The sequence below is a fragment of the Salvelinus alpinus genome, chromosome 2 (genome assembly GCF_045679555.1).
Source record: "Salvelinus alpinus chromosome 2, SLU_Salpinus.1, whole genome shotgun sequence".
NCBI classification, from domain to species: Eukaryota; Metazoa; Chordata; class Actinopteri; order Salmoniformes; family Salmonidae; genus Salvelinus; species Salvelinus alpinus.
In genome coordinates, this window is record NC_092087.1 from 9,481,717 (window position 1) to 9,625,895 (window position 144,179).

Here is a 144,179-nt window from a genome sequence, read left to right on the forward strand (position 1 = left end):
CCCTTGTTACCCATGTTACCCATGTTACCCCTGCCTCCCATCTAACCCCTTCTACCCATGTTACCCCTGTTACCCATGTTATCCATGTTACCCCTGCCACCCATGTTACCCATGCTACCCATGTTACCCCTGTTACCCCTGCTACCCATGTTACCCCTGCTTCCCTTTCTACCCATGTTACCCCTTCTACCCATGTTAGCCCTGCCACCCATGTTACCCCTGCTACCCATGTTACCCTTGTTACCTATGTTACCCATGCTACCCCTGCCACCCATGTTACCCCTTCTACCCATGTTACCCCTGCTACCCCTGTTACCCCTGTTACCCCTGCCACCCATGTTACCCCTTCTACCCATGTTACCCATGCTACCCCTGTTACCCCTGTTACCCCTGCCACCCATGTTACCCCTGTTACCCCTGCTACCCATGTTACCACTGTTACCCCTGTTACCCCTGCTACCCATGTTACCCATGTTACCCATGTTACCCCTGCCACCCATGTTATCCCTGTTACCCCTGCTACCCATGTTACCCCTGTTACCCCTGCTACCCCTGCCACCCATGTTACTCCTGCTACCCATGTTACCCCTGTTACCCCTGCCACCCATGTTACCCCTTCTACCCATGTTACCCATGCTACCCCTGTTACCCCTGTTACCCCTGCCACCCATGTTACCCCTGTTACCCCTGCTACCCATGTTACCCCTGTTACCCCTGCCACCCATGTTACCCCTGTTACCCCTGTTACCCCTGCTACCCATGTTACCCATGTTACCCCTGTTACCCCTGTTACCCCTGCCACCCATGTTACCCCTGTTACCCCTGCTACCCATGTTACCCCTGTTACCCCTGCTACCCATGCCACCCATGTTACTCCTGCTACCCATGTTACCCCTGTTACCCCTGCCACCCATGTTACCCCTTCTACCCATGTTACCCATGCTACCCCTGTTACCCCTGTTACCCCTGCCACCCATGTTACCCCTGTTACCCATGCTACCCATGTTACCCATGTTACCCCTGCCACCCATGCTACCCATGTTACCCATGCTACCCATGTTACCCATGCCACCCATGTTACCCATGCTACCCATGTTACCCATGCTACCCATGTTACCCATGTTACCCCTGCCACCCATGTTACCCCTGTTACCCATGCTACCCATGTTACCCATGCTACCCCTGCCACCCATGCTACCCATGCTACCCATGTTACCCATGCTACCCATGTTACCCATGCCACCCATGTTACCCCTGCCACCCATGCTACCCATGCTACCCATGTTACCCATGCTACCCATGTTACCCCTGCCACCCATGCCACCCATGCTACCCATGCTACCCATGCCACCCATGTTACCACTGCTACCCATGTTACCCATGTTACCCATGCTACACACATGTTCTTTGTTCCGTTTCTTCATCAATGTTTTCCTAACTGGTTAAACAATGTGTTTGGGTAAAAACATATTTGGTAATTAGCAAATAACATGACCAGCATGTGTATTTCAATCCTCATTAAAATGACTATGGTTTCCATATGGTTTCCATGGGCATCGTACTACATGAGAGGGCCTCTCTACTGTTGAGCATCGTTACAGCGTTAGAACAGTTCGTCTTCACCAGTCGGCGGCTCCTTCGTCACGTTCTGATCCAACATTCCTGAGAGGGGAAAGCGATGGAATATAACAATATGATTGAGCCACAGAGGACTGGAAGAAGAGCCATGTCTACACATCTGTTCATTTCTCTACTACCTCCTCAAGCTTTATGTAGATGAAAGAGAAACACTTCCTGCATCCCAAATTGGACCCTATTTCCATATGTAGTGCACTACTTTTGACCAGGGCACATAAGGCCCTGATCAAAGTTAGTGCACTACATACATACATGCTCTTTCGGACTTACACATGGAATATTTATAAGGCCATGACAAAACCCCAAGAGACTTAATTCATTAAACCAACCCTGGACCCCAATCATGAAATGGTAGTTTAATTGGCTAAGCTCGCGATGGGCAACCACGCCCACCCCTGAGGTATAACAAGGTAAGGTTGCCCACAGGGGTAACAGGGGTAACATGGGTAGCAGGGGTAACATGGGTAGAAGGGGTAACATGGGTAACATGGGTAGCAGGGGTAACATGGGTAACATGGGTAGCAGGGGTAACATGGGTAACAGGGGTAACATGGGTAGCAGGGGTAACATGGGTAGCAGGGGTAACATGGGTAACATGGGTAACAGGGGTAACATGGGTAACATGGGTAGCAGGGGTAACATGGGTAGCAGGGGTAGCATGGGTAACATGGGTAGCAGGGGTAACATGGGTTGCAGGGGTAACATGGGTAGCATGGGTGGCAGGGGTAACATGGGTAGCAGGGGTAACATGGGTAACAGCGGTAACATGGGTAGCAGGGGTAACATGGGTAGCAGGGGTAACATGGGTAACATGGGTAACAGGGGTAACATGGGTAACATGGGTAGCAGGGGTAACATGGGTAGCAGGGGTAGCATGGGTAACATGGGTAGCAGGGGTAACATGGGTAGCAGGGGTAACATGGGTAGCATGGGTGGCAGGGGTAACATGGGTAGCAGGGGTAACATGGGTAACATGGGTAGCAGGGGTAACATGGGTAACATGGGTAGCAGGGGTAACATGGGTTGCCCACCCCTGAGGTATAACAAGGTAAGGTTGCCCACCCCTGAGGTAGAACAAGGTAAGGTTGCCCACCCCTGAGGTATAACAAGGTAAGGTTGCCCACCCCTACGGTATAACAAGGTAAGGTTGCCCACCCCTGAGGTAGAGCAAGGTAAGGTTGCCCACCCCTGAGGTATAACAAGGTAAGGTTGCCCACCCCTGAGGTATAACAAGGTAAGGTTGCCCACCCCTGAGGTATAACAAGGTAAGGTTGCCCACCCCTGAGGTATAACAAGGTAAGGTTGCCCACCCCTACGGTATAACAAGGTAAGGTTGCCCACCCCTGAGGTAGAACAAGGTAAGGTTGCCCACCCCTGAGGTATAACAAGGTAAGGTTGCCCACCCCTACGGTATAACAAGGTAAGGTTGCCCACCCCTGAGGTATAACAAGGTAAGGTTGCCCACCCCTACGGTATAACAAGGTAAGGTTGCCCACCCCTGAGGTATAACAAGGTAAGGTTGCCCACCCCTGAGGTATAACAAGGTAAGGTCGCCCACCCCTGAGGTATAACAAGGTAAGGTTGCCCACCCCTGAGGTATAACAAGGAAGGTTGCCCACCCCTGAGGTATAACAAGGTAAGGTCGCCCACCCCGGAGGTATAACAAGGTGTTGGTAGAAGTCTGTCACATTACCATTGGAGCCACTCTCCTTCCATTTGAACTTGTTGTCCTCTGTGTGTCGTGTCCAGGTGGATCTGAAGGTGACCAGTTCTGAGGTGATGTGAGCCAGGCTCCACTGTAGTCCTCTGGAACTCTCCTTCCACAGATTACTGGAGGGAGACAACAGCTAGTCGTCAGCAGACCTGGGTTCCGATGTTTCTTTTGTTTTTCTTCACCAAATACTTTTTCCCTGTTTGATTGAGCCGACCTGAATTGTGCAGAATGGGCTCTTTGGGACTATTCTGTTGCGTCCATTGCACCAGGCAAACTTAATCAAGCACGAGTAAATATCAGAAAGAAAACCAATACATGTTGGGATATGTTTTCTGGGTCACCTATGTCGATTGCAGGGGTCTGGTGGGCCTGGGTTGTCTTCCACCAGGGGAATGACTATCTTCTCAGCCATGTCAGTCAGTAGGGAGAATGTAGGGTCCACTATGAAGTCTATGAAACCTACAAGAGACATGGAGTCTTATGAGGACAGTTTAGTACATTGTATCCAACACATATATATATACACACCTCAGCAATGAATGGATCAGTGTTCAGTAATGAATGGATCAGTGTTCAGTAATGAATGGATCAGTGTTCAGTAATGAATGGATCAGTGTTCAGTAATGAATGGATCAGTGTTCAGTAATGAACAGATCAGTATTCAGTAATGAATGGATCAGTGTTCAGTAATGAATGGATCAGTGTTCAGTAATGAATGGATCAGTGTTCAGTAATGAATGGACCAGTATTCAGTAATGAATGGATCAGTGTTCAGTAATGAATGGATCAGTGTTCAGTAATGAATGGATCAGTGTTCAGTAATGAATGGATCAGTATTCAGTAATGAATGGATCAGTGTTCAGTAATGAATGGATCAGTATTCAGTAATGAATGGATCAGTATTCAGTAATGAATGGATCAGTATTCAGTAATGAATGGACCAGTATTCAGTAATGAATGGATCAGTGTTCAGTAATGAATGGATCAGTGTTCAGTAATGAATGGCCCAGTATTCAGTAATGAATGGATCAGTGTTCAGTAATGAATGGATCAGTGTTCAGTAATGAATGGATCAGTGTTCAGTAATGAATGGATCAGTATTCAGTAATGAATGGATCAGTGTTCAGTAATGAATGGATCAGTATTCAGTAATGAATGGATCAGTGTTCAGTAATGAATGGATCAGTGTTCAGTAATGAATGGATCAGTGTTCAGTAATGAATGGATCAGTGTTCAGTAATGAATAGATCAGTATTCAGTAATGAATGGATCAGTGTTCAGTAATGAATGGATCAGTGTTCAGTAATGAATGGATCAGTATTCAGTAATGAATGGATCAGTGTTCAGTAATGAATGGATCAGTGTTCAGTAATGAATGGATCAGTGTTCAGTAATGAATGGATCAGTGTTCAGTAATGAATATATTAGTGTTCAGTAATGAATGGATCAGTGTTCAGTAATGAATGGATCAGTGTTCAGTAATGAATGGATCAGTGTTCAGTAATGAATGGATCAGTGTTCAGTAATGAATGGATCAGTGTTCAGTAATGAATGGATCAGTATTCAGTAATGAATGGATCAGTGTTCAGTAATGAATGGATCAGTATTCAGTAATGAATGGATCAGTGTTCAGTAATGAATGGATCAGTATTCAGTAATGAATGGATCAGTGTTCAGTAGTGAATGGATCAGTGTTCAGTAATGAATGGACCAGTATTCAGTAGTGAATGAATGTGTAAGGGGATGATTTAATGAATTGTAAAGGTATTTTTAATGACCTATCTGTGACTCTGCGACTAGGGTGCTGTTCCGATCACACAGTGGAGAGAAAGGAAGACCTAGTTCTGCCTCTCTGTCACCCTCAGGAAGACAGAAAGAGAGAGAACACATTTCAATGGGCTTTCTAAGACACTCAACAACGAGCAAGATAATCCAGGAATAGTCATAAAATTAAACCGAACCATCACAGTACACAAGGCTATCCAGGACTGTCACAGTACACGAGGCGACCCAGGTCTGCCACAGTACACAAGGCGACCCAGGTCTGCCACAGTACACAAGGCGACCCAGGACTGTCACAGTACACAAGGCGACCCAGGACTGCCACAGTACACAAGGCGACCCAGGACTGCCACAGTACACAAGGCGACCCAGGTCTGCCACAGTACACAAGGCGACCCAGGTCTGCCACAGTACACAAGGCGACCCAGGTCTGCCACAGTACACAAGGCGACCCAGGTCTGCCACAGTACACAAGGCGACCCAGGTCTGCCACAGTACACAAGGCGACCCAGGTCTGCCACAGTACACAAGGCGACCCAGGTCTGCCACAGTACACAAGGCGACCCAGGTCTGTCACAGTACACAAGTCGACCCAGGTCTGACATAGTACCCAGTCAGGAAAATCCTGTCCCTAGTTGTAAGTTCAACCAGTGGTCCTACCTGTCTGAAGAACTCGTCCATGAGGGCTTTGGTCCAGCGAGAGTGTAGACCCCAGGGCTTGGAGGGGTGGCTGATGTCTGCAGTGTGCAGTAGTAGGGACAGCGCTTTGGGTTTGTCCACACTGTTAGTCACAGGAAACAAAAACAGCGAAGAGTTATTTCTGGGTTTGGAGGAGAAACAAAACTCTCGTACTTTCATGTAAATCGTTGGAGTTACTGGGCGAGTTACACACACTCTATCAATTCAGTTGACATTAAGTGCTCTTCAAGTAAAAAAAAAAAAAACAGTAATAAAATCCATCAATATATCTAAAACAATTGTCTAATAGTGTCATGTTCCATACATTCGTCTCTATAGCAAAGTCAGTTCTATCTCCATCTTTGATCATGTGACGTGGGTGAAGCAGCACCTACCCTTCCTGCTGCTGCAGACACCCCTTAATGGCTTTGACCTGGACGAGGTGAGACGACATGTCTGTAGCCAACACCATCTCTATCACCAGCGCTCGCAGCTCCCTGTCACACACACACGCACACACACACACACACAGACACACACACATACATGCAAACACATGCACATACACACAGACATGCACACACGCGCACCAACACACACACACACACACACACACATACAGACATGCGCACACACACACACACACACACACACACACACACACACACACACACACACACACACACACACACACACACACACACACACACACACACACACACACACACACACACACACACACACACACACACACACACACATACATACATACAGACATGCACACACGCGCACCAACACAAACACACACACACACACACGCACCAACACACACACACAGACATTCACACATGCGCACCAACACACACACACACATGCACACACATGCACAGGATTCAGAGAGGGGGGCAGTGCGGGAGGGGGAGAGGAGCACAGCGGAATGGGCTGTCATTTGGGAAGCAGAGTCATTCTGCATTCTGAATCCTAAAGATAATCCCCTGGGTTGTAACCTTCTCAGACTGTCCTGATGGGTTTCCCCGTTCCCATGGTAACCTAGATGTGTGCTGCTCAGAGCAGAGCTGTTGTTCCATTTGCTTCTGTCTGTCTGTCTGTCGGTGTCTTTCTCTCTGTCTTTCTCTCGGTCTGTCTGTCTGTCTATCTGTCTGTCTGCCTGTCCGTCCCTCCGTCTGTCTCACCACCTCTACCTTGCAAAACAATAATTTAGCCATTTTTGCTGGGCAGTTCGGAAGTCAATGAGGCATGTACTGAGGCATGTACTGAGTCATGTACTGTGCTGAGGCATGTACTGAGTCATGTACTGTACTGTACTGAGGCATGTACTGAGTCATGTACTGAGGCATGTACTGAGGCATGTACTGAGTCATGCACTGTGCTGAGGCATGTACTGAGTCATGTACTGTACTGTACTGAGGCATGTACTGAGTCATGTACTGAGGCATGTACTGAGGCATGTACTGAGTCATGCACTGAGGCATGTACTGAGTCATGTACTGTGTTGAGGCATGTACTGAGTCATGTACTGTACTGTATTGTACTGAGTCATGTACTGTACTGAGTCATGTACTGTACTGTACTGTACTGAGTCATGTACTGTACTGTACTGAGTCATGTACTGTGCTGAGGCATGTACCGAGTCATGTACTGTGCTGAGGCATGTACTGAGTCATGTACTGTACTGTACTGAGCCATGTACTGTGCTGAGTCATGTACTGTACTGAGTCATGTACTGTACTGAGCCATGTGCTGTACTGAGTCATGTACTGTACTGAGTCATGTACTGTACTGAGTCATGTGCTGTACTGAGTCATGTACTGTACTGAGTCATGTACTGTACTGAGTCATGTGCTGTACTGAGTCATGTACTGTACTGAGTCATGTACTGTACTGAGTCATGTACTGTATTGAGTCATGTACTGAACTAAGCCATGTACTGAACTAAGTCATGTACTGTACTGTACTGAGTCATGTACTGTACTGAGTCATGCACTGTACTGAGCCATGTGCTGTACAGAGTCATGTACTGTACAGAGTAATGTACTGTACTGAGTCATGTACTGAACCAAGTAATGTACTGTACTGTACTGAGCCATGTACTGTACTGAGTCATGTACTGTACTGAGTCATGTGCTGTACTGAATCATGTGCTGTACTGAGTCATGTACTGTACTGAGTCATGTACTGTACTGTATTGAGTCATGTACTGTACTGTACTGAGTCATGTACTGTACTGAGTCATGTACTGTACTGAGTCATGTACTGAACCAAGCTGAGTCATGTACTGTACTGAGTCATGTACTGTACTGAGTCATGTACTGTACGGAGTCCTGTAATGTACTGAGTCATGTACTGTACTGTACTGAGTCATGTACTGAACTGAGTCATGTACTGAACTGAGTCATGTACTGAACTGAGTCATCTACTGAACTGAGTCATGTACGTCTGACCAACACAGTGCTGCAACAGGCTATTATGTATTTTTTAAAGACGATTGATTGACCAATCTGTGTTAAAAAGGTGCATACAAAAACATCAAATAATACTGTGTGAGAGATGGTACATTAGATAAGTTAGGGGGTAGTAAACTAGTCATGTAAAATATACAGATGTAGGATCTTAATAATTTGATCACTCATATGTTGCTGAGAATGTTCCTGCGCTTCAGGAAATGCAAGCTGGAGGGCGGAGTGTCTGCGGGTTTTCCCTCCACCCTTGTACTTAATTGATGAATTAACGTCATTAATTAGTAAGGAACTCCCCTCACCTGGTTTTCTAGGTTTTAATTGAAATGAAAAAACAAAAACTCATAGACACTCAGCCCTCTGTGGAATGAGTTTGACTCCACTGTTGTAGTGTATTCAAGGTTTAAAAAGATGTCTAAGGTTTTTAATTTCCACTTTAAAATGTCAGACTTGATTTGCCATAACAAAACATTTATCAACCCCTTTAAAACATTTACATTAATTATAATCCTCATAATAATTCTATTTTCCTGTTGCTGCAGGATTATTTTCCAGCTGTAGTAAACTGTCTCAAACGAAGATCTGTATCGTTCTTACATCCACTCTTCCCTGGAGAGGTTCATGAAGATGTTGGCCTGGTCGTCTTGGAGAAGACGGAACGCAGCACTAATGTGGTGGCTCTCCTGGACTGACCGGTCGTTGTAGATCATAGCAAAGTCTGACCTACAGTACACAAAACACACAAATGGAAAACATTCATGAAGTACTGGTTAGATAGCCTGGTCCTAGCCTAGTCCTAGCCTGGTCCTAGCCTTGTCCTGGTCTTGTCCTAGCCTAGTCCTAGCCTGGTCCTAGCTTGGTCCTGGTCTTGTTCTGTCCTGGTCCTAGCCTGGTCCTAGCCTGGTCCTAGCCTGGTCTTGGTCTTGTCCTAGCCTGATCCTGGTCTTGTCCTAGCCTGGTCCTGGTCTTGTCCTAGCCCGGTCCTGGTCTTGTCCTAGCCCGGTCTTAGCCTGGTCCTGGTCTTAACCTGGTCCTGGTCCTGGGCTTAGCCTGGTTCTAGCCTGGTCCTAGTCTTGTCCTAGCTTGGTCCTAGCTTGGTCCTGGTCTTGTCCTGGTCCTAGCATGGTCCTGGTCTTGTCCTAGCCTGGTCCTAGCTTGGTCCTGGTCTTGTCCTAGCCTGGACCTAGCCTGGTCCAGTTTTTGTCCTAGCCTGGTCCTAGCTTGGTCCTGGTCTTGTCCTAGCTTGGTCCTAGCTTGGTCCTGGTCTTGTCCTGGTCCTAGCATGGTCCTGGTCTTGTCCTAGCCTGGTCCTAGCTTGGTCCTGGTCTTGTCCTAGCCTGGTCCTAGCCTGGTCCAGTTCTTGTCCTAGCCTGGTCCTAGCTTGGTCCTGGTCTTGTCCTAGCTTGGTCCTAGCTTGGTCCTGGTCTTGTCCTGGTCTTAGCATGGTCCTGGTCTTGTCCTGATCTGTCCTAGCCCGGTCCTAGCCTGGTTCTGGCCTTGTCCTGGTCCTAGCATGGTCCTGGTCTTGTCCTGGTCCTGGTCTGTCCTAGCCCGGTCCTAGACTGGTCCTGGCCTTGTCCTAGCCTGGTCTTAGCCTGGTCCTGGCCTTGTCCTAGCCTGGTCTTAGCCTGGTCCTGGTCCTGGGCTTAGCCTGGTCTTAGCCTGGTCCTAGTACAATGATCTGTGTGTGCTTTGGATAAATCATCTGACTGCTGTTGTCATGCCTTGAACCCTAACCCTACAGATCTGGGACAAGGTGATAGTTTGTCCTGGGTCTGTCTTAAAGAAACATGTTTAGCTTGACAATGACAGTGGGAGGATGTGGCTTAAGCACATACAAACCAGGCTAATAGTTAGGAACATCCAGCATCACTGGGTGACTGTCTAGTAATAAAAGTGGTGTTGATGAGAGAGTTAGATGTAAAGGACTGTAAAGGAACAGCAAGTAGTTCATAATTTCCCTGATCAAGCCCACTGTCTAAAGTCATTTGCATACGTGTTTATTAAGCAATTTAAAAAAAAAATGGATAATAATGTCAGAGCTAAACCTTGAGATTCCCTCAGGGCCAAATACTGCAAATACTGCACAAATACTGCACAAATACTGCACAAATACTGCACTCTTTGTATTTATTTTATATGAGCATGCATTTTATAGGAGAACTGCATGCTCATAACTTCGAGCTATCTAGCTGATGGCAGCAGGCCCTCATGTTTTGTTCCCAAAATAAAGAGGTCATCTGTGTGCCAGGATACAGAGTTCTTAGGTCCATCTGTGTCTCTATGTGGAAAATCTACTGCTAAAAATACTGCCTTCCCTCCATAAGATATGTTTGCTTAGGAAGGAGTATGCAGGAGTTGTAAGCAGTTGAGAAACGATCTCTCTCTTTCTCTCTCTCTCCCTCGCTCTCTGTCTCACTCGCTCTTTTTCTCACACACTTTCTCTTTTTCTCTCTCTCCCTCTCAATCTCACTCTCTCCCTCTCAATCTCACTCTCTCCCTCTCAATCTCACTCTCTCCCTCTCCCTCTCCTTTCCCACTCTTTAATACATTCGTAAACACTTCAGTAATCTAATAGAATCAGAGAATAAAAGTTTGGCGTAGTCAGCAGGGATACTAATTGCATGGTTTTGTCTTACTTGGTGTTAATGTGGATTCAATTTGACTCTCTCCCACTCACTCTGAAATCAAATGCATTTTACTTTACTTTCTCTTGGTGTTAATGTGGATTCAATTTGACTCTCTCCCACTCACTCTGAAATCAAATGCATTTTACTTTACTTTCTCTTGGTGTTAATGTGGATTCAATTTGACTCTCTCCCACTCACTCTGAAATCAAATGCATTTTACTTTACTTTCTCTTACTTGGTGTGAATGTGGAAGTTGTTGGTAGTTCCCGTGTGTTCGTAGTCATGGATGGCCGCAGCAAACAGGGACGCCAGAACCTCCAGTTCAGTCAACCAGTGCTGCACGTGAGACCCACACAGATACCCTTGCTATAAACATCATATATACTCAGTGGCCATTTTATTAGGGAAATCACACCATTCACAATTACATTTTTCTCCTACAGACATTGAGTCCCCTTGGCCGTGGTTTGCTATATAAAACAGACAGACAGGCATCGAGGCGTTCAGGAACTCTTCGATTGAACGTTAGAATGGACCAAATGACCTAAGCGACTTTGAACGTGGTATGATGGTCAGTGCCAGACGCGCCACTTCCAGTATCTCAGAAACGTCCGGCCTCCTGGGCTTTTCATGCTCGACAGTGTCTGGGGTTTACAGAGAACGGTGCGACAAACACACATCCAGTCAGTGGCAGTCCTGTGGGTGAAAACAGCTTGATGATGAGAGAGGTCCAAGGAGAATAGCAAGAACCGTGCAAGCTAACAGGCGGGCCACAAACAGGCAAATAACGGCGCAGTACAACAGTGGAGTGCAGAACAATATCTCGGGGATGTGCAACTCGACGGGCCCTTGTCACGGATGGGCTTATTGGGGATGTGCAACTCGACGGGCCCTTGTCACGGATGGGCTTATTGGGGATGTGCAACTCGACGGGCCCTTGTCACGGATGGGCTTATTGGGGATGTGCAACTCGACGGGCCCTTGTCACGGATGGGCTTATTGGGGATGTGCAACTGGACGGGCCCTTGTCACGGATGGGCTTATTGGGGATGTGCAACTCGACGGGCCCTTGTCACGGATGGGCTTATTGGGGATGTGCAACTCGACGGGCCCTTGTCACGGATGGGCTTATTGGGGATGTGCAACTCGACGGGCCCTTGTCACGGATGGGCTTATTGGGGATGTGCAACTCGACGGGCCCTTGTCACGGATGGGCTTATTGGGGATGTGCAACTGGACGGGCCCTTGTCACGGATGGGCTTATTGGGGATGTGCAACTCGACGGGCCCTTGTCACGGATGGGCTTATTGGGGATGTGCAACTCGACGGGCCCTTGTCACGGATGGGCTTATTGGGGATGTGCAACTGGACGGGCCCTTGTCACGGATGGGCTTATTGGGGATGTGCAACTCGACGGGCCCTTGTCACGGATGGGCTTATTGGGGATGTGCAACTCGACGGGCCCTTGTCACGGATGGGCTTATTGGGGATGTGCAACTGGACGGGCCCTTGTCACGGATGGGCTTATTGGGGATGTGCAACTCGACGGGCCCTTGTCACGGATGGGCTTATTGGGGATGTGCAACTCGACGGGCCCTTGTCACGGATGGGCTTATTGGGGATGTGCAACTCGACGGGCCCTTGTCACGGATGGGCTTATTGCAGCAGACGACCACACCGGAGTGGAAAAACAGGATTTAGCGTAAGCAGCATGAGTCCATGACCCCATCCTGCCTGGTGTCAAAGATACAAGCTGGTGGTGGTGGTGGTGTAATGGTGTGGGGGAATTTTTTCCTTGAACACGTTAGGTCCTTTGATCAAATCAAATCACATTTTATTGGTCACATACACATGGTTAGTAGATGTTAATGCGAGTGTAGCGAAATGCTTGTAAAGGACCTGAAGCGAGGCGACCATCTCTGTCGGCGCCATCTTATATATGATACCAATTGAGCAACGTTTCCATGCCTCAAATAATTCAGGCTGTTCTGGAGGCAGGGGGGGTCGGACCCGGTACTAGATGGATGTACCTAATAAAGTGGCCACTGAGTGTACATAGCACACATATCCATTTCATATACAGTCATTATATAATTATTATCCAGTAACCAGAGTTGGAGGCAAGACCAACACAGATACCCTTGTTATAAACATCTCCATTTCATATTTACAGTAATTTACATTGGATTACAGTAAATAAGTCATTTACATTGGATTACAGTAAATAAGTCATTTACATTGGCTTACAGTAAATAAGTCATTTACATTGGCTTACAGTAAATAAGTCATTTACATTGGATTACAGTAAATAAGTCATTTACATTGGATTACAGTAAATAAGTCATTTACATTGGATTACAGTAAATAAGTCATTTACATTGGATTACAGTAAATAAGTCATTTACATTGGATTACAGTAAATAAGTCATTTACATTGGATTACAGTAAATAAGTCATTTACATTGGATTACAGTAAATAAGTCATTTACATTGGATTACAGTAAATAAGTCATTTACATTGGATTACAGTAAATAAGTCATTTACATTGGATTACAGTAAATAAGTCATTTACATTGGATTACAGTAAATAAGTCATTTACATTGGATTACAGTAAATAAGTCATTTACATTGGATTACAGTAAATAAGTCATTTACATTGGATTACAGTAAATAAGTCATTTACATTGGATTACAGTAAATAAGTCATTTACATTGGATTACAGTAAATAAGTCATTTACATTGGATTACAGTAAATAAGTCATTTACATTGGATTACAGTAAATAAGTCATTTACATTGGATTACAGTAAATAAGTCATTTACATTGGATTACAGTAAATAAGTCATTTACATTGGATTACAGTAAATAAGTCATTTACATTGGATTACAGTAAATAAGTCATTTACATTGGATTACAGTAAATAAGTCATTTACATTGGATTACAGTAAATAAGTCATTTACATTGGATTACAGTAAATAAGTCATTTACATTGGATTACAGTAAATAAGTCATTTACATTGGATTACAGTAAATAAGTCATTTACATTGGATTACAGTAAATAAGTCATTTACATTGGATTACAGTAAATAAGTCATTTACATTGGATTACAGTAAATAAGTCATTTACATTGGCTTACAGTAAATAAGTCATTTACATTGGCTTACAGTAAATAAGTCATTTACATTGGATTACAGTAAATAAGTCATTTACATTGGATTACAGTAAATAAGTCATTTACATTGGATTACAGTAAATAAGTCATTTACATTGGATTACAGTAAATAAGTCATTTACATTGGATTACAGTAAATAAGTCATTTACATTGGATTACAGTAAATAAGTCATTTACATTGGATTACAGTAAATAAGTCATTTACATTGGATTACAGTAAATAAGTCATTTACATTGGATTACAGTAAATAAGTCATTTACATTGGATTACAGTAAATAAGTCATTTACATTGGATTACAGTAAATAAGTCATTTACATTGGATTACAGTAAATAAGTCATTTACATTGGATTACAGTAAATAAGTCATTTACATTGGATTACAGTAAATAAGTCATTTACATTGGATTACAGTAAATAAGTCATTTACATTGGATTACAGTAAATAAGTCATTTACATTGGATTACAGTAAATAAGTCATTTACATTGGCTTACAGTAAATAAGTCATTTACATTGGCTTACAGTAAATAAGTCATTTACATTGGATTACAGTAAATAAGTCATTTACATTGGATTACAGTAAATAAGTCATTTACATTGGATTACAGTAAATAAGTCATTTACATTGGCTTACAGTAAATAAGTCATTTACATTGGATTACAGTAAATAAGTCATTTACATTGGATTACAGTAAATAAGTCATTTACATTGGATTACAGTAAATAAGTCATTTACATTGGATTACAGTAAATAAGTCATTTACATTGGATTACAGTAAATAAGTCATTTACATTGGATTACAGTAAATAAGTCATTTACATTGGATTACAGTAAATAAGTCATTTACATTGGCTTACAGTAAATAAGTCATTTACATTGGATTACAGTAAATAAGTAATTTACATTGGCTTACAGTAAATAAGTCATTTACATTGGCTTACAGTAAATAAGTCATTTACATTGGATTACAGTAAATAAGTCATTTACATTGGCTTACAGTAAATAAGTCATTTACATTGGATTACAGTAAATAAGTCATTTACATTGGCTTACAGTAAATAAGTCATTTACATTGGCTTACAGTAAATAAGTCATTTACATTGGATTACAGTAAATAAGTCATTTACATTGGATTACAGTAAATAAGTAATTTACATTGGCTTACAGTAAATAAGTCATTTACATTGGCTTACAGTAAATAAGTCATTTACATTGGCTTACAGTAAATAAGTCATTTACATTGGCTTACAGTAAATAAGTCATTTACATTGGCTTACAGTAAATAAGTCATTTACATTGGATTACAGTAAATAAGTCATTTACATTGGATTACAGTAAATAAGTCATTTACATTGGATTACAGTAAATAAGTCATTTACATTGGCTTACAGTAAATAAGTCATTTACATTGGCTTACAGTAAATAAGTCATTTACATTGGCTTACAGTAAATAAGTCATTTACATTGGCTTACAGTAAATAAGTCATTTACATTGGCTTACAGTAAATAAGTCATTTACATTGGATTACAGTAAATAAGTCATTTACATTGGATTACAGTAAATAAGTCATTTACATTGGCTTACAGTAAATAAGTCATTTACATTGGCTTACAGTAAATAAGTCATTTACATTGGCTTACAGTAAATAAGTCATTTACATTGGATTACAGTAAATAAGTCATTTACATTGGCTTACAGTAAATAAGTCATTTACATTGGCTTACAGTAAATAAGTCATTTACATTGGCTTACAGTAAATAAGTCATTTACATTGGCTTACAGTAAATAAGTCATTTACATTGGCTTACAGTAAATAAGTCATTTACATTGGCTTACAGTAAATAAGTCATTTACATTGGCTTACAGTAAATAAGTCATTTACATTGGATTACAGTAAATAAGTCATTTACATTGGCTTACAGTAAATAAGTCATTTACATTGGCTTACAGTAAATAAGTCATTTACATTGGCTTACAGTAAATAAGTCATTTACATTGGATTACAGTAAATAAGTCATTTACATTGGCTTACAGTAAATAAGTCATTTACATTGGCTTACAGTAAATAAGTCATTTACATTGGCTTACAGTAAATAAGTCATTTACATTGGCTTACAGTAAATAAGTCATTTACATTGGCTTACAGTAAATAAGTCATTTACATTGGCTTACAGTAAATAAGTCATTTACATTGGCTTACAGTAAATAAGTCATTTACATTGGCTTACAGTAAATAAGTCATTTACATTGGCTTACAGTAAATAAGTCATTTACATTGGATTACAGTAAATAAGTCATTTACATTGGCTTACAGTAAATAAGTAATTTACATTGGCTTACAGTAAATAAGTCATTTACATTGGCTTACAGTAAATAAGTCATTTACATTGGCTTACAGTAAATAAGTAATTTACATTGGCTTACAGTAAATAAGTCATTTACATTGGATTACAGTAAATAAGTCATTTACATTGGATTACAGTAAATAAGTCATTTACATTGGCTTACAGTAAATAAGTCATTTACATTGGATTACAGTTTTTTTTAAATCACATAAATTGGCTTCCTTCAAGTCCATCCACTACAGCTAGTGCCTTGAATTTTCCCCTCACCACGTCACCTGACCTGGCAGGCCAACTATGGGCCTATAGACGGGTCAGGAAATGCCATTTCAAATACAATATTACAGGGATGATCTGTGGTAAACTGAGTGAAAAAGGTGCTGTACTGTACCACTAGTCCTGTACGGAGGAGCAGACAGTGTAGGGTTTGTGTGACGTCGGCTGCGTGGACACTGCTGTGGTACGGGTTGCTGTGTTTACTGTACCCTTTCTCCAGCCTCTCCAAGAAGGACATCAGACAGGAGATGGGGATCTGTAACATGACATCGAGAGTTCACATGGAGTCCACTGTGTTTGGTCCATTGTGTTTGGTCCACTGTGTTTGTCCGTACTGTATCATCAACCTCTCAACGTCATCTGTGTCGGAATCTGCTCCCGAGATGTACTACTTTACCAACTAGAATAATTCCATTTAGCTAAGAACATATGTGTGTTCACTTCAACAGACAAACCATGTGTTTTTCGGGCAGCGAGAGAAGTTTGAATTGTTAAATGCTAATGTATAATTAAATCTGTACAGAAACTGAAAGAGTCAAATATAGTAAGGAAACGAGTCAAATATAGCAAGGAAACGAGTCAAATATAGTAAGGAAACGAGTCAAATATAGCAAGGAAACGAGTCAAATATAGCAAGGAAACGAGTCAAATATAGCAAGGAAACGAGTCAAATATAGCAAGGAAACGAGTCAAATATAGCAAGGAAACGAGTCAAATATAGCAAGGAAACGAGTCAAATATAGCAAGGAAACGAGTCAAATATAGTAAGGAAACGAGTCAAATATAGTAAGGAAACGAGTCAAATATAGCAAGGATGTGCTAAATGATAGAGGTGGAGACCTTGAATCTGCTGTTGAGTTCGTATCGTGTGACCAGCTCCAAGAACAGGGTCTGTAGTGCGTGGTCATGGCAGACAGTGTTCAGGGCAAACACATCAAAGTTCCACCGGTCAATGTCCTAAAGATGGAGAGGATCGAGACCCACAGAATCTGATCTCATTATGTCCACATTGACTTTTTCAAGAAATAGAGACAGTCTGATATTAAAAAGGATAGCTACATTTATTTAACCGTTATTTTAACTAGGCAAGTCGATTAAGAACAAATTGTTGTTTACAATGACGGCCAAACCAAGAGGCAAAATGTCTCCTGCTGTGGGATAGCCATTTGACTACATCAAAACGTAGTAGGGTCATATTGTAGTAAGTTTTTTTTTATTTCTTGTCCACATGACCTGACCAGGACAAACTAGTCACGTGGTCAGGGACAGTCCATGCTCGGCTCTCTATGTGGTGACTAATTGGCTTAGGGAAACGGACTTGCCTAGTTAAATAAAGGTTCAATTAAAAAAATGTGGTGCCTAATGAAAGACTTATAGACTGATAACAGATAAGACGTTGTTACCCTGAGACAGTTGCCGACTGCTGCAGGTTGGTCCGGCATGGCAGCAGTGTAGGCCCTTCTGAACATCCTGGAGCAACATGACATGGAATGTTTGGCACTGGACAATCTCAGAAGGGAATCTGTCATTTCCTTGTTTTAACCTGAATGTGGATCATGCATTTCACTGCTAACGAACCTAGATGAACTCGTCCTGACCCTGTGACACACACACTTTACAAACCCCATGCACAACTTTATTTAGGAGGAGTTTTTTTTTTTTACATTTCATTTCTTTCTCAAATTAATGAGGAGGACCATCCTCCTCTACCTCACTGGGTGAGCCTCCTTTGCATGTATATTATAAATGAACGCCCTCATTAAGGATAATAACATTTTATATCTACCTCTCAACGAATATCCCAGCCTGCACTGCATGGACGATGCTGCGGAACTTTGGTTTGTTGTCGGAGCGGCGGGCAGGGCGGCGGGCCCTCTGAGTGAAGGTTGAAGCCAGCCAATCAGTAACCTCTGTGGGCACGCCATCAGAGTGCAGCTTCTGGAGGTCATCCTCTGCATCCAGACCCGGTCTGAGTGGAGAGAGAACAAATCAGACCCGGTCTGAGAGGAGAGAGAACAAATCAGACCCTGTCTGAGAGGAGAGAGAACAAATCAGACCCTGTCTGAGAGGAGAGAGAACAAATCAGACCCGGTCTGAGAGGAGAGAGAACAAATCAGACCCTGTCTGAGAGGAGAGAGAACAAATCAGACCCGGTCTGAGAGGTGAGAGAACAAATCAGACCCGGTCTGAGAGGAGAGAGAACAAATCAGACCCTGTCTGAGAGGAGAGAGAACAAATCAGACCCGGTCTGAGAGGAGAGAGAACAAATCAGACCCGGTCTGAGAGGAGAGAGAACAAATCAGACCCTGTCTGAGGGGAGAGAGAACAAATCAGACCCGGTCTGAGACGGGAGGGAGAGAGAACAAATCAGACTGTCTGAGACGGGAGGGAGAGAGAACAAATCAGACCCTGTCTGAGACGGGAGAGAGAGAGAACAAATCAGACCATGTCTGAGAAGGGAGAGAGAGAGAGAGAACAAATCAGACCCTCTCTGAGAAGGGAGAGAGAGAGAGAGAACAAAATCAGACCCTGTCTGAGAAGGGAGAGAGAGAGAGAGAACAAATTCAGACCCTGTCTGAGAAGGGAGAGAGAGAGAACAAATCAGACCCTGTCTGAGACGGGAGAGAGAGAGAACAAATCAGACCCTGTCTGAGAGGGGAGAGAGAGAGAACAAATCAGACCCTGTCTGAGAGGGAAGGGAGAGAGAACAAATCAGACCCTGTCTGAGAGAGGAGAGAGAGAACAAATCAGACCCTGTCTGAGACGGGAGGGAGAGAGAACAAATCAGACCCTGTCTGAGACGGGAGGGAGAGAGAACAAATCAGACCCTGTCTGAGACGGGAGGGAGAGAGAACAAATCAGACCCTGTCTGAGACGGGAGGGAGAGAGAACAAATCAGACCCTGTCTGAGACGGGAGGGAGAGAGAACAAATCAGACCCTGTCTGAGACGGGAGAGAGAGAGAACAAATCAGACCCTGTCTGAGACGGGAGGGAGAGAGAACAAATCAGACCCTGTCTGAGACGGGAGGGAGAGAGAACAAATCAGACCCTGTCTGAGACGGGAGAGAGAGAGAACAAATCAGACCCTGTCTGAGACGAGAGAGAGAGAGAACAAATCAGACCCTGTCTGAGACGGGAGAGAGAGAGAAGAAATCAGACCCTGTCTGAGACGAGAGAGAGAGAGAACAAATCAGACCCTGTGTGAGAGGGGAGAGAGAGAGAACAGATCAGACCCTGTCTGAGCCGGGAGGGAAAGAGAACAAATCAGACCCGGTCTGAGAGGAGAGAGAACAAATCAGACCCTGTCTGAGAGGAGAGAGAACAAATCAGACCCTGTCTGAGAGGAGAGAGAACAAATCAGACCCTGTCTGAGAGGAGAGAGAACAAATCAGACCCGGTCTGAGAGGAGAGAGAACAAATCAGACCCTGTCTGAGAGGAGAGAGAACAAATCAGACCCGGTCTGAGAGGAGAGAGAACAAATCAGACCCGGTCTGAGAGGAGAGAGAACAAATCAGACCCTGTCTGAGAGGAGAGAGAACAAATCAGACCCGGTCTGAGAGGAGAGAGAACAAATCAGACCCGGTCTGAGAGGAGAGAGAACAAATCAGACCCTGTCTGAGTGGAGAGAGAACAAATCAGACCCGGTCTGAGACGGGAGGGAGAGAGAACAAATCAGACTGTCTGAGACGGGAGGGAGAGAGAACAAATCAGACCCTGTCTGAGACGGGAGAGAGAGAGAACAAATCAGACCCTGTCTGAGAAGGGAGAGAGAGAGAGAGAACAAATCAGACCCTCTCTGAGAAGGGAGAGAGAGAGAGAGAACAAAATCAGACCCTGTCTGAGAAGGGAGAGAGAGAGAACAAATCAGACCCTGTCTGAGAGGGGAGAGAGAGAGAACAAATCAGACCCTGTCTGAGAGGGGAGAGAGAGAGAACAAATCAGACCCTGTCTGAGAGGGAAGGGAGAGAGAACAAATCAGACCCTGTCTGAGAGAGGAGAGAGAGAGAACAAATCAGACCCTGTCTGAGAGAGGAGAGAGAGAACAAATCAGACCCTGTCTGAGACGGGAGGGAGAGAGAACAAATCAGACCCTGTCTGAGACGGGAGAGAGAGAGAACAAATCAGACCCTGTCTGAGACGGGAGAGAGAGAGAACAAATCAGACCCTGTCTGAGACGGGAGGGAGAGAGAACAAATCAGACCCTGTCTGAGACGGGAGGGAGAGAGAACAAATCAGACCCTGTCTGAGACGGGAGAGAGAGAGAACAAATCAGACCCTGTCTGAGACGAGAGAGAGAGAGAACAAATCAGACCCTGTCTGAGACGGGAGAGAGAGAGAAGAAATCAGACCCTGTCTGAGACGAGAGAGAGAGAGAACAAATCAGACCCTGTGTGAGAGGGGAGAGAGAGAGAACAGATCAGACCCTGTCTGAGCCGGGAGGGAAAGAGAACAAATCAGACCCTGTCTGAGACGGGAGAGAGAGAGAGAACAGATCAGACCCGGTCTGAGAGGAGAGAGAGAACAAAATCAGACCCTGTCTGAGAAGGGAGAGAGAGAGAACAAATCAGACCCTGTCTGAGACGGGAGAGAGAGAGAACAAATCAGACCCTGTCTGAGAGGGGAGAGAGAGAGAACAAATCAGACCCTGTCTGAGAGGGAAGGGAGAGAGAACAAATCAGACCCTGTCTGAGAGAGGAGAGAGAGAGAACAAATCAGACCCTGTCTGAGAGAGGAGAGAGAGAACAAATCAGACCCTGTCTGAGACGGGAGGGAGAGAGAACAAATCAGACCCTGTCTGAGACGGGAGGGAGAGAGAACAAATCAGACCCTGTCTGAGACGGGAGGGAGAGAGAACAAATCAGACCCTGTCTGAGACGGGAGGGAGAGAGAACAAATCAGACCCTGGCTGAGACGGGAGAGAGAGAGAACAAATCAGACCCTGTCTGAGACGGGAGGGAGAGAGAACAAATCAGACCCTGTCTGAGACGGGAGGGAGAGAGAACAAATCAGACCCTGTCTGAGACGGGAGAGAGAGAGAACAAATCAGACCCTGTCTGAGACGAGAGAGAGAGAGAACAAATCAGACCCTGTCTGAGACGGGAGAGAGAGAGAAGAAATCAGACCCTGTCTGAGACGAGAGAGAGAGAGAACAAATCAGACCCTGTGTGAGAGGGGAGAGAGAGAGAACAGATCAGACCCTGTCTGAGCCGGGAGGGAAAGAGAACAAATCAGACCCGGTCTGAGAGGAGAGAGAACAAATCAGACCCTGTCTGAGAGGAGAGAGAACAAATCAGACCCTGTCTGAGAGGAGAGAGAACAAATCAGACCCTGTCTGAGAGGAGAGATAACAAATCAGACCCGGTCTGAGAGGAGAGAGAACAAATCAGACCCTGTCTGAGAGGAGAGAGAACAAATCAGACCCGGTCTGAGAGGAGAGAGAACAAATCAGACCCGGTCTGAGAGGAGAGAGAACAAATCAGACCCTGTCTGAGAGGAGAGAGAACAAATCAGACCCGGTCTGAGAGGAGAGAGAACAAATCAGACCCGGTCTGAGAGGAGAGAGAACAAATCAGACCCTGTCTGAGTGGAGAGAGAACAAATCAGACCCGGTCTGAGACGGGAGGGAGAGAGAACAAATCAGACTGTCTGAGACGGGAGGGAGAGAGAACAAATCAGACCCTGTCTGAGACGGGAGAGAGAGAGAACAAATCAGACCCTGTCTGAGAAGGGAGAGAGAGAGAGAGAACAAATCAGACCCTCTCTGAGAAGGGAGAGAGAGAGAGAGAACAAAATCAGACCCTGTCTGAGAAGGGAGAGAGAGAGAACAAATCAGACCCTGTCTGAGACGGGAGAGAGAGAGAACAAATCAGACCCTGTCTGAGAGGGGAGAGAGATAGAACAAATCAGACCCTGTCTGAGAGGGAAGGGAGAGAGAACAAATCAGACCCTGTCTGAGAGAGGAGAGAGAGAGAACAAATCAGACCCTGTCTGAGAGAGGAGAGAGAGAACAAATCAGACCCTGTCTGAGACGGGAGGGAGAGAGAACAAATCAGACCCTGTCTGAGACGGGAGAGAGAGAGAACAAATCAGACCCTGTCTGAGACGGGAGAGAGAGAGAACAAATCAGACCCTGTCTGAGACGGGAGGGAGAGAGAACAAATCAGACCCTGTCTGAGACGGGAGGGAGAGAGAACAAATCAGACCCTGTCTGAGACGGGAGAGAGAGAGAACAAATCAGACCCTGTCTGAGACGAGAGAGAGAGAGAACAAATCAGACCCTGTCTGAGACGGGAGAGAGAGAGAAGAAATCAGACCCTGTCTGAGACGAGAGAGAGAGAGAACAAATCAGACCCTGTGTGAGAGGGGAGAGAGAGAGAACAGATCAGACCCTGTCTGAGCCGGGAGGGAAAGAGAACAAATCAGACCCTGTCTGAGACGGGAGAGAGAGAGAGAACAGATCAGACCCGGTCTGAGAGGAGAGAGAGAACAAAATCAGACCCTGTCTGAGAAGGGAGAGAGAGAGAACAAATCAGACCCTGTCTGAGACGGGAGAGAGAGAGAACAAATCAGACCCTGTCTGAGAGGGGAGAGAGAGAGAACAAATCAGACCCTGTCTGAGAGGGAAGGGAGAGAGAACAAATCAGACCCTGTCTGAGAGAGGAGAGAGAGAGAACAAATCAGACCCTGTCTGAGAGAGGAGAGAGAGAACAAATCAGACCCTGTCTGAGACGGGAGGGAGAGAGAACAAATCAGACCCTGTCTGAGACGGGAGGGAGAGAGAACAAATCAGACCCTGTCTGAGACGGGAGGGAGAGAGAACAAATCAGACCCTGTCTGAGACGGGAGGGAGAGAGAACAAATCAGACCCTGTCTGAGACGGGAGAGAGAGAGAACAAATCAGACCCTGTCTGAGACGGGAGGGAGAGAGAACAAATCAGACCCTGTCTGAGACGGGAGGGAGAGAGAACAAATCAGACCCTGTCTGAGACGGGAGAGAGAGAGAACAAATCAGACCCTGTCTGAGACGAGAGAGAGAGAGAACAAATCAGACCCTGTCTGAGACGGGAGAGAGAGAGAAGAAATCAGACCCTGTCTGAGACGAGAGAGAGAGAGAACAAATCAGACCCTGTGTGAGAGGGGAGAGAGAGAGAACAGATCAGACCCTGTCTGAGCCGGGAGGGAAAGAGAACAAATCAGACCCGGTCTGAGAGGAGAGAGAACAAATCAGACCCTGTCTGAGAGGAGAGAGAACAAATCAGACCCTGTCTGAGAGGAGAGAGAACAAATCAGACCCAGTCTGAGAGGGGAGAGAACAAATCAGACCCGGTCTGAGAGGAGAGAGAACAAATCAGACCCTGTCTGAGAGGAGAGAGAACAAATCAGACCCGGTCTGAGAGGAGAGAGAACAAATCAGACCCGGTCTGAGAGGAGAGAGAACAAATCAGACCCTGTCTGAGAGGAGAGAGAACAAATCAGACCCGGTCTGAGAGGAGAGAGAACAAATCAGACCCGGTCTGAGAGGAGAGAGAACAAATCAGACCCTGTCTGAGGGGAGAGAGAACAAATCAGACCCGGTCTGAGACGGGAGGGAGAGAGAACAAATCAGACTGTCTGAGACGGGAGGGAGAGAGAACAAATCAGACCATGTCTGAGACGGGAGAGAGAGAGAACAAATCAGACCCTGTCTGAGAAGGGAGAGAGAGAGAGAGAACAAATCAGACCCTCTCTGAGAAGGGAGAGAGAGAGAGAGAACAAAATCAGACCCTGTCTGAGAAGGGAGAGAGAAGAACAAATCAGACCCTGTCTGAGACGGGAGAGAGAGAGAACAAATCAGACCCTGTCTGAGAGGGGAGAGAGAGAGAACAAATCAGACCCTGTCTGAGAGGGAAGGGAGAGAGAACAAATCAGACCCTGTCTGAGAGAGGAGAGAGAGAGAACAAATCAGACCCTGTCTGAGAGAGGAGAGAGAGAACAAATCAGACCCTGTCTGAGACGGGAGGGAGAGAGAACAAATCAGACCCTGTCTGAGACGGGAGAGAGAGAGAACAAATCAGACCCTGTCTGAGACGGGAGAGAGAGAGAACAAATCAGACCCTGTCTGAGACGGGAGGGAGAGAGAACAAATCAGACCCTGTCTGAGACGGGAGGGAGAGAGAACAAATCAGACCCTGTCTGAGACGGGAGAGAGAGAGAACAAATCAGACCCTGTCTGAGACGAGAGAGAGAGAGAACAAATCCTACCCTGTCTGAGACGGGAGAGAGAGAGAAGAAATCAGACCCTGTCTGAGACGAGAGAGAGAGAGAACAAATCAGACCCTGTGTGAGAGGGGAGAGAGAGAGAACAGATCAGACCCTGTCTGAGCCGGGAGGGAAAGAGAACAAATCAGACCCTGTCTGAGACGGGAGAGAGAGAGAGAACAGATCAGACCCTGTCTGAGATGGGAGGGAGAGAGAACAAATCAGACCCTGTCTGAGACGGGAGGGAGAGAGAACAAATTAGACCCTGTCTGAGATGGGAGAGAGAGAGAGAACAGATCAGACCCTGTCTGAGATGGGAGGGAGAGAGAACAAATCAGACCCTGTCTGAGACGGGAGAGAGAGAGAACAAATCAGACCCTGTCTGAGACGGGAGAGAGAGAGAACAGATCAGACCCTGTCTGAGACGGGAGAGAGAGAGAACAAATCAGACCCTGTCTGATACGGGAGGGAGAGAGAACAAATCAGACCCTGTCTGAGACGGGAGAGAGAGAGAACAAATCAGACCCTGTCTGAGACGGGAGAGAGAGAGAACAAATCAGACCCTGTCTGAGACGGGAGAGAGAGAGAACAAATCAGACCCTGTCTGAGACGGGAGGGAGAGAGAACAAATCAGACCCTGTCTGAGACGGGAGGGAGAGAGAACAAATCAGACCCTGTCTGAGACGGGAGAGAGAGAGAACAAATCAGACCCTGTCTGAGACGGGAGGGAGAGAGAACAAATCAGACCCTGTCTGAGACGGGAGAGAGAGAGAACAAATCAGACCCTGTCTGAGACGGGAGGGAGAGAGAACAGATCAGACCCTGTCTGAGACGGGAGGGAGAGGGAGAACAAATCAGACCCTGTCTGAGACGGGAGGGAGAGGGAACAAATCAGACCCTGTCTGAGACGGGAGGGAGAGAGAACAAATCAGACCCTGTCTGAGACGGGAGAGAGAGAGAACAAATCAGACCCTGTCTGAGACGGGAGGGAGAGAGAACAAATCAGACCCTGTCTGAGACGGGAGAGAGAGAGAACAAATCAGACCCTGTCTGAGACGGGAGGGAGAGAGAACAGATCAGACCCTGTCTGAGACGGGAGGGAGAGGGAGAACAAAGCAGACCCTGTCTGAGACGGGAGGGAGAGGGAACAAATCAGACCCTGTCTGAGACGGGAGGGAGAGGGAGAACAAATCAGACCCTGTCTGAGACGGGAGAGAGAGAGAACAAATCAGACCCTGTCTGAGACGGGAGGGAGAGAGAACAAATCAGACCCTGTCTGAGACGGGAGAGAGAGAGAACAAATCAGACCCTGTCTGAGACGGGAGGGAGAGAGAACAGATCAGACCCTGTCTGAGACGGGAGGGAGAGGGAGAACAAATCAGACCCTGTCTGAGACGGGAGGGAGAGGGAACAAATCAGACCCTGTTTGAGACGGGAGGGAGAGGGAGAACAAATCAGACCCTGTCTGAGACGGGAGGGAGAGAGAACAGATCAGACCCTGTCTGAGACGGGAGGGAGAGGGAACAAATCAGACCCTGTCTGAGACGGGAGGGAGAGAGAACAAATCAGACCCTGTCTGAGACGGGAGGGAGAGAGAACAAATCAGACCCTGTCTGAGACGGGAGAGAGAGAGAACAAATCAGACCCTGTCTGAGACGGGAGAGAGAGAGAAGAAATCAGACCCTGTCTGAGACGAGAGAGAGAGAGAACAAATCAGACCCTGTGTGAGAGGGGAGAGAGAGAGAACAGATCAGACCCTGTCTGAGCCGGGAGGGAAAGAGAACAAATCAGACCCTGTCTGAGACGGGAGAGAGAGAGAGAACAGATCAGACCCGGTCTGAGAGGAGAGAGAACAAATCAGACCCGGTCTGAGGGGAGAGAGAACAAATCAGACCCGGTCTGAGACGGGAGGGAGAGGGAACAAATCAGACTGTCTGAGACGGGAGGGAGAGAGAACAAATCAGACCCTGTCTGAGACGGGAGAGAGAGAGAACAAATCAGACCCTGTCTGAGAAGGGAGAGAGGGAAAGAGAACAAATCAGATCCTGTCTGAGACGGGAGAGAGAGAGAGAACAGATCAGACCCGGTCTGAGAGGAGAGAGAACAAATCAGACCCTGTCTGAGGGGAGAGAGAACAAATCAGACCCGGTCTGAGACGGGAGGGAGAGAGAACAAATCAGACTGTCTGAGACGGGAGGGAGAGAGAACAAATCAGACCCTGTCTGAGACGGGAGAGAGAGAGAACAAATCAGACCCTGTCTGAGAAGGGAGAGAGAGAGAGAGAACAAATCAGACCCTCTCTGAGAAGGGAGAGAGAGAGAGAGAGAGAACAAAATCAGACCCTGTCTGAGAAGGGAGAGAGAGAGAACAAATCAGACCCTGTCTGAGACGGGAGAGAGAGAGAACAAATCAGACCCTGTCTGAGAGGGGAGAGAGAGAGAACAAATCAGACCCTGTCTGAGAGGGAAGGGAGAGAGAACAAATCAGACCCTGTCTGAGAGAGGAGAGAGAGAGAACAAATCAGACCCTGTCTGAGAGAGGAGAGAGAGAACAAATCAGACCCTGTCTGAGACGGGAGGGAGAGAGAACAAATCAGACCCTGTCTGAGACGGGAGAGAGAGAGAACAAATCAGACCCTGTCTGAGACGGGAGAGAGAGAGAACAAATCAGACCCTGTCTGAGACGGGAGGGAGAGAGAACAAATCAGACCCTGTCTGAGACGGGAGGGAGAGAGAACAAATCAGACCCTGTCTGAGACGGGAGAGAGAGAGAACAAATCAGACCCTGTCTGAGACGAGAGAGAGAGAGAACAAATCCTACCCTGTCTGAGACGGGAGAGAGAGAGAAGAAATCAGACCCTGTCTGAGACGAGAGAGAGAGAGAACAAATCAGACCCTGTGTGAGAGGGGAGAGAGAGAGAACAGATCAGACCCTGTCTGAGCCGGGAGGGAAAGAGAACAAATCAGACCCTGTCTGAGACGGGAGAGAGAGAGAGAACAGATCAGACCCTGTCTGAGACGGGAGGGAGAGAGAACAAATCAGACCCTGTCTGAGACGGGAGGGAGAGAGAACAAATTAGACCCTGTCTGAGATGGGAGAGAGAGAGAGAACAGATCAGACCCTGTCTGAGATGGGAGGGAGAGAGAACAAATCAGACCCTGTCTGAGACGGGAGAGAGAGAAAACAAATCAGACCCTGTCTGAGACGGGAGAGAGAGAGAACAGATCAGACCCTGTCTGAGACGGGAGAGAGAGAGAACAAATCAGACCCTGTCTGATACGGGAGGGAGAGAGAACAAATCAGACCCTGTCTGAGACGGGAGAGAGAGAGAACAAATCAGACCCTGTCTGAGACGGGAGAGAGAGAGAACAAATCAGACCCTGTCTGAGACGGGAGAGAGAGAGAACAAATCAGACCCTGTCTGAGACGGGAGGGAGAGAGAACAAATCAGACCCTGTCTGAGACGGGAGGGAGAGAGAACAAATCAGACCCTGTCTGAGACGGGAGAGAGAGAGAACAAATCAGACCCTGTCTGAGACGGGAGGGAGAGAGAACAAATCAGACCCTGTCTGAGACGGGAGAGAGAGAGAACAAATCAGACCCTGTCTGAGACGGGAGGGAGAGGGAACAGATCAGACCCTGTCTGAGACGGGAGGGAGAGGGAGAACAAATCAGACCCTGTCTGAGACGGGAGGGAGAGGGAACAAATCAGACCCTGTCTGAGACGGGAGGGAGAGAGAACAAATCAGACCCTGTCTGAGACGGGAGAGAGAGAGAACAAATCAGACCCTGTCTGAGACGGGAGGGAGAGAGAACAAATCAGACCCTGTCTGAGACGGGAGAGAGAGAGAACAAATCAGACCCTGTCTGAGACGGGAGGGAGAGAGAACAGATCAGACCCTGTCTGAGACGGGAGGGAGAGGGAGAACAAATCAGACCCTGTCTGAGACGGGAGGGAGAGGGAACAAATCAGACCCTGTCTGAGACGGGAGGGAGAGGGAGAACAAATCAGACCCTGTCTGAGACGGGAGGGAGAGAGGACAGATCAGACCCTGTCTGAGACGGGAGGGAGAGGGAACAAATCAGACCCTGTCTGAGACGGGAGGGAGAGAGAACAAATCAGACCCTGTCTGAGACGGGAGGGAGAGAGAACAGATCAGACCCTGTCTGAGACGGGAGGGAGAGGGAGAACAAATCAGACCCTGTCTGAGACGGGAGGGAGAGAGAACAGATCAGACCCTGTCTGAGACGGGAGGGAGAGGGAACAAATCAGACCCTGTCTGAGACGGGAGGGAGAGAGAACAAATCAGACCCTGTCTGAGACGGGAGGGAGAGAGAACAAATCAGACCCTGTCTGAGACGGGAGGGAGAGAGAACAGATCAGACCCTGTCTGAGACGGGAGGGAGAGAGAACAAATCAGACCCTGTCTGAGACGGGAGGGAGAGAGAACAAATCAGACCCTGTCTGAGACGGGAGGGAGAGAGAACAGATCAGACCCTGTCTGAGACGGGAGGGAGAGAGAACAGATCAGACCCTGTCTGAGACGGGAGGGAGAGAGAACAAATCAGACCCTGTCTGAGACGGGAGGGAGAGAGAACAAATCAGACCCTGTCTGAGACGGGAGGGAGAGAGAGAGAACAAATCAGACCCTGTCTGAGACGGGAGGGAGAGAGAACAAATCAGACCCTGTCTGAGACGGGAGGGAGAGAGAACAGATCAGACCCTGTCTGAGACGGGAGGGAGAGAGAACAGATCAGACCCTGTCTGAGACGGGAGGGAGAGAGAACAGATCAGACCCTGTCTGAGACGGGAGGGAGAGAGAACAGATCAGACCCTGTCTGAGACGGGAGGGAGAGAGAACAGATCAGACCCTGTCTGAGACGGGAGGGAGAGAGAACAGATCAGACCCTGTCTGAGACGGGAGGGAGAGAGAACAGATCAGACCCTGTCTGAGACGGGAGGGAGAGAGAACAGATCAGACCCTGTCTGAGACGGGAGGGAGAGAGAACAGATCAGACCCTGTCTGAGACGGGAGGGAGAGAACAAATCAGACCCTGTCTGAGACGGGAGGGAGAGAGAACAGATCAGACCCTGTCTGAGACGGGAGGGAGAGAGAACAAATCAGACCCTGTCTGAGACGGGAGAGAGAGAGAGAACAAATCAGACCCTGTCTGAGACGGGAGAGAGAGAGAGAACAAATCAGACCCTGTCTGAGACGGGAGGGAGAGAGAACAGATCAGACCCTGTCTGAGACGGGAGGGAGAGAGAACAGATCAGACCCTGTCTGAGACGGGAGGGAGAGGGAACAGATCAGACCCTGTCTGAGACGGGAGGGAGAGGGAACAGATCAGACCCTGTCTGAGACGGGAGGGAGAGAGAACAGATCAGACCCTGTCTGAGACGGGAGGGAGAGAGAACAGATCAGACCCTGTCTGAGACGGGAGGGAGAGAGAACAAATCAGACCCTGTCTGAGACGGGAGGGAGAGAGAACAAATCAGACCCTGTCTGAGACGGGAGGGAGAGAGAACAGATCAGACCCTGTCTGAGACGGGAGGGAGAGAGAACAGATCAGACCCTGTCTGAGACGGGAGGGAGAGAGAACAGATCAGACCCTGTCTGAGACGGGAGGGAGAGAGAACAGATCAGACCCTGTCTGAGACGGGAGGGAGAGAGAACAGATCAGACCCTGTCTGAGACGGGAGGGAGAGAGAACAGATCAGACCCTGTCTGAGACGGGAGGGAGAGAGAACAGATCAGACCCTGTCTGAGACGGGAGGGAGAGAGAACAGATCAGACCCTGTCTGAGACGGGAGGGAGAGAGAACAGATCAGACCCTGTCTGAGACGGGAGGGAGAGAGAACAGATCAGACCCTGTCTGAGACGGGAGGGAGAGAGAACAGATCAGACCCTGTCTGAGACGGGAGGGAGAGAGAACAGATCAGACCCTGTCTGAGACGGGAGGGAGAGAGAACAAATCAGACCCTGTCTGAGACGGGAGAGAGAGAGAGAACAAATCAGACCCTGTCTGAGACGGGAGGGAGAGAGAACAGAACAGACCCTGTCTGAGACGGGAGGGAGAGAGAACAAATCAGACCCTGTCTGAGACGGGAGGGAGAGAGAACAAATCAAACCCTGTCTGAGACGGGAGAGAGAGAGAGAACAAATCAGACCCTGTCTGAGACGGGAGGGAGAGAGAACAGATCAGACCCTGTCTGAGACGGGAGGGAGAGAGAACAGATCAGACCCTGTCTGAGACGGGAGAGAGAGAGAACAGATCAGACCCTGTCTGAGACGGGAGGGAGAGGGAACAGATCAGACCCTGTCTGAGACGGGAGGGAGAGAGAACAGATCAGACCCTGTCTGAGACGGGAGGGAGAGAGAACAGATCAGACCCTGTCTGAGACGGGAGGGAGAGAGAACAAATCAGACCCTGTCTGAGACGGGAGGGAGAGAGAACAAATCAGACCCTGTCTGAGACGGGAGGGAGAGAGAACAGATCAGACCCTGTCTGAGACGGGAGGGAGAGAGAACAGATCAGACCCTGTCTGAGACGGGAGGGAGAGAGAACAGATCAGACCCTGTCTGAGACGGGAGGGAGAGAGAACAAATCAGACCCTGTCTGAGACGGGAGGGAGAGAGAACAAATCAGACCCTGTCTGAGACGGGAGGGAGAGAGAACAGATCAGACCCTGTCTGAGACGGGAGGGAGAGAGAACAGATCAGACCCTGTCTGAGACGGGAGGGAGAGAGAACAGATCAGACCCTATCTGAGACGGGAGGGAGAGAGAACAGATCAGACCCTGTCTGAGACGGGAGAGAGAGAGAGAACAAATCAGACCCTGTCTGAGACGGGAGGGAGAGAGAAAAGATCAGACCCTGTCTGAGACGGGAGGGAGAGAGAACAAATCAGACCCTGTCTGAGACGGGAGGGAGAGAGAACAAATCAGACCCTGTCTGAGACGGGAGAGAGAGAGAGAACAAATCAGACCCTGTCTGAGACGGGAGGGAGAGAGAACAGATCAGACCCTGTCTGAGACGGGAGGGAGAGAGAACAGATCAGACCCTGTCTGAGACGGGAGAGAGAGAGAACAGATCAGACCCTGTCTGAGACGGGAGGGAGAGGGAACAGATCAGACCCTGTCTGAGACGGGAGGGAGAGAGAACAGATCAGACCCTGTCTGAGACGGGAGGGAGAGAGAACAGATCAGACCCTGTCTGAGACGGGAGGGAGAGAGAACAAATCAGACCCTGTCTGAGACGGGAGGGAGAGAGAACAAATCAGACCCTGTCTGAGACGGGAGGGAGAGAGAACAGATCAGACCCTGTCTGAGACGGGAGGGAGAGAGAACAGATCAGACCCTGTCTGAGACGGGAGGGAGAGAGAACAGATCAGACCCTGTCTGAGACGGGAGGGAGAGAGAACAGATCAGACCCTGTCTGAGACGGGAGGGAGAGAGAACAAATCAGACCCTGTCTGAGACGGGAGGGAGAGAGAACAGATCAGACCCTGTCTGAGACGGGAGGGAGAGGGAACAAATCAGACCCTGTCTGAGACGGGAGGGAGAGGGAACAAATCAGACCCTGTCTGAGACGGGGGGGAGAGAGAACAAATCCTACCCTGTCTGAGACGGGAGAGAGAGAGAAGAAATCCTACCCTGTCTGAGACGGGAGGGAGAGAGAACAAATCAGACCCTGTCTGAGACGGGAGGGAGAGAGAACAGATCAGACCCTGTCTGAGACGGGAGGGAGAGGGAACAAATCAGACCCTGTCTGAGACGGGAGGGAGAGGGAACAAATCAGACCCTGTCTGAGACGGGAGGGAGAGAGAACAAATCAGACCCTGTCTGAGACGGGAGGGAGAGAGAACAGATCAGACCCTGTCTGAGACGGGAGGGAGAGGGAACAAATCAGACCCTGTCTGAGACGGGAGGGAGAGGGAACAAATCAGACCCTGTCTGAGACGGGAGGGAGAGAGAACAAATCCTACCCTGTCTGAGACGGGAGGGAGAGAGAACAAATCAGACCCTGTCTGAGACGGGAGGGAGAGAGAACAGATCAGACCCTGTCTGAGACGGGAGGGAGAGGGAACAAATCAGACCCTGTCTGAGACGGGAGGGAGAGGGAACAAATCAGACCCTGTCTGAGACGGGAGGGAGAGAGAACAAATCCTACCCTGTCTGAGACGGGAGGGAGAGAGAACAAATCAGACCCTGTCTGAGACGGGAGGGAGAGAGAACAGATCAGACCCTGTCTGAGACGGGAGGGAGAGAGAACAGATCAGACCCTGTCTGAGACGGGAGGGAGAGAGAACAGATCAGACCCTGTCTGAGACGGGAGGGAGAGGGAACAGATCAGACCCTGTCTGAGACGGGAGGGAGAGAGAACAGATCAGACCCTGTCTGAGACGGGAGGGAGAGGGAACAAATCAGACCCTGTCTGAGACGGGAGGGAGAGAGAACAGATCAGACCCTGTCTGAGACGGGAGGGAGAGAGAACAGATCAGACCCTGTCTGAGACGGGAGGGAGAGAGAACAGATCAGACCCTGTCTGAGACGGGAGAGAGAGAGAACAAATCAGACCCTGTCTGAGACGGGAGGGAGAGGGAACAGATCAGACCCTGTCTGAGACGGGAGGGAGAGAGAACAGATCAGACCCTGTCTGAGACGGGAGGGAGAGGGAACAAATCAGACCCTGTCTGAGACGGGAGGGAGAGAGAACAGATCAGACCCTGTCTGAGACGGGAGGGAGAGAGAACAGATCAGACCCTGTCTGAGACGGGAGGGAGAGAGAACAGATCAGACCCTGTCTGAGACGGGAGGGAGAGAGAACAAATCAGACCCTGTCTGAGACGGGAGGGAGAGAGAACAGATCAGACCCTGTCTGAGACGGGAGGGAGAGAGAACAGATCAGACCCTGTCTGAGAGGGAGGGAGAGAGAACAGATCAGACCCTGTCTGAGACGGGAGGGAGAGAGAACAGATCAGACCCTGTCTGAGACGGGAGGGAGAGAGAACAGATCAGACCCTGTCTGAGACGGGAGAGAGAGAGAACAAATCAGACCCTGTCTGAGACGGGAGGGAGAGGGAACAGATCAGACCCTGTCTGAGACGGGAGGGAGAGAGAACAGATCAGACCCTGTCTGAGACGGGAGGGAGAGGGAACAAATCAGACCCTGTCTGAGACGGGAGGGAGAGAGAACAGATCAGACCCTGTCTGAGACGGGAGGGAGAGAGAACAGATCAGACCCTGTCTGAGACGGGAGGGAGAGAGAACAGATCAGACCCTGTCTGAGACGGGAGGGAGAGAGAACAAATCAGACCCTGTCTGAGACGGGAGGGAGAGAGAACAGATCAGACCCTGTCTGAGACGGGAGGGAGAGAGAACAGATCAGACTCTGTCTGAGAGGGAGGGAGAGAGAACAGATCAGACTCTGTCTGAGACGGGAGGGAGAGAAAACAGATCAGACCCTGTCTGAGACGGGAGGGAGAGACAACAGATCAGACCCTGTCTGAGACGGGAGGGAGAGAGAACAGATCAGACCCTGTCTGAGACGGGAGGGAGAGAGAACAGATCAGACCCTGTCTGAGACGGGAGGGAGAGAGAACAGATCAGACCCTGTCTGAGACGGGAGGGAGAGAGAACAGATCAGACCCTGTCTGAGACGGGAGGGAGAGAGAACAGATCAGACCCTGTCTGAGACGGGAGGGAGAGAGAACAGATCAGACCCTGTCTGAGACGGGAGGGAGAGAGAACAGATCAGACCCTGTCTGAGACGGGAGGGAGAGAGAACAGATCAGACCCTGTCTGAGACGGGAGGGAGAGAGAACAGATCAGACCCTGTCTGAGACGGGAGGGAGAGAGAACAGATCAGACCCTGTCTGAGACGGGAGGGAGAGAGAACAAATCAGACCCTGTCTGAGACGGGAGGGAGAGAGAACAGATCAGACCCTGTCTGAGACGGGAGGGAGAGGGAACAAATCAGACCCTGTCTGAGACGGGAGGGAGAGAGAACAGATCAGACCCTGTCTGAGACGGGAGGGAGAGAGAACAGATCAGACCCTGTCTGAGACGGGAGGGAGAGGGAACAAATCAGACCCTGTCTGAGACGGGAGGGAGAGAGAACAGATCAGACCCTGTCTGAGACGGGAGGGAGAGAGAACAGATCAGACCCTGTCTGAGACGGGAGGGAGAGAGAACAGATCAGACCCTGTCTGAGACGGGAGGGACAAGGACACAATTTTCTTTTGTTTCCCTTTTTTCTAAGCGGCACATCATTCATATCTGTTGGATGAAAAATTTAACTAGAAGGGAAACGTGTTTCGGCATTACATCCTTCATCAGTGTGCTTTGGGGTCATAGCCCTGGAGACACGTTGGCCTTCGAACACCTAATGGCTTAGGGAAATACTACATATAGACAAGTCTACACTTGTGTAAAAAACACATGGGGCAGTGGATAGGCCTGTCAATTTGTGGAGTAAAATAATGTGGAGTAAAAACAAGGATATGATTATGTAGTTAGTGTGTGTGCACGTGTTTCTAGCCTTAATTATTAAGCAGGCAGTAGGGAAATTAAAAAATATATATGTTTTTAACTAAAACATTTTCAGGGGAGCTCCTGAGTACAAACATTTTCATAATCAAGAAAATGAACATTCCAAATAAAACAAGAAAAAAACGAAAAATGACAACACTACAATTACAACACTACAATTACAACACTACAATTACAACACTACAATTACAACACTACAAATACAACACTACAATTACAACACTACAAATACAACACTACAATTACAACACTACAATTACAACACTACAATTACAACACTACAAATACAACACTACAATTACAACACTACAATTACAACACTACAATTACAACACTACAAATACAACACTACAATTACAACCCTACAATTACAACACTACAAATACAACACTACAAATACAACACTACAATTACAACACTACAATTACAACACTACAATTACAACACTACAAATACAACACTACAATTACAACACTACAAATACAACACTACAATTACAACACTACAATTACAACACTACAATTACAACACTACAAATACAACACTACAATTACAACACTACAATTACAACACTACAATTACAACACTACAAATACAACACTACAATTACAACCCTACAATTACAACACTACAAATACAACACTACAAATACAACACTACAATTACAACACTACAATTACAACCCTATAATTTCAACAAATAAACCATTACAATCAATGGAAACAACTGCAATCCTCAATTTAAGACCGGAGTCGTAAACGGCCCTAGCAGCACCAGGGAATCAAGATGCAAGGAATTGGTTAGGTTATCCCAACAATGGGAGGCACTAAATCTGTGGAGACCACCAGGAACTCAAGATTTAAGCAACCTTGTGAGCGGGTTTGGTAGCTCATTCTTTTATAGTCAGGTAAGTTGGAAGTTTGTGTTGTAGAACGTACAGTATCATGCAGTATAATCACACAAAAGTTGCCATACTGTGTTGCTACCATGTTGTTGCCATGTTGTGTTGCTACCATGTTGTTTGTTGCTACCATGCTGTTGTTATGTTGTGTTGCTACTATGTCGTTGTCATGTTGTGTTGCTACCATGCTGTTGGCATGTTGTGTTGCTACCATGTTGTTGTCATGTTGTGTTGCTACCATGTTGTTGCCATGTGTTGCTACCATGTTGTTGCCATGTGTTGCTACCATGTTGTTGCCATGTGTTGCTACCATGTTGTTGCCATGTGTTGCTACCATGTTGGTGTCATGTTGTGTTGCTACCATGCTGTGTTGTCATGTTGTGTTGCTACCATGTTGTTGTCATGTTGTGCTGCTACCATGTTGTAGTCATGTTGTGTTGCTACCATGCTGTGTTGTCATGTTGTGTTGCTACCATGCTGTTGTCATGTTGTTTCTACCATGTTGTTGTTATGTTGTGTTGCTACCATGTTGTTGTTATGTTGTGTTGCTACCATGCTGTGTTGTCATGTTGTCGTTGCTACCATGCTGTGTTGTCATGTGTTGCTGCCATGCTATGTTGTTGTCTTAGGTCTCTCTTCGTGTAGTGTTGTGGTGTCTCGCTTGTTGTGGTGTGTGTTTTGTCCTATATTTTCATTTAAAAAGAAAAGTTTAATCCCAGCCTCCGTCCCCGCAGGAGGCCTTTTGCCTTTTGGAAGGCCGTCATTGTAAATAAAAATGTGTTCATCACTGACTTGCCTCGTTAAATAAAGGTTAAATAAGCACAAATAAAAGTTGGTACTGTACCTGGTTCCATCAATGTAAACTGCCTCCAGTAAGGATGCTGTGTAGTCCAAGTTCTTCTTCAGATCTTCACAGTCCACTTCTTTCTCCTCCAGTTGTTTGATCATACACCTCAGCCTGGAAAGAGAGTCCCACTTTGAACAAACAGCTTCCACAGTCTTCATACGCACTTTATGCCATAGGCCTTATGGAGGATTTTGGTCTCGTGAATAATAAGCTTTTAGAGAATTTGAAATCTTCCACACTGCACTTGCTTAGTATCAGCTTTGTATCAGCCCTTCGTCAGCGTTTTTAAGCCTTAAAAGTTCTTTCATTTACAGTAGGAGTGAAAAAGTCATTTCGGTGACGAATAACCTTGGTTCCTGTCATAACACAACAGTATTATCAGGTACAAGATCTTCAGCGAGACAGCACTGTGGTCAAAACACAGTCAGGTGTGTGATGGCAGCAATTACTAAGCAATTTCCCCCATATTTGTATGTTGTACTTCAATGTTATGAGCTGGCAACTCAGCGCAGATGTCCAGTAACTGCTTTGGCAACAGGTTGAAATGTCTGGGAAACTGGGCGAGAGGGAAAAAGATAGAGAGACAAAGAGAAAGGGAAAGACGGAAGGAGAGAGAGAGAGAGACCGAGAGAAAGGGAAAGAGCAAGATAGTGAAAAAGATAAATCATTTGGAAGCGTTTTAATACAATAGCATGACGTGTGGAGATGACCAGTGACAGAGTGCGTAATTAGAACCACATTTTCCATGACAGTGGTAAACTGCCCTAACTTACCATCATTGGCGTATACAGCCACCGCATTCTCTTAAAATGGCACGCATGCAGAATTAGTTAACTCACTTCAAAGGGTTTAATCGGCCGATTGAGTGCTGATAGAACCCTGATAGAACTCTGATAGAATGCTGATTGAACCCTGATAGAATGCTGATGGAACCCTGATAGAATGCTGATGTAACCCTGATAGAACACTGATAGAATGCTGATGGAACAATAGAATGCTGATGGAACCCTGATAGAATGCTGATGGAACCCTGATAGAATGCTGATGGAACCCTGATAGAATGCTGATGGAACCCTGATGGAACCCTGATAGAATGCTGATAGAACCCTGATGGAACCCTGATAGAATGCTGACAGAACCCTGATAGAATGCTGATGGTGCTTCACAGTGATACATAAACGTAAATCAAAACCTTTTCTCTGGTTCTTTACTAGTTCCTTCACACAGATTCCTAACACGTCAAGTGTTGCACAACATTTCTGAATACAGCTGCTATAATTATGGTATACAGCTGCTAGAATTATGGTATACAGCTGCTATTTCAAGAGCATCAAAAAAACACAGGCTACAGTGTACTGGGATCAAACACAGCCCAGCCTAAAATACAACCCCCCCCGAGGGCCTAATACTTTCACAGGAAATGAAATGGACAGGGGAAATCAGCAACACTAACTCACATACTATTGCTCCGAGCTCATTTTCCAACCTTAGAACATAAAATACCCCAGAGTAAACTACACTGCACTTCAAGGGTTTAAAAACCGACACTGACATTTGAAAATTGATTTTAAAAGATAGTGATTATCCATTTCTCATTTAAAAAAAAAGAGTTTATGGGGTTCAAGTCGTTGTGGTTAACCATTGAGCTGCCTGCTCATAATACCTTGTAGTTATACATGTTCATGAGCAGCAATTAACACCTATGTCCTGCATTATAGTACATTATGTACAGCTTATAAGGCATTATATATGTGTACTTGGATTATGAAGAGGTTATTCACAGTGGGACCACAATCACTTCATTTCTAAACACGGTTACACTGTTAGGTAACAAACGAAGACGGTGCCAACGCAGTTACACTGTTAGGTAACAAACGAAGACGGTGCCAACGCGGTTACACTGTTAGGTAACAAACGAAGACGGTGCCAACGCGGTTACACTGTTAGGTAACAAACGAAGATGGTGCCAACGCAGTTACACTGTTAGGTAACAAACGAAGACGTTGCCAACGCGGTTATACTGTTAGGTAACAAACGAAGATGGTGCCAACGTGGTTATACTGTTAGGTAACAAACGAAGACGGTGCCAACGCGGTTATACTGTTAGGTAACAAACGAAGACGGTGCCAACGCGGTTACACTGTTAGGTAACAAACGAAGATGGTGCCAACGCAGTTACACTGTTAGGTAACAAACGAAGACGGTGCCAACGCGGTTATACTGTTAGGTAACAAACGAAGACGGTGCCAACGCGGTTACACTGTTAGGTAACAAACGAAGACGGTGCCAACGCAGTTACACTGTTAGGTAACAAACGAAGACGGTGCCAACGCGGTTACACTGTTAGGTAACAAACGAAGACGGTGCCAACGCGGTTACACTGTTAGGTAACAAACGAAGACGGTGCCAACGCGGTTACACTGTTAGGTAACAAACGAAGACGGTGCCAACGCAGTTACACTGTTAGGTAACAAACGAAGACGGTGCCAACGCGGTTACACTGTTAGGTAACAAACGAAGACGGTGCCAACGCGGTTACACTGTTAGGTAACAAACGAAGACGGTGCCAACGCGGTTACACTGTTAGGTAACAAACGAAGACGGTGCCAACGCGGTTACACTGTTAGGTAACAAACGAAGACGGTGCCAACGCAGTTACACTGTTAGGTAACAAACGAAGACGGTGCCAACGCGGTTACACTGTTAGGTAACAAACGAAGACGGTGCCAACGCGGTTACACTGTTAGGTAACAAACGAAGACGGTGCCAACGCGGTTACACTGTTAGGTAACAAACGAAGACGGTGCCAACGCGGTTACACTGTTAGGTAACAAACGAAGACGGTGCCAACGCGGTTACACTGTTAGGTAACAAACGAAGACGGTGCCAACGCGGTTACACTGTTAGGTAACAAACGAAGACGGTGCCAACGCGGTTACACTGTTAGGTAACAAACGAAGGCGGTGCCAACGCGGTTACACTGTTAGGTAACAAACGAAGGCGGTGCCAACGCGGTTACACTGTTAGGTAACAAACGAAGACGGTGCCAACGCGGTTACACTGTTGGGTAACAAACGAAGACGGTGCCAACGCAGTTACACTGTTAGGTAACAAACGAAGACGGTGCCAACGCAGTTACACTGTTAGGTAACAAACGAAGACGGTGCCAACGCGGTTATACTGTTAGGTAACAAACGAAGACGGTGCCAACGCGGTTACACTGTTAGGTAACAAACGAAGACGGTGCCAACGCGGTTACACTGTTAGGTAACAAACGAAGACGGTGCCAACGCGGTTACACTGTTAGGTAACAAACGAAGACGGTGCCAACGCGGTTACACTGTTAGGTAACAAACGAAGACGGTGCCAACGCGGTTACACTGTTAGGTAACAAACGAAGACGGTGCCAACGCAGTTACACTGTTAGGTAACAAACGAAGACGGTGCCAACGCGGTTACACTGTTAGGTAACAAACGAAGACGGTGCCAACGCGGTTACACTGTTAGGTAACAAACGAAGACGGTGCCAACGCGGTTACACTGTTAGGTAACAAACGAAGACGGTGCCAACGCGGTTACACTGTTAGGTAACAAACGAAGACGGTGCCAACGCAGTTACACTGTTAGGTAACAAACGAAGACGGTGCCAACGCGGTTACACTGTTAGGTAACAAACGAAGACGGTGCCAACGCGGTTACACTGTTAGGTAACAAACGAAGACGGTGCCAACGCGGTTACACTGTTAGGTAACAAACGAAGACGGTGCCAACGCGGTTACACTGTTAGGTAACAAACGAAGGCGGTGCCAACGCGGTTACACTGTTAGGTAACAAACGAAGACGGTGCCAACGCGGTTACACTGTTAGGTAACAAACGAAGGCGGTGCCAACGCGGTTACACTGTTAGGTAACAAACGAAGACGGTGCCAACGCGGTTACACTGTTAGGTAACAAACGAAGACGGTGCCAACGCGGTTACACTGTTAGGTAACAAACGAAGACGGTGCCAACGCGGTGCGAGCGACATGAGTTTTTCAAGTGTTTATTATCACACGTTGGCGAGTGGGTTCTGAAAGCTGTAGAGTCATAAATACTAGCAGGAAACGCTGTTGCAGAGGACGCAACGTTTCATTGTGAATTTTAGAGTCCCGTTAATCTGTTCGATAACGTCTGCTGTTGTTCAAAGCAGGAAAGAAAACAGTGGAAGAATGCTTAATCTAAAACCTCTTTCAGTTGTAGTATTATGATGCTGTTATGATGCCGTTATGACTGACACAAGTGTGGACGCTAACATCTCGGGCCAACAGAGAGAGAGCTGATTGTGTTAGCGTCTGGCCGCTGGCCCAGGACCAGGAGGGCCGTGATGGTCCACAGACACCGACGTAAGCACTTAACTCAATGTTTAATCAACGCTGAGTGCGGAGCAGTACGGAGCACTACAGAAAAGCGTGGCTCCAAACTAAACAATTCACATCAACCCTGGCTTTTCACCCAAGAGCCTGCATACCAACTGTCAAAATAAACGTCTTGCAATCACATTACAAAGTCCAGAACAACCTAGTGTGGAGCAAATAGATAGATGGACAAGGAAACGAACGAGCAAACACATTCATGAAACAAAAGCAGTCGAGTGTTTCAGTGTGCATGACGTAGAGCGAGGGATGTGTTCTCAGAACTAGACGCAGCAAATATATTATAGTATATACAGTAACCTCAGCATGTCACAGTAACCTCAGCATGTCACAGTAACCTCAGTACATACAGTAACCTCAGTACATACAGTAACCTCAGTATGTCACAGTAACCTCAGCATGTCACAGTAACCTCAGTATGTCACAGTAACCTCAGCATGTCACAGTAACCTCAGCATGTCACAGTAACCTCAGTACATACAGTAACCTCAGTACATACAGTAACCTCAGTATGTCACAGTAACCTCAGCATGTCACAGTAACCTCAGTATGTCACAGTAACCTCAGCATGTCACAGTAACCTCAGCATGTCACAGTAACCTCAGTATGTCACAGTAACATCAGTACATACAGTAACCTCAGTATGTCACAGTAACCTCAGTACATACAGTAACCTCAGTATGTCACAGTAACCTCAGCATGTCACAGTAACCTCAGTATGTCACAGTAACCTCAGTATGTCACAGTAACATCAGTATGTCACAGTAACCTCAGTATGTCACAGTAACATCAGTACATACAGTAACCTCAGCATGTCACAGTAACCTCAGCATGTCACAGTAACCTCAGTACATACAGTAACCTCAGTATGTCACAGTAACCTCAGTACATACAGTAACCTCAGTATGTCACAGTAACCTCAGTACATACAGTAACCTCAGTATGTCACAGTAACCTCAGCATGTCACAGTAACCTCAGTACATACAGTAACCTCAGTACTTACAGTAACCTCAGTATGTCACAGTAACCTCAGTATGTCACAGTAACCTCAGTATGTCACAGTAACCTCAGTATGTCACAGTAACCTCAGTATGTCACAGTAACATCAGTACATACAGTAACCTCAGCATGTCACAGTAACCTCAGCATGTCACAGTAACCTCAGTATGTCACAGTAACCTCAGTATGTCACAGTAACATCAGTACATACAGTAACCTCAGCATGTCACAGTAACCTCAGCATGTCACAGTAACCTCAGTACATACAGTAACCTCAGTATGTCACAGTAACCTCAGTACATACAGTAACCTCAGTATGTCACAGTAACCTCAGTACATACAGTAACCTCAGTATGTCACAGTAACCTCAGCATGTCACAGTAACCTCAGTACATACAGTAACCTCAGTACTTACAGTAACCTCAGTATGTCACAGTAACCTCAGTATGTCACAGTAACCTCAGTATGTCACAGTAACCTCAGTATGTCACAGTAACATCAGTACATACAGTAACCTCAGCATGTCACAGTAACCTCAGCATGTCACAGTAACCTCAGTACATACAGTAACCTCAGTATGTCACAGTAACCTCAGTACATACAGTAACCTCAGTATGTCACAGTAACCTCAGTACATACAGTAACCTCAGTATGTCACAGTAAACTCAGTATGTCACAGTAACCTCAGTATGTCACAGTAACCTCAGTATGTCACAGTAACCTCAGTACATACAGTAACCTCAGCATGTCACAGTAACCTCAGTATGTCACAGTAACCTCAGCATGTCACAGTAACCTCAGTACATACAGTAACCTCAGCATGTCACAGTAACCTCAGTATGTCACAGTAACCTCAGCATGTCACAGTAACCTCAGTACGTACAGTAACCTCAGCATGTCACAGTAACCTCAGCATGTCACAGTAACCTCAGTATGTCACAGTAACCTCAGTATGTCACAGTAACATCAGTACATACAGTAACCTCAGTATGTCACAGTAACCTCAGTACATACAGTAACCTCAGCATGTCACAGTAACCTCAGTATGTCACAGTAACCTCAGTATGTCACAGTAACCTCAGTACATACAGTAACCTCAGTATGTCACATTAACCTCAGTACATACAGTAACCTCAGCATGTCACAGTAACCTCAGTACATACAGTAACCTCAGTATGTCACAGTAACCTCAGTATGTCACAGTAACCTCAGTGTGTCACAGTAACCTCAGGACATACAGTAACATCAGTATGTCACAGTAACATCAGCATGTCACAGTAACATCAGTATGTCACAGTAACCTCAGTATGTCACAGTAACCTCAGTACATACAGTAACCTCAGCATGTCACAGTAACATCAGTATGTCACAGTAACATCAGCATGTCACAGTAACATCAGTATGTCACAGTAACCTCAGTATGTCACAGTAACCTCAGTACATACAGTGACCTCAGTATGTCACAGTAACCTCAGCATGTCACAGTAACCTCAGTATGTCACAATAACCTCAGTACATACAGTAACCTCAGTACATACAGTAACCTCAGTATGTCACAGTAACCTCAGTACATACAGTAACCTCAGTACACACAGTAACATCAGTATGTCACAGTAACCTCAGTATGTCACAGTAACCTCAGTATGTCACAGTAACCTCAGTATGTCACAGTAACCTCAGTATGTCACAGTAACCTCAGCATGCCACAGTAACCTCAGCATGTCACAGTAACCTCAGCATGTCACAGTAACCTCAGCATGTCACAGTAACATCAGCATGTCACCGTAACATCAGTATGTCACAGTAACCTCAGCATGTCACAGTAACCTCAGCATGTCACAGTAACATCATTATGTCACAGTAACATCAGCATGTCACAGTAACCGCAGCATGTCACAATAACCTCAGTATGTCACAGTAACCTCAGTATGTCACAGTAACATCAGCATGTCACAGTAACATCAGCATGTCACAGTAACCTCAGTATGTCACAGTAACATCAGCATGTCACAGTAACCTCAGTACATACAGTAACCTCAGTACTCACAGTAACCTCAGTACATACAGTAACCTCAGCATGTCACAGTAACCTCAGTATGTCACAGTAACCTCAGTACATACAGTAACCTCAGCATGTCACAGTAACATCAGCATGTCACAGTAACCTCAGTATGTCACAGTAACCTCAGTACATACAGTAACCTCAGTATGTCACAGTAACCTCAGCATGTCACAGTAACCTCAGTATGTCACAGTAACCTCAGTACATACAGTAACCTCAGCATGTCACAGTAACCTCAGCATGTCACAGTAACCTCAGTACATACAGTAACCTCAGTATGTCACAGTAACCTCAGCATGTCACAGTAACCTCAGTATGTCACAGTAACCTCAGTATGTCAGAGTAACATCAGTATGTCACAGTAACCTCAGTACATACAGCAACCTCAGTACATACAGTAACCTCAGTATGTCACAGTAACCTCAGTATGTCACAGTAACCTCAGTATGTCACAGTAACATCAGTACATACAGTAACCTCAGCATGTCACAGTAACCTCAGCATGTCACAGTAACCACAGTATGTCACAGTAACATCAGTATGTCACAGTAACCTCAGTACAGACAGTAACCTCAGTATGTCACAGTAACCTCAGCATGTCACAGTAACCTCAGTATGTCACAGTAACCTCAGTATGTCACAGTAACATCAGTATGTCACAGTAACCTCAGTACATACAGTAACATCAGCATGTCACAGTAACCTCAGTACAGACAGTAACCTCAGCATGTCACAGTAACCTCAGTATGTCACAGTAACCTCAGTATGTCACAGTAACATCAGTACATACAGTAACCTCAGTATGTCACAGTAATCTCAGTACATACAGTAACCTCAGCATGTCACAGTAACCTCAGTATGTCACAGTAACCTCAGTACATACAGTAACCTCAGCATGTCACAGTAACCTCAGTATGTCACAGTAACCTCAGCATGTCACAGTAACCTCAGTACATACAGTAACCTCAGCATGTCACAGTAACCTCAGCATGTCACAGTAACCTCAGTATGTCACAGTAACCTCAGTATGTCACAGTAACATCAGTACATACAGTAACCTCAGTATGTCACAGTAACCTCAGTACATACAGTAACCTCAGCATGTCACAGTAACCTCAGTATGTCACAGTAACCTCAGTATGTCACAGTAACCTCAGTATGTCACAGTAACATCAGTACATACAGTAACCTCAGCATGTCACAGTAACCTCAGCATGTCACAGTAACCTCAGTATGTCACAGTAACCTCAGTATGTCACAGTAACATCAGTACATACAGTAACCTCAGCATGTCACAGTAACCTCAGCATGTCACAGTAACCTCAGTACATACAGTAACCTCAGTATGTCACAGTAACCTCAGTACATACAGTAACCTCAGTATGTCACAGTAACCTCAGTACATACAGTAACCTCAGTATGTCACAGTAACCTCAGCATGTCACAGTAACCTCAGTACATACAGTAACCTCAGTACTTACAGTAACCTCAGTATGTCACAGTAACCTCAGTATGTCACAGTAACCTCAGTATGTCACAGTAACCTCAGTATGTCACAGTAACATCAGTACATACAGTAACCTCAGCATGTCACAGTAACCTCAGCATGTCACAGTAACCTCAGTACATACAGTAACCTCAGTATGTCACAGTAACCTCAGTACATACAGTAACCTCAGTATGTCACAGTAACCTCAGTACATACAGTAACCTCAGTATGTCACAGTAAACTCAGTATGTCACAGTAACCTCAGTATGTCACAGTAACCTCAGTATGTCACAGTAACCTCAGTACATACAGTAACCTCAGCATGTCACAGTAACCTCAGTATGTCACAGTAACCTCAGCATGTCACAGTAACCTCAGTACATACAGTAACCTCAGCATGTCACAGTAACCTCAGTATGTCACAGTAACCTCAGCATGTCACAGTAACCTCAGTACATACAGTAACCTCAGCATGTCACAGTAACCTCAGCATGTCACAGTAACCTCAGTATGTCACAGTAACCTCAGTATGTCACAGTAACATCAGTACATACAGTAACCTCAGTATGTCACAGTAACCTCAGTACATACAGTAACCTCAGCATGTCACAGTAACCTCAGTATGTCACAGTAACCTCAGTATGTCACAGTAACCTCAGTACATACAGTAACCTCAGTATGTCACATTAACCTCAGTACATACAGTAACCTCAGCATGTCACAGTAACCTCAGTACATACAGTAACCTCAGTATGTCACAGTAACCTCAGTATGTCACAGTAACCTCAGTGTGTCACAGTAACCTCAGGACATACAGTAACATCAGTATGTCACAGTAACATCAGCATGTCACAGTAACATCAGTATGTCACAGTAACCTCAGTATGTCACAGTAACCTCAGTATGTCACAGTAACCTCAGTACATACAGTAACCTCAGCATGTCACAGTAACATCAGTATGTCACAGTAACATCAGCATGTCACAGTAACATCAGTATGTCACAGTAACCTCAGTATGTCACAGTAACCTCAGTACATACAGTGACCTCAGTATGTCACAGTAACCTCAGCATGTCACAGTAACCTCAGTATGTCACAGTAACCTCAGTACATACAGTAACCTCAGTACATACAGTAACCTCAGTATGTCACAGTAACCTCAGTACATACAGTAACCTCAGTACACACAGTAACATCAGTATGTCACAGTAACCTCAGTATGTCACAGTAACCTCAGTATGTCACAGTAACCTCAGTATGTCACAGTAACCTCAGTATGTCACAGTAACCTCAGCATGCCACAGTAACCTCAGCATGTCACAGTAACCTCAGCATGTCACAGTAACCTCAGCATGTCACAGTAACATCAGCATGTCACCGTAACATCAGTATGTCACAGTAACCTCAGCATGTCACAGTAACCTCAGCATGTCACAGTAACATCATTATGTCACAGTAACATCAGCATGTCACAGTAACCGCAGCATGTCACAATAACCTCAGTATGTCACAGTAACCTCAGTATGTCACAGTAACATCAGCATGTCACAGTAACATCAGCATGTCACAGTAACCTCAGTATGTCACAGTAACATCAGCATGTCACAGTAACCTCAGTACATACAGTAACCTCAGTACTCACAGTAACCTCAGTACATACAGTAACCTCAGCATGTCACAGTAACCTCAGTATGTCACAGTAACCTCAGTACATACAGTAACCTCAGCATGTCACAGTAACATCAGCATGTCACAGTAACCTCAGTATGTCACAGTAACCTCAGTACATACAGTAACCTCAGTATGTCACAGTAACCTCAGCATGTCACAGTAACCTCAGTACATACAGTAACCTCAGCATGTCACAGTAACCTCAGCATGTCACAGTAACCTCAGTACATACAGTAACCTCAGTATGTCACAGTAACCTCAGCATGTCACAGTAACCTCAGTATGTCACAGTAACCTCAGTATGTCAGAGTAACATCAGTATGTCACAGTAACCTCAGTACATACAGCAACCTCAGTACATACAGTAACCTCAGTATGTCACAGTAACCTCAGTATGTCACAGTAACCTCAGTATGTCACAGTAACATCAGTACATACAGTAACCTCAGCATGTCACAGTAACCTCAGCATGTCACAGTAACCACAGTATGTCACAGTAACATCAGTATGTCACAGTAACCTCAGTACAGACAGTAACCTCAGTATGTCACAGTAACCTCAGCATGTCACAGTAACCTCAGTATGTCACAGTAACCTCAGTATGTCACAGTAACATCAGTATGTCACAGTAACCTCAGTACATACAGTAACATCAGCATGTCACAGTAACCTCAGTACAGACAGTAACCTCAGCATGTCACAGTAACCTCAGTATGTCACAGTAACCTCAGTATGTCACAGTAACATCAGTACATACAGTAACCTCAGTATGTCACAGTAATCTCAGTACATACAGTAACCTCAGCATGTCACAGTAACCTCAGTATGTCACAGTAACCTCAGTACATACAGTAACCTCAGCATGTCACAGTAACCTCAGTATGTCACAGTAACCTCAGCATGTCACAGTAACCTCAGTACATACAGTAACCTCAGCATGTCACAGTAACCTCAGCATGTCACAGTAACCTCAGTATGTCACAGTAACCTCAGTATGTCACAGTAACATCAGTACATACAGTAACCTCAGTATGTCACAGTAACCTCAGTACATACAGTAACCTCAGCATGTCACAGTAACCTCAGTATGTCACAGTAACCTCAGTATGTCACAGTAACCTCAGTACATACAGTAACCTCAGTATGTCACATTAACCTCAGTACATACAGTAACCTCAGCATGTCACAGTAACCTCAGTACATACAGTAACCTCAGTATGTCACAGTAACCTCAGTATGTCACAGTAACCTCAGTGTGTCACAGTAACCTCAGGACATACAGTAACATCAGTATGTCACAGTAACATCAGCATGTCACAGTAACATCAGTATGTCACAGTAACCTCAGTATGTCACAGTAACCTCAGTATGTCACAGTAACCTCAGTACATACAGTAACCTCAGCATGTCACAGTAACATCAGTATGTCACAGTAACATCAGCATGTCACAGTAACATCAGTATGTCACAGTAACCTCAGTATGTCACAGTAACCTCAGTACATACAGTGACCTCAGTATGTCACAGTAACCTCAGCATGTCACAGTAACCTCAGTATGTCACAGTAACCTCAGTACATACAGTAACCTCAGTACATACAGTAACCTCAGTATGTCACAGTAACCTCAGTACATACAGTAACCTCAGTACACACAGTAACATCAGTATGTCACAGTAACCTCAGTATGTCACAGTAACCTCAGTATGTCACAGTAACCTCAGTATGTCACAGTAACCTCAGTATGTCACAGTAACCTCAGCATGCCACAGTAACCTCAGCATGTCACAGTAACCTCAGCATGTCACAGTAACCTCAGCATGTCACAGTAACATCAGCATGTCACCGTAACATCAGTATGTCACAGTAACCTCAGCATGTCACAGTAACCTCAGCATGTCACAGTAACATCATTATGTCACAGTAACATCAGCATGTCACAGTAACCGCAGCATGTCACAATAACCTCAGTATGTCACAGTAACCTCAGTATGTCACAGTAACATCAGCATGTCACAGTAACATCAGCATGTCACAGTAACCTCAGTATGTCACAGTAACATCAGCATGTCACAGTAACCTCAGTACATACAGTAACCTCAGTACTCACAGTAACCTCAGTACATACAGTAACCTCAGCATGTCACAGTAACCTCAGTATGTCACAGTAACCTCAGTACATACAGTAACCTCAGCATGTCACAGTAACATCAGCATGTCACAGTAACCTCAGTATGTCACAGTAACCTCAGTACATACAGTAACCTCAGTATGTCACAGTAACCTCAGCATGTCACAGTAACCTCAGTATGTCACAGTAACCTCAGTACATACAGTAACCTCAGCATGTCACAGTAACCTCAGCATGTCACAGTAACCTCAGTACATACAGTAACCTCAGTATGTCACAGTAACCTCAGCATGTCACAGTAACCTCAGTATGTCACAGTAACCTCAGTATGTCAGAGTAACATCAGTATGTCACAGTAACCTCAGTACATACAGCAACCTCAGTACATACAGTAACCTCAGTATGTCACAGTAACCTCAGTATGTCACAGTAACCTCAGTATGTCACAGTAACATCAGTACATACAGTAACCTCAGCATGTCACAGTAACCTCAGCATGTCACAGTAACCACAGTATGTCACAGTAACATCAGTATGTCACAGTAACCTCAGTACAGACAGTAACCTCAGTATGTCACAGTAACCTCAGCATGTCACAGTAACCTCAGTATGTCACAGTAACCTCAGTATGTCACAGTAACATCAGTATGTCACAGTAACCTCAGTACATACAGTAACATCAGCATGTCACAGTAACCTCAGTACAGACAGTAACCTCAGCATGTCACAGTAACCTCAGTATGTCACAGTAACCTCAGTATGTCACAGTAACATCAGTACATACAGTAACCTCAGTATGTCACAGTAATCTCAGTACATACAGTAACCTCAGCATGTCACAGTAACCTCAGTATGTCACAGTAACCTCAGTACATACAGTAACCTCAGCATGTCACAGTAACCTCAGTACATACAGTAACCTCAGTATGTCACAGTAACCTCAGTACACACAGTAACCTCAGCATGTCACAGTAACCTCAGTATGTCACAGTAACCTCAGCATGTCACAGGAACCTCAGTATGTCACAGTAACCTCAGTACATACAGTAACCTCAGCATGTCACAGTAACCTCAGTATGTCACAGTAACCTCAGTACATACAGTAACCTCAGCATGTCACAGTAACCTCAGTACATACAGTAACCTCAGTATGTCACAGTAACCTCAGTACATACAGTAACATCAGTATGTCACAGTAACATCAGCATGTCACAGTAACATCAGCATGTCACAGTAACATCAGTATGTCACAGTAACCTCAGTATGTCACAGTAACCTCAGTATGGCACAGTAACCTCAGTACATACAGTAACCTCAGTATGTCACAGTAACATCAGTATGTCACAGTAACCTCAGTATGTCACAGTAACCTCAGTATGTCACAGTAACCTCAGCATGTCACAGTAACCTCAGTATGTCACAGTAACCTCAGTACATACAGTAACCTCAGTACACACAGTAACCTCAGTACATACAGTGACCTCAGTATGTCACAGTAACCTCAGTATGTCACAGTAACCTCAGCATGTCACAGTAACATCAGTATGTCACAGTAACCTCAGTATGTCACAGTAACCTCAGTATGTCACAGTAACCTCAGTATGTCACAGTAACCTCAGTATGGCACAGTAACCTCAGTATGGCACAGTAACCTCAGTATGTCACAGTAACCTCAGTGCATACAGTAACATCAGTATTTCACAGTAACATCAGCATGTCACAGTAACATCAGTATGCCACAGTAACCTCAGTATGTCACAGTAACCTCAGTATGTCACAGTAACCTCAGTATGTCACAGTAACCTCAGTACATACAGTAACCTCAGTATGTCACAGTAACCTCAGCATGTCACAGTAACCTCAGTATGTCACAGTAACCTCAGTACATACAGTAACCTCAGTACATACAGTAACCTCAGTACATACAGTAACCTCAGTACATACAGTAACCTCAGTATGTCACAGTAACCTCAGTACATACAGTAACCTCAGTACATACAGTAACCTCAGTATGTCACAGTAACCTCAGTATGTCACAGTAACCTCAGTACATACAGTAACCTCAGCATGTCACAGTAACCTCAGTACATACAGTAACCTCAGTATGTCACAGTAACCTCAGTACACACAGTAATCTCAGCATGTCACAGTAACCTCAGTATGTCACAGTAACCTCAGCATGTCACAGGAACCTCAGTATGTCACAGTAACCTCAGTACATACAGTAACCTCAGCATGTCACAGTAACCTCAGTATGTCACAGTAACCTCAGTACATACAGTAACCTCAGCATGTCACAGTAACCTCAGTACATACAGTAACCTCAGTATGTCACAGTAACCTCAGTACATACAGTAACATCAGTATGTCACAGTAACATCAGCATGTCACAGTAACATCAGCATGTCACAGTAACATCAGTATGTCACAGTAACCTCAGTATGTCACAGTAACCTCAGTATGGCACAGTAACCTCAGTACATACAGTAACCTCAGTATGTCACAGTAACATCAGTATGTCACAGTAACCTCAGTATGTCACAGTAACCTCAGTATGTCACAGTAACCTCAGCATGTCACAGTAACCTCAGTATGTCACAGTAACCTCAGTACATACAGTAACCTCAGTACACACAGTAACCTCAGTACATACAGTGACCTCAGTATGTCACAGTAACCTCAGTATGTCACAGTAACCTCAGCATGTCACAGTAACATCAGTATGTCACAGTAACCTCAGTATGTCACAGTAACCTCAGTATGTCACAGTAACCTCAGTATGTCACAGTAACCTCAGTATGGCACAGTAACCTCAGTATGGCACAGTAACCTCAGTATGTCACAGTAACCTCAGTGCATACAGTAACATCAGTATTTCACAGTAACATCAGCATGTCACAGTAACATCAGTATGCCACAGTAACCTCAGTATGTCACAGTAGCCTCAGTATGTCACAGTAACCTCAGTATGTCACAGTAACCTCAGTACATACAGTAACCTCAGTATGTCACAGTAACCTCAGCATGTCACAGTAACCTCAGTATGTCACAGTAACCTCAGTACATACAGTAACCTCAGTACATACAGTAACCTCAGTACATACAGTAACCTCAGTACATACAGTAACCTCAGTATGTCACAGTAACCTCAGTACATACAGTAACCTCAGTACATACAGTAACCTCAGTATGTCACAGTAACGTCAGTATGTCACAGTAACCTCAGTATGTCACAGTAACCTCAGCATGTCACAGTAACCTCAGCATGTCACAGTAACCTCAGCATGTCACAGTAACCTCAGCATGTCACAGTAACATCAGCATGTCACAGTAACATCAGCATGTCACAGTAACATCAGCATGTCACAGTAACCGCAGCATGTCACAATAACCTCAGTATGTCACAGTAACCTCAGTATGTCACAGTAACATCAGCATATCACAGTAACATCAGCATGTCACAGTAACATCAGCATGTCACAGTAACCTCAGTATGTCACAGTAACCTCAGTATGTCACAGTAACATCAGCATGTCACAGTAACATCAGCATGTCACAGTAACCTCAGCATGTCACAATAACCTCAGTATGTCACAGTAACATCAGCATGTCACAGTAACATCAGTATGTCACAGTAACATCAGCATGTCACAGTAACCTCAGCATGTCACAATAACCTCCTAAATCCTACCTTATCACAAACAGGAAAGGTTTACACTACTTAATGATGTTTGGAAACGCATTACCACTTTTTCGCCCCTGTTCCTATTTCCCAGAGTTCCTTTCTCTTACCTGGAGATAGGCATCTGGAGGTGTTTCTTCCTCACTCTCACCAGCTCAGCCATCCAGCCCACAGTCACAGTAAGGCAAAACCCTTAGACTCACAGTTTGACACTGCCTGCACAACCCAATGGTCCTGTCCTTTACAATCCTAATCACAGAGCTCAGGCATAGTGACACAGAGCACTGAGAGAGAGAGAGAGAGAGAGAGAGAGAGAGAGAGAGAGAGAGAGAGAGAGAGAGAGAGAGAGAGAGAGAGAGAGAGAGAATAGACTCTCCTGGGAAAAAAAACTGGAAAGTAAAAGGTCTCTCAGATAACCTACTGTTCAACGGAACCACCCAAAGTTCTCTGTCCCGAGAAACACTTCTGGTACACCCCAGCCTGCGTAGCCAGCACCCATCTGGGGGGACCTAGCTGAACTGTGATAGGTCTAGGCCAAAGTGTGTCAGTTATGTCAGTGCTGTGAAAGGAAGCAGGGCGAGAGAGAGAGAGAGAGAGAGAGAGCGAGAGAGAGAGAGAGAGAGAGAGAGAGAGAGAGAGATGGGGGGAAGGAGAGAGAGAGTTGAGAGAGAGACTGCACAAGAGAGGGAGAGAGAGAGTTGAGAGAGAGAGACTGCACGAGAGAAGGAGAGAGAGAGTTGAGAGAGAGAGTTAGACAGCACGAGAAAGAGGGAGAGAGAGAAAGAGAGAGAGCATTGAGAGAGAGAGATAGACAGAGCGAGAAAGAGGGAGAGAGAGAGAGAGATGGGGGGAAGGAGAGAGAGAGTAAAATAGAGAACCGAGCCAACTTCACTGATGGGGTGTTGACTGCTATGCTTTCAAGGCAGTGTGTGTACTCTAAACCCCAATGAGAATTTTCCACTGCACTGGCAAAGCACAGACCAAAGTCTTTTTCACTACAGGGCTTGTAGTGACCAAACCAAAATAAACCAATTTAAACTGTCCTCCAAAGTCACCCACAACAATTCAAACTGCTATTCGATTACCCAGAAAACCAATCAACCTTACATGTCAAATGAAAACATACAACGATAACCTGAGGCTACATGTTACATTACAACACAGTACAGCAGTTTCTTTGAATTCTGCCCATTTCTCATAACAACGACAACATCCCAGGTGTGGAGGCTGAAACTCCTCCTCCAGTACAATGGAATCTTCAAATCAAAGAGATTCTAGTCATTTACAAGATCAGCAATTCAATTCAGGTTTTAACTTGAGTACTGCTGGGGCATAGATACACCACGTATATCTTCAATTAATTAAGCCTCATTTTATAGCTGTCTGGCGAGGTCACCGGGGTCATGTCCATTCTGCTCACAGCAGAGTGACTTCCCCTGGTTGCTTGTCTTTCTTGGTGGCTGGGTCATTCCCATGCTCCTTGATGTGCCTCTTCAATTCACAGTGCATGACCGCATTTAAATCTGGAGGATCGATTTCCTCAAGTCGATCACTTTAAAAAGCTTTCTTTTGTTCTTCTATTGGAGAAATGACATTGCGACATACAGTGGGGAGAACAAGTATTTGATACACTGCCGATTTTGCAGGTTTTCCTACTTACAAAGCATGTAGAGGTCTGTAATTTTTATCATAGGTACACTTCAACTGTGAGAGACGGAATCTAAAACAAAAATCCAGAAAATCACATTGTATGATTTTTAAATAATTAATTTGCATTTTATTGCATGACATAAGTATTTGATCACCTACCAACCAGTAAGAATTCCGGCTCTCACAGACCTGTTAGTTTTTCTTTAAGAAGCCCTCCTGTTCTCCACTCATTACCTGTATTAACTGCACCTGTTTGAACTCGTTACCTGTATAAAAGACGCCTGTCCACACACTCAATCAAACAGATTCCAACCTCTCCACAATGGCCAAGACCAGAGAGCTGTGTAAGGACATCAGGGATAAAATTGTAGACCTGCACAAGGCTGGGATGGGCTACAGGACAATAGGCAAGCAGCTTGGTGAGAAGGAAACAACTGTTGGCGCAATTATTAGAAAATGGAAGAAGTTCAAGATGACGGTCAATCACCCTCGGTCTGGGGCTCCATGCAAGATTTCACCTCGTGGGGCATCAATGATCATGAGGAAGGTGAGGGATCAGCCCAGAACTACACGGCAGGACCTGGTCAATGACCTGAAGAGAGCTGGGACCACAGTCTCAAAGAAAACCATTAGTAACACACTACGCCGTCATGGATTAAAATCCTGCAGCGCACGCAAGGTCCCCCTGCTTAAGCCAGTGCATGTCCAGGCCTGTCTGAAGTTTGCCAATGACCATCTGGATGATCCAGAGGAGGAATGGGAGAAGGTCATGTGGTCTGATGAGACAAAAATAGAGCTTTTTGGTCTAACTCCACTCGCCGTGTTTGGAGGAAGAAGAAGGATGAGTACAACCCCAAGAACACCATCCCAACCGTGAAGCATGGAGGTGGAAACATCATTCTTTGGGGATGCTTTTCTGCAAAGGGGACAGGACGACTGCTCCGTATTGAGGGGAGGATGGATGGGGCCATGTATCGCGAGATCTTGGCCAACAACCTCCTTCCCTCAGTAAGAGCATTGAAGATGGGTCGTGGCTGGGTCTTCCAGCATGACAACGACACGAAACACACAGCCATGGCAACTAAGGAGTGGCTCCGTAAGAAGCATCTCAAGGTCCTGGAGTGGCCTAGCCAGTCTCCAGACCAGAACCCAATAGAAAATCTTTGAAGGGAGCTGAAAGTCCGTATTGCCCAGCGACAGCCCCGAAACCTGAAGGATCTGGAGAAGATCTGTAGGGAGGAGTGGGCCAAAATCCCTGCTGCAGTGTGTGCAAACCTAGTCAAGAACTACAGGAAACGTATGATCTCTGTAATTGCAAACAAAGGTTTCTGTACCAAATATTAAGTTCTGCTTTTCTGATGTATCAAATACTTATGTCATGCAATAAAATGCAAATTAATTACTTAAATATCATACAATGTGATTTTCTGGATTTTTGTTTTAGATTCCTTCTCTCATAGTTGAAGTGTACCTATGATAAAAATTACAGACCTCTACATGCTTTGTAAGTAGGAAAACCTGCAAAATCAGCAGTGTATCAAATACTTGTTCTCCCCACTGTACGTCGTGTCTAAGAAAAGTGTGAAAAACAAAAGACATGTTGAAGTCGATTTACATGTTTCAACATCTGTCACAGTAACCTGTGACAGATGTAAAGATTACAAAAAATTACATTAAAAAGCAATTTCAATTAGTTGGTTGTTATACGTTTGACATGTAACCAAACATGATGTTTACATGTTGGCATCCGGGTGGAAATCATCACCATATCAAAGGGGGAAAAAAAGTGTTAAAAAAGATCCTTCATCTTTGTTTTCCGCTGGATAAAATTACTTCGTAGAAGTAGTTGCATTAAAAAAACAAACGAGAACCCTCAAACAGCAGAGTGGGAGGAGTCTTCCAGTGTTGGGTAACCAAGGCTTCTCAGTGCCATCTGATTTCATTTAGAATGTTAGATCTGATTTCATTTAGAATGTTAGATCGGATTTCATTTAGAACGTTAGATCTGATTTCATTTAGAACATTAGATCTGATTTCATTTAGAATGTTAGATCTGATTTCATTTAGAATGTTAGATCTGATTTCATTTAGAACGTTAGATCTGATTTCATTTAGAACGTTAGATCTGATTTCATTTAGAACGTTAGATCTGATTTCATTTAGAACGTTAGATCGGATTTCATTTAGAATGTTAGATCTGATTTCATTTAGAACGTTAGATCTGATTTCATTTAGAATGTTAGATCTGATTTCATTTAGAATGTTAGATCTGATTTCATAACGGCTACATTACATTCTCCACACGTAGTCCGAATTAAAACATGATTGATCTCGTGTCATAAGGATTGGCATGACATCCTGTTCATCTAGTCTGAATGACAGTTGGATATCCTCTTCAACAAGTTTGATTTAAACGTGATTGATCTGATTTCATAATAACTGTTGGACATCCTCTTCCTCTAGTCTGAATTAAACATGTTAGTTAGGTCCTGTCCACTCCCGTCTCTATAAATCCCAGAGACAGGGGGACCTTTAGTCCCGGAATAAAACTGTTTTGATATATCTCTATAAATCCCAGAGACAGGGGGACCTTTAATCCCAGAATAAAACTGTTTTGATATATCTCTATAGATCCCAGAGACAGGGGGACCTTTAGTCCCAGAATAAAACTGTTTTGATATGTCTCTATAAATCCCAGAGACAGGGGGACCTTTAGTCCCAGAATAAAACTGTTTTGATATGTCTCTATAAATCCCAGAGACAGGGGGACCTTTAGTCCCGGAATAAAACTGTTTTGATATATCTCTATAAATCCCAGAGACAGGGGGACCTTTAATCCCAGAATAAAACTGTTTTGATATATCTCTATAAATCCCAGAGACAGGGGGACCTTTAGTCCCAGAATAAAACTGTTTTGATATATCTCTATAAATCCCAGAGACAGGGGGACCTTTAGTCCCAGAATAAAACTGTTTTGATATGTCTCTATAAATCCCAGAGACAGGGGGACCTTTAGTCCCAGAATAAAACTGTTTTGAGGATTTAGCATTATCAGGAGCAGTTTGAAGATCTAAAAGTACTTACTCAATTATCTCATCTTATATTTTAAAATGTTTCACCAACCGATCATAAATTATGAACGTGTTATTATCTTGTCTAACATTATCCAGTGTGGAACATACAACCTAGTCTCATGCAACCGTCAATAATAGAAGCAAAAGGTTAACTTTCCACATTAGTTATTTTACAACTACTACTCTGTCGACCATCATGAAACTGTAACGTACTTCTATGTGGATCTATAGCACATTAACGGTGTGTCTTTGGTTCTTACTTTTTGAACGTCTCCAGGCTGATGTCAGTGTTCGGTATTCTGGGATTCATAGCGTGGTTCCTGGCTGCTGGTTGGTGCTGCAGAGGCTGGCTGTGTGTGTGTGTGTGTGTGTGTGTGTGTGTGTGTGTGTGTGTGTGTGTGTGTGTGTGTGTGTGTGTGTGTGTGTGTGTGTGTGTGTGTGTGTGTGTGTGTGTGTGTGTGTGTGTGTGTGTGTGTGTGTGTGTGTATATCTGGAAATGTAGGTGACTGAATGAATGTGACAGAGTGTGTGTGAGAGTGTGTATGTGTATATCTGTGTGTTTGTGTGTGCATAGGTCCTGTGGCTTGGAGATCTCCAGCTCTCATCATGTGAGCATCTCTACCAACTCTGTCACCAACACTACAAGCTGTGATCCTTTACGTAAGCCCATTTTCCCACCAGTACTCGTCATCAGTGCCTCGGGAAAGCAGGGACAAGGCCTCAGGGGGGAGCTGGGACAAGGCCTCAGGGGGGAGCTGGGACAAGGCCTCAGGGAGGAGCAGGGACAAGGTCTCAGGGGGGAGCTGGGACAAGGCCTCAGGAGGGAGCTGGGACAAGGCCTCAGGGAGGAGCAGGGACAAGGTCTCAGGGGGGAGCTGGGACAAGGCCTCAGGAGGGAGCTGGGACAAGGCCTCAGGGGGGAGCTGGGACAAGGCCTCAGGAGGGAGCTGGGACAAGGCCTCAGGAGGGAGCTGGGACAAGGCCTCAGGGGGGAGCTGGGACAAGGCCTCAGGGGGGAGCTGGGACAAGGCCTCAGGAGGGAGCAGGGACAAGGCCTCAGGGGGGAGCTGGGACAAGGCCTCAGGAGGGAGCTGGGACAAGGCCTCAGGAGGGAGCTGGGACAAGGCCTCAGGGTCATTCACCAACTGATCTTAGATTTGGAATATAAATCTAATAATAAATGGACCATCAGACCTAGACTCAAATATCTGCATTGTAGAATTTTCATCTATCAAGAGCCCCCCTATTCTTCTTTCTCAATACCCCCCCCCCCCAAAACACACACACACACACACTCCTTCCACCCCCCCCAAACACACACACACTCCTTCCAACCCCCCCAAACACACACACTCCTTTCACCCCACCCATACACAAACAGACACAGACACAGACACAGAAGCTTTGTTTACACCTTGTGCTAACACGCGAGATTCTTGATCTGATCAATATGTCCTAATCAATATCTGGTCAAGATTTTTTTGCGTCTCTTATCCGTCCACTATGTCCGCATTGTGACCAGATTAGCCGGTGCCTCCCTTGTAGGCAAATTATATGACAGATATTCTTTCAAAATAATATCGATTTATTTATATACTGATACCATAAGTTCAATGGTGCTACCTGTCGATGATTTTAGAGGCCCAGTATTAGAGGCCCAGTATTAGAGGCCCAGTATTAGAGGCCCAGTATAATACTGATTTAAATGCTTTGAACATCAAACATCTGTTTACACTTGACTGGTATCCAGACACAATGCGTTTCTGACCACCTCCAGATGTGAGCAGGAAAATCTGATCACAATCAGATCACAGAGCTTTCAATCATCTACACATGTGTAAAAATGTGGGCACAATCAGAATGTGGACAAGATCATGACAAAAGGGTGAATGTTAGCACCAGGTATGAACAAGGCTAACGTGGTATACTGTAGTATAATTGTGCTAAATAGTGAGGAGCTGTTCAGTCACTTAGTTCGCCATGTCTCAATGGACTTCATCATGTGAGGTGTTCCTATCTACTGAGGTGTTCCTGTCTACTGAGGTGTTCCTATCTACTGAGGTGTTCCTATCTACTGAGGTGTTCCTATCTACTGAGGTGTTCCTACCTACTGAGGTGTCCCTACCTACTGAGGTGTTCCTATCTACTGAGGTGTTCCTATCTACTGAGGTGTTCCTACCTACTGAGGTGTTCCTACCTACTGAGGTGTTCCTATCTACTGAGGTGTTCCTATCTACTGAGGTGTTCCTATCTACTGAGGTGTTCCTGTCTACTGAGGTGTTCCTATCTACTGAGGTGTTCCTATCTACTGAGGTGTTCCTATCTACTGAGGTGTTCCTACCTACTGAGGTGTGAGGTGTTCCTATCTACTGAGGTGTTCCTACCTACTGAGGTGTTCCTATCTACTGAGGTGTTCCTACCTACTGAGGTGTTCCTATCTACTGAGGTGTTCCTATCTACTGAGGTGTTCCTATCTACTGAGGTGTTCCTATCTACTGAGGTGTTCCTATCTACTGAGGTGTTCCTACCTACTGAGGTGTTCCTATCTACTGAGGTGTTCCTATCTACTGAGGTGTTCCTATCTACTGAGGTGTTCCTATCTACTGAGGTGTTCCTACCTACTGAGGTGTTCCTATCTACTGAGGTGTTCCTATCTACTGAGGTGTTCCTATCTACTGAGGTGTTCCTATCTACTGAGGTGTTCCTATCTACTGAGGTGTTCCTATCTACTGGGGTGTTCCTATCTACTGAGGTGTTCCTATCTACTGAGGTGTTCCTACCTACTGAGGTGTTCCTATCTACTGAGGTGTTCCTACCTACTGAGGTGTTCCTATCTACTGAGGTGTTCCTATCTACTGAGGTGTTCCTACCTACTGAGGTGTTCCTATCTACTGAGGTGTTCCTACCTACTGAGGTGTTCCTATCTACTGAGGTGTTCCTATCTACTGAGGTGTTCCTATCTACTGAGGTGTTCCTATCTACTGAGGTGTTCCTGTCTACTGAGGTATGAGGTGTTCCTATCTACTGAGGTGTTCCTATCTACTGAGGTGTTCCTATCTACTGAGGTGTTCCTATCTACTGAGGTGTTCCTATCTACTGAGGTATGAGGTGTTCCTATCTACTGAGGTGCTCCTATCTACTGAGGTGTTCCTATCTACTGAGGTGTGAGGTGCTCCTATCTACTGAGGTGTTCCTATCTACTGAGGTGTGAGGTGCTCCTATCTACTGAGGTGTTCCTATCTACTGAGGTGTTCATATCTACTGGGGTGTGAGGTGTTCCTATCTACTGAGGTGTTCCTATCTACTGAGGTGTTCCTATCTACTGAGGTATGAGGGGTTCCTATCTACTGAGGTGCTCCTATCTACTGAGGTGTTCCTACCTACTGAGGTGTGAGGTGTTCCTATCTACTGAGGTGTGAGGTGTTCCTATCTACTGAGGTGTTCCTATCTACTGAGGTGTTCCTATCTACTGAGGTGTTCCTACCTACTGAGGTGTTCCTATCTACTGAGGTGTTCCTATCTACTGAGGTGTTCCTATCTACTGAGGTGTTCCTATCTACTGAGGTATGAGGTGTTCCTATCTACTGAGGTGTTCCTATCTACTGAGGTGTTCCTATCTACTGAGGTGTTCCTATCTACTGAGGTATGAGGTGTTCCTATCTACTGAGGTGCTCCTATCTACTGAGGTGTTCCTATCTACTGAGGTGTGAGGTGCTCCTATCTACTGAGGTGTTCCTATCTACTGAGGTGTGAGGTGCTCCTATCTACTGAGGTGTTCCTATCTACTGAGGTGTTCCTATCTACTGGGGTGTTGTGCTAACACGCGAGATTCTTGATCTGATCAATATGTCCTAATCAATATCTGGTCAAGATTTTTTTGCGTCTCTTATCCGTCCACTATGTCCGCATTGTGACCAGATTAGCCGGTGCCTCCCTTGTAGGCAAATTATATGACAGATATTCTTTCAAAATAATATCGATTTATTTATATACTGATACCATAAGTTCAATGGTGCTACCTGTCGATGATTTTAGAGGCCCAGTATTAGAGGCCCAGTATTAGAGGCCCAGTATTAGAGGCCCAGTATAATACTGATTTAAATGCTTTGAACATCAAACATCTGTTTACACTTGACTGGTATCCAGACACAATGCGTTTCTGACCACCTCCAGATGTGAGCAGGAAAATCTGATCACAATCAGATCACAGAGCTTTCAATCATCTACACATGTGTAAAAATGTGGGCACAATCAGAATGTGGACAAGATCATGACAAAAGGGTGAATGTTAGCACCAGGTATGAACAAGGCTAACGTGGTATACTGTAGTATAATTGTGCTAAATAGTGAGGAGCTGTTCAGTCACTTAGTTCGCCATGTCTCAATGGACTTCATCATGTGAGGTGTTCCTATCTACTGAGGTGTTCCTGTCTACTGAGGTGTTCCTATCTACTGAGGTGTTCCTATCTACTGAGGTGTTCCTACCTACTGAGGTGTTCCTACCTACTGAGGTGTTCCTATCTACTGAGGTGTTCCTATCTACTGAGGTGTTCCTACCTACTGAGGTGTTCCTACCTACTGAGGTGTTCCTATCTACTGAGGTGTTCCTATCTACTGAGGTGTTCCTATCTACTGAGGTGTTCCTGTCTACTGAGGTGTTCCTATCTACTGAGGTGTTCCTATCTACTGAGGTGTTCCTATCTACTGAGGTGTTCCTATCTACTGAGGTGTTCCTGTCTACTGAGGTGTTCCTATCTACTGAGGTGTTCCTATCTACTGAGGTGTTCCTACCTACTGAGGTGTTCCTATCTACTGAGGTGTTCCTACCTACTGAGGTGTTCCTATCTACTGAGGTGTTCCTATCTACTGAGGTGTTCCTACCTACTGAGGTGTTCCTATCTACTGAGGTGTTCCTACCTACTGGGGTGTTCCTATCTACTGAGGTGTTCCTATCTACTGAGGTATGAGGTGTTCCTATCTACTGAGGTGTTCCTATCTACTGAGGTGTTCCTATCTACTGAGGTGTTCCTATCTACTGAGGTGTTCCTATCTACTGAGGTGTTCCTGTCTACTGAGGTATGAGGTGTTCCTATCTACTGAGGTGTTCCTATCTACTGAGGTGTTCCTATCTACTGAGGTGTTCCTATCTACTGAGGTATGAGGTGTTCCTATCTACTGAGGTATGAGGTGTTCCTATCTACTGAGGTGCTCCTATCTACTGAGGTGTTCCTATCTACTGAGGTGTGAGGTGCTCCTATCTACTGAGGTGTTCCTATCTACTGAGGTGTGAGGTGCTCCTATCTACTGAGGTGTTCCTATCTACTGAGGTGTTCATATCTACTGGGGTGTGAGGTGTTCCTATCTACTGAGGTGTTCCTATCTACTGAGGTGTTCCTATCTACTGAGGTATGAGGTGTTCCTATCTACTGAGGTGCTCCTATCTACTGAGGTGTTCCTACCTACTGAGGTGTGAGGTGTTCCTATCTACTGAGGTGTGAGGTGTTCCTATCTACTGAGGTGTTCCTATCTACTGAGGTGTTCCTATCTACTGAGGTGTTCCTACCTACTGAGGTGTTCCTATCTACTGAGGTGTTCCTATCTACTGAGGTGTTCCTATCTACTGAGGTGTTCCTATCTACTGAGGTATGAGGTGTTCCTATCTACTGAGGTGTTCCTATCTACTGAGGTGTTCCTATCTACTGAGGTGTTCCTATCTACTGAGGTGTTCCTATCTACTGAGGTATGAGGTGTTCCTATCTACTGAGGTGCTCCTATCTACTGAGGTGTTCCTATCTACTGAGGTGTGAGGTGCTCCTATCTACTGAGGTGTTCCTATCTACTGAGGTGTGAGGTGCTCCTATCTACTGAGGTGTTCCTATCTACTGAGGTGTTCCTATCTACTGGGGTGTGAGGTGTTCCTATCTACTGAGGTGTTCCTATCTACTGAGGTGTTCCTATCTACTGAGGTATGAGGTGTTCCTATCTACTGAGGTGCTCCTATCTACTGAGGTGTTCCTACCTACTGAGGTGTGAGGTGTTCCTATCTACTGAGGTGTGAGGTGTTCCTATCTACTGAGGTGTTCCTATCTACTGAGGTGTTCCTATCTACTGAGGTGTTCCTATCTACTGAGGTGTTCCTACCTACTGAGGTGTTCCTATCTACTGAGGTGTTCCTATCTACTGAGGTGTTCCTACCTACTGAGGTGTTCCTATCTACTGAGGTGTTCCTATCTACTGAGGTGTTCCTATCTACTGAGGTGTTCCTATCTACTGAGGTGTTCCTGTCTACTGAGGTGTTCCTATCTACTGAGGTGTTCCTACCTACTGAGGTGTTCCTATCTACTGAGGTGTTCCTACCTACTGAGGTGTGAGGTGTTCCTATCTACTGAGGTGTTCCTACCTAATGAGGTGTTCCTATCTACTGAGGTGTTCCTACCTACTGAGGTGTTCCTATCTACTGAGGTGTTCCTATCTACTGAGGTGTTCCTACCTACTGAGGTGTTCCTATCTACTGAGGTGTTCCTATCTACTGAGGTGTTCCTACCTACTGAGGTGTTCCTATCTACTGAGGTGTTCCTATCTACTGAGGTGTTCCTATCTACTGAGGTGCTCCTATCTACTGAGGTGTTCCTATCTACTGAGGTGTTCCTATCTACTGAGGTGTTCCTATCTACTGAGGTGTTCTTATCTACTGAGGTGTTCCTATCTACTGAGGTGTGAGGTGTTCCTACCTACTGAGGTTTTCCTATCTACTGAGGTGCTCCTATCTACTGAGGTGTTCCTATCTACTGAGGTGTTCCTATCTACTGAGGTGTTCCTATCTACTGAGGTGTTCCTGTCTACTGAGGTGTTCCTGTCTACTGAGGTGTTCCTACCTACTGAGGTGTTCCTGTCTACTGAGGTGTTCCTGTCTACTGAGGTGTTCCTATCTACTGAGGTGTTCCTACCTACTGAGGTGTTCCTACCTACTGAGGTGTTCCTACCTACTGAGGTGTTCCTATCTACTGAGGTGTTCCTATCTACTGAGGTGTTCCTACCTACTGAGGTGTTCCTATCTACTGAGGTGTTCCTATCTACTGAGGTGTTCCTACCTACTGAGGTGTTCCTATCTACTGAGGTGTTCCTATCTACTGAGGTGTTCCTACCTACTGAGGTGTTCCTATCTACTGAGGTGTTCCTATCTACTGAGGTGTTCCTACCTACTGAGGTGTTCCTACCTACTGAGGTGTTCCTGTCTACTGAGGTATGAGGTGTTCCTATCTACTGAGGTGTTCCTATCTACTGAGGTGTTCCTATCTACTGAGGTGTTCCTATCTACTGAGGTGTTCCTATCTACTGAGGTATGAGGTGTTCCTATCTACTGAGGTGCTCCTATCTACTGAGGTGTTCCTATCTACTGAGGTGTGAGGTGCTCCTATCTACTGAGGTGTTCCTATCTACTGAGGTGTGAGGTGCTCCTATCTACTGAGGTGTTCCTATCTACTGAGGTGTTCCTATCTACTGGGGTGTGAGGTGTTCCTATCTACTGAGGTGTTCCTATCTACTGAGGTGTTCCTATCTACTGAGGTATGAGGTGTTCCTATCTACTGAGGTGCTCCTATCTAGTGAGGTGTTCCTACCTACTGAGGTGTGAGGTGTTCCTATCTACTGAGGTGTGAGGTGTTCCTATCTACTGAGGTGTTCCTATCTACTGAGGTGTTCCTATCTACTGAGGTGTTCCTACCTACTGAGGTGTTCCTATCTACTGAGGTGTTCCTATCTACTGAGGTGTTCCTATCTACTGAGGTATGAGGTGTTCCTATCTACTGAGGTGTTCCTATCTACTGAGGTGTTCCTATCTACTGAGGTGTTCCTATCTACTGAGGTGTTCCTATCTACTGAGGTATGAGGTGTTCCTATCTACTGAGGTGCTCCTATCTACTGAGGTGTTCCTATCTACTGAGGTGTGAGGTGCTCCTATCTACTGAGGTGTTCCTATCTACTGAGGTGTGAGGTGCTCCTATCTACTGAGGTGTTCCTATCTACTGGGGTGTGAGGTGTTCCTATCTACTGAGGTGTTCCTATCTACTGAGGTGTTCCTATCTACTGAGGTATGAGGTGTTCCTATCTACTGAGGTGCTCCTATCTACTGAGGTGTTCCTACCTACTGAGGTGTGAGGTGTTCCTATCTACTGAGGTGTGAGGTGTTCCTATCTACTGATGTGTTCCTATCTACTGAGGTGTTCCTATCTACTGAGGTGTTCCTATCTACTGAGGTGTTCCTACCTACTGAGGTGTTCCTATCTACTGAGGTGTTCCTATCTACTGAGGTGTTCCTACCTACTGAGGTGTTCCTATCTACTGAGGTGTTCCTATCTACTGAGGTGTTCCTATCTACTGAGGTGTTCCTACCTACTGAGGTGTTCCTATCTACTGAGGTGTTCCTACCTACTGGGGTGTTCCTATCTACTGAGGTGTTCCTATCTACTGAGGTATGAGGTGTTCCTATCTACTGAGGTGTTCCTATCTACTGAGGTGTTCCTATCTACTGAGGTGTTCCTATCTACTGAGGTGTTCCTATCTACTGAGGTGTTCCTGTCTACTGAGGTATGAGGTGTTCCTATCTACTGAGGTGTTCCTATCTACTGAGGTGTTCCTATCTACTGAGGTGTTCCTATCTACTGAGGTATGAGGTGTTCCTATCTACTGAGGTATGAGGTGTTCCTATCTACTGAGGTGCTCCTATCTACTGAGGTGTTCCTATCTACTGAGGTGTGAGGTGCTCCTATCTACTGAGGTGTTCCTATCTACTGAGGTGTGAGGTGCTCCTATCTACTGAGGTGTTCCTATCTACTGAGGTGTTCATATCTACTGGGGTGTGAGGTGTTCCTATCTACTGAGGTGTTCCTATCTACTGAGGTGTTCCTATCTACTGAGGTATGAGGTGTTCCTATCTACTGAGGTGCTCCTATCTACTGAGGTGTTCCTACCTACTGAGGTGTGAGGTGTTCCTATCTACTGAGGTGTGAGGTGTTCCTATCTACTGAGGTGTTCCTATCTACTGAGGTGTTCCTATCTACTGAGGTGTTCCTACCTACTGAGGTGTTCCTATCTACTGAGGTGTTCCTATCTACTGAGGTGTTCCTATCTACTGAGGTGTTCCTATCTACTGAGGTATGAGGTGTTCCTATCTACTGAGGTGTTCCTATCTACTGAGGTGTTCCTATCTACTGAGGTGTTCCTATCTACTGAGGTGTTCCTATCTACTGAGGTATGAGGTGTTCCTATCTACTGAGGTGCTCCTATCTACTGAGGTGTTCCTATCTACTGAGGTGTGAGGTGCTCCTATCTACTGAGGTGTTCCTATCTACTGAGGTGTGAGGTGCTCCTATCTACTGAGGTGTTCCTATCTACTGAGGTGTTCCTATCTACTGGGGTGTGAGGTGTTCCTATCTACTGAGGTGTTCCTATCTACTGAGGTGTTCCTATCTACTGAGGTATGAGGTGTTCCTATCTACTGAGGTGCTCCTATCTACTGAGGTGTTCCTACCTACTGAGGTGTGAGGTGTTCCTATCTACTGAGGTGTGAGGTGTTCCTATCTACTGAGGTGTTCCTATCTACTGAGGTGTTCCTATCTACTGAGGTGTTCCTATCTACTGAGGTGTTCCTACCTACTGAGGTGTTCCTATCTACTGAGGTGTTCCTATCTACTGAGGTGTTCCTACCTACTGAGGTGTTCCTATCTACTGAGGTGTTCCTATCTACTGAGGTGTTCCTATCTACTGAGGTGTTCCTATCTACTGAGGTGTTCCTGTCTACTGAGGTGTTCCTATCTACTGAGGTGTTCCTACCTACTGAGGTGTTCCTATCTACTGAGGTGTTCCTACCTACTGAGGTGTGAGGTGTTCCTATCTACTGAGGTGTTCCTACCTAATGAGGTGTTCCTATCTACTGAGGTGTTCCTACCTACTGAGGTGTTCCTATCTACTGAGGTGTTCCTATCTACTGAGGTGTTCCTACCTACTGAGGTGTTCCTATCTACTGAGGTGTTCCTATCTACTGAGGTGTTCCTACCTACTGAGGTGTTCCTATCTACTGAGGTGTTCCTATCTACTGAGGTGTTCCTATCTACTGAGGTGCTCCTATCTACTGAGGTGTTCCTATCTACTGAGGTGTTCCTATCTACTGAGGTGTTCCTATCTACTGAGGTGTTCTTATCTACTGAGGTGTTCCTATCTACTGAGGTGTGAGGTGTTCCTACCTACTGAGGTTTTCCTATCTACTGAGGTGCTCCTATCTACTGAGGTGTTCCTATCTACTGAGGTGTTCCTATCTACTGAGGTGTTCCTATCTACTGAGGTGTTCCTGTCTACTGAGGTGTTCCTGTCTACTGAGGTGTTCCTACCTACTGAGGTGTTCCTGTCTACTGAGGTGTTCCTGTCTACTGAGGTGTTCCTATCTACTGAGGTGTTCCTACCTACTGAGGTGTTCCTACCTACTGAGGTGTTCCTACCTACTGAGGTGTTCCTATCTACTGAGGTGTTCCTATCTACTGAGGTGTTCCTACCTACTGAGGTGTTCCTATCTACTGAGGTGTTCCTATCTACTGAGGTGTTCCTACCTACTGAGGTGTTCCTATCTACTGAGGTGTTCCTATCTACTGAGGTGTTCCTACCTACTGAGGTGTTCCTATCTACTGAGGTGTTCCTATCTACTGAGGTGTTCCTACCTACTGAGGTGTTCCTACCTACTGAGGTGTTCCTGTCTACTGAGGTATGAGGTGTTCCTATCTACTGAGGTGTTCCTATCTACTGAGGTGTTCCTATCTACTGAGGTGTTCCTATCTACTGAGGTGTTCCTATCTACTGAGGTATGAGGTGTTCCTATCTACTGAGGTGCTCCTATCTACTGAGGTGTTCCTATCTACTGAGGTGTGAGGTGCTCCTATCTACTGAGGTGTTCCTATCTACTGAGGTGTGAGGTGCTCCTATCTACTGAGGTGTTCCTATCTACTGAGGTGTTCCTATCTACTGGGGTGTGAGGTGTTCCTATCTACTGAGGTGTTCCTATCTACTGAGGTGTTCCTATCTACTGAGGTATGAGGTGTTCCTATCTACTGAGGTGCTCCTATCTAGTGAGGTGTTCCTACCTACTGAGGTGTGAGGTGTTCCTATCTACTGAGGTGTGAGGTGTTCCTATCTACTGAGGTGTTCCTATCTACTGAGGTGTTCCTATCTACTGAGGTGTTCCTACCTACTGAGGTGTTCCTACCTACTGAGGTGTTCCTATCTACTGAGGTGTTCCTATCTACTGAGGTATGAGGTGTTCCTATCTACTGAGGTGTTCCTATCTACTGAGGTGTTCCTATCTACTGAGGTGTTCCTATCTACTGAGGTGTTCCTATCTACTGAGGTATGAGGTGTTCCTATCTACTGAGGTGCTCCTATCTACTGAGGTGTTCCTATCTACTGAGGTGTGAGGTGCTCCTATCTACTGAGGTGTTCCTATCTACTGAGGTGTGAGGTGCTCCTATCTACTGAGGTGTTCCTATCTACTGGGGTGTGAGGTGTTCCTATCTACTGAGGTGTTCCTATCTACTGAGGTGTTCCTATCTACTGAGGTATGAGGTGTTCCTATCTACTGAGGTGCTCCTATCTACTGAGGTGTTCCTACCTACTGAGGTGTGAGGTGTTCCTATCTACTGAGGTGTGAGGTGTTCCTATCTACTGATGTGTTCCTATCTACTGAGGTGTTCCTATCTACTGAGGTGTTCCTATCTACTGAGGTGTTCCTACCTACTGAGGTGTTCCTATCTACTGAGGTGTTCCTATCTACTGAGGTGTTCCTACCTACTGAGGTGTTCCTATCTACTGAGGTGTTCCTATCTACTGAGGTGTTCCTATCTACTGAGGTGTTCCTATCTACTGAGGTGTTCCTGTCTACTGAGGTGTTCCTGTCTACTGAGGTGTTCCTATCTACTGAGGTGTTCCTACCTACTGAGGTAATCCTATCTACTGAGGTGTTCCTACCTACTGAGGTGTGAGGTGTTCCTATCTACTGAGGTGTTCCTACCTACTGAGGTGTTCCTATCTACTGAGGTGTTCCTACCTACTGAGGTGTTCCTATCTACTGAGGTGTTCCTATCTACTGAGGTGTTCCTACCTACTGAGGTGTTCCTATCTACTGAGGTGTTCCTATCTACTGAGGTGTTCCTACCTACTGAGGTGTTCCTATCTACTGAGGTGTTCCTATCTACTGAGGTGTTCCTATCTACTGAGGTGCTCCTATCTACTGAGGTGTTCCTACCTACTGAGGTGTTCCTATCTACTGAGGTGTTCCTATCTACTGAGGTGTTCCTATCTACTGAGGTGTTCCTATCTACTGAGGTGTTCCTATCTACTGAGGTGTTCCTATCTACTGAGGTGTGAGGTGTTCCTACCTACTGAGGTTTTCCTATCTACTGAGGTGCTCCTATCTACTGAGGTGTTCCTATCTACTGAGGTGTTCCTATCTACTGAGGTGCTCCTATCTACTGAGGTGTTCCTATCTACTGAGGTGTTCCTACCTACTGAGGTGTTCCTATCTACTGAGGTGTTCCTATCTACTGAGGTGTTCCTATCTACTGAGGTGTTCCTATCTACTGAGGTGTTCCTGTCTACTGAGGTGTTCCTGTCTACTGAGGTGTTCCTGTCTACTGAGGTGTTCCTATCTACTGAGGTGTTCCTACCTACTGAGGTGTTCCTACCTACTGAGGTGTTCCTACCTACTGAGGTGTTCCTACCTACTGAGGTGTTCCTATCTACTGAGGTGTTCCTATCTACTGAGGTGTTCCTATCTACTGAGGTGTTCCTACCTACTGAGGTGTTCCTATCTACTGAGGTGTTCCTATCTACTGAGGTGTTCCTACCTACTGAGGTGTTCCTATCTACTGAGGTGTTCCTACCTACTGAGGTGTTCCTATCTACTGAGGTGTTCCTATCTACTGAGGTGTTCCTACCTACTGAGGTGTTCCTACCTACTGAGGTGTTCCTATCTACTGAGGTGTTCCTGTCTACTGAGGTGTTCCTATCTACTGAGGTGTTCCTACCTACTGGGGTGTTCCTATCTACTGAGGTGTTCCTATCTACTGAGGTGTTCCTACCTACTGAGGTGTTCCTATCTACTGAGGTGTTCCTATCTACTGAGGTGTTCCTACCTCCTGAGGTGTTCCTACCTACTGAGGTGTTCCTATCTACTGAGGTGTTCCTGTCTACTGAGGTGTTCCTAGCTACTGAGGTGTTCCTATTTACTGAGGTGTTCCTATCTACTGAGGTGTGAGGTGTTCCATAGAGTCCCTACCGAGAACTTCTAGACCATTGGGGAGGCCCAGTACACACACACTACAGGATGGGACACACTCTCCCCAGCCTAACAACAGACCCCAAGGCTGAACACAGGGGACACTTGGTAGAGGTTGGGGTAGGTAGTCTTTCTGAGCGGTGGGAATGACATACACTCATGTTAGTGTAATGTGCATGTTGTTATTCTCTTGTACTGTTAAACACACATTTAAATTAATATCAGTAACCTGTATTCATAGACAATGGGAGTAAGTATTGTATTTTTTCCAAGATCTCTCCAAAAAACGATTTGACATTTTCTTTCATAAACCCTTTAATGGCTAAATAAAGCTTATAGCATTTCTGAAAGTTTACAAAGCTACAAATAATTGTGTTAGCTGTGCATAGTAACAAATTAATCAATCATTATTATTTATAAATCATCAGTTGTCACAAAGTGCTTTTTACAGTAATCCAACGTTGACCACATAGAGCTTTTACAGTAACAAGACCTAGACCCTACAGAGCAGAAGGCAGTATTTGGCGACATCAGAGACTAGAGCCAGGATTCAATCTGAAACGGTGCTATAGCAGGCCTGACGAACACGGTTAACATTGCCTTTGAAAGCCACACTGTCTACATAAGCGAGCGGATTGAATCCCAACCTAGATGAGAGTATATTGGATACTCAGTGCCGCCAGCCCAGGGATTTGATGAAGGCCTCGTACACCTCTCTGTAGACGTTCCTCATCTGTGTGTGTGTCTGTGTGTGTGTGTGTCTGTGTGTGTGTGTGTGTGTGTTAGCCCAGTGTAATGATAGAGTTCTTGTAGACCTCTCTGTAGGCGTTCCTCAACAGGACATAAGGGAAGCAGCTCTCCAACATGTCCTGGCTCAGGAACGGAGACGCCTCCACGATCTGTAGAGGAGGTAGGTGGCCAATGAGATGAAGAGAATACATTATTCATGTATAGAAAATAAAAAAGGTTAAATGTACAGTATACATGATTATTGACTTTTTCTCCTGAACCATGTGACCTGACACGGGAAAACATCTGGGACCTTGTTACGAGTCAGTCAGTAATCCTTGTCCGAGCCAGAACGACCCATAAGGACATAGATATGGCCCCTGACATTTTCAACATTACTATAAGTAGAAATACTGTAGGATGTGCATGTTTTCAAGAAGACCTGAGCCTACCATGTGCAGGAGAAGGTAGATGGAGTCTCTGTTCTTGCTGTCCACCCTATTCTCTACATTCTGACCCAGCTGGAGCAGAGTGGAAGATGCCACCTAGAAGAACAGGATTCACCTTTAGCAGTAGGAATAGATCTACAACTACAGGACAACTGTTTATCAGAGGAAAATGTCCCGTGTGTCAACATGACCTCTTTAGAGACGGTGCATCCGGGTCGATCACGTACCAGGAGGAACTCCTTAAGGTGCTGCTCTATGTTCTTGCTCTCGACGGTGAACATGGCTGCGGACAGCTGGTTGACGGCCGTGGCCAGACAGTGGATGTTGTTGTGATGCCCTGCGGTCAATCAATTAAAATCAATCAATCAATTAGTTGGGTGACGGCAGTGGCCAGACAATGAAAGTTGTGGTTCCCTGCGGTCAATCAATCAATTATCAAAGCAGAAGCCAGAGCCACACAGTCAGAGGGAAACCAAACTAAATGAAAGACACCACTTGTTATTATTTTTACAGGAACAGTCAACTCCCTAGACCGTAGGAGGTGTCCATTAGATCCAGCACTGCCAATAACAAAAGAAGGTGGCCACACATTCTGTAACTCCGATGTAACAACAACAATCCTACCGACGCTTCGACGGATCCTTTCTTCATCAGGGTTTCTGAATCCTTTAATTCCAGGTCATGTTTAAAACGCAGACAGACTAAAACCTGAACGCCATCTCTGATGTCACCATCTCTCTGACTTTGATCCACGTTTGTTATTTGATGCTCTTAGAGAGTTCTCCATCCGGCTCTGTGCCAACTCACGAGACAACTTCATGAAAAGTCTATGCCGTCTGACACAAACTATGGGGCGGCAGGTAGCCTAGTGGTTAGAGTGTAGGGGCGGCACGTAGCCTAGTGGTTAGAGTGTAGTGGTGGCAGGTAGCCTAGTGGTTAGAGTGTAGTGGTGGCAGGTAGCCTAGTGGTTAGAGTGTAGTGGCGGTAGGTAGCCTAGTGGTTAAAGCGTTGGACTAGTCACCGGAAAGGTTGCAAGATCGAATCCCCGAGCTGACAAGGTAAAAATCTGTCATTCCGCCCCTGAACAAGGCAGTTAACCCACTCTTCCTAGGCCGTCATTGAAAATTTGAATTTGTCCTTAACTGACTTGTCTAATTAAATAAAGGGGGGAAAATATTTAACAAACAAACAACAGCATCCCAAATGGCACCTTATTCCCTATGTAGTGCACTTCCCTATGGGTCCTGGTCAAAAGTAGTGCACTTCCCTATGGGTCCTGGTCAAAAGTAGTGCACTTCCCTATGGGTCCTGGTCAAAAGTAGTGCATTTCCCTATGGGTCCTGGTCAAAAGTAGTGCACTTCCCTATGGGTCCTGGTCAAAAGTAGTGCACTTCCCTATGGGTCCTGGTCAAAAGTAGTGCACTTCCCTATGGTTCCTGGTCAAAAGTAGTGCATTTCCCTATGGGTCCTGGTCAAAAGTAGTGCATTTCCCTATGGGTCCTGGTCAAAAGTAGTGCACTTCCCTATGGGCCCTGGTCAAAAGTAGTGCACTTCCTTATGGGCCCTGGTCAAAAGTAGTGCACTATTGGGGATAGGGTGTAATTTGGGACGCTGCCCAGAGTCCTTGTTAAAAACAAGTATTTCATTAGTCAACCTGTCTGAGTTAAGGTCAACGGGGAATTAGAAGAATTCCAAGGTGTCACAGTGATGACTGTGATGATGTCACTGTTCCCCCAAGTTCTGGTAAACTGGCGTGACCAGTGTCCATGGAATGTCAACCACATTGAACCAGTTAGCATAACTGTGGCAAATTCCACTGGTGTCGAATTTCACTTAGACGTGCATTGACGTCGATGGGAGATTAGGTGGAAATGTTACTTATGATTCACCCCTGAAAGATTCAAAATGAGCCAGTGCCTATTGAGCGTCTTTCCTAATCAGTTAGGATTGAAGCATACAGCTGGATCTACGCTAGTGCCGAGCGATTACAGCTTTTTAAGGTTGGATCAGTTTCGGTTTTATTATTAAAAATGCTGGATTGAATGTTGTAACAACACAGAATAAAACAATGAATACAAGTCCCCTGATGGTAGTGACTACTGTTTATCACTTATTAACCATCATTTACTCACATTATTTTACTAAAATATTTCAGTTGTGTATTTTACATTCGTTTTATTTGATGACTTTAATATTTCATTCAAAGTCATCATCTCATTTCTATAGAGCTGCTGTCTGACAAAATCACTATTTTAATAGTTCTTCAAAGTAAATAAGGCCTACTTTTATGACTGCTGAATACCAACTATCAAATCATCATGTATTTTCAGGTAGAGATGCCTCGCGAAGCAACAGCTGCTCTCTACATCCCCTCACAATCGCTCATTCATTTCGGTTAATCGCTTAGCACTAATCTACACACAACAGATGGCATGAGAAGGGCAGCTGTTGCTATTGTAACACCCAATGAGGATCCAAATGAACACATGAACATGTAAATCAGATCTGGGAAAAAAATATAAAAAAATGCATTTAAAATGTTTGAGTGAACAGACAACCCTGCTTGAAGAATTTCCCCAAGGGTTAAATTAAGCAATAAGGCACGAGGGGGTGTGGTATATGTCCAATATACCACGGCTAAGGGCTGTTCTTAAGCGCGACGCATCTCGGAGTGCTGGAAAGAGCCATTAGCAGTGGTATATTGGCCGTATATTGGCCATAAATTGCAAACCCAAGAGGTGCCTTATTGCTATTTTAAACTGGTTACTAAAGTAATTAGAGCAGTAAAAATACATGCTTTGTCATACCCATGGTATACGGTCTCATATAGCAAGGCTGTCAGCCAATCAGCATTCAGGGCTGGAACCAACCAGTTTATAATAAAGATTATTAGATGAAATGAACATCCTGTGGAATGTAGGAGGAGTTGGGGTCCAGCGTCAGAGAAGGCAGAGACACAATGTAATGTTGTTGGTTTTGCACTGAACTAAATGTATCACTAGGGTTATTGTGACCGTATGTTCAACAGGGAGTGAAGAGGGACATCCAAGTACATTTATCACAAGTCAATAACCCAGTCCTTACCACCATAATGTCTGCTGTAGTAGGAGTTTGGATCCAAAGCCAGGATGGGCAGAGACACAGCGATGTAAACCAGGAGAAGGCAGGTTAGCTTGTACTCCTCATCAACTGACGAGTTATCTGGAGAGTAGAACTCATATTTAGCAAACTTCCCTTTTAAAATCTTTTTTCTCTTCTTCTAAACTCTAGAAAACATTCATAGGAAATAAACAAAAGGGAAGTTGAAAGACATGCATTAATAGGTTAAATATTTGTTTATTTGTTTGACTTTTTAGCCAATTGGAGTCCAGCTATAAAAGGGGGAGGGTAGGTTGTGGAATCCTGCTGTTTTGTCATAAAGATATATTGTACAAAACCAATAAATGTGGTCCTTCGAGCCGGATAGTGACCTTTGTCTTGGAACACGACCAGTATAAAAACTGACATCCCACCAGAGACTATTGTATTTACCTGTACGCATACTAGCGATGGCTGCCACCAAGGCAGGGTCGATGTCACAAGTCAGACCTGCTGCAGACGCCAGCTCAAACACAGTCAGGGTTACCTGAATCAATTAAAACAAGATGTTTTCAACTATTTTTAATCTTAAAGATGCCTTCCTTTACTTATTTGGCTTACTTGCTCTTTTTATCTTCTAGCTGAGAATAAAAGCCTCCATTAAGTAAATATTTCTTAAACTGGAACTATAAAGCATTGGGTAACTACTGTTCCCTCTTTCTGTGGCACGGGGTGGGGGTATTTTGGGGGGGGGGGCAGAATGTTTCCGTTGAGGTGGTTATTTTAGTTGAGAGGTTGCAGACCAGACAGACATGATGCGTCTCTTACAGGGAGGTCAGCTTGCCTCTGCTTGGTGCCTGGTGCTGCTGACGTCTTCGGGTTTATCCTGAACCAGGCTGTGGCATGTTATGTTTTCTCTGCAGACTTGGGTTCAAATAATGTTTGAAATCTTTCAAATACTTTAAGTGTTTGTTTTAGCCTGCTTGACGTGCCAGAATGGCAGGGTTTGACTGTTCTATTGGTTTCCATAGCACTATACAAACTCTAACCAGCACAGATAAAGTATTTTTAAATAATTTCCAATAGTATTTACACCCGGGTCTGGGATGTCTGCTTTGTATGTCCTACTCTCACGCTCAGGGGGAAGACATAAGCAGGCCAGGGGGCTTTCCACAGTCAGATCCACATCTCATAAAATACGCTTTCTACTGTTCTGCCGCTCTACTCCTCTCTACTCTACTCTCTACACTACTCCTCTCTACTCTACTCTCTACTCTACACTACTCCTCTCTACTCTACTCCTCTCTACTCTACTCCTCTCTACTGCTCTCTACTCTACTCTCTACTGCTCTCTACTCTCCTCTACTCCTCTCTACTGCTCTACTCCTCTACTCCTCTCTACTCTACTCTCTACTACTCCTCTCCTCTACTCTCTACTACTCCTCTCCTCTACTCTCTACTACTCCTCTCTACTCTACGCTCTACTACTCCTTTCCTCTACTCCTCTTTACTCTACTACTCTACTACTCTACTTTCTACTCCTCTCTACTCATCTCTACTACTCTACTCTACTCTACTCCTCTCTACTCTACTCCTCTCTACTCTACTCCTCTCTACTCTACTCCTCTCTACTCTACTCCTCTCTACTCTACTCCTCTCTACTCTACTCCTCTCTACTGCTCTCTACACTCTACTCTCTACTACTCCTCTCCTCTACTCTCTACTACTCCTCTCCTCTACTCCTCTCTACTCTACTCTCTACTACTCCTCTACTCCTCTCTACTCCACTCCTCTCTACTACTCTACTACTCTACTTTCTACTCCTCTCTACTACTCTACTCTCTACTCTCTACTGCTCTCTACTCCTCTCTACTCTACTACTCCTCTCTACTGCTCTACTCCTCTCTACTCTACTCTCTACTCCTCTCTACTACTCTACTTTCTACTCCTCTCTACTACTCTACTTTCTACTCCTCTACTCCCTACTCTCTAGTCTACTCTCTACTGCTCTCTACTCCTCTCTACTACTCCTCTCTACTGCTCTACTCCTCTACTCCTCTCTACTGCTCTACTCCTCTACTCCTCTCTACTCTACTTTCTACTCCTCTCTACTACTCTACTCTCTACTCCTCTACTCTACTCTCTACTGCTCTCTACTCTACTTTCTACTCCTCTCTACTACTCTACTCTCTACTCCTCTCTACTACTCCTCTCTACTGCTCTACTCCTCTACTCTACTTCTCTCTACTCTACTTTCTACTCCTCTCTACTCTACTTTCTACTCCTCTCTACTACTCTACTCTCTACTCCTCTACTCTACTCTCTACTGCTCTCTACTCTACTTTCTACTCCTCTCTACTACTCTACTCTCTACTCCTCTCTACTACTCCTCTCTACTGCTCTACTCCTCTACTCTACTTCTCTCTACTCTACTTTCTACTCCTCTCTACTACTATCTACTCCTCTCTACTACTCTACTCTCTACTCCTCTCTACTCTACTCTCTACTGCTCTACTCCTCTCTACTCTACTCTCTACTCTACTCTCTACTACTCTACTCTCTACTCTACTCTCTACTACTCTACTCTACTCTCTACTGCTCTCTACTACTCCTCTCTACTGCTCTCTACTACTCCTCTCTACTGCTCTACTCCTCGCTACTCTCTACTACTCCTCTCTACTCCTCTCTCTACTGCTCTCTATTACTCCTCTCTACTGCTCTACTCCTCTCTACTACTCCTCTCTACTACTCTCTACTCTACTCTCTACTGCTCTCTACTACTCCTCTCTACTGCTCTACTCCTCTCTACTCTCTACTACTCCTCTCTACTGCTCTACTCCTCTACTCTCTACTGCTCTGAATAACACTGTAATTCAAGTTATCATATGAACCGTTGTTTTTGGTATTGATCCCATCCTACCCTATACTCTCCTACCCTATCCAACCCCACCCTGTTCTATCCTAACCTAACATATCCTGTCCTACCATTCCCTATTCTATCCTGTTTCACCCTACCCTGTCATGCGATCCCTATCCTACCCGATTCCACCCTATAACATACCCTATCATCCTACAATATAATATCCTACCCTATCCCACCCTACCCATTCCTATCCTATCCTACCATATCATACCCTATAATTATATATCCTATCCAACCCTATCCAGTCCTACCCTATCATATGCTACCCTATAACACCCTACCCAACCCTACCCTATCCAACCTGCACTACCCTATACAACCCTACTGTGTCCTACCATACCATATCCCACCCTAACATACTCTACCCTATCCTACCCTAACCCATCCTATCCTACTCTATCATGCACTACCCTATCCTACTCTATAACGTACCCTATCAATCCTACCCTATCATATCCAACCCTACGCTATTCTACACTACCCTATCCAACCCTACCCAGCCATATCCTACCCTATCCCACCCTACAATAATCTACCCTACCCTATCCTACCATACAATATCCTATCCTACCCAACCCTACCCTATCCAACCCTACCCTATGCTATCCTATCCTATCCTACCCTATAATACCGTATCCTATCCTACCTTATACGATCCTATCCAACCCTACCATATCCTACCCTACCATATCATGGCCCACCCTACCCTATCACACCCTACCCTAAACTATCCTACCCTGCCTTAACCTACCATATCATGTGCTACCCTATCCGATTATATCCTACCCAACTCTACCCTATCCTTCCCTACGCTATCCTATCCCACCCTATTGTATATCCTACCTTATAATACCGTATCCTATCCTATCCTACACTATCCTATCCAACCCTACCATATTTTACCCTACCCCACCCTATCCTATCCTACCCTACCTTAACCCACCCTATCATGTGTTACCCTATCCGATTCTACCCTATAACGTACCTATCAATCCATCCCCTACCATACCCTATCCTATCCCACCCGTTCCTATCCTACCATATCCAACCTACCATATCCCGCCCTACCGTATCCTATCATGCGCTACCCTATCTGATTCTACTCTATAAACGTACCCTATTAATCCTACCCTATCATACCATATTCTACCCTACCCCACCCTATCATATCCTACCTTAACCCACCCTATCATGTGTTACCCTATCCGATTCTACCCCATAAACGTACCTATCAATCATCCCCTACCTTATCCTATCCCACCCGTTCCTATCCTACCCTATCATATCCAACCCTACGCTATCCTACACTACCCCATCCAACCTTACCATATCCTACCCTATCCCACCCGACAATAATCTACCCTATCCTACCATACAATATCCTATCCTACCCGGCCATATCCTACCCTATCCCACCCTACTCTACAATAATCTACCCTATCCTACCATACACTATCCTATCCTACCCTATCCAACCCTACCCTACCGTATCCATCCATCCTACCCTATGCTATCCTATTGTATCCAACCCTATCCTATAATACCGTATCATATCCTACCTTATACTATCCTATTCAACTCTACCCTACCCTATCATGGCCCACCCTACCCTATCAAACCCTACCCTGAACTACCCTACAATACCATATCCTATCCAACCCTACCATATCCTACCCTACCCTGAACTACCCTACAATACCATATCCTATCCAACCCTACCATATCCTACCCTAAACTACCCTACAATACCATATCCTATCCAACCCTACCATATCCTACCCTACCCTGAACTAGCCTACAATATCATATCCTATCCAACCCTACCACATTCTACCCTACCCTGAACTACCCTACAATGCCATATCCTATCCAACCCTACTGTGTCCTACCATACCCTACAAAACCCTACCCTATCCTACCCTATTCTATCCAACCCTACCCTACTCTATCCTACCCTTCCCTATCCTATCCCACCTTATCCTACCCTGCCATATTCAATCCTACCCTTCCCAACCCTATCCTACCCACCATACCCTACCCTATCCTTTACTCTCAGATTATATTCAATTTTCCAAACCTAAGCAAAACACGCTGTACCTTGATGTCTGTGTCAGGGGAGACCAAGTCCCTTAGGCTCTCAATGGGCCCCATCAGGTAGGGGCAATGCTTCTGCATGATCTGAAGACGGAGAACAGAGGGATTAGCTTGGTCATAGGGTACCTAAGACCAAGAGTGTATTCTGCAGGAAATTAATACTTTATTTGAAGCCTCTGTCATAAGGGCGACAGATGTCATAAACAGTTGTGGCAGCTGGCGTCACCTCATGGCGACTGACTTCACGGTGTTATAACATGACACAAACAATACACAACAACAACAGCCGTATACCCACACGAGGGGAATGAAATGAAATTCTCCATTCAATATATTATAAGTGGTAGTGTGTCTCACGTCTTCCAGTGCGTCCTGTGCCATGGCCCTAAAGGACAGGATCACTCCGATGATGGTCATCCTCTTCAGAACGTTCTCTCCCGCTGGACAGGAACACACCAAGGGATTAAAGCTACGTTCATTCAATCTATTATCCTTTTAGTATCGTGAGGCACGGAGATGTTTTGACATCTCTGAAATCAGTTGGAGAAGTTCCAGTTATATTACACACACTGCACAGATCAGACAGGATTCAGTCCCCCTGAGGTGTTTCACATCACCTTTCACATCAACTGATAAAGCATTCTGTTTGGCTGTCTTCTCATCTTCCTCCTGTTCCCCCATGCAGCTCACTTCCCTGGAGGGTGTGTGTGTGTGTGTGTGTGTGTGTGTGTGTGTGTGTGTGTGTGTGTGTGTGTGTGTGTGTGTGTGTGTGTGTGTGTGTGTGTGTGTGTGTGTGTGTGTGTGTGTGTGTGTGTGTGTGTGTGTGTGTGTGTGTGTGTGTGTGTGTGTGTGTGTGTGTGTGTGTGTGTGTGTGTGTGTGTGTGTGTGTGTGTGTGTGTGTGTGTGTGTGTGTGTGTGTGTGTGTGTGTGTGTGTGTGTGTGTGTGTGTGTGTGTGTGTGTGTGTGTGTGTGTGTGTGTGTGTGTGTGTGTGTGTGTGTGTGTGTGTGTGTGTGTGTGTGTGTGTGTGTGTGTGTGTGTGTGTGTGTGTGTGTGTGTGTGTGTGTGTGTGTGTGTGTGTGTGTGTGTGTGTGTGTGTGTGTGTGTGTGTGTGTGTGTGTGTGTGTGTGTGTGTGTGTGTGTGTGTGTGTGTGTGTGTGTGTGTGTGTGTGTGTGTGTGTGTGTGTGTGTGTGTGTGTGTGTGTGTGTGTGTGTGTGTGTGTGTGTGTGTGTGTGTGTGTGTGTGTGTGTGTGTGTGTGTGTGTGTGTGTGTGTGTGTGTGTGTGTGTGTGTGTGTGTGTGTGTGTGTGTGTGTGTGTGTGTGTGTGTGTGTGTGTGTGTGTGTGTGTGTGTGTGTGTGTGTGTGTGTGTGTGTGTGTGTGTGTGTGTGTGTGTGTGTGTGTGTGTGTGTGTGTGTGTGTGTGTGTGTGTGTGTGTGTGTGTGTGTGTGTGTGTGTGTGTGTGTGTGTGTGTGTGTGTGTGTGTGTGTGTGTGTGTGTGTGTGTGCATCCGCGTGTGTGTTACCAGGCAGTCTCTTCTGGAGGTTAGCCATGGCCTCAGGTTTGTCAAAGTTAGCTCTCATCTGAACTAGCACGTCCATGTTCTCTATCACCAGTTTCTGAAGAGGAGAGAAGAGAGAAGAGAGGAAATGAGAGGAGAGGAGAGAAAAGAGAAGAGAGACGAAATGAGAGGAGAGGTGAAAAGAGAAGCAAAGAGAAGAGCAGAGGAAAAATCAAAATAGATGGATAGAGTTGTGAGATACTGTCAAACTATCAGGTTATGAGTGCAATCACAGAGTTAATGTCAAGTTCAATCTTATTGTCAACTTTCTACCATTTACTGTAGGAGCTGAAATAACACATTGATCAGGAGACTTTCTCTCTTTCAGACGGTATGTTGATTTAACCTTTATTTAAGCAGGGACAAATGAGATCATTTTTAAAATATAAATTAAAACAAGGGATGTTCAGGTCACAATGACCTTCATCATCTCCTTTCGGACTGTGTGGGGGAGAGTAAGAGTGACTTCATGGTTCAACAGCAGCAGATCAGAGATAGACCGCCAGCCAGCCCTCTAAGAGAGATGAGCCGTCTGTAATTGTTTGAAGCTTAATCCTACCTTGAGTTCTCCGACTTGTGAGGTGATGTGCCACATCAGGTTCTCACTGAGGAACTTGAGACCGTACGGACCAATCAGTTCGGCCAGGGCCTGCATCTCTGGGCAGATTAGGGATGAAGGGGAGAATATGGATGTGTGGTTTAGAATGTAGTTGTCACGCACTGATCTGTTTCACCTGTTCCTGTGATTGTCTCCACCCCCTCCAGGTGTCGCTTATTTTCCCCTGTGTATGTATCCCTGTGTTTCCTGTCTCTCTGTACCAGTGTATTTATCCCTGTGTTTCCTGTCTCTCTGTACCAGTGTATTTATCCCTGTGTTTCCTGTCTCTCTGTACCAGTGTATTTATCCCTGTGTTTCCTGTCTCTCTGTACCAGTGTATTTATCCCTGTGTTTCCTATCTCTCTGTGCCAGTGTATTTATCCCTGTGTTTCCTGTTTCTCTGTGCCAGTGTATTTATCCCTGTGTTTCCTGTCTCTCTGTGCCAGTTCGTCTTGTTTTCTTTTTGTTTTTTTATTTCACCTTTATTTAACCAGGTAGGCTAGTTGAGAACAAGTTCTCATTTGCAACTGCGACCTGGCCAAGATAAAGCATAGCAGTGTGAACAGACAACAACACAGAGTTACACATGGAGTAAACAATAAACAAGTCAATAACATGGTAGAAAAAAAGAGAATCTATATACAATGTGTGCAAAAGGCATGAGGAGGTAGGCAATAAATCGAATAATTACAATTTAGCAGATTAACACTGGAGTGATAAATCATCAGATGATCATGTGCAAGTAGAGATACTGGTGTGCAAAAGAGCAGAAAAGTAAATAAATAAAAGCAGTATGGGGGGTGAGGTAGGTAAATTGGGTGGGCTATATACCGATGGACTATGTACAGCTGCAGCGATCGGTTAGCTGCTCGGATGTAAATGTAAATAAAAGTCTCCAACTTCAGAGATTTTTGCAATTCGTTCCAGTCGCAGGCAGCAGAGAACTGGAAGGAAAGGCGTCCAAATGAGGTTTTGGCTTTAGGGATGATCAGTGAGATACACCTGCTGGAGCGCGTGCTACGGGTGGGTGTAGCCATCGTGACCAGTGAACTGAGATAAGGCGGCACTTTACCTAGCATAGCCTTGTAGATGACCTGGAGCCAGTGGGTCTGACGACGAACATGTAGCGAGGGCCAGCCGACTAGGGCATACAGGTCGCAGTGGTGGGTCGTATAAGGTGCTTTAGTAACAAAACGGATGGCACTGTGATAAACTGCATCCAGTTTGCTGAGTAGAGTATTGGAAGCTATTTTGTAGATGACATCGCCGAAGTCGAGGATCGGTAGGATAGTCAGTTTTACTAGGGTAAGTTTGGCGGCGTGAGTGAAGGAGGCTTTGTTGCGAAATAGAAAGCCGACTCTAGATTTAATTTTGGATTGGAGATGTTTGATATGAGTCTGGAAGGAGAGTTTGCAGTCTAGCCAGACACCTAGGTACTTATAGATGTCCACATATTCTAGGTCGGAACCGTCCAGGGTGGTGATGCTAGTCGGGCGTGCGGGTGCAGGCAGCGAACGGTTGAAAAGCATGCATTTGGTTTTACTAGCGTTTAAGAGCAGTTGGAGGCCACGGAAGGAGTGTTGTATGGCATTGAAGCTCGTTTGGAGGTTAGATAGCACAGTGTCCAAGGAAGGGCCAGAAGTATACAGAATGGTGTCGTCTGCGTAGAGGTGGATCAGGGAATCGCCCGCAGCAAGAGCAACATCATTGATATATACAGAGAAAAGAGTCGGCCCGAGAATTGAACCCTGTGGTACCCCCATAGAGACTGCCAGAGGACCGGACAACATGCCCTCCGATTTGACACACTGAACTCTGTCTGCAAAGTAGTTGGTGAACCAGGCAAGGCAGTCATTAGAAAAACCGAGGCTACTGAGTCTGCCGATAAGAATATGGTGATTGACAGAGTCGAAAGCCTTGGCCAGGTCGATGAAGACGGCTGCACAGTACTGTCTTTTATCGATGCCGGTTATGATATCGTTTAGTACCTTGAGCGTGGCTGAGGTGCACCCGTGACCGGCTCGGAAACCGGATTGCACAGCGGAGAAGGTACGGTGGGATTCGAGATGGTCAGTGATCTGTTTGTTGACTTGGCTTTCGAAGACCTTAGATAGGCAGGGCAGGATGGATATAGGTCTGTAACAGTTTGGGTCCAGGGTGTCTCCCCCTTTGAAGAGGGGGATGACTGCGGCAGCTTGTATGTTTAGTCAAGTCAACCAGCATGTTTTTCCCCGTACTCCTTTTCTATTCTCTTTTGCCTGTCTTCCCGGTTTTGAACACTGCCTGACTCCGGACTACTTTCCCACCTGCCTGCCCTTGAATCTGCCTCCCCTTCGGTACCTTTTGGACTCTGAACTGGTTTTGACCTTTTGCCTGTACACGACCATTCTCTTGTCTACCTCTTTTTGGATTAATAAACATTGTAAGATTCCAACCATCTGCCTCCTGTGTCTGCATCTGGGTCTCAACCTTGTGCCTTGATAGTAGTTTAGACTGTGGTTTAGACTGCAGTTAGGACCTGCAGGCTACAACACCTGAGGGGTACAACACCTGAGGGGTACAACACCTGAGGGGTACAACACCTGAGGGGTAAACTACAAAAGTAAGCTAGATCTACTCTGGGTTTGCTAAAGCTAGCCAGCTTCAGTTATCTTCACATTCCAGCTCAGGTTTCATCCATACTACGACGGTGGATATTCCTTGTCCGCCTGCTGCTAACTCTAGCAGGCTTGTAAACTAGTTGAATGCCAAACTCTTTATTGAGACAATACTGCAACATCAATTCAGGGGCGAGTCAGTGTCACATTTTCATTTGTGCCAAAATGAAAAAAGTTTTCAAATTCAGCAGGCTTTGGAGTGAAATAGGCTATTTTATTACTTATCGTTAATGCTGTCTTTGGTGTGCTTTTCAGTGGACAAACACCTTTTTCCCCACTCCTAATCTATACAATAATTTTCATACAAAAGTTTAAAATTAATTATGTCATTACTAAATGTGTAATGTGATATTGTATGACAATTTTTGTAACACAAAAAAATACATTATTATTAATCAATCTTCTTCCTCAAATGAAGGGAATGATGAAGCAATCTTTGCAAGAGGGAGGGAATATGATTTCATTGGTCCTCAACTCTCAGCTCAGACACTTCATTCAGGATAAACAGAGTTATCCCTGAGTTAGCCTGCCCAGCAGCAGGTTAGTTCTGAATGCAGGATAAACAGAATTATCCCTGAGTTAGCCTGCCCAGCAGCAGGTTAGTTCTGAATGCAGGATAAACATAGATATCCCTGAGTTAGCCTGCCCAGTAGCAGGTTAGTTCTGAATGCAGGATAAACAGAGTTATCCCTGAGTTAGCCTGCCCAGCAGCAGGTTAGTTCTGAATGCAGGATAAACAGAATTATCCCTGAGTTAGCCTGCCCAGCAGCAGGTTAGTTCTGAATGCAGGATAAACAGAGTTATCACTGAGTTAGCCTGCCCAGCAGCAGGTTAGTTCTGAATGCAGGATAAACAGAGTTATCACTGAGTTAGCCTGCCCAGCAGCAGGTTAGTTCTGAATGCAGGATAAACAGAGTTATCCACTGAGTTAGCCTGCCCAGCAGCAGGTTAGTTCTGAATGCAGGATAAACAGAGTTATCCACTGAGTTAGCCTGCCCAGTAGCAGGTTAGTTCTGAATGCAGGATAAACATAGTTATCCCTGAGTTAGCCTGCCCAGTAGCAGGTTAGTTTTGAATGCAGGATAAACAGAGTTATCCTCTGAGTTAGCCTGCCCAGCAGCAGGTTAGTTCTGAATGCAGGATAAACAGAGTTATCCCTGAGTTAGCCTGCCCAGTAGCAGGTTAGTTCTGAATGCAGGATAAACAGAGTTATCCACTGAGTTAGCCTGCCCAGCAGCAGGTTAGTTCTGAAGGATTTGTTGCCATAAAAATGTACCAAGCTAAAAGGTGAGCTACTTTCGTGGTGCCAGTTATCCCGAGTTGAACTCAGAGTTGACCGAAGTTACCTGGCTAACTCCTGAACACCTACTTCGTAGTACAGGGCTCTGGCAGAGTATAGGCCCCTGGATGTGTATCAGATCTGTGTGTACGTGGACAGCACTTTGTAAACAAAGACACTGACTAAACAAATACTACTATGACGGTTCAATACGACGCCTTGATAGTATAGATAGCAGGTAAACCACCTGGTAAATGTCAAGCCAGAGTGAGACACACAGAAGGAGTACTGAAACAATCCATTATTTGAGTCCAAAATGGCACCTTATTATAAAGGGCCCTGGTCAAAAGTAGTGCACTATAGGGAAAAGTAGTGCACTATAGGGAATAGAGTGCCATTCGGGATGCTATAATGACGAGTCTGTACGTGACTCTGTAGGAGGTATTAGATCTCTCAGGGCTTATGCAAAGTGGATGGAAAATATATAGAGCAGACATGAGATCATAGAGGGTGGAGCTAGGTGGAGAGGGTGGAGCTAGGTGGAGAGGGCGGAGCTAGCTGGAGAGGGCGGAGCTAGCTGGAGAGGGCGGAGCTAGCTGGAGAGGGCGGAGGTAGGTGAAGAGGGTGGAGGGAGGTGAAGAGTGTGGTGCTAGGTGAAGAGGGTGGAGCTAGGTGGAGAGGGTGGAGGTAGGTGGAGAGGGTGGAGGTAGGTGGAGGTGGGTGGAGGTAGGTGGAGGTAGGTGGAGAGGGTGGAGGTAGGTGGAGGTAGGTGGAGAGGGTGGAGGTAGGTGGAGAGGGTGGAGGTAGGTGAAGAGGGTGGAGGTAGGCGAAGAGGGTGGAGGTAGGCGAAGAGGGTGGAGGTAGGTGCAGAGGGTGGAGGTAGGTGAAGAGGGTGGAGGTAGGTGAAGTGGGTGGAGGTAGGTGAAGAAGGTGGAGGTAGGTGAAGAAGGTGGAGGTAGGTGGAGGTAGGTGGAGAAGGTGGAGATGTATTTAGAGGTCACCAGGCTACCCTACTGCAGGCAGGTCTCACCTGAGATATCAGAGTACTCCATTGCTCTGAAACTCTGCTCGTTCTCGATGGTCTGGTTGACGAAGCAGTGCATTGTGGGGCAGTGAACGATCAGGTTGCTGCTGGCCTGACGCAGAAGGCCCTCTAGGTACCTGTGGAGAGGCAGACGTCATATCCTCTTCCTAACGTATTCAAATGCACAACACAGGTGCTACTAGCTGCTGATGAACATCTATAACTACATGCATGTAGCAATGCGGTGACAGAGGAAACGGTTCAGTGACTGATATAATGTCTGTTAGCCTGGAGAAGTAAGAGATGAAGGCAAGTTACAGAAGGTTGTCAGTTCAAATCCTAAACTCAGCAAAAAAAAGAAAATGTCCCTTTTTCAAGACCCCGTCTTTCAAAGATAATTCTTAAAAATCCAAGATCTTCATATGCCCAGGGTCCCTGCTCATCTGCGTAAACGTGCCTTAGGCATGCTGCAAGGAGGCATGAGGACTGCAGATGTGGCAAGTGCAATAAGTTGCAATGTCCGTACTGTGAGACGCCTAAGACAGTGCTACAGGGAGACAGGAGGGACAGCTGATTGTCCTCGCAGTGGCAGACCACGTGTAACAACACCTGCACAGGATCGGTACATCTGAACATCACACCTGTGGGACAGGATGGCAACTACAGCTTCCAGAGTTACACCAGGAACGCACAGTTCAGACTGTCCGTAATAGACAGAGAGGCCGACTGAGGGCTTGTAGGCCTGTTGTAAGGCAGGTCCTCACCAGACATCACCGGCAACAAACGTCACCTATGGGCACAAACCCACCATCGCTGGACCAGACAGGACTGGCAAAAAGTGCTCTTCTCTGAGGAGTCGCGGTTTGTCACACCAATGGTCGGATTCACGTTTATCGTCGAAGGAATGAGCCTTACACAGAGGCCTGGACTCTGGAGCGGGATCGATTTGGAGGTGGAGGGTCCGTCATGGTCTGGGGCGATGTCACAGCATCATCAGACTGTGCCTGCAATGACAACAAGCTATCTCAACGCTGTGCGTTACAGGGAAGACATCCTCCTCCCTCATGTGGTACCCTTTCTGCAGGCTCATCCTGACATGACCCATACTGCTCAGCCATACTGCTCATTCTGTGCGTGATTTCCTGCAAGACAGGAATGTCAGTGTTCTGCCATGACCAGTGAAGAACCCGGATCACAGTCCCATTGAGCACGTCTGGGACCTGTTGGATCAGAGGGGGAGGGTGAGGGCTAGGGCCATTCCCCCCCAGAAATGTCCGGGAACTTACAGGAGTGGGGTAACATCTCACAGCAAGAACTGGCAAATCTGATGCAGTCCATGAGGAGGAGATGCACTGCAGTACTTAATGCAGCTGGTGGCCACACCAGATACTGACTGTTACTTTTGATTTTGACCCCCCCTTTGTTCAGGGACACATTATACCATTTCTGTTAGTCACATGTCTGTGGAACTTGTTCAGTTTATGTCTCAGTTGTTTAATCTTGTTATGTTTACACATGTTAAGTTTGCTGAAAATAAACCCAGTTGACAGTGAGAGGACGTTTCTTTTTTTGCGGGACATGTGGGACATGAAATAGCAATTGGGGGACTGCTGCTGGTATCACGTTACCAGTTGGTATACAGCGTGGTGATGGTCTGTCCTCCGTAGGAGTCCAGCGGCTGTGTCTGCTGCAGTAAGACATTCTTGACCAGCCTAGTGACGTCCAGACTGAGGTAACGTGACAGGGTGTGCAGGCTGGCTGTGTAGGCCTGAATCCCGGCCAGGAGGTCAGACGGACGTCCTATTTCCTGGGTGGTCTGGTTGTAATGGGCCATTCTCACGATGATCCTGGAACATGACACACAGACACACAAACTAACGTCATGGAATCAGACAGGGCTACATGGCATGGCATGCTGAATGAATAACAGTCAGGCTCAACGAACCATGTAATGATTATTCTGCCTCTCTCTGTCTCTCCCTCTCCCAATTCAAGGGGCTTTATTGGCATGGGAAACATATGTTAACATTGCCAAAGCAAGTGAGGTAGATAATATATAAAAGTGAAATAAACAATAAAAATTAACAGTAAACATTACACTCTCTGTCTCTCTCTATCCCTCTCCTCAACTCCCTTGCTACCCAAGTTGTTGTCATGTTGTGTTGCAACCCAAGTTGTTGTCATGTTGTGTTGCTACCCAAGTTGTTGTCATGTTGTCTTGCTACCCAAGTTGTTGTCATGTTGTCTTGCTACCCAAGTTGTTGTCATGTTGTCATGCTACCCAAGTTGTTGTCATGTTGTCATGCTACCCAAGTTGTTGTCATGTTGTGTTGCAACCCAAGTTGTTGTCATGTTGTGTTGCTACCCAAGTTGTTGTCATGTTGTCATGCTACCCAAGTTGTTGTCATGTTGTCTTGCTACCCAAGTTGTTGTCATGTTGTCTTGCTACCCAAGTTGTTGTCATGTTGTCATGCTACCCATGTTGTTGTCATGTTGTCATGCTACCCAAGTTGTTGTCATGTTGTCTTGCTACCCAAGTTGTTGTCATGTTGTGTTGCTATCCATGTTGTTGTCATGTTGTCTTGCTACCCATGTTGTTGTCATGTTGTGTTGCTACCCAAGTTGTTGTCATGTTGCCTTACTACCATGTTGTTGTCATGTTGTGTTACTACCATGTTGTTGTCATGTGTTACTACAATGTTGTTGTCATGTGTTACTACCATGTTGTCATGTGTTACTACAATGTTGTTGTCATGTGTTACTACCATGTTGTCATGTGTTACTACCATGTTGTCATGTGTTACTACCATGTTGCTGTCATGTTGTGTTGCTACCCATGTTGTTGTCATGTTGTGTTTCTACCATGTTGTTGTCATGTTGTGTTTCTACCATGTTGTTGTCATGTTGTGCTGCTACCATGTTGTGTTGCTACCATGCTGTTGTCATGTTGTGCTGCCACCATGCTGTGTTGTCATGTGTTGCTACCATGCTGTGTTGTCATGTGTTGCTACCATGCTGTGTTGTCATGTGTTGCTACCATGCTGTGTTGTCATGTGTTGCTACCATGCTGTGTTGTCATGTTGTGTTGCTACCATGCTGTGTTGTCATGTTGTGTTGCTACCATGCTGTGTTGTCATGTGTTGCTACCATGCTGTGTTGTTGTCTTAGGTCTCTCTTTATACAGTGTTGTCTCTCTTGTTGTGATGTGTGTTTTGTCCTATATTTTTAAACCCAGCTCCGTCTCTGCAGGAGGTCATTTTAAATAAGAATTTGTTCTTCACTGACTTGCCTAGTTAAATAAAAGGTTAAATAAAAACAAAATACAATACAAATCTTCTCTGCATTATAAAGGTCTCCTTTCATGTCTCTGTTTAAACAGAGAAATTGAGATTTAGGTGGAGAAAAGGATTTAACGATCCAACATTATAAAGCAATAGATAATAAGACAGAGATCATGTTATAGGCAAAAGGTGTGTGGCGTACTTGGTGAGGCGTGTCTCCAAGTGAGATATGAGGAACTCTGCAGGAGTGACGATGTGGTTGAACACTGTGAAGTCACTGCTCCCACTGAAGGAGGAGCATAGCTCAGTCAGAGTCAGGTGCAGCTTGTCCATACTGGAAGAGAGAGAGAGAGAGAGAGAGTGAGAGAGACAGAGAGAGACAGAGAGAGAAGGAGAGAGAGAGACAGAGAGAGAAGGAGAGAGAGAGACAGAGAGAGAAGGAGAGAGAGAGAGAAGGAGAAGGAGAAGGAGAAGAGAGAGAGAGAGAGAGAGAGAGAGAGAGAGAGAGAGAGAGAGAGAGAGAGAGAGAGAGAGAGAGAGAGAGAGAGAGAGAGAGAGAGAGAGAGAGAGAGAGAGAGAGAGAGACAGAGAGAGAGAGAGAGAGAGAGAAGGAGAGAGAGAGAGAGAAGGAGAGAGAGAGAGAGAGAGAAGGAGCGAGAGAGAGAGAGAGAGAAGGAGCGAGAGAAAGAGAGAGAGAAATTCGACATACCAATTAGGATCTGGCTAAAAATACTTGAATCAGTTATAGAAACCATTTCCCTTTATGGTTGTGAGGTCTGGGGTCCACTCACCATCCAAGAATTCACAAAATCGGACAAACACCAAATTGAGACTATGCATGCAGAATTCTGCAAAAATATCCTCAGTGCACAACGTAAAACACCAAATAATGCCTGCAGAGCAGAATTAGGCCGATACCCACTAATGATCAAAATCCAGAAAAGAGTCGTTAAATTCTACAACCACCTAAAAGGAAGCGGTTCCCAAACCTTCCATAACAAAGCCATCACCTACAGAGAGATGAATCTGGATAAGAGTCCCCTAAGCAAGCTGGTCCTGGGGCTCTGTTCACAAACACAAACACACCCCACAGAGCCAAACAAATAGGACAGCAAATCAATTAGACCCAAACAAACATTAGAAAACAATTAAAAATATATAATTACTTGACACATTGGAAAGAATTAAGAAAAAAACTGAGCAAACTAGAATGCTATTTGGCCCTAAACAAAGAGTACACAGTGGCAGAATACCTGACCACTGTGACTGACACAAACTTAAGGAAAGCTTTGACTATGTACAGACTCAGTGAGCATAGCCTTGCTATTGAGAAAGCCCGCAAAATGAGGTGGAAACTGAGCTGCACTTCCTAACCTCCTGCCAAATGTACGACCGTATTAGAGACACACAAACCCACAAATAATTTGAAAATAAACCCAATTTTGATAAACTCTCAAATACCACACAGTGTGCCATCACAGCAGCAAGATGTGTGACCTGTTGCCACAAGAAAAGGGCAACCAGAGAAGAACAAACACCATTGTAAATACAACCCATATTTATTTATCCTCCCTTTTTGTACTTATACTAATTCCACATAATATGTCATTTGAAATGTCTTTATTCTTTTGTGAGTGTAATGTTTACTTAAATAGAGAGAGCGAGAGCGACGAGAGAGAGAGAGAGAGAGACTTGAGAAATTGCTGGTCTACTTTTCTTTCAAAATTGAAACCCATGAAATATCCAATCAATCGACAAAACACTTAAAATGTGAGGAGAGACTTTACGCTGCATAGTTGTAGTTCCCGAAATGAGTGATTTAACTGAACATTATTCGATTTGGAGGAGAGATGAATGGAGGTCAAACGGAATGGAAGAGTGGGGTGAAGAAGGAATGGAGGAATGGATGGATGAAAAGAATGATGGATGAATAGAGGGATGAATGAAAAGAATGATGGATGAATAGAGGGATGGATGGATGAATGAAAAGAATGATGGATGAATAGAGGGATGGATGGATGAATGAAAAGAATGATGGATGAATAGAGGGATGGATGGATGAATGAAAAGAATGATGGATGAATAGAGGGATGGATGGATGAATGAAAAGAATGATGGATGAATAGAGGGATGGATGGATGAAAATTATGAATAGAGGGATGGATGGATGAATGAAAAGAATGATGGATGAATAGAGGGATGGATGGATGAATGAAAAGAATGATGGATGAATAGAGGGATGGATGGATGAAAAGGATGAATAGAGGGATGGATGGATGAATGAAAAGAATGATGGATGAATAGAGGGATGGATGGATGAATGAAAAGAATGATGGATAAACGGGACAGGTGAGAAAAAAAGTAACAATACATTAACGAGGCTATATACAGGGGGTACCGGTACTGAGTCAGTGTGCGGGGGTACAGGTTAGAGGTCATTTGTACATGTAGGTAGGGGTGAAGGGATAATGCAATAGTTAATAAACAGCGAGTAGCAGCAGTGTAAAAACAAAGGGGGGGGGGGGGGGGGGTCAATGTAAAAAGTCACATACGCTACCGTAATACACCCTGTTGCCTTGTCACTTTATCCCTACCTATATGTACATATCTACCTCAATTACCTTATACTCCTGCACATGGACTCAGTACTGTTACCCCATGTATAAAAGACAAGTTATTGTTACTTATTGTCTATTTATTGCTTGTGTTATGTTTTTTCTATTATTTTCTCTCTGTATTGTTGGGAAGTCAGCAAACACCTGTTGTTTATGAAGCACAGTGAAAATAACATTTGGATTTAGGAATGGAGAAATACAGGGAGGAAGGGGTAAAAGCACCGACTTGGTGACGACGGCACGGTCCTTCCTCTGGCTCTCTGCTCCAGGTTTCTCTCTCTGCACCTCTCCTTTTTTCGGCATCTGTTTCTTCTGCTTCTTATTGCGGGCTGCACTTATGGTCTGGCCACAGTGTTTGGCCAACAGCTAGTAGGAAACATGATTAACCACAGAGAATAAACATGTTCAGTTAAAGCGTATTCTACATTGCATTGTGAGTGATTTTAACTTTTGTCCGCTATGCTTCAGCCCGTCAGGAGTCTAAAGTAAAATTAAAACACCCTCACAATGTTTTCCACCAGAGAGACGTTGTCATTACTTTACCTTTCTAAGAGTCATCCTTAGTCTTCCAACTGGCGCTCTCCTACATTAAAGCTACAAGCGGGGATTTGTTTTTTTATCAATGGCTAAATATCTAGAATTGAAATGACCATTGAACAGTCTCCCAGATCCCATTTTTGTATCTTTATACGGCGTCTGTAGTGACTACGGGAGTGTTATAATATAATTTTTTTTAAATACTGTCGATTGACTGCATCAGTCTTATAGTTAATTAATTGTGTGACCTGTACACTTCCCCCAGATTCCTGGTCATCGAGGTTGCATATCTCGAACACACACACACACCTGGTCATAGGTTGCATATCTCGAACACACACACACACACACACACACCTGGTCATTGAGGTTGCATATCTCGAACACACACACACACCTGGTCATAGAGGTTGCATATCTCGAACACACACACACACACACACACCTGGTCATTGAGGTTGCATATCTCGAACACACACACACACACACACCTGGTCATTGAGGTTGCATATCTCGAACACACACACACACCTGGTCATAGGTTGCATATCTCGAACACACACACACACACACACACACCTGGTCATTGAGGTTGCATATCTCGAACACACACACACACACACACCTGGTCATAGAGGTTGCATATCTCGAACACACACACACCTGGTCATTGAGGTTGCATATCTCGCACACACACACACACACCTGGTCATTGAGGTTGCATATCTCGAACACACACACACACCTGGTCATAGAGGTTGCATATCTCGAACACACACACACACACCTGGTCATTGAGGTTGCATATCTCGAACACACACACACACCTGGTCATAGAGGTTGCATATCTCGAACACACACACACACACACACCTGGTCATTGAGGTTGCATATCTCGAACACACACACACACACACACCTGGTCATAGAGGTTTCATATCTCGAACACACACACACCTGGTCATAGAGGTTGCATATCTCGAACACACACACACACCTGGTCATAGAGGTTGCATATCTCGAACACACACACACCTGGTCATTGAGGTTGCATATCTCGAACACACACACACACACACACACACACACACACACACACACACACACACACACACCTGGTCATTGAGGTTGCATATCTCGAACACACACACACACACACACCTGGTCATTGAGGTTGCATATCTTGAACACACACACACACCTGGTCATTGAGGTTGCACTGTTCGCTACAGATCTCTAAGATGACAGAGCTGGTCTGTTTGGCAATCTCCTCCAGGAAGGTCACACACAGACGCAGACTCCTCTTCTCAACACCCTCCGTCTAGACACAGACACGACACAACAAGACACAGACACGACACGACAACAAGACAAGACACAGACAAGGCAAGATACAAGACACGATGAGACAGGACAAGGAAACAGAGTTGTTCCTTAGAGTTATCCCAAGACTAAATCACTGATACTCAGAGAGAGTTTGTATTTGTTTTTCTCAGGTTGATTGAGATGTTTCACTCACTGGTTAAATTATTAGGGCCAGGAGTTTTTCCTGACCTTACCTGGCCCTAATTCTGAAAAATATCAATATCAACCTTGATATTTTTCAGAATTAGGGCCAGGAGTTTTTCCATGAACCTGTTCTGGGTAGTTATATATATATATATATATATATATATATATATATATTATTATTTTTTTCTGAAAAAAATCTATATATATGAAATAGTACAGCTGAATTTAAATAACCTTGATATAACCTTTAACCTATTCCAGTAGTATATGCTTTAACCTATTCCAGTAGTATATGGTTTACCCTATTCCAGTAGGATATGCTTTAACTTATTCCAGTAGTATATAGTTTAACCTATTCCAGTAGTACTGTATATAGTTTAACCTATTCCAGTAGTATATGGTTTAACCTATTCCAGTAGTATATGGTTTAACCTATTCCAGTAGTATATGGTTTAACCTATTCCAGTAGTATATGGTTTAACCTATTCCAGTAGTATATGGTTTAACCTATTCCAGTAGTATATGGTTTAACCTATTCCAGTAGTATATGCTTTAACCTATTCCAGTAGTATATGCTTTAACTTATTCCAGTAGTATATGGTTTAAATAGTTTAACCTATTCCAGTAGTATATGGTTTAACCTATTTCAGTAGTATATGGTTTAACCTATTCCAGTAGTATATGGTTTAACCTATTCCAGTAGTATATGGTTTAACCTATTCCAGTAGTATATGGTTTAACCTATTCCAGTAGTATATGGTTTAACCTATTCCAGTAGTATATGCTTTAACTTATTCCAGTAGTATATGGTTTAACCTATTCCAGTAGTATATGGTTTAACCTATTCCAGTAGTATATGGTTTAACCTATTCCAGTAGTATATGGTTTAACCTATTCCAGTAGTATATGGTTTAACCTATTTCAGTAGTATATGGTTTAACCTATTCCAGTAGTATATGGTTTAACCTATTCCAGTAGTATATGGTTTAACCTATTCCAGTAGTATATGGTTTAACCTATTCCAGTAGTATATGGTTTAACCTATTCCAGTAGTATATGGTTTAACCTATTCCAGTAGTATATGGTTGAAATAGTTTAACCTATTCCTGTAGTATATGGTTTAACCTATTCCAGTAGTATATGGTTTAAATAGTTTAACCTATTCATGTAGTATATGGTTTAACTTATTCCAGTAGTATATGGTTTAAATAGTTTAACCTATTCCAGTAGTATATGCTTTAACCTATTCCAGTAGTATATAGTTTAACCTATTCCAGTAGTATATGGTTTAAATAGTTTAACCTATTCCAGTAGTATATGCTTTAACCTATTCCAGTAGTATATAGTTTAACCTATTCCAGTAGTATATGGTTTATATAGTTTAACCTATTCCAGTAGTATATAGTAGATTTAGTTGCGATAGTGTCTGGGTACTGACCTCTTCTGGACAGAGCTGATGGATAGTCTGGTTGAAGTGGGAGCAGACCAGAGGGAAAGACATGAGGTATCGCTGCATGGAAACCTCCTCGCTGCTCTGAGAGAACATCTTCTCAAACACCCGCGGGTAGAAGCTACATTACGAACACAGACATGTTTCAGTGTTGAGGAGTGAAAGGGTTAACACACACCATGTGGTCACGGGTGATATATATATATATATATATATATATATATATATATATATATATACACACACACACAGTACCAGTCAAAAGTACTACATGATTCCATATGTGTTTGTTCATAGTTTTGATGTCTTCACTATTATTCTACAATGTAGAAAATAGTACAAATAAAGAAAAACCCTGGAATGAGTAGGTGTGTCCAAACTTTTGACTGGTACTGTACATATACACACACACACACATATTACATGACCAAAAGTATATGGACACCGGCTTGTCAAACATCTCATTCCAAAATCACGGGTTGGTCTGCACTTTCCTGCTATAACAGCCTCCACTTCCTGGAAGGCTTTCTACTAGATGTTGGAACATTGCTGTGGGGACTTGCTTCCATTCATCCACAAGAGCATTAGTGAGGTCAGGCACTGATGTTGGGCGATTAGGCCTGGCTAATAGTCGGCGTTCCAATTCATCACAATGGTGTTTGATGGGGTTGAGGTCAGGGGTCCGGGCAGGCCAGTCAAGTTCTTCCTCACCGATCTCGACAAACCATTTCTGTATGGACCTCGCTTTTGTCATGCTGAAACAGGAAAGCGTTAAGATTTCTCCTCCACCAAACTTTACAGTTGGCACTATGCATTGGAGCAGGTAGCGTTCTCCTGGTATCCGCCAAACACAGATTCATCCATCGGACTGCAAGATGGTGAAGTGTGATTCATCACTCCAGAGAACAGTTTTCCACAGCTCCAGAGTCCAATGGAGGTGAGCTTTAAACCACTCTAGCCGATGCTTGGCATTGCGCATGGTGTTCTTAGGCTTCTGTGCGGCTGCTCGGCCATGGAAACCCATTTCATGAAGTTCCCGACTAACAGTTCTTGTGCTGACGTTGCTTCCAGAGGCAGTTTGGAACTCATTAGTGAGTGTTGCAACTGAGGACAGACGATTTTAACGTGCTACGCGCTTCAGCACTCGGCGGTGCTGTTCTGTGAGCTTGTGTGACCTACCACTTCACGGCTGAGCTCTTGTTGGACCGAAACGTTTCCACTTGACAATAACAGCACTTACAGTTCACCGGGGCAGCTCTAGCAGGGCAGAAATTTGACGAACTGACTTGTTGGAAAGGTGGCATCCTATGACGGTGCCACGTTGAAAGTCACGAAGCTCTTCAGTAAGGCCGTTATACTGCCAATGTTTGAATACGGAGATTGCATGTCTGTGTGCTCAATTTTATACACCTGTCAGTAACAGGTGGGGCTGAAATAGCCAAATTCACAAATTTGAAGAGGTGTCCACATACTTTTGTTTGTGTGTATGTATATATTGAAAATGGTATATATAACAATTATGATCTTGGACATTGAAGACTGTAAAATCCCCAGGTAATGAGCTCAAAGTGATTTTAATTTAGGAAATCTATTCCCAAGTATTTTCCTGCATAAACAGAGAGGCATATGTTAACGTATCCCAATGTAACCCCTGCCGTAGACCCTGTTGGGGACCCCTGCCGTAGACCCTGTTGGGGACCCCTGCCGTAGACCCTGTTGGGGACCCCTGCCGTAGACCCTGTTGGGGACCCCTGCCGTAGACCCTGTTGGGGACCCCTGCCGTAGACCCTGTTGGGGACCCCTGCCATAGACCCTGTTGGGGACCCCTGCCATAGACCCTGTTGGGGACCCCTGCCATAGACCCCATGCACATCATGTACAGTAGATTATTTTTCTATACTGTAATATCTTGGACTAGGTCATTGGCAAGGTAGACTTATTGCCATATTGCTTTTATCCAATCCCTTCTGATCTACAGAAGTACCAAGGGACGAGGGAGTAGTGGGGGTAGGGTCTAGTGGGGGTAGGCACAAGAGGGACTAGGGTTTAGTGGGGGTAGGGACTAGTGGGGGTAGGGACTAGTGGGGGTAGGGACTAGGGGGGGGAGGGATTATATGGACTAGGTTTAGTGTGGGTAGAAACTATTGGGGGTAGGGACTAGAGAGGTAGGGACTAGTGGGGGTAGGGACTAGAGGGACTTGTGGTGGTAGGGTTTAGTGGGGGTAGGGACTAGAGAGGTAGGGACTAGTGGGGGTAGGGACTAGAGGGGGTAGGGTCTAGTGTGGGTAGGGTCTAGTGTGGGTAGGGACTAGTGTGGGTAGGGACTAGAGGGGGTAAGGTCTAGAGGGGGTAAGGTCTAGAGGGGGTAGGGACTAGTGGGGGTAGGGACTAGTGGGGGTAAGGTCTAGAGGGGGTAAGGTCTAGAGGGGGTAGGGACTAGTGGGGGTAGGGACTAGAGGGGGTAAGGTCTAGAGGGGGTAAGGTCTAGAGGGGGTAGGGACTAGTGGGGGTAAGGTCTAGAGGGGGTAAGGTCTAGAGGGGGTAAGGTCTAGTGGGGGTAGGGACTAGTGGGGGTAGGGACTAGAGGGGGTAGGGACTAGAGGGGGTAAGGTCTAGAGGGGGTAAGGTCTAGAGGGGGTAGGGACTAGTGGGGGTAGGGACTAGAGGGGGTAAGGTCTAGAGGGGGTAAGGTCTAGAGGGGGTAGGGACTAGTGGGGGTAGGGACTAGTGGGGGTAAGGTCTAGAGGGGGTAAGGTCTAGAGGGGGTAAGGTCTAGTGGGGGTAGGGACTAGTGGGGGTAGGGACTAGTGGGGGTAGGGACTAGTGGGGGTAAGGTCTAGAGGGGGTAAGGTCTAGAGGGGGTAAGGTCTAGTGGGGGTAGGGACTAGTGGGGGTAGGGACTAGAGGGGGTAGGGACTAGAGGGGGTAAGGTCTAGAGGGGGTAAGGTCTAGAGGGGGTAGGGACTAGTGGGGGTAGGGACTAGTGGGGGTAAGGTCTAGAGGGGGTAAGGTCTAGAGGGGGTAAGGTCTAGTGGGGGTAGGGACTAGTGAAGCAGTATTCAAACTTTCTCAGTGGGAAACCTTTTTTTTTCAACAGAATTTCCCCACTGCAATTCCCCATGACGCCACAAGGGGTCGCAACCCTTATTGACTTTTAATACCACTGGGGTAGAGGATGTTTTTTCTATGGGGCCCATGAGGGAGCAGACTGACCAGAGGATGGAAAGATCGGAGGTTTCGTGAAGCATCTCCTGCACGTTGTCCAACATCTTGGTGTGGAATTGGGTCATGTTCATCACTTTAGCCAGGTCTGGGTATTCCTTGAGGGAGAGTGGGGCCTTGGACACACTGGTGTAGGCCTGTAACATGAGACAGCACAGACATCTAAATAATATACTTTGAAAACTATATATTTTTTTCTAGTATATTTATAGTATACTATAAATATGCTATCATCACACTTCAATGCACTTATTAAAAGTGTACTTCAAATTAATTGTTTTTCAGTCTTTAAATTCACCTTTCAGCAGGACAATAAACTACAACACAAGGCAAAATCTACAATGGACTTTCTTACTAAGAAGACAATGAATGTTCCTGAGTGGCCAAGTTACAGTTTTGACTTAAATCTGCTTGAAAATCTATGACAAGATTTGAAAATTGCTAAGTAGCCATAAACACCATCTTGACAGAGCTTGAAGAATTATGAAAAGAATACAGGGCTAATATTGTACAATCCAGGTGTGGAAAGCTCTTAGAGACTTACCCAAGAAGACTCACCTCTGCAATCACTGCCAACTGTATTTCTGGCATGTATTGACTGAGGGAGCTAAATACTTATGCCACGACTATATTTCAGTTATTTACTTTCCATCAAATCTTTATTTTTTTTCATGTATAGAAATCTTCCACTTGGACAGAGTAATTTATTTAGTTTGTTAACAAAAAAATGACAACTAAATCCATTTTTATCCCACTTTGTAACAAAATGAGAATAAATTCAAGGGGTGTTAACACTTTTGTAGTTTCAGTGCCAATAATGAGTTTGAAAGCACTTTCTGAATTCCTGTTCGTAAGAGTGCAGAGAACGTTGACAATGACCAAAATTGTTTATTTTGATCTTTATTTAACTAGGCAAGTTAGTTAAGAACAAATTCTTATTTACAATGACGGCCTACATTGGAACAACGGGTTAACTGCCTCGTTCAGGGTAAGAACGATAGATTTTTACCTTGTCAGCTCGGGGATTCGATCCAGCAACCTTTCAGTTACTGGCCCAACGCTCTAATCACTAGGCTACCTGCCTCCCAAGTTATTTATTTATTTCACTGCTGAGAAACATGCTTCCTGAGAGTAAACGTTTTAATATACTTAAGTATACTTTCAAAAAAATATATTTAAACTTAAAATGTCCACAAAATATATATAAAGTAAACCTTCAAAAACGCATGTGCACAAGTATTTGCATATTCCCCATCATCCTTTTCTGCAACTGAAGTTTTAAAGTATTGAAATCTTAATTTATTCCAGTAATGTGAACAACTAAAGTTTGAAATGCCAACGGTGCACAGTTTTTGAAGTATCGCTTGTAAATTGCTGCTCCAGCCACAGCTACTTTGTAAATAACACATTAACATTGGCTGACTAGATACCTCGGTCAATCAAGATTGGCTAATTACATGGCTAATTACAATAGCTAATGTGGTTAAATGAGTAGAAGTGTCTTTGTAAAAGTATACTTGAAAAAATATTATAAATATATATTTTTTTGTAAAGACAATACAGGAATTCTTATTCAAAAACCATTTTAGTAGATGTATAATTCATGAGAAATATACATACAATATACTTAAGGTCTATTCAAGTATATTTGTTTTGTTCTTTATCTAATACACTAACAATATACTTAAGTACAGAAAAGGTGTCCCAATTTAGATAATTTTAAATGTATTTAATGTACTTAAATGCTAATAAAATACAAATACAATTGACATTAAATGCATTAAATGTATTTAAAATTGTTCCAATTTACTTAGAATATGTTAACTAAGTATGATTTAAATATATAACAAAAATACATATATCCACAACAGACACCATCTGAGTTGGACACAACAGGGCATGTTTAAAGGTTCAATAGAGACATTTTTTATCTCGATTTTAAATCATTTCAGGGGATAAATGACCTTACTGTGATTGTTTTCAATTATATTGGTCCAGAAGAAACACAAATAGCTTCTTATCATGAGGTCTGAGTGGGAACAGCATGTTTACAGTGTAGGCTTATAACATGGAACAGTGTAGGCTTATAACATGGAACAGTGTAGGCTTATAACATGGAACAGTGTAGGCTTATAACATGGAACAGTGTAGGCTTATAACATGGAACAGTATAGGCTTATAACATGGAACAGTGTAGGCTTATAACATGGAACAGTGTGTTTACAGTGTAGGCTTATAACATGGAACAGTGTAGGCTTATAACATGGAACAGTGTAGGCTTATAACATGGAACAGTGTAGGCTTATAACATGGAACAGTGTGTTTACAGTGTAGGCTTATAACATGGAACAGTGTAGGCGTATAACATGGAACAGTGTGTTTACAGTGTAGGCTTATAACATGGAACAGTGTAGGCTTATAACATGGAACAGTGTAGGCTTATAACATGGAACAGTGTAGGCGTATAACATGGAACAGTGTGTTTACAGTGTAGGCTTATAACATGGAACAGTGTAGACTTATAACATGGAACAGTGTAGGCTTATAACATGGAACAGTGTAGGCTTATAACATGGAACAGTGTAGGCTTATAACATGGAACAGTGTAGGCTTATAACATGGAACAGTGTAGGCTTATAACATGGAACAGTGTGTTTACAGTGTAGGCTTATAACATGGAACAGTGTAGGCTTATAACATGGAACAGTGTAGGCTTATAACATGGAACAGTGTAAGCTTATAACATGGAACAGTGTGTTTACAGTGTAGGCTTATAACATGGAACAGTGTAGGCTTATAACATGGAACAGTGTAGGCTTATAACATGGAACAGTGTGTTTACAGTGTAGGCTTATAACATGGAACAGTGTAGGCTTATAACATGGAACAGTGTAGGCTTATAACATGGAACAGTGTGTTTACCGTGTGGGCTTATAACACGGAACAGTGTAGGCTTATAACATGGAACAGTGTAGGCGTATAACATGGAACAGTGTGGTTACAGTGTGGGCTTATAACATGGAACAGTGTAGGCTTATAACATGGAACAGTGTAGGCTTATAACATGGAACAGTGTAGGCTTATAACATGGAACAGTGTAGGCTTATAACATGGAACAGTGTAGGCTTATAACATGGAACAGTGTAGGCTTATAACATGGAACAGTGTGTTTACAGTGTAGGCTTATAACATGGAACAGTGTAGGCTTATAACATGGAACAGTGTGTTTACAGTGTGGGCTTATAACATGGAACAGTGTAGGCTTATAACATGGAACAGTGTAGGCTTATAACATGGAACAGTGTAGGCTTATAACATGGAACAGTGTGGGCTTATAACATGGAACAGTGTGGGCTTATAACATGGAACAGTTTGGGCTTATAACATGGAACAGTGTGGGCTTATAACATGGAACAGTGTAGGCTTTTAACATGGAACAGTGTGTTTACAGTGTAGGCTTATAACATGGAACAGTGTAGGCTTATAACATGGAACAGTGTGTTTACAGTCTAGGCTTATAACATGGAACAGTGTGTTTACAGTGTAGGCTTATAACATGGAACAGTGTGTTTACAGTGTAGGCTTATAATGTGGAACAGTGTGTTGTAGATAAAGTTGTAAAGTATGTATAGGGTAAGTGAAGTACTATACCTGTAATCTTAACCAGTCCAGTCTCAGAGCCCTGAAGTCAAACTCCTCTCCGTTTTCCACTGTTGAGGGACATTTTATCTTTACTTAACTAGGCAAGTGAGTTAAGAACAGATTCTTATTTACAATGATGGCCTAGGAAAAGTGGGTTAACTGGCCTAGGAACAGTGGGTTAACTGGTCTAGGAACAGTGGGTTAACTGGTCTAGGAACAGTGGGTTGACTGCCTTGTTCAGGGGGTAGAACGACAGATTTGTACCTTTTCAGCTCAGGGATTCGATCTTGCAACCTTTCGGTTACTAGTCCAACACTCTAACCACTAGGCTACCTGCCGCCCCATGCGGTAGTATCGCACATGAAGTAGGCCTAGCATTACATATCAAATCTAGATTTCAGATACATTTTGTTTACCTTGTTTGATAGTCAGTGCAGACAGTGTTGAGACAAATGATGTCATCAGGACTGATTCCTCTTCTGGACAGACATACATATTCTACAGAACAGAACAGTCAAAACAGTAATAGAAGCAATTATTTTCGGTATGCTCTGAAATAATAAAGGCCCAAGAGTAGATCCTTGAGGTATACCGCATTGTATTGTGTCTCTATTTTATTGCTTTGAAATGTATAGGAATTAAGGATGTAGGCAATGTTGTCCGTCTGGTGTAGAAGGATTGTTCTACTCAGTTATATCACCATCACCAGCTGGGTGTTCTGTGTGCAAGGAGTTTTGAAGATTTGTTTGAAGAGAATATCCCCCCCCCCCCCCCCCCAGTACCTGCATAGTGTCGTTGAGGAGCAGGGCATCAAACTGGGCCAGGTACTGGACATGGTAGCGTTGCACCACGCGGGTGTACTTAGTCATCAGGGTCCTCAACCTCTCCATGTAGAACAGGAGCTCAGCCATCTGCCTGCAGCAAACACATAGAAAACTAGTGACTACTGTATCAACAGTAGGACTTTCCTGTGCTTTAACAACCAGATACAGTAGCTGTTGTATCAGCATATTCTCCATTGTTTAGTTGTGTGACTTGAATGCTAATGTTAGGTGCAACTTGCAAAACTTTAAATGTACAGGAGAGCCGCTTGAAACTTAAACATATTTTTCACGCATTCTGCTCAGCATGCTAATATGCTACTGTATATATTTATGGCTGACATTGGAGATTGATAGAAAGTGGCATGGCAGGAGGGTCTGCTGTGGTTAGAGGGTCTGCTGTGGTTAGAGGGTCTGCTGTGGTTAGAGGGTCTGCTGTGGTTACAGGGTCTGCTGTGGTTACAGGGTCTGCTGTGTGTCTAACTTCAAACGTACGAGTCTACGTAGTCCTCTGGAGTCTTGGTCTTGGGAATATTCTCTGAATATCTGACGAGCCACAGAACCTCGTCACGGGAAAACGACAGAGCCATGAAGACAAACAGCACCTAGGGGATGGATTGATATTTAAAGGGTGGGGGGTAGAGTGAGAGAGAAAAAAATCAACTAATATTTAGCAAAAGACCCATCACTGTTTGACCATAGTCATGTTCTGAACATAGAGAGCTCGGAAATAAACACAGAGCAGTTTGTCTGTTTAGTATCGTACAGAATGAGAGGTCAATGCCAATAATGTAATGTATCTCCGATGATCATGGTAAAACAGACAGGGAAGTTGAACATGCAATAGATTGGCACTATTAGCCAGATCAACTAGATGAGGTTATGTACCTTGGGTCCCAGAAGTCCAGGTTCATCCTCCAGGACTTTGACCAGCTCCTTCAAGGCATTCCTCAGGAAACCTCTCCTTTCTCTGTGCATGGCTCCACTGGCATACATATGACAACACACATAGTTATCTATATTCTTGACTTTAAACTGTTAATCATATGGTGGCCCTGGTTGCTGGTTCAAATCCCGTCTCAAAAGACCATGAAAAAGAGTGCTACTTGTTGTTGATGTAAAAATGCGAGACCGTTCAACCAATTGGTGGCGCTATCTGAAGCAGGTCCATCATTTCAGGCTCAGTTTGAGTAAAAAAAAATATAAAATTAAAATTAAAATTATACACAAGCAGATAACTCACCTGTTGACTACGACATGCTCGCGGCATTCTTTGATATCTGCGATACGCTTACTGTACCTGTCACAACGAAACGAGGAAGGGCGATCAGTAAGAATGGAGCTGACAATCGTTGGCCAGTTTTGCCCAGATTATAGTTCAGTACAGTACACGTTACCAGACAGGGCCTCTACCAACATCATCTTAGTGCCACCATCATAATTCAATTAAAACCTTTGTAGGAGCATTGCTAAATATGTGAAAATATGCTAACCAAAACCTTTGTAGGAGCATTGTTAAATACGCTAAAATATGCTAACCAGCAATGTTTTTTGTTGTCTCCAAGAGCATTGGAGAACCAGATCTCAGAACATTGAGAACCAGGGCCCAGAACATTGAGAACCAGGGACCAGAACATTGAGAACCAGGGCCCAGAACATTGGAAAGAAGGGCCTAGAACATTGGGAACTAGAATCAGCTTGACACCCAGTCCAATCACCCTGAGGACAGAGTGTAAATATCATAATAATGTCATACCCTTTCAGGCCATCGAAGTGGTCCTCTGTGATCTTATGGATGTTGATTGTCTCGTCCCTGATGATGGTGAGATAAAGGCCGCTGCGGAGGGCCATCTTCCACAGCTCCTGAGACGACTGGTTGGTGTTCAGACTGCTATGACACAGCAGGTAACCCACTGGAGGAGAGATCAACGTGAATATGGGGAATAGAGTTCAACCACTAAAGCCTTTTTCTTCCCCCCAGAAGATAGCCTAGACTGAGTCTGAAGATAATAGCTAGCACTCACGAAGGATCCAACGCTCCATCACCTCTAAGGACAAGTACTCACAGGCCATCTGTGGAAAACACAAGTTAGTCATTTAATTAGTTAACAATAAGTCGTCAATAGTTGTCTCTGATTATTTACTGATGTCATGTAAATTATTGTACTTTATGATAACACAAGACACATGCTGACGATCATATTTTGCTGTTGCAGATACACACGCTAACTTCTACTAAAAGGGATTTGTATCCAGACACAATACTCATTACAAAATATATTATGTGCCATGATATTAGGTATACACTGTGTGTTTGTGTAGTGGTCTCTGTTTCTTGGCTGAAGTTTTGAATCCCACATGAAGAGAACCACGGGGCACAGAGACTAACACAGAACACTATGGTACATCAAAGATGCCAGCGGCTGCCTTTGAAATCAGCAGACAGGACATTCTAGGGAGGGGGAAGAGAGGAGGAGAGGACAGAAGAGGAAAATAAAATAGAAAAAGTGAAGAGAGGAAAAGATAAGAAAACAGAAGATAAGAGATGAAGAGAAAAGAAAACAGAATAGAGTAGAAAAGGGGAAAGGACAGTCTCACAGTGTCACAGCAGGCAGGGTCCAAAGGAGAGGAGAGGAGAGAAGAGGGGGGAGAGGAGAAAAGAGGGGGAGAGAGAAGAGGAGATGAGGATAGGAGAGGAGGGGGAGAGAGAAGAGGAGAAGAGGGAGAGAAGAGGGGGAGAGAGAGGAGAGGAGATGAGGATAGGAGAGAAGAGGGGGAGAGAGAAGAGGAGAAGAGGAGAGAAGAGGGGGAGAGAGGAGAGGAGATGAGGATAGGAGAGAAGAGGGGGAGAGAGAAGAGGAGATGAGGAGAGAAGAGGGGGAGAGAGAAGAAGAGATGAGGAGAGAAGAGGGGGAGAGAGAAGAGGAGAAGAGGGAGAGAGATGCGGTAAAGGGGAGTCTCACGGTGTCGCAGCAGGCAGGGTCCAGCATGGCAGCAGGTGCGCTGAGGAGACTGAGGAGCTGAGCGCTGCGCCACTGTTCTGCAGGAAGGTTCCTCCTGGGGTACAACATCTGTAGGGACAGGAGGGCCCCCGTCACAGCCTGGGAAGAGAGGGGGGAGAGGAGTGGGGAAGGAGGGAGAGGGTGGGAGGGAGGGAGAGATAGGGAGAGTTCCAATTTCCATGGTAGCATTATAAGGCCGAATAGCAGTCAAAATCATGACCTCCATTGGTATTCAGGAATAATGACCCACGCTAACATTTACAGTCGTTTTAAATATACAGTTGACATTACCCTAGAGAATATACAATCGTGAATATACCCTAGTGCAGTGGTGACCAACCGGTTGATCACGATCAACTGGTCGATCTTCAAGCCAACGATAAAGGCTGTATTATAAAGGCTTGCGTTCCTTTTTTTAATTTGTGTTGCGCTGTTGGTGGTAGACGCGCTTGATTCAGAAGCCCTGAGCATCGGGTAAACAAAGTGTTTTAATTTTGCACCATTTAATTTGTCTGAAATGACAAACTCTGCCTACCTGGTGATAGGGGATCTGTGGCTAAATCGAGTTTGCCAGCCGTGCTGGCCAATCGGATAGATCAAATCAACGTGCCTACAGAACTTCCACGACCCCGGCCACAGCAGTGTTTGATACTAGCCTACGTAAGATTTTATAACTTAAAACCCTGACCACAGTGAGACTGTCAAATAATAGAGCAACGGGTTATTGTAAATATATATATATATATATATATATATATATATATATATACATATACACACTGCTCAAAAAAATAAAGGGAACACTTAAACAACACAATGTAACTCCAAGTCAATCACACTTTTGTGAAATCAAACTGTCCACTTCAAACACCGATTGACAATACATTTCACATGCTGTTGTGCAAATGGAATAGACAACAGGTGGAAATAGGCAATTAGCAAGACACCCCCAATAAAGGAGTGGTTCTGCAGGTGGTGAGCACAGACCACTTCTCAGTTCCTATGCTTCCTGGCTGATGTTTTGGTCACTTTTGAATGCTGGCGGTGCTTTCACTCTAGTGGTAGCATGAGACGGAGTCTACAACCTACACAAGTGGCTCAGGTAGTGCAGCTCATCCAGGATGGCACATCAATGCGAGCTGTGGCAAGAAGGTTTGCTGTGTCTGTCAGCGTAGTGTCCAGAGCATGGAGGCGCTACCAGGAGACAGGCCAGTACATCAGGAGACGTGGAGGAGGCCGTAGGAGGGCAACAACCCAGCAGCAGGACCGCTACCACCGCCTTTGTGCAAGGAGGAGCACTGCCAGAGCCCTGCAAAATGACCTCCAGCAGGCCACAAATGTGCATGTGTCTGCTCAAACGGTCAGAAACAGACTCCATGAGGGTGGTATGAGGGCCCGACGTCCACAGGTGGTGGTTGTGCTTACAGCCCAACACCGTGCAGGACGTTTGGCATTTGCCAGAGAACACCAAGATTGGCAAATTCGCCACTGGCGCCCTGTGCTCTTCACAGATGAAAGCAGGTTCACACGCACATGTGACAGACATGACAGAGTCTGGAGACGCCGTGGAGAACGTTCTGCTGCCTGCAACATCCTCCAGCATAACCGGTTTGGCGGTGGGTCAGTCATGGTGCGGGGTGGCATTTCTTTGGGGGGCCGCACAGCCCTCCATGTGCTCGCCAGAGGTAGCCTGACTGCCATTAGGTACCGAGATGAGATCCTCAGACCCCTTGTGATACCATATGCTGGTACGGTTGGCCCTGGGTTCCTCCTAATGCAAGACAATGCTAGACCTCATGTGGCTGGAGTGTGTCAACATTACATCAAAGTTGGATCAGCCTGTAGTGTGGTTTTCCACTTTAATTTCGCTTCGCTCCACAGGTAGAGACAGGTAGAGATTTCGCTTCGCTCCACAGGTAGTATTACATTTCATTTCATTACAGTACAACGGTTTGATTTGTTTGATCTTAGCAATTTTTTCTTAGTTAGCTAGCTACATAGCCGTCTTTGTATCAAAGATAATTGTGTAGTTTAGAGTAATTATCGAGGTTAGCTAGCCAGCTATTTTCGTCCTTCTAACGCAGTCAACACTGCTAGCTGCTAGCTAGCCAGCTAGCTAACTTCTACCGAATAGCAGCACTGTAGGAACTATTACATTACAACGGAACGACTTGATTAGTGTAGTGTTAGCTAGCTACATAGTTGTCTTTGCTGTCTTTGTATCTAAGATAATTGTGTAGTTTAGAGTAATTATCGAGGTTATCGAGGTTACCTAGCCAGTTAACGAGGTTACCTAGCCAGCTACACTTTCAAACAAAGTCAACAACAACGCAGCCACTGCTAGCTAGCCTACTTCACCAGCCAGCAGTACTGTATCATTTTAGTCAATAAGATTTTTTGCAACGTAAGCTTAACTTTCTGAACATTCGAGACGTGTAGTCCACTTGTCATTCCAATCTCCTTTGCATTAGCGTAGCCTCTTCTGTAGCCTGTCAACTATGTGTCTGTCTATCCCTCTTCTCTCCTCTCTGCACAGACCATACAAACGCTTCACACCGCGTGGCCGCTGCCACTCTAACCTGGTGGTCCCAGCGCGCACGACCCACGTGGAGTTCCAGGTCTCCGGCAGCCTCTGGAACTGCCGATCTGCGGCCAACAAGGCAGAGTTCATCTCAGCCTATGCTTCCCTCCAGTCCCTCGACTTCTTGGCACTGACGTAAACATGGATTACCACAGATAACACTGCTACTCCTACTGCTCTCTCCTCGTCTGCCCACGTGTTCTCGCACACCCCGAGAGCTTCTGGTCAGCGGGGTGGTGGCACTGGGATCCTCATCTCTCCCAAGTGGACATTCTCTCTTTCTCCCCTGACCCATCTGTCTATCGCCTCCTTTGAATTCCATGCTGTCACAGTTACCAGCCCTTTCAAGCTTAACATCCTTATAATTTATCGCCCTCCAGGTTCCCTTGGAGAGTTCATCAATGAGCTTGACGCCTTGATAAGTTCCTTTCCTGAGGATGGCTCACCTCTCACAGTTCTGGGTGACTTTAACCTCCCCACGTCTACCTTTGACTCATTCCTCTCTGCCTCCTTCTTTCCACTCCTCTCCTCTTTTGACCTCACCCTCTCACCTTCCCCCCCTACTCACAAGGCAGGCAATACGCTTGACCTCATCTTTACTAGATGCTGTTCTTCCACTAATCTCATTGCAACTCCCCTCCAAGTCTCCGACCACTACCTTGTATCCTTCTCCCTCTCGCTCTCATCCAACACTTCCCACACTGCCCCCACTCGGTTGGTATCGCGCCGTCCTAACCTTCGCTCGCTCTCCCCCACTACTCTCTCCTCTTCCATCCTATCATCTCTTCCCTCTGCTCAAACCTTCTCCAACCTATCTCCTGATTCTGCCTCCTCAACCCTCCTCTCCTCCCTTTCTGCATCCTTTGACTCTCTATGTCCCCTATCCTCCAGGCCGGCTCGGTCCTCCCCTCCTGCTCCGTGGCTCGACGACTCATTGCGAGCTCACAGAACCGGGCTCCGGGCAGCCGAGCGGAAATGGAGGAAAACTCGCCTCCCTGCGGACCTGGCATCCTTTCACTCCCTCCTCTCTACATTCTCCTCTTCTGTCTCTGCTGCTAAAGCCACTTTCTACCACTCTAAATTCCAAGCATCTGCCTCTAACCCTAGGAAGCTCTTTGCCACCTTCTCCTCCCTCCTGAATCCTCCTCCCCCTCCCCCCCCTCCTCCCTCTCTGCGGATGACTTCGTCAACCATTTTGAAAAGAAGGTCGACGACATCCGATCCTCGTTTGCTAAGTCAAACGACACCGCTGGTTCTGCTCACACTGCCCTACCCTGTGCTTTGACCTCTTTCTCCCCTCTCTCTCCAGATGAAATCTCGCGTCTTGTGACGGCCGGCCGCCCAACAACCTGCCCGCTTGACCCTATCCCCTCCTCTCTTCTCCAGACCATTTCCGGAGAACTTCTCCCTTACCTCACCTCGCTCATCAACTCATCCTTGACCGCTGGCTACGTCCCTTCCGTCTTCAAGAGAGCGAGAGTTGCACCCCTTCTGAAAAAACCTACACTCGATCCCTCCGATGTCAACAACTACAGACCAGTATCCCTTCTTTCTTTTCTCTCCAAAACTCTTGAACGTGCCGTCCTTGGCCAGCTCTCCTGCTATCTCTCTCAGAATGACCTTCTTGATCCAAATCAGTCAGGTTTCAAGACTAGTCATTCAACTGAGACTGCTCTTCTCTGTGTCACGGAGGCGCTCCGCACTGCTAAAGCTAACTCTCTCTCCTCTGCTCTCATCCTTCTAGACCTAATCGGCTGCCTTTGATACTGTGAACCATCAGATCCTCCTCTCCACCCTCTCCGAGTTGGGCATCTCCGGCGCGGCCCACGCTTGGATTGCGTCCTACCTGACAGGTCGCTCCTACCAGGTGGCGTGGCGAGAATCTGTCTCCGCACCACGTGCTCTCACCACTGGTGTCCCCCAGGGCTCTGTTCTAGGCCCTCTCCTATTCTCGCTATACACCAAGTCACTTGGCTCTGTCATATCCTCACATGGTCTCTCCTATCATTGCTATGCAGGCGACACACAATTAATCTTCTCCTTTCCCCCTTCTGATAACCAGGTGGCGAATCGCATCTCTGCATGTCTGGCAGACATATCAGTGTGGATGACGGATCACCACCTCAAGCTGAACCTCGGCAAGACGGTGCTGCTCTTCCTCCCGGGGAAGGACTGCCCGTTCCATGATCTCGCCATCACGGTTGACAACTCCATTGTGTCCTCCTCCCAGAGTGCTAAGAACCTTGGCGTGATCCTGGACAACACCCTGTCGTTCTCAACTAACATCAAGGCGGTGACCCGTTCCTGTAGGTTCATGCTCTACAACATTCGCAGAGTACGACCCTGCCTCACACAGGAAGCGGCGCAGGTCCTAATCCAGGCACTTGTCATCTCCCGTCTGGATTACTGCAACTCGCTGTTGGCTGGGCTCCCTGCCTGTGCCATTAAACCCCTACAACTCATCCAGAACGCCGCAGCCCATCTGGTGTTCAACCTTCCCAAGTTCTCTCACGTCACCCCTCTCCTCCGCTCTCTCCACTGGCTTCCAGTTGAAGCTCGCATCCGCTACAAGCCCATGGTGCTTGCCTACGGAGCTGTGAGGGGAACGGCACCTCCGTACCTTCAGGCTCTGATTAGGCCCTACACCCAAACAAGGGCACTGCGTTCATCCACCTCTGGCCTGCTCGCCTCCCTACCTCTGAGGAAGTACAGTTCCCGCTCAGCCCAGTCAAAACTGTTCGCTGCTCTGGCACCCCAATGGTGGAACAAACTCCCTCACGACGCCAGGTCAGCGGAGTCAATCACCACCTTCCGGAGACACCTGAAACCCCACCTCTTTAAGGAATACCTAGGATAGGATAAAGTAATCCTTCTAACCCCCCCCCTTAAAAGAGTTAGATGCACTATTGTAAAGTGGTTGTTCCACTGGATATCATAAGGTGAATGCACCAATTTGTAAGTCGCTCTGGATAAGAGCGTCTGCTAAATGACTTAAATGTAATGTAAATGTAATTTTGAGTGTGACTCCAAATCCAGACATCCATGGGTTGATAAATTTGATTTCCATTGATAATTTTTGTGTGATTTTGTTGTCAGCACATTCAACTATGTAAAGAAAAAAGTATTTAATACGAATATTTCATTCATTCAGATCTAGGATGTGTTATTTTAGTGTTCCCTTTATTTTTTTGAGCAGTGTATATATATTCAGCACTGTCAACACTGTTTTCATTCAACACTATTACAAAACATAGCATGTGCTACTTCTTACTTCCAGTCGCGCTGCGATGAGTGAGTAGCCAAGTGTATCGATAGCCCCACGTTTTTTAAATTATTATTAGCAGCTCTATTTTAATATCGAGGAGTACTTCACTTTTTCTAGTCATAGGAACAACATGAATTGTGCATGAGGCAGATTCGGTGCGACTTGAGTTTCACCACCAGGTGGAAGAAGGTGTCCCCTCTCTCTGGTCAGTCTCACCGGAGGAAAGGATGGAGAGAGCAGGGACCGTGAGAGGCGGGTCCTCTGCTGCTGCGCTAAGACTAATGCTGTGTTCAAAACAAAGGAGAACTCAGAAATCTATAACTTCCGATTTCAGTGCGGTCAAGACAACTGGGAAGTCCATCAAAAAAAAACGAGATCCGACTGGGATTTTTTTTTTCCGAACGGTCATCCAACTCGGAATCTCTGGCATCTTTGTGAATATGTGCATTGAATATATGTGATTATGCAATTGACATTACCTTAGTGTGAGGGCCGAATTCCTCAGTGAGTTTCTTAATGGGCTGTTCATACTCCATAAACATCTGAGCCAGGCGGGGGTACGCAGGGTCACTGGAGGATCAACCAATCAATCATGACTTAGTCAATCAACCACACATTCATACATGTATACACATACACTGCAATGTACAGTACCAACTCATGCCTCCTTCTAAACTCCAGTGGCTCTCCATCTTCTACCACTGAGGATTATTATGAAGTGACTGGTGGAAAATGACTGACATTCAATTTCTTTGTTTCCTGTCTGTACAGTATTTTCCTCCTCCTCAGTGTCTTTGATCAAGATAAACGTCCTCCTGCCATGTTGGCTACATAAATAAATATGGTGTGAAATGGGAGGACTGAAAATGTAATTGTACTGTTATGCACTCTGGGAAATGAATGGAAGGATGTGTTGTTATTGCCAATTAAAAAGCTATTAATTATGGGTAATCATCTTTGAGATGCTTGGCTATATTGATAGCTACAGTCAGAGGATTTAAGTTGTTGTGACTGGGTGTTTGCCCAGCCGTACTGCAGCTAATACCATCCTTTAATGAATGATGAAAACATCAGGTTTTCTATCATAAACTGACATTTAAATGCCATCTTCCCTTGGATGAGTGGGAAAAGCCTATGTCAGCTCATTTCTGTCAGAAATTTAATTAAGAGTGAAATGAGCTTGCAGTGCGAGTATGTGATCTGGTTAGGTATTTGCATATGAAAATTAATTAATTCATTGTCTGTTCAGAAATGTCAATGAAAGATGTATTGAACACGAGCTCAAATCATTTTCAATGAGGATTGTTTTCCATTCCAATTTTGAATTCTGAATCACTTCCTTAAAAATCGACTGTATTTGAATAGTTGATAGGCGTAACCGGCCCCACCTGCTGCCATTGGACATCTCGTGAGCACAGTTGTACATGCCCACCAGGACCTTCTTGTCTTCGACGCGTGAAAGCATGACGATGACAGACGTATATGTGATGATCAGCTCCAGGTAGTTCTTGGTGAAGTCAAAGTTCACCGCCTGATTAATGAATAATTGAAGGAATGAATGAATAAATTAATGCATGAATAAATGCATGAATGAATAAATGAATGCATAAATAAATGAATGCATGCATGAATAAATGCATGACATGTTTTTGAATTAATGATTCAGGTTAAAAAGTAGGTTAACGCGATACCATATAAGTGAACTGTATGTTGTGATACTTACAGTGGCCCTAGGGGACAAAGTATATACCCTATCCTATCTACTAGTGTGGGATGTTGTACTCACAATGTCGAAGAAGCACTGGCAGGCATCAATTGTATTCAGCAGTTCATAAACATGATCCTGAAGAAAAAAAAAAGAGTTAATCTGTGGTCAGAACACAGGCTCGGTACAGCCAGATAAGACGTCACATAATGCAGTGGGTTGATGTGTTCGTGTTGCTCTGTAACAGTACAGACGTCACATAATGCAGTGGGTTGATGTGTTCGTGTTGCTCTGTAACAGTACAGACGTCACATAATGCAGTGGGTTGATGTGTTCGTGATGCTCTGTAAACAGTACAGACGTCACATAATGCAGTGGGTTAATGTGTTCGTATTGCTCTGTAACAGTACAGACGTCACATAATGCAGTGGGTTGATGTGTTCGTATTGCTCTGTAACAGTACAGACGTCACATAATGCAGTGGGTTGATGTGTTCGTATTGCTCTGTAACAGTACAGACGTCACATAATGCAGTGGGTTGATGTGTTCGTATTGCTCTGTAACAGTACAGACGTCACATAATGCAGTGGGTTGATGTGTTCGTGATGCTCTGTAACACTACAGACGTCACATAATGCAGTGGGTTGATGTGTTCGTGATGCTCTGTAACACTACAGACAGCAACAGGGAATAATCACCTGCAACTCATGGCTATCCTCATGGGCTCATTCTGAATAATACAGACTCCTTTTAGAAATGCCACAGCCTATCCAAAGAAACTGAGCGAAACATCACAGTGTATTATTTTTGTTGTATCAGCATTTTAATATATTTAAAAATGTTATATTCTGAAATTGGGTGATATATTGATGTGTATAATTTGATGTGTATTCTCATCACAATCATCTCTTTATTATTACGTGACCCCCCCCCACCCCCACCCCCACCCCCACCCCCACCCTACAGTCCACTACTGTGTCCGTCATCACACATAATGAATAAGGCACAGGAAGCACTTCCCTCTGTATAATAACAGAACTCGATTTGACTTCCCTTGAAATTTATATGATTTCATTCGGAGGAGAAAAAAGAAAAAAAGTCACTTTATATGTTAATTCTGTTTGGATAATTGTCGTTTTTATGCTTTGAATACCAAATGCAGTAATACTTACATAGAATAGTGTTTCCCCGAGCCAATTCCACACATTCCATGTATTCCAGAACTAGAATGCCTGATTGAACTAACGAAGGGCTTGATGATTAGTTGACCTGCAATACATAAAATAAGTGGACCTGGCTGGGGGGGGGGGGGGGAAACAGTGATCTGGAAAGACTCACCCTGAACTCCATGACGTCTATGAAGGAATCATAGTAGCTGGACATGGCCGCCATCACCTCAGACTTGTGTTTCTGGACGCCTACCAGATACTGCTGCTTTCATTCATGACATATCACATTAGACACATTAGACAGATGATCATTAAACAGTTTTTATTGGATTCAGATTAAAGGGCAGCTACTTACACTATTCCCCCTGAAGTCGATGTTGGGGAACTTCTTGTTGATGTATTTGACAGATGCTTCCATGGTCTTGTCTGTCAGGTATTGTGGCCGAAGCTTGGGATCCAAGCATGTCTGGAACAGAACCGGGTGGGGGTTAGGGTCAATGACATTTTGATCCACTCAATTCAGGAAATGAACTATTGAATTTAGTATAATCTATGTTTATTATGCTCCTGACATGGATTATGGGCCTAATAAATGATTTATGGGGCCTGAAAAGTTCGGTTGTGTTTTGTTTAAAGTGAGACCAATATTTTGACAAAGTAGAGAGCAGATCTGTGCTGCGGCTTTGTGAGTGTGCCGTAGCCCTAGTCTGAGTGGATGCGGATCAGTCTGGTTTCCTGTGTGAACTTCCTCTTCACGGCAAGCTGACACTTAGAAAATATCTATTCTTACCCGCAGCAGCCACCAAGCTAACTATATTGAGAGATTTTTAAAATGTTAATGATCGATCATTTCCCATCCCAGTGTTTCCATCCACTGTTCTCCATCACAAACAGGGCAAAAAACTGTGAATGTATCAGGAGAAAAACCTGTGACTTTCCTTCAAGTTCCTTTTTTTTTTTTTTTAAGTGTCGCCATTCTCCTCAACAGATCTCCCTCCTCCTCTCTCACCTTCTTAATGTAGTTCATACGCAGCAGCACCCCTCTCCCTCTGTCGTTGAGGATGGTGAGCTTCTCAGCTAGCTTCTGTTGGTAAGCCATGGCCATGGACATGATGCTCCTCTCCCCCCTACTGTTACAGCCCGGGTCTGTCTCCTCTCCTTCAGATCAGGAAACAGTCTGTGACAGCCAGACTCGAAGACAAGTGCACCCAGCCACACCCTGTCACGTGATTGGTGGAGCTATGCTAAATAACAGAACTGGAGTTGTGGACTTCCTGTCGGTGTCAGTTAAGCCACACCGTTAAACTCTCACTCGTTGTGTGTATTTTGACATGTCAAACAGAGTTGGTAGTCGTTTAACCGTAATGGTACCTCCCCAATCAGGAGAGAGTATGTGGTCCTCCTTTATTTGAAGGGTACTATAAGCACTTTATTACACATACATAACAAGTACATAGGCATTATCTCAACAAATCACCAATTGACATCGGGGTCCCGTGTGGCTCAGGTGGGAGAGCATGGTGCTTTCAATGTCAGGGTTGTGGGTTCGATTCCCATGAAAATGTACGCACTACTGTAAGTTGCTCTGGATAAGAGCATCTGCTAAATTATGTAAATGTCCTAAGGATCTGCCAATAATGACATACCCAAATCTAACTGCCTGTAGCTCAGACATTGAAGCAAGGATATGCATATTCTTGATAAATTTTGAAAGGAAACACTTTGATGTTTGTGGAAATGTGAAAGGAATATAGGAGAATATAACACATTAGATCTGGTAAAAGAAAATAGAAAGAATAAAACCAACTGTTTTTTTTGTATTTTGTTTTGTACAGTCAGCTTTGAAATCCAAGAGAAAGGCCATAATGTATTATTCCAGCCCTGGCGCTGATACAATGAACCATTGAATTTCTGGAGAACAAGACTGCCCAAATGTGCCAAATTGATTTATAACTTTTCAAGTTCATCGCTGTGAACTCTCCTGAAACAATAGCATGGCATTATTTAACTGTAATAGCTACTGTAAATTTGACAGTGCAGTTAGATTAACAAGAACTTAAGCTTTCTGCCCATATCAGATATGTCTCTGTACTGGGAAATGTTCTTGTTACTTACAACCTCATGCTAATCACATTAGCCTACGTTAGCTCAACCATCCCGCAGGGGGGGACACCGATCCTGTAGAGGTTTTAATTAACAACACTGCAAGTTTGTGAGTGAATGGTGAGAATAGACTAGAGAACAGTGTTCCATCAGTCTCCATTAGATGGCACCCTATACCAGCTTGTGGCTGAGCTAAATACCATGCTGCAGTATAGGCTGGTTTTGACATACGGTGATGATGCCTACCTACTCTGTTCCTGGACTCAATATAGAATCTCCCCTCAAAGGCCTTTTTTGTCCAAGAATGTATAGGCTTAACCTAGCCTGGTCCAAGATGTGTTTGTGCCGTCTTGCCATTGTATGGTAATTGTCTCATGGACTTGGTAAGACAGCAAAAACAGATCTAGGACCAGGCTAGACTTACCTTGGGTCTGGGAAACAGTTTTTTGGAGCTAAGACTATCTATGAAGCCCTTTTTACATAAGCAGATATCACAAAGTCCTTATACAGAAACCCAGCCTAAAAACCCAAAGAACAAGCAATGCAGAAACACGGTGGCGAGGAAAATCTCCCTAAAATGGCAGGAACCTAGGAAGAAACCTAGAGAGGAACTAGGCTCTGAGGGGTGGCCAGTCCTCTTCTGGCTGTGCTGGGTAGAGAGGAACCAGGCTCTGAGAGGTGGCCAGTCCTCTTCTGGCTGTACAGAGTGGAGATTATAACAGTACATGGCCATATCGTTCTTCAAGATGTTCAAACATTCATAGATAACCAGTAGGGTCAAATAATAATCACAGTGGTTGTAGAGGGTGCAACAGGTCAGCACCGCAGGAGTAAATGACAATAGTATTTTCATAGCTGAGCATTCAGCGTTCGAGACAGCAGGTGTGGTAGGGAGCGAGAGAGAGTGAGCGAGACATAATGACTTTATGACAAATTCATAAACTATACATGACACATTCACAAGCAGACCTATTTTCAACTTACGTGTGAAAACAATTACTTCAATACTTAGTGATTTGACTTCATTAACTGGCTAACAGCTCAGATACATAAACAATAAGGTCTTCAGTAACCTGGCTAACAGGTCAGATACATAACAAACAATAAGGTCTTCATTAACCTGGCTAACAGCTCAGATACATAACAAACAATAAGGTCTTCATTAACCTGGCTAACAGCTCAGATACATAAACAATAAGGTCTTCAGTAACCTGGCTAACAGCTCAGATACATAAACAATAAGGTATTCATTAACCAGGCTAACAGCTCAGATACATAAACAATAAGGTCTTCAGTAACCTGGCTAACAGCTCAGATACATAAACAATAAGGTCTTCATTAACCTGGCTAACATCTCTGAGATACATAAACAATAATGTCTCCTGTAACCTGGCTAACAGCTCAGATACATAAACAATAAGGTCTTCATTAACCTGGCTAAGAGCTCTGAGATACATAAACAATAATGTCTCCTGTAACCTGGCTAACAGCTCAGATACATAAACAATAAGGTCTTCATTAACCTGGCTAACAGCTCAGATACATAAACAATAAGGTCTTCATTAACCTGGCTAAGAGCTCTGAGATACATAACAAACAATAAGGTCTTCATTAACCTGGCTAAGAGCTCTGAGATACATAAACAATAAGGTCTTCATTAACCTGGCTAAGAGCTCTGAGATACATAAACAATAAGGTCTTCATTAACCTGGCTAAGAGCTCTGAGATACATAAACAATAAGGTCTTCATTAACCTGGCTAACAGCTCAGATACATAAACAATAAGGTCTTCATTAACCTGGCTAAGAGCTCTGAGATACATAACAAACAATAAGGTCTTCATTAACCTGGCTAAGAGCTCTGAGATACATAAACAATAAGGTCTTCATTAACCTGGCTAAGAGCTCTGAGATACATAAACAATAAGGTCTTCATTAACCTGGCTAAGAGCTCTGAGATACATAAACAATAAGGTCTTCATTAACCTGGCTAAGAGCTCTGAGATACATAAACAATAAGGTCTTCATTAACCTGGCTAAGAGCTCTGAGATACATAAACAATAAGGTCTTCATTAACCTGGCTAAGAGCTCTGAGATACATAAACAATAAGGTCTTCATTAACCTGGCTAAGAGCTCTGAGATACATAAACAATGTCTTCATTAACCTGGCTAACAGCTCAGATACATAAACAATAAGGTCTTCATTAACCTGGCTAAGAGCTCTGAGATACATAAACAATAAGGTCTTCATTAACCTGGCTAAGAGCTCTGAGATACATAAACAATAAGGTCTTCATTAACCTGGCTAAGAGCTCTGAGATACATAAACAATAAGGTCTTCATTAACCTGGCTAACAGCTCAGATACATAAACAATAAGGTCTTCATTAACCTGGCTAAGAGCTCTGAGATACATAACAAACAATAAGGTCTTCATTAACCTGGCTAAGAGCTCTGAGATACATAAACAATAAGGTCTTCATTAACCTGGCTAAGAGCTCTGAGATACATAAACAATAAGGTCTTCATTAACCTGGCTAAGAGCTCTGAGATACATAAACAATAAGGTCTTCATTAACCTGGCTAAGAGCTCTGAGATACATAACAAACAATAAGGTCTTCATTAACCTGGCTAAGAGCTCTGAGATACATAACAAACAATAAGGTCTTCATTAACCTGGCTAAGAGCTCTGAGATACATAACAAACAATAAGGTCTTCATTAACCTGGCTAAGAGCTCTGAGATACATAACAAACAATAAGGTCTTCATTAACCTGGCTAACAGCTCAGATACATAAACAATAAGGTCTTCATTAACCTGGCTAAGAGCTCTGAGATACATAAACAATAAGGTCTTCATTAACCTGGCTAAGAGCTCTGAGATACATAAACAATAAGGTCTTCATTAACCTGGCTAAGAGCTCTGAGATACATAAACAATAAGGTCTTCATTAACCTGGCTAACAGCTCAGATACATAAACAATAAGGTCTTCATTAACCTGGCTAAGAGCTCTGAGATACATAACAAACAATAAGGTCTTCATTAACCTGGCTAAGAGCTCTGAGATACATAAACAATAAGGTCTTCATTAACCTGGCTAAGAGCTCTGAGATACATAAACAATAAGGTCTTCATTAACCTGGCTAAGAGCTCTGAGATACATAAACAATAAGGTCTTCATTAACCTGGCTAAGAGCTCTGAGATACATAACAAACAATAAGGTCTTCATTAACCTGGCTAAGAGCTCTGAGATACATAACAAACAATAAGGTCTTCATTAACCTGGCTAAGAGCTCTGAGATACATAACAAACAATAAGGTCTTCATTAACCTGGCTAAGAGCTCTGAGATACATAACAAACAATAAGGTCTTCATTAACCTGGCTAACAGCTCAGATACATAACAAACACTGCTATTTAAAGACATAATGACTCACTAAAGTGATAGCCAAGCTCACTAGAGAAAACTCCAGCTGTTCAGTAACCCTGTGTCTTTCTCTATCTTTCTTAACCAGATGCCATAAACTGTCTTAGCAGAGAACTTCTCAGCAGACCTGGGTTCAAATAGTATTTGAAACATTTCAAATGCTTTAAGTGTTTGCTTTACCAGCTGCCTAGAATTCCAGATGTCCCGGGTTTGGACTTTTGAGTCTATGCTCCTGGTTTAGTTGCACCAAGCAAAATGAATCACAGTCAATTACATATTGTCACGCCCTGATCTGTTTCACCTGTCCTTGTGATTGTCTCCACCCCCTCCAGGTGTCGCTTATTTTCCCCGGTGTATTTATCCCTGTGTTTCCTGTCTCTCTGTGCCAGTTCATCTTGTATGTTTAGTCAAGTCAACCAGTGTGTTTTTCGCTGTACTCTGTTTAAAAATATATATATATATATTATCTTTTGCTTGTCTTCCTGGTTTTAACCCCTGCCTGACCCTGGACTACTGTCTTGCCTGCCTGATCATCCTGCCTGCCCTGACCTTTATTATGCCTGCCCTTCGGTACCTTTTGGACTCTGAACTGGTTTTGACCCTTTTTGCCTGTCCACGACCATTCTCTTGTCTTACAATATTTTTGAATCCAATAGGGTATGACTCCAACCATCTGCCTCCTGTGTCTGCATCTGCTTCTGGCCTTGTGTCATGATACATATACACTATTTGAAATGATCTCAAATAGTATTTGAACCCAGGTCTGAACTCTCAGAAAGATAGCAGTACTGCTGACACAGGAGGCAGATGGTTGGAGTCATACCCTATTGCATTCAAAAAATATTGCATGATGGAATTCATTTTCATCAACCACACAGAGCAGAAAACCAATGATTGATATCCACTAGAACGAGCCTAAAGATGACGTGTTTAATTTCACACTGAGTTAGACACGTTAACAAGGTTGTCTGGGGGAGGTTGGGGGAGGAAAACAGGACAGGTGGAGGGAGATGGGTTGTGTTCAGTGGGTGAGGCTGAGAATAGGGTTGTGATTGATGGGTGAGGCTGAGAGATGGGTTGTGATTGATGGGTGAGGCTGGGAATGGGCTTGTGGGTCAGGCTGGGAGTAGGGTTTGGGCCCGGGGTGCGACTGGGGTAAGAGTAGAACCTGGGGGTGTGGTTTTGGGTAGGCTTGGAAGACTGGGGTAAGAGTAGAACCTGGGGGTGTGGTTGTGGGTAGGCTTGGAAGACTGGGGTAAGAGTAGAACCTGGGGGTGTGGTTGTGGGTAGGCTTGGAAGACTGGGGTAAGAGTAGAACCTGGGGGTGTGGTTGTGGGTTGTAGGTAGGCTTGGAAGACTGGGGTAAGAGTAGAACCTGGGGGTGTGGTTTTGGGTAGGCTTGGAAGACTGGGGTAAGAGTAGAACCTGGGGGTGTGGTTGTGGGTAGGCTTGGAAGACTGGGGTAAGAGTAGAACCTGGGGGTGTGGTTGTGGGTAGGCTTGGAAGACTGGGGTAAGAGTAGAACCTGGGGGTGTGGTTGTGGGTTGTAGGTAGGCTTGGAAGACTGGGGTAAGAGTAGAACCTGGGGGTGTGGTTGTGGGTAGGCTTGGAAGACTGGGGTAAGATTAGAACCTGGGGGTGTGGTTGTGGGTAGACTAGGAAGACTGGGGTAAGAGTAGAATCTGGGGGTGTGGTTGTGGGGAGGCTTGGAAGACTGGGGTAAGATTAGAACCTGGGGGTGTGGTTGTGGGTAGACTAGGAAGACTGGGGGTAGGTCTAGAGGTGGTGGGTTAGGCTAGAGGCTGGCTGGGTGGGGCTGCTATAGGCCAGGCTGCACCCCAGACGTCACTGGAGAAGCTCACAGGTCTGAGCCATGTGGAGATGCAGGGGAGGTACTGGCTACAGCATGGGAAGAACCCTGCTAAACCTTCACTGACGTTATGTCATCGTCACAGTGGAGGGGGAGGCAATAATATTTCATACCATATTCATTTTGACTCCGCTGTTTCCAAGGCCTCTCTCTGACCCATCCTGAAAGAATTCAGATCAGCTATAGACAGGGGGGATTTTGGTATACATTATAGAAAATCCCAAATAGAGATGGTGATTAAACACACAGCACATAATATGACACATTTGGATCCTTGGAATGTGTTTTTCATTAAACCTAAGTTTATTCAGAGGTGTGCTGCAGAATGTTTGTGTTGATTCAGGTGACTGTCAGTTCAGTGCCCAGTCGTAGTCTCCTCTCCTCTCATTTCCTCTCTTCTCGTTTCCTCTCCTCTCATCTCCTCTTTTCTCCTCTCTCCTTTTTCTTTGACTTCTCACTTATTTTGCTGTGACTGTATAATAACAGTACTGTATTTCCCCTTCTCCTCAGTTCTCAGTGAGTTTAGACGCCGGGCCATGACATCTTGTTGCTTGTCAGAGGGTAATTATTAGCGATGTATCTGCTTCTACATATGGAGACGATGAAAGAGAACACATTCTGTGGATCTTGGTTTTGAGTCACAACAAAAGGCCAAAAAAAAGACAACATAAAGCTTGAGCAAAAGAGTGAGAATTAATTTACACGCTTAAAACAAAGAAAATAAGGGGAACAGAAATAACAATTACTGGCAAAGGAAAACCTTTCAACTTACAGTTTTTCTCTTTTCATTATTGCTCATATCCACTTTCCTCCACGATACTCCCTCAGGGATCCTAGTGGAACTGACAGTGGAATGTAGAAACTAGAGAGAGAGAGAGGGGGAGGGGGGAGAGAGGGGGAGGGTTATGAGAGAACCAAGTAGAGAGAGAGAGAGAGAGAGAGGGAGGGAGGGAGAGAGGGGGAGGGTTATGAGAGAACCAAGTAGAGAGAGAGAGGGGGGGTTATGAGAGAACCAAGTAGAGAGAGAGAGAGGGAGGGGGTTATGAGAGAACCAAGTAGAGAGAGAGAGAGAGGGAGGGAGAGAGTGGGAGGGTTATGAGAGAACCAAGTAGAGAGAGAGAGAGAGAGGGAGGGAGAGAGAGAGAGAGGGGGAGGGTTATGAGAGAACCAAGTAGAGAGAGAGAGAGGGAGGGAGAGGGTTATGAGAGAACCAAGTAGAGAGAGAGAGAGGGAGGGGGTTATGAGAGAACCAAGTAGAGAGAGAGAGAAAAAAGCCGTTAAATTCTACAACCACCTAAAAGGAAGCGATTCCCAAACCTTCCATAACAAAGCCATCACCTACAGAGAGATGAACCTGGAGAAGAGTCCCCTAAGCAAGCTGGTCCTAGGGCTCTGTTCACAAACACAAACACACCCCACAGAGCCCCATGACAACAGCACAATTAGAACTAACCAAATCATGAGAAAACAAAAAGATAATTACTTGACACATTGGAAAGAATTAACAAAAAAACAGAGCAAACTAGAATGCTATTTGGCCCTAAACAGAGAGTACACAGTGGCAGAATACCTGACCACTGTGACTGACCCAAACTTAAGGAAAGCTTTGACTATGTACAGACTCAGTGAGCATAGCCTTGCTATTGAGAAAGGCCGCCGTAGGCAGACATGGCTCTCAAGAGAAGACAGGCTATGTGCTCACTGCCCACAAAATGAGGTGGAAACTGAGTTGCACTTCCTAACCTCCTGCCCAATGTATGACCATATTAGAGAGACATATTTCCCTCAGATTACACAGATCCACAAAGAATTCGAAAACAAATCCAATTTTGATAAACTCCCATATCTACTGGGTGAAATTCCACAGTGTGCCATCACAGCAGCAAGATTTGTGACCTGTTGCCACAAGAAAAGGGAAACCAGTGAAGAACAAACACCATTGTAAATACAACCCATATTTATGCTTATTTATTTTAACTTGTGTGCTTTAACCATTTGTACATTGTTACAACACTGTATATATATAATATGACATTTGTAATGTCTTTTTTGTTTTGAAACTTCTGTATGTGTAATGTTTACTGTTAATTTCTATTGTTTATTTCACTTTTGTATATTATCTACCTCACTTGCTTTGGCAATGTTAACACATGTTTCCCATGCCAATAAAGCCCCTTGAATTGAATTGAATTGAATTGAATTGAGAGAGGGAGGGGGTTATGAGAGAACCAAGTAGAGAGAGAGAGAGAATGAGAGAGAAGAAAAGAGAAGGAAAGAGAAAGAGAGAAGGTAGAGACTGAGACAGAGGGAGAAAGATAGATCAAAACAGAGATAGAGAGATGAATTAACCTGCAGCTCTATAATATATATGTCTTCCTATAATATATATCTTCCTATAATATATATCTCTTCCTATAATATATATGTCTTCCTATAATATATATGTCTTCCTATAATATATATGTCTTCCTATAATATGTATCTCTTCCTATAATATATATCTTCCTATAAGTCTCAGATGTTTCAGTGTTCAGGCTGTGTTCACTGTGAGGTGATAATTAGAGACTCCGAGGTTGAGGAAGATGTTATGGAGACATGTCAGGGACAAGCAGAACTCGGCTCATTTAGCCAACAGGATGTCCAATGGTACCAACCACCCAGCTGACAGGGCAAGGTGGCAAGAGATCTGTAAATATGCCAGCATGGCAGAGCAACACAGGACCAGGCGGAAAGGGGAGAGGAACAGAGCCAGTGGGAGAGGGGGGAGGGACAGGGGGGAGAAACAGGGACAGTGGGAGAGGGGGTAGGGACAGGGGGGAGGGGGAGGGACAGTGGGAGAGGGGGGTGGAACAGGGGGAGGAAACAGGGACAGAGAAAAGGGGAAGAGTGGGGGAGAATCTGGGAGTTAACAGTGAGAGGTGGAAGGTGATCAGACAGTTTAATCCTGTTACCTCAGGGTTCAGCTCATGTCTGGGAACAGGCCATCTTGCTACTGGAGCTCAGTCTGGGTCAGACCAGTCCAGAATCCCTGTAATCCCTAATGGAATGAACTGATTCGTTTTGGGATCACATCATTTCCCAGGTTGTGGAACTTTCCTTTCTTACATTAAAGAAATACTGCATCCATCAGACGCAAATGTATCTATTCTTTAACTTTTAGTTTTCTTGTGTTGTCAGATTGTCCCAGTGTGTATCCCTCTGGTCTGGTTCACCAGGCCTGACAGACCATATTTTACACTGGGTGTGGCAGTGACTGCAAAAGGCATCCAGTTGGCACTCATTTCACTACACAGAAAAGAGCAGAGCAGGCGTGCATTTACTATGAATTGGGCAACATTCTCTCTCTCTCTCTCTCTCTCTCTCTCTCTCTCTCTCTCTCTCTCTCTCTACCTCTCTCTACCTCTCTACCTCTCTCTACCTCTCTACCTCTCTACCTCTCTCTACCTCTCTCTACCTCTCTCTACCTCTCTCTACCTCTCTCTACCTCTCTCTGTCTTTCTCTGTCTTTCTCTCAATTCAATTCAATTCAAGGGGCTTTATTGGCATGGGAAACATATGTTAACATTGCCAAAGCAAGTGAGGTAGATAATATCTCTCTCCTTCTCTCTCTCCCTCTCTCTCTCCCCTTCTCTCCCTCTCTCTCTCTCTCCCTCTCGCTCTCCCTCTCTCTCTGTCTTTCTCTCTTTCTTTACTCTGTATTTTCTTTCTTTCCTATCTTTGTTCTCTCTGTCTTTCCAAGCCTTTGAACAGACTACCAAGAAGATTATGCTCACAGTTTGGTGTCTGTGGAAATATGAGAAGCACAGACTACCTATTAAAAGAGAGAGAAAGAGAGAGAGAGAGAGCGAGAGAATACAAGACACAACTGAGAGAGACGTTATTTGATTCACCCTTTTGTCGTGAAACAAGTTCAATCATTTTAAATATTCAAGTCTTATTCAACACCTGTAAAAACGATCTATGATCTGTAAACAGTAACAGAAAACACCCTGTAGAGAAAACAAACTACTCTAGAAACAGTAGCTGAGAAGTCCACCCCTCGTCATTATAGTGGTGGACTGTCTTTGAAGCTGATCTATCTGCGTTTCATTTTATTAACGAGGGAGGTTAGGAAGTCAAGCCTACAATGAAAAGAATGAAAATTGTTCACAGGACGCCTCCCGTCGTAAAAACAGGTCAGCTCTCAGCCAGCTTCTCGGATTAGGGCTATGTCCCAAATAAGGCTGTGTTCTATTTCTCTCTCTGTGTGTTCAAAACTAGTGCACTAAATAGGGAATAGGGTGCAAATTTGCCCCCCAACACAAAATTAAAAATAAACAGGTGGTCTTATTTGCACATTCTCCTTCCAATTAGTTCTGCTTCTTTTCCTGCTGCTGCCACTATAATGTGTTTGAATTGTATTTAAAAACCATTTCAGAATATATTTGTAGTATTTGAAAGGATTTCACCTGTGAACCCAGGTCTGGTAGCTACTCTGCCTCAGCAAAGCAAAATACCCTGAAGAAACGTAGTTCTGTAGAGTACATATTTGGAGGCTGGAGGAGAAATAGTTGAGGCGAGATGCCTCCCTTCCTGTGTTGGTCTGCTCTGCTCTGTAATTCCTACTGCTGTTTGTAGGTCATGGTTTCTCTGGGTCAGTGATTGTGTGAGGCTTGAGGATTACCTAAAAACATTAGCTCGAATTTAGCCCTAATACCACTGAGCTCAGATGACCATCTTGACCAATTTATCGTAGTGTTATGATTGCATTTTAGTCTGGAATTCTGCTTGTGTTTTACTCTTTGAGGTTTGTGATTCATATCATAATGAAAAATAGACGACTGTACTCAGACAAATGGATCGTTGTGGAATTCTATTCCAGGCAGAATTCCCGGAATTCCATAAAAATCATTTTAGAGTTTATTTGAAAGCATCAGTTGACTGGTATAACGTGTGAGGGGGAGGACAGAGAGAGGGTATAAGGGAGAGAGAAGAGGTCAGAAAGAGGAGAGGGAGGTAAGGTAAGTGAGAAGAGAAGAGAAGAGGAGAGAAGATAGAGAGAGAGGTAGAGAGAGAGAGAGAGGTAGAGAGAGAGAGGTAGAGAGAGAGACAGGTAGAGAGAGAGAGGTAGAGAGAGAGAGAGGTAGAGAGAGAGAGAGGTAGAGAGAGAGAGGTAGAGAGAGAGAGAGGTAGAGAGAGAGAGAGGTAGAGAGAGAGAGGTAGAGAGAGAGAGGTAGAGAGAGAGAGGTAGAGAGAGAGAGGTAGAGAGAGAGAGAGAGAGAGAGAGAGAGAGAGAGAGAGAGAGAGAGAGACCTAGTTTCTGTTCTCGCTGTTTGGATGGCAAAATGTACCACTCTACCTCTCCTTTCCTCCTTTCTCATCTTCCCTCCTTCCCAGCCAGCCAAAACGTTTCGTCATGAGAAAGGGCTCAGAGTATGCCAAGGGAAATAGCCCTTGCCATTATGCATCCAAACCCACTGAGCCTGGGGCTCCCAGAGTACTGAGAGAGAGAAAATGACTCTGCAAAATAACTCTGCACTAAACTACATCAATAGAAGGATAGATGCAATGTCTATGCTGCCACAGAAAGAATAGTTAATGACAAGAACAACGGGTCTCTGTACAAAATATAGTTAAACCTGTGTGTGTGTGTGTGTGTGTGTGTGTGTGTGTGTGTGTGTGTGTGTGTGTGTGTGTGTGTGTGTGTGTGTGTGTGTGTGTGTGTGTGTGTGTGTGTGTGTGTGTGTGTGTGTGTGTGTGTGTGTGTGTGTGTGTGTGTGTGTGTGTGTGTATGTGTGTGTGTGTGTGTGTGTGTATTTAAAGTGCACCAATTCCAGCAGCTCAGTCCAATCTCTCTCAATTTCACTACTTAATTTCCCCAAAAACAGAAGCACTTGTGAACTTGACTACCAGCAGGTGGCGTAATCATCCTGACTGTAGCTCTTTACCCTGGACTCTGCCTGACTGGCCCTGCTCTGGCTCTGTCTATGAAGCCATTGTATCAGTGGTAAAGATAGCATCTCCCAGTGGCCTTCACCTCCACACACAGAGGCCCAGTGTTCGGACCCAGCAGCCCATGATTGAGGAGTCTGGCTGTGCATCACTCTCTGCTCCCCTCCCCTCTCCCTCCATCTCTCCCTTCCCCTCTCCCTCCATCTCTCCCTTCCCCTCTCCCTCCATCTCTCCCTCCATCTCTCCCTTCCCCTCTCCCTCCATCTCTCCCTCCATCTCTCCCTCCATCTCTCCCTCCATCTCTCCCTTCCCCTCTCCCTCCATCTCTCCCTTCCCCTCTCCCTCCATCTCTCCCTTCCCCTCTCCCTCCATCTCTCCCTCCATCTCTCCCTTCCCCTCTCCCTCCATCTCTCCCTCCATCTCTCCCTTCCCCTCTCCCTCCATCTCTCCCTCCATCTCTCCCTCCATCTCTCCCTTCCCCTCTCCCTCCATCTCTCCCTCCATCTCTCCCTTCCCCTCTCCCTCCATCTCTCCCTCCATCTCTCCCTCCATCTCTCCCCTCCCCTCCCCTCTCCCTCCATCTCTCCCTCCATCTCTCCCTCCATCTCTCCCTTCATCTCTCCCTCCATCTCTCCCCCATCTCTCCCCTCCCCTCTCCCTCCATCTCTCCCTCCATCTCTCCCTCCATCTCTCCCTTCATCTCTCCCTCCATCTCTCCCTCCATCTCTCCCCTCCCCTCTCCCTCCATCTCTCCCTCCACCTCTGCCTCCATCTCTCCCTTCCCCTCTCCCTCCATCTCTCCCTTCCCCTCTCCCTCCATCTCTCCCCTCCCCTCTCCCTCCATCTCTCCCTCCATCTCTCCCTTCCCCTCTCCCTCCATCTCTCCCTTCCCCTCTCCCTCCATCTCTCCCTCCATCTCTCCCTTCCCCTCTCCCTCCATCTCTCCCTCCATCTCTCCCTTCCCCTCTCCCTCCCCTCTTATTTCCCTCTCCCTCCATCTCTCCCTCCATCTCTCTCTCCACCTCTCCTCTCCCCTCCCCTCCCCTCTCCCTCCATCTCTCCCTCCATCTCTCCCTTCCCCTCTCGGTCCCCTATTATTTCCCTCTCCCTCCATCTCTCCCTTCGCCCTCTCCTCTTCCTCCACCTCTCCTCTCCCCTCCCCTCCCCTCTCCTTCCATCTCTCCCTTCCCCCCTCCTCTTCCTCCCCCTCTCCTCTCCCCTCCCCTCTCCCTCCATCTCTCCCTCCATCTCTCCCTTCCCCTCTCCCTCCCCTATTATTTCCCTCTCCCTCCATCTCTCCCTCCATCTCTCCCTTCCCCTCTCCTCTTCCTCCACCTCTCCTCTCCACTCCCCTCTCCCTCCATCTCTCGCTCCATCTCTCCCTTGGTATAACATCTTGTTTCAGGGTGGTGTAACATCTTGTCTCAGGGTGGTGTAACATCTTGTTTCAGGGTGGTATAACATCTTGTTTCAGGGTGGTGTAACATCTTGTTTCAGGGTGGTGTAACATCTTGTTTCAGGGTGGTGTAACATCTTGTTTCAGGATGGTGTAACATCTTGTTTCAGGGTGGTGTAACATCTTGTTTCAGGGTGGTGTAACATCTTGTTTCAGGGTGGTGTAACATCTTGTTTCAGGGTGGTATAACATCTTGTTTCAGGGTGGTGTAACATCTTGTTTCAGGGTGGTGTAACATCTTGTTTCAGGGTGGTGTAACATCTTGTTTCAGGGTGGTGTAACATCTTGTTTCAGGATGGTGTAACATCTTGTTTCAGGGTGGTGTAACATCTTGTTTCAGGGTGGTATAACATCTTGTTTCAGGGTGGTGTAACATCTTGTTTCAGGGTGGTATAACATCTTGTTTCAGGGTGGTGTAACATCTTGTTTCAGGGTGGTGTAACATCTTGTTTCAGGGTGGTGTAACATCTTGTTTCAGGGTGGTGTAACATCTTGTTTCAAAGTGGTGTAACATCTTGTTTCAAAGTGGTGTAACATCTTGTTTCAGAGTGGTGTAACATCTTGTTTCAGGGTGGTGTAACATCTTGTTTGAGGGTGGTGTAACATCTTGTTTCAAAGTGGTGTAACATCCACCCCTCTTAAATTAGTACATTTCTTTGCCTAACCTGCCAATAGCTGCTAGGTAAATGAGGAAAGAAAGAGCCAATAGACACTAGGTAAATGAGGAAAGAAAGAGACAATAAAAACTAGGTAAATGAGGAAAGAAAGAGCCAATAAAAACTAGGTAAATGAGGAAAGAAAGAGCCAATAAAAACTAGGTAAATGAGGAAAGAAAGAGCCAATAGAAACTAGGTAAATGAGGAAGGAAAGAGCCAATAGAAACTAGGTAAATGAGGAAGGAAAGAGCCAATAGAAACTAGGTACATGAGGAAGGACAGAGCCAATAGAAACTAGGTAAATGAGGAAGGAAATAGCCAATAGAAACTAGGTACATGAGGAAGGACAGAGCCAATAGAAACTAGGTACATGAGGAAGGAAAGAGCCAATAGAAACTAGGTAAATGAGGAAGGAAAGAGCCAATAGAGGCTAAGTAAATGAGGAAAGAAAGAGCCAATAAAAACTAGGTAAATGAGGAAGGAAAGAGCCAATAGAAACTAGGTAAATGAGGAAAGAAAGAGCCAATAAAAACTAGGTAAATGAGGAAGGAAAGAGCCAATAGACACTAGGTAAATGAGGAAAGAAAGAGCCAATAAAAACTAGGTAAATGAGGAAGGAAAGAGCCAATACAAAACTAGTTAAATGAAGAAGGAAAGAGCCAATAGAGGCTAGGTAAATGAGGAAGGAAAGAGCCAATAGAAACTAGGTAAATGAGGAAGGAAAGAGCCAATAGACACTAGGTAAATGAGGAAAGAAAGAGCCAATAGAAACTAGGTAAATGAGGAAGGAAAGAGCCAATAGAAACTAGGTAAATGAGGAAAGAAAGAGCCAATAAAAACTAGGTAAATGAGGAGGGAAAAAGGCGGTCAGGTAGCCCTGTAAACAGACAGTTAGAAGCAGCTAAATGCCCACCACACAGAGGTAGAGACAGCAGTAATGATGTATTTGTCGGGCCAGGAGTTTGTGCTAACAACGTGACCTGACCAGGAAAAACTGTGGGAAAACGAGTTAAAAACATAAGAGTCTTAATTCTGAAGTGACTTTCCTTCTCTGTCTTCGACAAAGTTACACAAAAAGCTGTTTTCCTTGGATACAGCAGCTCACTTTGTAACTGAGGATAGTGAACAAACAGAACTGTAGGTGGCCTCTCTGTGCTTCTCTCGGCTTCCGGTTGCCACATTCCGTGTATTGGGAACAGTTTATTTTATTTATTTATGTTGATTAAGGCATCTCGGACTCAGACCGCCCAGTGGAGATGGAAATTCCTGTTTCCTGAAGAGAGAAAAGTTTCTTTGTGTCCTCGTCTCTCAGTTCAAAGAAGCTTTGAAGGCCTTGATTATTACTTAATTGACGTTTTGTAATATTATTCTTTGTTTGTTGCAATTGGCCGCTTGATGAAAGTACACGACACAAAGGTCCTGATTAGGTCATATATTTTAGGGAAAGTCTTTGTAAGGACACGACAGACAGGCACAATGATAAAAGCCTGAGGCTGGGAAGAGAGGTTGTTGACTTAACTTATTAATTAAAGCTGATCTGCCCCTTAAATGTTTAATTTATTTTTTGAAACGTATTAAGGAGCTGGGCTTTCTTGGGATTCAGGATGCGAAGACATTGCAAAGAATGATCATCCCGTCCTCTGCTTTCTCAGAGCCTCTAACCAAATCATTACATTTCTTAGTTTGCCAGTACAGAAGTATGTCCGTTCCAATATCAATGACATTAGCATATTGCTGTGTAAAATTAAATCCTCTACTTTGTGTTTCCTGAAAAATCTACTGAAAGCAATCGTGACAACTCTTAGTTTTTGTTATGGGTGTGTTGTGTATGGCGTTATCTAATAGCATCAGGTCCTGAGAGGTCAATCTGATATTGTGTTGAATATGTGTCAGCCAGCGTGCGTGTGCGTATGTGTGTGTGTGTGTGTGTGTGTGTGTGTGTGTGTGTGTGTGTGTGTGCGTGCGTGCCTGCGTGCGTGCGTGCGTGCGTGCGTGCGTGCGTGCGTGCGTGCGTGCGTGCGTGCGTGAATGGGAATTTGAAACACAACTCTCTGTTTTGAAGAATGTGCTGAAATGAACTGTGGACAGGCAGGCAGCGGCAGGGGGAAACAGAGAGAGAAGCCTTTCACCTCTCCTCCTCCTGCTGCTGCAGCAAATGAAGTTGGTCTTGCCTGGAGGACTAAGCATCCATTGTTGGATCCACAGACTCCTGGGTCTTACTCATAACTCCCACCGCCTCACCTCCCCACCATCCCTCCGTGCCGCCACCACCACAACCATCTGTATCAAAGCATCTCCAGAGGCCGCCCAGTATGTCTCTCTTCCTGTCTCTAACGCGGGGAGGGAGAGGAAGGGAGGGGTTTAGGTTGGGGTATTTAGGGTGAAGGGATGGAGGGCGGTTCCTCAAAGGTCATAGACTCAATATGGAGGCTCAGATGGGACAAAGCTGCCATTCATCCTCTAAACAGGAATGGAAAAGGTATTTTCTTCAGAACTGAGGAACCACTGCTAAAGAAACAGGCTAGAGGGGGGCCCAGGATTAGGATCAACTAGCCTGGGGGGGGGGGGGCAACAGAACGCTCAAATACCCGCCTACGGGGCTATAGTCAAATATTGACGCGGTCAAAAGCACCAGACAGCGTCTGCATGTTGGCCACAGCAGACCGGGAAATGAAAGGCCCGTCTCAACTCAGCTCTCCACGGACCATCGACAGCACATCATAGGCTAACACTCCTCTAGGTAGAAGTTACCCATATGTAAAAGACGGCCAACAAGTTACACAGTATAACGTATGTGATTTATTTAATTATATTTCAGCAGTCACATTGGAGCTGGGTAACCAGGATCAGCTGCCACCCGTTTTATGATTAAGGTTAGGATTGGGAGCAGGGTGGGGGGAATCTGATCCTAGATCTGAGGTTAGAGGTAGCTTCTATGTGGAGCGTCTCTGAGGCTTGGGGCCTTGGGCATGTGTACACAAAGACTCTTAGAAAGGGCTGTTCTATGATCAGTTTTGTCTTTTAGATCATAATCAATAAGATGATATAGAAAGGGTAGACCTGATCCTATATCAGCATTCACACGCTTTGTGAATACAGGCTCTGATATAGATCAGTGGAAGGTCCATTACTGGGGCTCTCTGGTTGGATGATAGATCTACTCCTTCAACATTAGATAGCGCTATGGGTATTCTGATGTTATTGTCTGAGCAGAGAGGATCAGACCCAGGTCTTACTACGGTACCCCCTTTCCTGCAGTAGAATGATGTTATTGTCTGAGCAGAGAGGATCAGACCCAGGTCTTACTACGGTACCCCCTTTCCTGCAGTAGAATGATGTTATTGTCTGAGCAGAGAGGATCAGACCCAGGTCTTACTACGGTACCCCCTTTCCTGCAGTAGAATGACCAAAGCGCCCTCTAGTGGCCCCGTGGGTGGAATGTTATTCATATTTTTCATAATTTCATAATGAATAAACGTGTTGATTTTTATGCAGAAAATCCTGTGTTTCTATGTCAAACAGTTTTGTTATTTTTCATTCTTCTGTGATGTACGTAAAGTGTAGTATTGGGATGCAAGCTCAAGATTGAACACATTTCAACTCTATGTCTGACATTTTTTGGTGCGGCAGGGTAGCCTAGTGGTTAGAGTGTTGGGTTAGTAACCGCAAGGTTGCAAGTTCAAATCCCTGAGCTGACAAGGTACAAATCTGTCGTTCTGCCCCTGAACAAGGCAGTTAACCCACTGTTCCTAGGCTGTCATTGTAAATAAGAGTTTGTTCTTAACTGACTTGCCTAGTAAAACAAATGGTACAGGTGACTTCTATTTTTAAGCCCGTAACCAGGTGTATACTTTTGTTCCAAAGAATATTTGTTCAAGACTACCAAGAAATACTCTGTGTGACCCGGATTTAGCCGACTGGTGTAAAAAAGAAAAAGGATTAAATTCGTTTTTGAGAGCCACTCCAATCCAAAAATGACTGTTATGACAGGCTACGTCAGAACTACGTCAAGCAATCTCAAAATGCCTTGCCGCCATATTTAGATGAGTACTTTATATTGAACATATTGTACAAAGATGCCCTTAATCCAACTATATCTCATGGACCACCAGCAGGTGTTTTATCCTAGTGGTAGCTAGCTACAACACTGACCAGGAACCAGGGAGGTCTCAGTCTCTAGGGTTGACCCGCTGTTAGAGAAGACGTCTGGTGTCCATGGGTCGTGTTTGGATGAACCGCTGCCATCGCAAGGAGAGGTCGGACACAGAGACAAACAGAGAAAGGGTAAGTTTGTTTGCGATTCCTGTGAAAGAGACAGCTAGCAGTTTCACAAAGCTTTGCTAAGGGAAAACAGCTGGTCGCTAATACAACTAGGACCTAAACACCACCAAGGATATTTGCTTTTGTTATAGACCCTTTAGCTAAGGGAATGTGTGTGTGTGTTTATTGTCCTTCGTTCCCCCAAGCCCCTCCAGAAGAGTCAGAGAAAATGTATATTGGGATTACTTACTTTGTGTCCATGGTCTTTTTTGTCAAGTAACTGTTCTGATTTTCCCATGCAGAGTGAGCAAGATTTGCTGAAATACTACACCTTAGAAAATCCTTTTTATTAGTTGAAATACCACGCTTTAGAAAATCCCTTTGATTTGCTGAAATACCACACTTTAAAAAATCCCTTTGATTAGCTGAAATACCATGCTTTAGAAAATCCCTTTGATTAGCTGAAATACCACGCTTTAAAAAATCCATTTGATTAGCTGAAATACCACGCTTTAGAAAATCATTTTGATTAGCTGAAATACCACGCTTTGGAAAATAATTTTGATTAGCTGAAATACCACGCTTTAGAAAATCATTTTGATTAGCTGAAATACCACGCTTTAGAAAATCATTTTGATTAGCTGAAATACCACGCTTTGGAAAATCCTTTTGATTAGCTGAAATACCACGCTTTCGAAAATCCCTTTGATTAGCTGAAATACCATGCTTTAGAAAATCCCTTTGATTAGCTGAAATACCACGCTTTAAAAAATCCATTTGATTAGCTGAAATACCACGCTTTAGAAAATCATTTTGATTAGCTGAAATACCACGCTTTGGAAAATCATTTTGATTAGCTGAAATACCACGCTTTAGAAAATCATTTTGATTAGCTGAAATACCACGCTTTAGAAAATCATTTTGATTAGCTGAAATACCACGCTTTAGAAAATCATTTTGATTAGCTGAAATACCACGCTTTAGAAAATCATTTTGATTAGCTGAAATACCACGCTTTAGAAAATCATTTTGATTAGCTGAAATACCACGCTTTGGAAAATCCTTTTGATTAGCTGAAATACCACGCTTTAGAAAATCCTTTTGATTAGCTGAAATACCACGCTTTCGAAAATCCCTTTGATTAGCTGACCAGTTTTAGTGTCTTAGGGGTGAAGAACTTCTGACAGTTGTTTTAATTAGATCTACCGCTCTGGCTGGCTGCTACAGATGTGGACAATGAGTCTTTAGGAAAACCCTCCTTTTGAGGTTCAGGAGAAGTACTGTAGTTGAAAGTGATTACAGAGAGTATAATTTGTATCATAACAAGACAAAAACCACACACTCCAGCTAAACAACCAGCCTGTCACGTTCCTGACCTATTGTTCCTTTTTCTGTTATTTATTTAGTTGGTCAGGGCGTGAGTTGGGGTGGGTTGTCTTTGTGTGTTTTTGTTTAGTCTAGGGGTGTTGTATGTGTATGGGGTAGAGAAGAGTGAGGTTGTCTAGTTATGTCTATGGCTGCCTAGATTGGGTCTCAATCAGAGACAGCTGTCATTCATTGTCTCTCATTGGGAGCCATATTTAAGGCAGTCATAGGCAGTAGGCTTTTGTGGGTAGTTGTCTATGTTGAACGTTTGTTGCTTGTCTGTGCACTTACGTTATTTAGCTTCACGGTCGTTTGTTGTTTTGTTAGTTTGTATATAGTGTTCGTTTTGTGTTTTCTCTCTCTTCTGAATAAAAGAAGATGTATTTTGCACACGCTGCGCCTTGGTCCAATCTCTGTCAAGAAGACGACCGTGACAGAACTACCCACCAACCATGGATCAAGCAGCGTGAGAGGAACCAGGACTCGTGGACTTGGGAGGAAATATTGGACGGAAAGGGACCCTGGGCTCAACCAGGAGAATATCGCCGCCCCAAAACTGAGCTGGAGGCAGCGAAAGCGGAGAGGCGGCGATATGAGGAGGCAGCACGGAAACAAGGCTGGAAGCCCGTAAGTCAAACCCAAAAATTTATTGGAGGGGGTCTCTCGGGTAGTTTAGTTGGGTCAGTCGGGAGACGTGAGCCAACTCCTCCTGCTTACCGTAAGGAGCCGGTGAGGGCGGATTTGGAGGTGAGTGACGCAGAGACAGTAAAGGAGTTAATGGAGAAATTGGAGGAGAGAGTTATGAGGGATGTACTGGTTTGGTGCATGAGGCACGGCATTCGTCCGAATGAACGTGTTGGTGAGTTAATGTCACCGGGAACAGCTCTCCATACTCGTCCTGAGGAGCGTGCTAGCCGTCTGGTTAAGACAGTGCCTACAGCACGCACAAAGCCTCCTGTGCATCTCCAGAGTCCTGTGCGTCCTGTTACTGCTCCTCGCACTAGCCCTGTGGTGTGTGTTCCCAGCCCAGTACCACCAGTGCTGACACCACGCACCAGGCTTCCAGTGCGTCTCCAGAGCCCTGTTCCTCCTCCACGCACTCTCCCTGTGGTGCGTGTCTCCAGCCCAGTGCCTCCAGTCCCGGCACCACGCACCAAGCCTCCTGTGCGTCTCCAGAGCCCTGTACGCACTGATCCTTCTCCCCGCACTCGTCCTGAGGTGCGTGCCCTCAGCCCGGTACCACCAGTTCCGGCACCACGCACCAGGCCTATAGTGCGCCTTGAGAACTCAGTGTGCCCTGTCCCTGCTCCCCGCACTAGCCTTGAGGTGCGTGTCTCCAGTCCGGTACCACCAGTTCCGGTACCACGCACCAAGCCTCATGTGCGTCTCCAGAGCCCTGTACGCACTGTTCCTTCTCCCCGTACTCGCCCTGTTGTGCGTGTCCTCAGCCCGGTACCACCAGTGCCGGTACCTCACATCAGGCCTATAGTACGCCTTGAGAGTCCAGTGTGCCCTGTTGTTGTTCCCCGCACTAGCCTGAAGGTGCGTGTCCTTAGCCCGGTACCTCCAGTTCCGGCACCACGCACCAGGCCTACAGTGCGTCTCAGCCAGCCAGAGTCTGCCGTCTGCCCAACGGCGCCTGAACAGCCCGTCTGCCAAGCGGCGCCTGAACTGCCCGTCTGCCAAGCGGCGCCTGAACTGCCCGTCTGCCAAGTGGCGCCTGAACTGCCCGTCTGCCCAACGGCGTCTGAACTGTCCGTCTGCCAAGCGCCGCATGAACTGCCCGTCTGTATTGAGCCTTCAAAGCCGCCCGTCTGCCATGAGCCTGCAAAGCCGCCCGTCTGCCGTGAGCCTACAGAGCCGTCCGCCAGACAGGAGCCGCTAGAGCCTTCCGCCAGACAGGAGCCGCTAGAGCCTTCCGCCAGACCGGAGCAGCCAGAGCCTTCCGCCAGACCGGAGCAGCCAGAGCCTTCCGCCAGACCGGAGCAGCCAGAGCCTTCCGCCAGACCGGAGCAGCCAGAGCCTTCCGCCAGACCGGAGCAGCCAGAGCCTTCCGCCAGACCGGAGCAGCCAGAGCCTTCCGCCAGACCGGAGCAGCCAGAGCCTTCCGCCAGACCGGAGCAGCCAGAGCCTTCCGCCAGACCGGATCAGCCAGAGCCTTCCGCCAGACCGGATCAGCCAGAGCCTTCCGCCAGACCGGATCAGCCAGAGCCTTCCGCCAGACCGGATCAGCCAGAGCCTTCCGCCAGACCGGATCAGCCAGAGCCTTCCGCCAGACCGGATCAGCCAGAGCCTTCCGCCAGACCGGATCAGCCAGAGCCGTCAGCGAGCCATGACCAGCCAGAGCCGTCAGCGAGCCATGACCAGCCAGAGCCGTCAGCGAGCCATGACCAGCCAGAGCCGTCAGCGAGCCATGACCAGCCAGAGCCGTCAGCGAGCCATGACCCGCCAGAGCCGTCAGCGAGCCATGACCCGCCAGAGCCGTCAGCGAGCCAGGATCCGCCAGAGCCGTCATCCAGCCAGGATCCGCCAGAGCCGTCATCCAGCCAGGATCCGCCAGAGCCGTCATCCAGCCAGGATCCGCCAGAGCCGTCATCCAGCCAGGATCCGCCTGCCAGCCAGGATCCGCCTGCCAGCCAGGATCCGCCAGCCAGCCAGGATCCGCCAGCCAGCCAGGATCCGCCAGCCAGTCCGGAGCTGCCCCTTATCCTGGTGCTGCCCCTTATCCTGGTGCTGCCCCTTATCCTGGTGCTGCCCCTTATCCTGGTGCTGCCCCTTATCCTGGTGCTGCCCCTTATCCTGGTGCTGCCCCTTAGTCCGGTGCTGCCCCTTAGTCCGGTGCTGCCCCTTAGTCCGGTGCTGCCCCTTAGTCCGGTGCTGCCCCTTAGTCCGGTGCTGCCCCTTAGTCCGGTGCTGCCCCTTAGTCCGGTGCTGCCCCTTAGTCCGGTGCTGCCCCTTAGTCCGGTGCTGCCCCTTAGTCCGGTGGGGTTAATTTGGAGGGTGGCCATTTGGAGGAGGCTACGAAAGCGGGTAGTGACTATGGTGGGGTGGGGACCACGACCAGCGCCAGAGCCGCCACCGTGGACAAACGCCCACCCAGACCCTCCCCTAGACTTTATGCTGGTGCGCTCGGAGTTCGCACCTTAAGGGGGGGGTTATGTCACGTTCCTGACCTATTGTTCCTTTTTCTGTTATTTATTTAGTTGGTCAGGGCGTGAGTTGGGGTGGGTTGTCTTTGTGTGTTTTTGTTTAGTCTAGGGGTGTTGTATGTGTATGGGGTAGAGAAGAGTGAGGTTGTCTAGTTATGTCTATGGCTGCCTAGATTGGGTCTCAATCAGAGACAGCTGTCATTCATTGTCTCTCATTGGGAGCCATATTTAAGGCAGTCATAGGCAGTAGGCTTTTGTGGGTAGTTGTCTATGTTGAACGTTTGTTGCTTGTCTGTGCACTTACGTTATTTAGCTTCACGGTCGTTTGTTGTTTTGTTAGTTTGTATATAGTGTTCGTTTTGTGTTTTCTCTCTCTTCTGAATAAAAGAAGATGTATTTTGCACACGCTGCGCCTTGGTCCAATCTCTGTCAAGAAGACGACCGTGACACAGCCAAAATCTCTCAGAGAAAATATTGTTAGTAGATTTATGTGATATTAATGCCCTTTGTTACAGGTCAGGTGACAGTTTTGATACTCATCATTGATACTTGTATCAAAAGGTTGGCTGGACCTCGCTAAAGATCCGTAAGTCTCTACATTACTGCCTTTTTTATTTACATGGCACTACTTCATACAATTCTGTCTTTTCTAACTTTGCTGACGAAGTATAGACACCTTAATTGTCTAACACATTCACAGGATTGGTTAACTCTTGAGGTTCCTAGGGTCTCCCCCGAGCTAGGTAAATCTGCTTTTAGTTTAATGCACCGTATTGCTGGAACGAAATTACAAAATACGTTTCATCTGGACGTCGTGGTGCTGTTCGGGCGATTTAAAGTATTGATTGGGGACTTATTTGTGGAGGAATGTAACTGTTTTTCTGGGTGATTTGTGACATTTTATTTGTGATTCCCATGACTGTATTTTTGCATTTTAATATATATACCATATATATATATAAACTCAGGAAAAAAATAAACGCCTTCTCACTGTCAACTGCGTTGATTTTCAGCAAACTTAACATGTGTAAATATTTGTATGAACATAACAAGATTCAACAACTGAGACATAAACTGAACAAGTTCCACAGACATGTGACTAACAGAAATGGAATAATGTGTCCCTGAACAAAGGGGGGATCAAAATCAAAAGTAACAGTCAGTGTCTGGTGTGGCCACCAGCTGCATTAAGTACTGCTGTGCAACAGGCCTACAAACCATCCTCATGGACTGCACCAGATTTGCCAGTTCTTCCTGTGAGATGTTACCCCACTCTTCCACCAAGGGACCTGCAAGTTCCCGGACATTTCTGGGGGGAAATGTCCGGGAACCCTCCATCCAACAGGTCCCAGACGTGCTCAATGGAATTGAGATCCGGGCTCTTCACTGGCCATGGCAGAACACTGACATTCCTGGCTTGCAGGATGAGCATGAGCAGTATGGCTGGTGGCATTGTCATGCTGGAGGGTCATGTCAGGATGAGCCTGCAGGAAGGGTATCACATGAGGGAGGAGGATGTCTTCCCTGTAATGCACAGTGTTGAGATTGCCTGCAATGACAACAAGCTCAGTCTGACGATGCTGTGACATACCGCCCCAGACCATGACGGACCCTCCACCTCCAAATCGATCCCGCTCCAGAGTACAGGCCTCGGTGTAACGCTCATTCCTTCGACGAATAACGCAAATTCGACCATCACCCCTGGTGAGGCAAAACCGAGACTCGTCAGTGAAGAGCACTTTTTGCCAGTCCTGTCTGGTCCAGCAACGGTGGGTTTATGCCCATAGGCGATGTTGTTGCCGGTGATGTCTGGTGAGGACCTAACTTACAACAGGCCTACAAGCCCTCAGTCCAGCCTCTCTCAGCCTATTGTGGACAGTCTGAGCACTGATGGAGGGATTGTGTGTTCCTGGTGTAACTCAGGCAGTTGTTGTTGCCATCCTCTACCTGTCCCGCAGGTGTGATGTTCGGATGTACCGATCCTGTGCAGGAGTTGTTACACGTGGTCTGCCACTGCGAGTACGATCAGCTGTCCCTCCTGTCTCCCTGTAGCTCTGTCTTAGGCGTCTCATAGTACTGTTTATTTTTTGACAACTTTTACTTTTACTTTCCTAAAGAAAATAATGTACTTTTTACTCCATTTCCCTGACACCCAAAAGTAATCAGTACATTTTGAACGCTTAGCAGGACAGGAAAATGGTCGAATTCAAGCACTTATCAAGAGAACACGTGGTCATCCCTACTGCCTCTGATCTGACGGACTCACTAAACACAAATGCATAATTTGCTAATTATGTCTGAGTGTTGGAATGTGCCCCTGGATATCTGTACGTTTTTCAAAAAAGAAAATGGTCCCGTCTGCTTAGCTTAATATAAAGGAATTTGAAATTATTTATACTTTTACTTTTGATACTTAAGTATATTTAGACCTAAATACTTTTAGACTTTTCCTCAAGTAGTATTTTACTGGGTGACTTTAACTTTAACTTGAGTAACTTTCTATTAAAGTATATATTAAGGTATCTAAACTCAAAGACACCCAGACACCCAGAGTGACCACCCAGGGAGAGAGAAACCCAGCTAAGCTGAATGACCACCCAGGGGGAGAGAGACCCAGCTAGGCTGAGTGACCAACCAGGGAGAGAGAGACACCCAGCTAGGCTGAGTGACCAACCAGTGAGAGAGAGAGACACCCAGCTAGGCTGAGTGACCACCCAGGGAGAGAGGGAGACCAAGCTAGGCTGAGTGACCACCCAGGGAGAGAGGGAGACCAAGCTAGGCTGAATGACCACCCAGGGAGAGAGGGAGACCAAGCTAGGCTGAGTGACCACCCAGGGAGAGAGGGAGACCAAGCTAGGCTGAGTGACCACCCAGGGAGAGAGGGAGACCACGCTAGGCTGAGTGACCACCCAGGGAGAGAGGGAGACCAAGCTAGGCTGAGTGACCACTCAGGGAGAGAGGGAGACCAAGCTAGGCTGAGTGACCACTCAGGGAGAGAGGGAGACCAAGCTAGGCT

The 144,179-nt window shown here is 45.3% G+C and overlaps 2 protein-coding genes across 3 annotated transcripts; both read right to left on the bottom strand.

Annotated features, from left to right (window-relative positions):
- Window positions 1-806: 806 nt before the first annotated feature.
- LOC139553480 (dual specificity calcium/calmodulin-dependent 3',5'-cyclic nucleotide phosphodiesterase 1B-like) lies at window positions 807-54,303 on the bottom strand. The gene is made up of 14 exons (XM_071365845.1): window positions 53,820-54,303; window positions 37,261-37,374; window positions 18,507-18,689; window positions 18,124-18,190; window positions 17,561-17,677; window positions 16,836-16,976; window positions 11,155-11,255; window positions 8,887-9,012; window positions 6,208-6,309; window positions 5,795-5,915; window positions 5,131-5,212; window positions 3,694-3,811; window positions 3,332-3,468; window positions 807-1,662 (listed from the first exon to the last, which is right to left on the bottom strand). Exons 1-14 carry the CDS (start codon window positions 53,870-53,872, stop codon window positions 1,604-1,606), a joined length of 1,521 nt encoding a protein of 506 aa, XP_071221946.1. The 5' UTR covers window positions 53,873-54,303; the 3' UTR covers window positions 807-1,603.
- A 17,745-nt stretch (window positions 54,304-72,048) lies between these two features.
- nckap1l (NCK associated protein 1 like) lies at window positions 72,049-118,121 on the bottom strand. Of its 2 annotated transcripts, none has more exons than XM_071365871.1 (31): window positions 117,952-118,121; window positions 117,298-117,408; window positions 117,112-117,204; window positions 115,855-115,911; window positions 115,457-115,599; window positions 114,548-114,638; window positions 108,184-108,321; window positions 107,245-107,293; window positions 106,977-107,133; window positions 106,464-106,520; window positions 106,109-106,205; window positions 105,716-105,825; window positions 105,182-105,314; window positions 104,816-104,897; window positions 104,409-104,467; window positions 100,749-100,894; window positions 97,524-97,656; window positions 95,775-95,894; window positions 94,263-94,402; window positions 91,624-91,755; window positions 89,769-89,987; window positions 88,147-88,277; window positions 83,142-83,239; window positions 82,547-82,640; window positions 81,382-81,464; window positions 81,028-81,108; window positions 76,461-76,554; window positions 76,014-76,130; window positions 73,157-73,266; window positions 72,933-73,025; window positions 72,049-72,650 (listed from the first exon to the last, which is right to left on the bottom strand). In XM_071365871.1, exons 1-31 carry the CDS (start codon window positions 118,051-118,053, stop codon window positions 72,534-72,536), a joined length of 3,387 nt encoding a protein of 1,128 aa, XP_071221972.1. In that variant the 5' UTR covers window positions 118,054-118,121; the 3' UTR covers window positions 72,049-72,533. The 2 variants fall into 2 exon arrangements, with proteins under 2 accessions (XP_071221972.1, XP_071221962.1); XM_071365861.1 differs by having other exon boundaries at window positions 117,112-117,207.
- Window positions 118,122-144,179: the final 26,058 nt, after the last annotated feature.

Bases quoted from the DNA above. Each gene is read 5' to 3' on its own strand.
- LOC139553480 (XM_071365845.1), bottom strand. From the start codon at position 53,872: ATGGCTGAGCTGGTGAGAGTGAGGAAGAAACACCTCCAGATGCCTATC. The intron at 17,678-18,123 runs GTAACAACGTCT...CTCCATCTTTAG, and splicing joins CAGTCGGCAACTGTCTCAGG to GACATTGACCGGTGGAACTT. The intron at 6,310-8,886 runs GTAAGAACGATA...TGTGTGTGACAG, and splicing joins CTCTCCAGGGAAGAGTGGAT to GGAGCTGCGAGCGCTGGTGA.
- nckap1l (XM_071365861.1), bottom strand. From the start codon at position 118,053: ATGTCCATGGCCATGGCTTACCAACAGAAGCTAGCTGAGAAGCTCACC. The intron at 105,826-106,108 runs GTACATAACCTC...TCCATCCCCTAG, and splicing joins CTGGACTTCTGGGACCCAAG to GTGCTGTTTGTCTTCATGGC. The intron at 81,109-81,381 runs GTGAGACACACT...CTCCGTCTTCAG, and splicing joins CACAGGACGCACTGGAAGAC to ATCATGCAGAAGCATTGCCC.